The sequence below is a fragment of the Heteronotia binoei genome, chromosome 5 (genome assembly GCF_032191835.1).
Source record: "Heteronotia binoei isolate CCM8104 ecotype False Entrance Well chromosome 5, APGP_CSIRO_Hbin_v1, whole genome shotgun sequence".
Taxonomy (NCBI): Eukaryota; Metazoa; Chordata; class Lepidosauria; order Squamata; family Gekkonidae; genus Heteronotia; species Heteronotia binoei.
Window position 1 is genome coordinate 5102161 of NC_083227.1, and position 123461 is coordinate 5225621.

The window sequence follows — 123461 nt, forward strand, 5'->3', positions numbered from 1 at the left end:
TGGTAGAATCAGCCAAAACACCTGCCGTGCGACCAGCCAATCAGCATGAATTATTCAACACATGTGATCCCATCTGGGGTTCCTTTCTGGGCCTCCTGACCCCCCAAAGGCAGGCTTCATAGTCTTGTTGGCAACTCCCTTAACGAGATCTGAAACCCCCCCTTCCTGGGACTGTGCTCTGGTGCTCCTCCCTGTTGTGCTGCCTGGGGGTCTGTGTCTCTCTCACCTGGCAAAAGGATGCCCATCCTCCCACCCTAACCCCAGTGCATGAGGGAGAATCTGGCATCCTGTTACGGCTGTGTCTGCCAAGTAAGAACATAAGAGAAGCCATGTTGGATCAGGCCAATGGCCCATCCAGTCCAACAGTCTGTATCACACAGTGGCCAAAAAATTATATATATATATATATATATATATATATATATATACACACACACACACACACACACACATATATATATACACATATATATACACACTGTGGCTAATAGCCACTGATGGACCTCTGCTCCATATTTTTATCTAACCCCCTCTTGAAGCTGGCTATGCTTGTAGCCGCCACCACCTCCTGTGGCAGTGAATTCCACATGTTAATCACCCTTTGGGTGAAAAAGTACCTCCTTTGATCCGTTCTAACCCGACTGCTCAGCAATTTCATTGAATGCCCACGAGTTGTTGCATTGTGAGAAAGGGAGAAAAGTACATCTTTCTCTACCTTCTCCATCCCATGCATAATCTTGTAAACTTCTATCATATCACCCCGCAGTCGACGTTTCTCCAAGCTAAAGAGCCCCAAGCTTTTTAACCTTTCTTCATAGGGAAAGTGTTCCAAACCTGTAATCATTCTAGTTGCCCTTTTCTGCACTTTTTCCAATGCTATAATATCCTTTTTGAGGTGCGGTGACCAGAATTGCACACAGTACTCCAAATGAGACCGCACCATCGATTTATACAGGGGCATTACGATATTGGCTGATTTGTTTTCAGTTCCCTTCCTAATAATTCCCAGCATGGCGTTGGCCTTTTTTATTGCAATCGCACACTGTCTTGACATTTTCAGTGAGTTATCTACCACGACCCCAAGATCTCTCTCTTGGTCAGTCTCTGCCAGTTCACACCCCATCAACTTGTATTTGTAGCTGGGATTCTTGGCCCCATTGTGCATCTGCCACGTTGACGCCCACTCACCCAGCCTCAGCAGATCCCTTTGGAGTTCCTCACAATCCTCTCTGGTTCTCACCACCCTGAACAATTTAGTGTCATCCGCAAACTTGGCCACTTCACTGCTTACTCTCAACTCCAAATCATTTATGAACAAGTTAAAGAGCATGGGACCCAGTACCGAGCCCTGCGGCACCCCACTGCTTACCGTCCTCCACTGCAAAGACTGCCCATTTATACTCACTCTCTGCTTCCTATTAATTAGCCAGTTTTTGATCCACAAGAGGACCTGTCCTTCTACTCCATGACTCTCGCGTTTCCTAAGGAGCCTTTGATGAGGAACTTTATCAAAAGCTTTCTGGAAGTCAAGGTTAACAACATCTATTGGGTCTCCTTTGCCCACATGTTTGTTCACCCCCTCAGAGAAATGCAACAGGTTAGTGAGGCAAGATTTTCTCTTACAGAACCCATGCTGAGTCTTCCTCAATAACCCGTGTTCATCAATGTGCCTACTCAATCTGTCCTTGATAATGGTTTCTACCAACTTTCCCGGTATTGAAGTCAGACTGACTGGCTTGTAATTTCCCGGATCTCCTCTGGAATCCTTTTTAAAGATGGGGGTGACATTTGCTACCTTCCAGTCCTCAGGAACGGAGGCAGATTTCAATGAAAGATTACAGATTTTTGTCAGAAGATCCACAAGTTCAACGTTGAGTTCTTTCAGAACTCTCGGATGTATGCCATCCGGACCTGGTGAGCTGTGGAGGGATGGGGCAGGGGCAATGTGATGAAGAAGATGAAGATATTGGATTTATATCCCGCCCTCCACTCTGAAGAGTCTCAGAGCGGCTCACAATCTCCTTTCCCTTCCTCCCCCACAACAGACACGCTGTGAGGTGGGTGGGGCTGAGAGGGCTCTCACAGCAGCTGCCCTTTCAAGGACAGAGGCTCAGAGCGGCCTACAATCTCCTTTCCCTTCCTCCCACACAACAGACACCCTGTGAGGTGGGTGGGGCTGGAGAGGGCTCTCACAGCAGCTGCCCTTTCAAGGACAACCTCTGCCAGAGCTATGGCTGACCCAAGGCCATTGCAGCAGGTGCAAGTGGAGGAGTGGGGAATCAAACCTGGTTCTCCCAGATAAGAGTCCGCACACGTAACCACTACACCAAGCTGTGTTGAGAGCAGGCGTGTTCTCTCCCAGGGTGCCCACTTAGCAGAATACTGATGCAGGTGGGGACACGAACCCCGATCAGTGGAGTTCCCTTATGTACTTACATGCCATGATTTTCACAGTGGTGGATTCTTGTGTGGCCCTGATTCTTTGTTCCTCCAGGCCCTGTATCTATTGGGGGTGTGGCCACATCAGCAAGCTCCACCCCTCTCTGCCTGTCAGGGAAGGCGCCTAATGCTCTGATTGGTGGGTGTGGGTGGTGCTTGCATGAGCACCAATGGGGTTGCTAGGCGCTCTCCAACTTGGCAACAGGGGTATTTCAAAAGTTCCTCTCCTCTGCTGGGCAGCCCCAGCCCCACACTGGCCCCGCATCCGGAGGTTAGGATGGGGCTGCAGCCAAGGCAGGCTGGACTTCCCTTCCCCCAGCCCACACCCCTTTCTTAACTCACCCCACTCCCCAAAAGGCCAGCTTGGGTTGTTGGTTTGCAAAATGAAAATGACCAGCTTCGTTTTCATATCAGTTTCATACAGTTAACTTTTCTTACACTTATCCCCGACAAACTCCGCTTCCAAAGCTGAACAAAACTGGTGCCTAGCAGAATAACCAACCTCTAGGGGGCTGAAGCCAAAATAACCAATCAACTACCCTGAATAAATAACCAACAAAGTTCACTACAAGTGCCAAAGAAATCCCTGAGAGATTGATCCAGGCCATCCTCAGAAGGCCCCCACTTTGCACTGAAATCCACACGTGAAACTGACAATACTTTTTGCAAGCCCTTTGTTCAAGGAACACTGGATCAGCCCAAGTGCTGTTGTGAGAGGCTGAGAAGACGTTTGCACTTTAAGCGACATTTCGGGCACTGTATATTATATTGGGAACTGTGCAACGGATATATGCCTGAAAGAGACGGGGACCGATTTATTGGTCACTGAACATAAGAAATGATATTTGGGACTGTAGCAAAATGTGTTAGTGATGCATTCACAGTAGTTGATTGCGGTGGCTTCAGCTGTTTCTGTGTGTATCCTCCCGGTGGGGCCTGAAGTTCTCCCAGAATTAGAACCCACCTCCGGCAGACAGAGATGAGTTCCCGGGAGAAAATGGTTGCGCGGGAGGGAGCTGGCTGACCAAGGACAGCCACGGTTTGGCATGATCCCCGCCTTCCTCCCCTCCTGAACCTAAAAGTTTATTGCCCCCCACCCTCTCCTCCTCCTTTAAGACTTACTTCTAAGTAAACTTTCCAGGGATCCGGATGTTGCAGGCCTTTTCCCTCCTGCTGCAGCTTCTCTGCAAGCCCCACCCCAGTTCTCCTGAGTTGTGCAAAAGCAAACCCCTCCCCAGGAAAAGCCCCTTTCCTCTCCTGCCCCCACCTCCTTGCTCGGCCTCTCTAGCAAGAAGCCCGGCGGTTTTAACCCTTTCCCTGCTGCAGAGGAAGGAGAAACGTGTCCTGGAGGAGCTTCAGCCGGGCTGCCGCCAGCCACGCCTTGTGCTGCTCAATGGGGCTGCTCGGGAGTACCGTAATTCTGCTGCAGGGGGCTGCGCTCCTCCCGCGCTGTTCAGCCAGCTCAGAAAAAGGGGGCTGCAGCTGGATCCCACCCCCACCCCTTGCCACAGTCTTCCCTCTCCTAGAATAAGGACCCTAAAACTCAAGGGGGGGCGAGATCAGGCTCTTCTTTCAACAGACCCTTGAGCATTTCTGTTGCTCCCCTGGAGAGAAAACCTGGTGGGGCCAACTGGCCCTTCTTTGCATGTCCAGGGAGATGCTGACGGCCACTTTGGGGTCAGGCAGGCGATGGTGCAGAGTTGGTGGGGGGTGAAGGTTAACCTGCCCACTGTCCATTATCCCTGCCCACCTATTCTCAGGGCCTTTCTACCTCTGCGAGGGTTGCCAATTCTCCCCCCAGCCCCCGCCAGCCACCCTCTGCCTTTCCCAGAGCCCCCCCCCCTCCTCGGTGAGAGAAGCAGAAGGTCCCAGGTTCAATTTCTGGCATCTCCGACTGAAAGGGGTCCAGGCAAGTAGGCGTGAAAAACCTCAGCTTGAGACCCTGGAGAGCCATGAATGGGGCTGTGGCTCAGTGGTAGAGCATCTGCTTGGTAAGCAGAAGGCCCCAGGTTCAATCCCCGGCATCTCCAACTAAAAAGGGTCCAGGCAAGTAGGCGTGAAAAACCTCAGCTTGAGACCCTGGAGAGCCATGAATGGGGCTGTGGCTCAGTGGTAGAGCATCTGCTTGGTAAGCAGAAGGCCCCAGGTTCAATCCCCAGCATCTCCAACTAAAAAGGGTCCAGGCAAGTAGGCGTGAAAAACCTCAGCTGGAGAGCCATGAATGGGGCTGTGGCTCAGTGGTAGAGCATCTGCTTGGTAAGCAGAAGGCCCCAGGTTCAATCCCCGGCATCTCCAACTAAAAAGGGTCCAGGCAAGTAGGTGTGAAAAACCTCAGCTGGAGACCCTGGAGAGCCACTGCCAGTCTGAGTAGACAATGCTGACTTTGATGGACCCAGGAGGGTCTGATTCACTAGAAGGCAGCTTCATAGGTTCTTTAAGGGAGGGGCAGTGGCTCAGTGGTAGAGCGTCTGCTTGGTAAGCAGAAAGTTCCAGGTTCGATCCCCGGCATCTCCAACCGAAAAGGGTCCAGGCAAGTAGGCGTGAAAAAGTCAGCTTGACACCCTGGAGAGCTGCTGCCAGTCTGAGTAGGCAAGACTGACTTGGGTGGACCGAGGGGGGGTCTGATTCAGAAGAAGGCAGCTTCATAGGCTCATATATCTCCAAGGCACAACCCCAGCAATGCCCAAATGCAAGCAAGCGCCAGCAAAAGGGGGGCGAACAGGACTCCCTCCCCCAAGCCAGGCTGAGCTTCCTTGCCCTCTCCCCCCCCCCCACAGCAAAGGAGGAGGAATGCAAACTCCCCCAGCTTCCCCCAGGGGCAGCCCCTCCTTTACTTGTGGGTGGGGGTCAGCAGAGCTCAGAGAACACAGTGGGGTTGTAGGGGGGCAGGCAATGATGCGGGCCAAGGAATGAAGCCCTGCGGTAGATTCGGCTGAGAGAGCAACGCCATTCGATGCACGGTTGGGCCGGAGCAGCAGCAGAACCAAAAGTCCAGCTGCACCTTGAAGACCAGCCCAGTTGGATTCTGGGTACTGCTGTGGATTCAGGAAAGCTCCTGCCCAGAATGATACAAACCGGAATGGCTGAGGAGGGGGGGGGGCGTCTTTGCCCAGGGCGCTGGGCCTGTTCTGCCACGACATGGTTCCGAAGGAGGCTTTGAGAAGGGGGCAGGGGGTCGGCTTTCTGGTGGCAGCATCCTCTGTGAGGGATGCAAAAATCTGGAACCGGAAGACCTCGTGTCCTTTGCAAGAGTTGTGCCTTTCAGCTTCTCCAGTGGAAAAATCATCTCCTCCTGTTGCTTTAGGTCTTAAGTGCTTTAATCCTATCTCGGCTATACTGATAACCAGTTACTTCACTATTTTATAGTGGGTTCCATACATGGAAGAGGAATTTCTCATTTCTCCACAACTTAGCCTAAGTATGTGACTGAGCCAAGGCCTCACAGCGTGCTTTGTGGCTGAGGAGAGATTTAAACTCTGCTCTCCCCAGTCTGCCGTGAAAACATTGTGAAAGAAGAAGATACTGCATTTATATCCTGCCCTCCACTCCGAAGAGTCTCAGAGCGGCTCACAGTCTCCTTTCCTTTCCTTCCCCACAACAGACCCCCTGTGAGGTGGGTAGGGCTGAGAGGGCTCTCACAGCAGCTGCCCTTTCAAGGACAGAGGGTCAGAGCGGCTCACAATCTCCTTTCCCTTCCTTCCCCACAACAGACACCCTGTGAGGTGGGTGGGGCTGAGAGGGCTCTCACAGCAACTGCCCTTTCGAGGACAGGCTCAGAGTGGCCTACAATCTCCTTTCCCTTCCTCCCCCACAAAAGACACCCTGTGAGGTAGATGAAGATATTGGATTTATATCCCGCCCTCCACTCCAAAGAGTCACAGAGCAGCTCACAATCTCCTTTCCCTTCCTCCCCCACAACAGACACCCTGTGAGGTAGATGAAGATAGTGGATTTATATCCCGCCCTCCACTCCAAAGAGTCACAGAGCAGCTCACAATCTCCTTTCCCTTCCTCCCCCACAACAGACACCCTGTGAGGTGGGTGGGGCTGAGAAGGCTCTCACAGCAGCTGCCCTTTCAAGGACAACCTCTGCCCGAGCTATGGCTGACCAAGGCCATTCAGTGCTGTTCAGCCAGCTCAGGAAAAGGAGACTGAAGCTGGGTCCCCCCACCCCTTACTCATCCCCCTCCTAGAATAAGGACCTAAAATTCAATGGGGGGGCGAAAGGGTTTTTTTTGATGATGAGTCTTTTTTAAATAGACCATTGAGCATTTCTGTGCCCCCCCCGAGAAAAGCTGGTGGGACCAATAGGGTTTTGATGCCACAGAGCCCCCCCTCTACAGTTGCCCTTTCCCAAATGGGGGGGGGGGAGGCTGATCTCTGTGGTTTCTGGAGACAAGCACTGATATTCCATAAGAACATAAGAGAAGTCCTGTTGGATCAGGCCAATGGTCCACCCAGTCCAACACTCTGTGTCACAAAGTGGCCAAACCACCCCCCCCCCCACAGGTGCCATCAGGAGGTCCACAAGTGGAGCTAGAAGCCTTTCCACTGTGCCCCACCCCAAGCACCAAAAATACAAAGCATCACTGCCCCAGACAGAGTTCCATAAGAACATAAGAGAAACACTGTTGGATCAGGTCAATGGCCCATCCAGTCCAACACTCTGTGTCACATAAGAACATAAGAGAAGCCATGTTGGATCAGGCCAGTGGCCCCTCCAGTCCAACACTCTGTGTCACATAAGAACATAAGAGAAGCCATGTTGGATCAGGCCAATGGCCCCTCCAGTCCAACACTCTGAGTCACATAAGAACATAAGAGAAGCCATGTCGGATCAGGCCAATAGCCCATCCAGTCCAACACTCTGTGTCACACAGTGGCCAACCCCGCCCCCCCGAGCCATCAGGAGGTCCACAAGTGGGGCTAGAAGCACTTCCACTGTGCCTCCCCCAAGCACCAAGAATACAGAGCATCACTGCCCCAGACATAGAGTGCCAATAAAACGCTGTGGCTAATAGCCACTGATGAACCTCTGCTTCATATGTTGATCCAATCCCCTCTTGAAGCTGGCTATACTTGTAGCTTCCAGCACCTCCTGTGGCAGTGAATTCCACGTGTTAATCACCCTTTGGGTGAAGTACTTCTTTTTATCCGTTCTAACCCAACTGCTCAGCAATTCCATTGAATGCCCACGAGTTCTTGTATTGTGAGAAAGGGAGAAAAGTAATTCTCTACTTTCTCCATACCATGCATTATCTTGTAAACCTCTATCATATCACCCAGCAGTCGACGTTTCTCCACGCTAAAGAGCCCCAAGCGTTTCAACCTTTCTTCATAGGGAAAGTGTTCCAACCCTTTAATCATTCTAGTTGCCCTTTTCTGCACTTTTTCCAATGCTATATCCTTTTTGAGGTGTAGCGACCAGAACTGCACACAGTACTCCAAATGAGACTGCACCATCGATTTTATACAGGGGCATTATGATACTGGCTGATTTGTTTTCAATACCTTTCGTAATTCTCTTCCAGATCTCCAGGCCCTCCCTGGATGTTGGCAAGCCTGTACCAGTTGAGGCACAAATCCCATGGCAACCCCCCCGCCCAGTCCAGTTCCCCTCCTTCCCTGGTCTCCTGCCCAGGCCCTGCCGGGGACACAACCCCAGCAGTTCCCAAAAGCAAATCAGCACCAAAAAAGAGGGGGGGGGTTGAGCTGGACTCCCCCCCCCAAATTAGGCTGGCCTTCTCTTGATTTTGCAAAATTGAGTTTTTGCAAAGTTTAGGGTCTTCAGATATGTAGTCTCGATGGAAACTCTCTTTAAGAAATAGCTGGAATAGATTTTACAGTCACTATTTGCATATTAAAGAGAGCGATCCATTTGCCATCTTCTGATCAGAGCTTTTGGCAGCCTCTATTAGAATTTTATTGCATGGTGTTGCCATGAAGCCGTGGATGCGTGATTTTTCTGGTGCAAGCAGTGTCCCTGGACATGATATGTGGTGATGTTGGGGAGACCCCAAGCAAAAACCCTGAGGATTCATGTGGATCCGTGCCTTGTATTCATGTTTTTGAGGTAGATTTATACCCCGTCTTTCTCTCTGAATCAGTCTCAGAGAGGCTCACAATCTCCTTCATCTTCTTCCCCCACAACAGACACCCTGTGAGGTAGGTGGGGCTGAGAGAGCTCTCCCAGAAGCTGCCCTTTCAAGGACAACTCCTACAAGAGCTATGGCTGACCCAAGGCCATTCTAGCAGCTGCAAGAGGAGCAGTGGGGAATCAAACCCAGTTCTTCCAGATAAGAGTCTGCACACTTAACTGCTACAGCAAATGGGCTGTGGCGTGGTGCCACAAATACGTGGATGCAGGATTTTTGCGGTGCTGCTGATAGTCTAACACAAGGGTGTCAAACATGCAGCCCAGGGGCCGAATCAGGCCCCCCAGCAGATGGCTGCCATTTGCTTCCTTCTCTCTTAATTCCTTCTGCGTGCTTTGCAAGGCTTGCTCAATTGCACAGGAGCTGGAGAGCAAACCCCTCTATATTCGCCATTGGCTGAGGCTTCTTCCTTGGGGAGGAAGAGCTTGCTTTGCCAGGTTCTCTCAATCGCACAGCAGAGCTACTGAGTCAAGCCTCTCTTCCTTCTATTATATGAGGCTCCACCCCTTCCTGGTCCCTGGGGAAGGAAGGAAGGAAAAGGCCAGTTCCCTGGATCCCATTGGAGAAATACAAAGAGAACACCTTTAAGACCAAAGGTCAAAGGTGGCCGAACTTGCTAAAGATAAGAGCCAAATAGATTATATGTCAGATGTTTGAGAGATGCAATACACGAACAAACATTATACACGTCTTAAAAAAACAAACCTGGGAATAACAGTCCTCATAAGACCATCATAGGGAAAGGTTACGGAATTATTTTTTGGCACCTGTGGGAAAAGGAAACGCACAGATGTTGGAATTCCTTGTGTGGGGGGGAGCCAACACATGGGCCCCTCGCACCCACGGGGGTCTCGGTTCTTTTCCTCCCTGTAGGCCTTTACCAAGGGCCTGTGCTGGAATCCTTGAAATACAAACCTATCTAACAATATGAAATAAACTACCCAAGAAAATGCTAAGCGTGAAAACCCAAAACTTCCTTTATTTAAAAATAATGATAACAAGGAACCTTCTAAACTCTTGGACGGCAGCCAACACAGCATCGTTCTCCGAAGACATATATAAGCATAACAGTTACAATGATTAAATACCCCATTTGTAAGTATTCATAACAATAGCTAAAGTCCCCACCCCCCCACTAGAGATTTCTGATCTCTCAACGATCTCCTGTGACAAGCTGCGTCTTCAGGACATGGCTAGAGAGACCCCGAGTTTTCGGCTTACAAACCAATTATATTCTTGAGATCAATGGCTACAACATTTTTGCATTGTCATAATTTGCTGACTTCAACCACCGATGACTTCAGACAGATGTAATCCTCTGCGTAGAAGATGTGCTTAGAAGAATGTTTACTTTTACCGCTACAGAGTGTAATAAAACAATTTATGATGGCCACAATTTACTGTTCCAACTTGCTTGGCTCTGATAACTCGTTCTTCCTGTAATCTATTCAGACCATCAAGAGAAGGATGCTCTCTTCCAATCTCAGTTAGGCACTTTGGAGCCGTAAGGTGGATCATGTGCTGAACATGAGTCAACAGTGTGATGCAGTGGCTAAAAAGGCAAATGCAATTTTGTGCTGTATCAGCAGTAGTATAGTGTCCAGCTCACGTGAAGATCACACTTTACTCTACTCCGGTGAGACCTCACCTGGAGTATTGTGTTCAGTTTTGGGCACCACATTTTAAGGATATAGACAAGCTGGAAAGGGTCCAGAGTACAGCGACGAAGATGGTGAGGGATCTGGAGACCAAGTCCTATAAAGAAAGGTTGAAGGAGCTGGGCATGTTTAGCCTGGAGAAGATCCTGTGAATTTAGGGGGAGGTACATCTGCAGGGGGTTGGACTAGATGACCCTGGAGGTCCCTTCCAATTCCATCATTCTAAGGTCATTTTCTGTGAATTGCAGATTTTTATCTGTGTTAATGCCTCCCCATTTTGCCTTCTGGTGTCTGGACCAGACCATGTGATAAGGGGGGGCGAGGGGGTGAGTGGAAAGGAGCTTCCTGGCCGTCAAGCAGAAAGAAAAAATGCTTCAAGGCCTCGGCCTTTTTACTGCAACAGGTGAATAGCAAATTAATACGACTCTGATGGTTTGATGTTGGACCCAAACCTCAATTTTAATTTTTTTTCTCCCCACAACAGGCACCATATAAATCTCTCATCTCTGTTGGCATCATTACGTATCTCTTTGCCATGACATTTAGGTTAGTAAATGCAGCTCCTCCAAGAGCTATGAAACTATGGGGGGAACCCGGTACTGCCCCCTTTACTTCCACCCCTCCTTCCGGGGCTCTCAGCTTTTGCACTGGCTTTCCCCGCTCTAGGCCCCTGGGTGACCTGTGTGGTGGAGGAGAGGCGCTTGCAAGCCTATTTCCCCTTCATTCCCCCCGTCACTCTCAGTGGAAATATCTGCCTATCTATGGAAAGTGCCCAGAGGCCTCCTGTGGTCCCAGTGCTAAGTAAGCTTACTTGAGAGTAAGCCTGCATTAAGTTCCTCCTTGACCTCCAGGAGCTGCACAATATGCATGAAAGAGCCACATTTGGCTCCTGAGCCACAATTTGGACACCACTGGCTTACATTTTACCAGTGCTTTAGTCCAGTCTCAGCTGTATTTATGGCCAGTGACTGATGCATCTTCTTCGTCTTTTGGTGTGTGTATGCATCTGAAGGCCATGACGACCTCTGGTGACTGACCCCTGCTGGAGGCCTGGAGGATATCCAGAGAGGTAGCTAAATAAAGCCTGCCTCTGCTTCCCCACTGCTGGTATTCCAAGGAGGTCTCCCATCCAAGCCCTTGCCAGAGTCCACCCTGCTCGGCTTCTGAGATCTGACAAGATCAGGCTTGCCTGGTCTCTCCCAGTCAGGGTCCAGTTCCTTCTGCATCGTGACTCTAACTGGCCCTGCCTGGCAACTAACCCTCCGCCCACACTCTTCCTACCTAGATGGAAGGCTTGAGGAAGTTCTCTTTCCCTGTCCCTGAAGCTTCTACTCAGAATAAAACTCTGTTGGTCCTGAAGCTAACACTGGACACAACCCTAAAAGAAGAAAAAGAATGCAACTTTATACCCTGCCCAAGCACTTGTAACATTTCTTTCTGATTAGAGTAAGATTTCTGCTGTAGATTAGAGCATTTTACAGCAATTGGCATCAATACTTTTCCAGCAATTGGCACCAATACTTTTTGTGGTCTGTGGTTGTCTTTTAGACATGAAATAGGGGGAAAGCTCTTTTTACGGGCTAAGAGGTTACATGGATCCTCCTTGTGCGGGTTCCTCGACACAGCAGAAGAGAACATCTCCGACTGAATCACTTTCAAAGCTCCCAACATTAAAATTGTGTCTTCCCTGTGTGGGGTCTCAGTTGCCATCAAGGAGTGCTTCTGCAACAGAATCTCTTTCCACAGTCTGAAAAGTCAAAAGGCTTCTCCCTTATAAGAGTTCATATACGTTTTTGAAAATTGTCACACTGACTGAATCTGCACACTCAAAAGTTTCCTCCCCCATGTGTGGGTACTTTGATGCAGTTGAAGAGTGCCACTCTAACTGAATCTTCTTGCACACTCTAAGCACTGAAAAGGTTTCTCCTGTTTGGATTCTCTGATGAATTACTCTGTCCTCGCTTCTTCTGGGGCCTGTCCCATCGCCTGCTCCCCTTACCCTCATTGGACCCTCCGGGATGAGAGCTACCACCGCAGTAATGGAGGCTGACGGGCAAACAGTTTATCAGGAAGTTCAAGGGGGTGGAGTGCTCTCATTCATTAGGATGGTGTTTCACCCTTGGGGCCATTAACGAGTCCACGTGTGGCAGGCCGGGGTAGACATTGAGAATTCTAATGATTCTCCCCTCCGTGCGTTCTTTGATGCTGTTGAAGATTCCTCCTCTCACTGAATCTCTTTCCACACTCTGAACACTCAAAAGGTTTCTCCCCTGTGTGGGTTCTCTGATGCTTTTGAAGACTGCTATTGCAAGTGAATCTCTTTTCACACTCTGAGCATTCAAAAGGTTTCTCCCCTGTGTGGGTTCTCTGATGCTGTTGAAGATTCCTCCTCTCACTGAATCTCTTTCCACACTCTGAGCACTCAAAAGGTTTCTCTCCTGTGTGGGTTCTCTGATGACGTTGAAGATGGCCACTCATACTGAATCTCTTTCCACACTCTGAGCACTCAAAAGGTTTCTCCCCTGTGTGGGTTCTCTGATGACGTTGAAGATGGACACTCGTATTGAATCTCTTTCCACACTCTGGGCATGCAAAAGGTTTCTCCCCTGTGTGGATTCTCTGATGCTTTTGAAGATAGCTGCTCCACCTGAATCTCTTTCCACACTCTGAGCACTCAAAAGGTTTCTCCCCTGTGTGGGTTCTCTGATGACGCTGAAGATCGCCACTCTGTCTGAATCTCTTTCCACACTCTGAGCACAAAAAAGGTTTCTCCCCTGTGTGGGTTCTCTGATGACGTTGAAGATTGTCACTCATACTGAATCTCTTTCCGCACTCTGAGCATTCAAAAGGTTTCTCCCCTGTGTGGGTTATCTGATGCTTTTGAAGACTGCCATTGCAAGTGAATCTCTTTCCACATTCTGAGCATGCAAAAGGTTTCTCCCCTGTGTGGGTTCTCCGATGATATTGAAGATGGCCACTTGTACCGAATCTCTTTCCACACTCCGAGCATTCAAAAGGTTTCTCGCCTGTGTGGATTCTCTGATGATGCTGAAGACTGCCACTTTGTCTGAATCTGTTTCCGCATTCAAAAGGTTTCTCCCCAGTGTTAGTTTTCTGATGCAGTTGAAGAATGCTACTCTGACTAAATTTATTTCTGGTCTCTGAATATTCAGAAGGTTTTTTCTCTCTGTATATACTTTGATTCAAAAAGAGCTGTGCTCTATTTCTGAAATACTTTCCTAATTGAATGGATTTGCTTGCCTTCAATATCCTGTGCTTTGCAAAACGTATATTCCGCTTCCTTGCATCATGGCTTTCAACCATACTGATGCCATTCTTTCTCCTGGGTCTGCCTTGAGTCCTGACAATTTTGTTCAAGTCTTCATTGTTAATTCTGTCTATCATGTGCTGATGTTCCTCACCCTCCTTATTCCTCTGATCATCCTCTGCTAGAACAGAGAGAGAGAAAGATCGTGTTAGCACTTGCGAAGGCTGGTAAGATCCAATGACATCTATATGACTATAGAAGGACGCAGCCCTTTGGCTTCATCAGATTGGCTGATCTTAACCACCTTTCCCCTAGAATATCTAGTAGTTAAGGATACCTCCCCCACTTGAGAAGAGTCTCAGCTAAATTCTTGCCCAGAAGGGGCTTCAGAGTCTCCAGATTTCTGGCTCCCTCCCTCCTTACTGTCAGACCCAGAGACAAGGAAAAGACAAGAAGAGTTCAAGATCGTTATTCCAGCATCATAGGCAGGTACAGGCGTTGTCGGAACTGGTTCTCCTGCCAGTTCCTTGCTCTTATAACCCCTTGCCTTGACCGTTACAATTCAAGCGAAGTGCACCAAGCTGCAGCAAGGATTTTGCGCGGTTTCCCTTCTATTCTATCATCACCTCAGGTGCTCGTTATCTACTCCTTCGGCCACATCTCCACCGGCTCCCTTGACCTTGGTTGCATAGTAATGTGCGAGTTCCCAGACATACTACCCTCCCTCTAGATAAACAGCTAGGATGTTTCAAAGCAATCAGCATAGCAAGCACAGCATTAGCATTGTATAATTGTTAGCAAATTGGATACATATGGCAAGAGGAACAAAGATGGAGTGACTCTTGACATTCTGCCCCCCCACTAAGTCCCCCTCTTCCCCAGAGTTTGTCGGGATGTCTGTTGTAAAAATCCTTGATCAAAGCCTTGCAATTTGTATCTGCGGCTTTGACCCATTCTGCTTGACGGATAGGGAAATGAGTCCATTTGATAAGGTAAAACAGTTCACCACGTTTGAACTTGGCATCGAGGATTTCCTGCACCTCATGATGAATCTGACCACGAACCAGATTCGGGGGCGGCAAATCTGTCTGGGGGTGCCATAACAAGGGCCCAGGGTCCTTCTTCAGGTAACTGGCATGGAAACAAGGGTGCACATGTTTAAGGTTTTTTTGGCAGTTCTAGTTCCACAGTCACTTTATTTATAATCTGTTTAATTGGGAAAGGTCCCAGATACTTCATCCCTAATTTTTTACAGCTTTGGGCATCGGGTAAGTGCTTAGTTGAAATGCATACTTTATCCCCCACTGCCAAGTCCCACAGTTCAGAATGCTTCTTGTCATATTGGGCTTTGTAAGCTTCTTGCACCCTCTGGAGCTGTTGTCTGATAACTGTCCATCCCTTCGCTATTCCTCTCCACCATTCCGCTAAGTCTACCGAGGCTGACGCAAGGGAAGTGAGCTTGGGGAAAGGCTTTCCTTCAACCCATGCACTGCTTGGAACTGGCTTATTTTAGTAGCAATGTGCACACTATTATTGTAAGCATATTCTGCAAAAGGCAACAGAGCCACCCAATTGTCCTGTTGGAAGGAGGTGTAACAATGTAAGAATTGCTCCAGCATCGCGTTGCTACATTCTGTCCGTCCATCTGAGGGTGGTAAGCGGAGCTGATCCCTTCCTCTATCCCAGCTAATCTACACACGTGCGACCAGAATTTGGCAACAAATTGTGGGCAGCGGTCGGAAATCACCTTACTGGGGAAGGCATGCAGCTGAAAGACGTGCTGGATAAACAATTGGGCTAGCTGCTTGGCCATGGGCATTTGCTTACAGGGGATGAAGTGAGCTTGTTTGGAGAATGTTATCTACCACCACCCAAATCACGGTTTTCTCCATAGCCAGGGGTAGGTCAGTTATAAAATCCATCGATATACACTCCCAGGGCTGAGAGGCGGGAGGTAGGGGTTGTAGATGCCCGGGGGGAAGGCCCCCCCCTCTTCTTTGCCATGATACAAGTAGGGCACCCTGCTGTATATTCCCCCACATCTTTTCTAAGCCCCAGCCACCAGAATTGTCTTTGGATTAAGTGCACTGTCTTGACAAACCCAAAGTGCCCCCCATCTTGGAGTCATGTGACCTCTGAATCACTTGTTTGCGTAAGGGGGGTATGTAGAGTTTTTCCCCCTTCCGCTAAATCCTGTCTTCGGATTTTTCTAATTGTAGCTCCCCCCCAGGTGAGTTATCCAAAGCAGCTTGTCTTAGTTCCACCAGAAACTCCTCCAGGGGTTCAGTTCCCTTCTGGCTCCGTGTACGCGTGGTTACTAGTGCGCTGAGTTGGGAGGGCGTGAACAGTGAGTCTATAACTTCCTCCCTCTTGCTGTCGTGTTGAGGGTGGCGGGACAGCGCATCAGCGAAGAAGTTTAGTTTCCCTGAAATGTGGCCCAACTTAAAATTAAATTGCCGGAATAAGCCTGCCCACCTCACTTGCTTGCTATTGAGGTTGCGGGTGGCAATAAAGGCGGCCAGGTTTTTGTGATCTGTCCACAGCTCAAAAGGTTCTTTGGCCCCTTCCAAATAATGCCTCCATTTTTCAAGAGCGAGTTTAATGGCGGAGGCTTCTTTGTCCCACACTGACCAGTTACATTCTGCTTGCCTAAATTTCTGGGACAAGTATGCTCAAGGGTGCAGTTGGCCGTCCGGGCTTCTTGGAGCAACACAGCTGCGCGAGCAACATCACTGGCGTTACATTGGACCACAAACCTCTTCTTCTCGTCAGGGTGCATTAGGCAGGGCTCAGGCGTAAACCACGCCTTCAGTTCATCAAATGCTTTTTGACACTCCCCTGTCCATTGGAGGCCGGAACTGCCTTTTAAGGCTTGCGGTTCCCTCCCTTTTGTTTTTAATAGTTCAGTGCGAGGTAGGGTGACCTCTGCAAAGTTGCTGATGAACCCCCTATAGAAAATGGCAAACCCCAGGAAGCTCTGGAATTGTTTACAGATGTGGGGCGGCTCCCAGTCAACCACAGCTTGCACCTTGTTTGGGTCCATCCCCAACCCCCCTGTGGATATGCGGTACCCCAGGAAATCGAGTTCCGTTTTGTGGAATTCGCACTTGGAGAGTTTGGCAAACAGTTTGTGTTTATACAGCGTCTGGAGTACTTCCCGCACCAACCCGATGTGGGAGGGTAGGTCTTGGGAGTATATTAAACGTCATCCAGGTAACAAACCATGCCCTTGTAAAGGGACTTGTGCAACAGTTCATTGATCAGGTTCATGAACACTCCCGGAGCCTCCTTGAGGTCGAACGACATGACCAAGTACTCATATTGTCCAAGTGGGGTGTTAAATGCGATCTTCCACTCATCCCTCTCCTTGATGCACACCCGGAAGTACGCATCCTGGAGGTCGAGCTTGGTAAAGATTTTCCCTTGAGACACCTCCCCCTAGAGGTCCCGGATGAGCAGGAGAGGGTACGTATTACTCATAGAAATCGCGTTCACACCGCAGAAATCAGTACATAGCCATAAACTGCCGTGCTTTTTCTTTCTGAAGAGTACTGGGGCAGCACGGGGAGATTTGGCCGGTTGCATGAAACCCTTGCATAGGTTCAGCCCCAGGAACTTTTATAGCTCTTCTCGCTCCCCCCGGCTCATGGAGTACATATGAACATATGAAGCTGCCTTATACTGAATCAGACCCTCAGTCCATCAAAGTAAATACTGTCTACTCAGACTGGCAGCGGCTCTCCAGGGTCTCAAGCTGAGGTTTTTCACACCTATTTGCCTGGACCCTTTTTTGGAGATGCCGGGGATTGAACCTGGGACCTTCTGCTTCCCAAGCAGATGCTCTACCACTGAGCCACTGTCCCTCCCCAACATACATGAACATATGAAGCTGCCTTATACTGAATCAAGACCCTTGGTCCATCAAAGTCAGTATTGTCTTCTCAGACTGGCAGCGGCTCTCCAGGGTCTCAAGCAGAGGTTTTTCACACCTATTTGCCTGGACCCTTTTTTGAGATGCCAGGGATTGAACCTGGGACTTTCTGCTTACAAAGCAGATGCTCTACCACTGAGCCACAGTCCCTCCCAGTTTGGCTTTGGCAGTGGCTCCGCCTCTACCAGCTGAATGGCACAGTCCGTATCTCGGTGAGGGGGTAGCTCGTCCGCCTCTTGAGAATTGAACACCTTATGCAAATCTTGGTATTCAGGGGGCAGGGTGGTTGCCTTGACTTGGGTAACGCATAACTTCTCCAGTTGAGGGGGGGGGGCATCTTTTGTCCAAGCAATGACTTTCACACACCGGGTCTAGTAAGCATATCGCGCTCCCACTCCATTGGACGAGCGGGTCATGATCTGCCAGACACTCTAAGCTTGGAACTTGGTGGCAGGGGCTATGATGAAAGTCCGGGGCTCCCAGTGTTCTCCCGCCTTTAGGGCGCACACTTCTGTCCCCGTGCTACACGGTTCCCCCTTCATCGGGCTCCCGTCCCTCTGTTCAAATATTTAGGACTCCTTAAGGGGCAGTTTTCAAACCTAGTGCTTCTACTAAACTGAGTGATAGTAAGTCTTTCGAGCACCCCGAGTCCAGTAGGGCCCTGACGCAGGAAAATCACTTTGTAACTGAGTTCACTATGGTTATGAACACATAATACAAAGTCCCGGATAAGCTCACCCTTAGCGGCGCTGCTGTGGCTTGGACCTGCTGTTGCGTGCTTCTCACAGCAGGTCCTTGTTGTTTCTCATCAGCTGGGCCCCTCCGTCCTCCTCGTCGGACTCTTCTAGAATTGGCTCCCAAAGCTGTAGCAGCGCGGACTTGGCTGTGGGGGTCCCCGACCCCCCGGCTTTCTTCTTTGCCTTCGGTCTAATCGGTGTGGAGGTCCGCGGCTCTCGCGGCTTGCTCAGACACTTGCTGGCAATGTGATTCTCCCCCCCCCACACACACTTGAAGCATAACTTGGCTTTAGCTCTGCGGTTCCGCTCCTCTCAGGAGAGCGGATCGGGGGGGTTTTCCGAGGGGAGTCGACCTTATGGTTTTCTCTCAGCCCTCTTTTGGGGGCCCGCTTCGTTGTTTCCCGTGGAGAGCGATCATCTTGTTACGATCCTCTATCTCACAGGCTAACTGGATCCAACCGATCAGGTCCCTCGGCTCCCCCGCTTTTAGGGCTTCGCCATAGATACTGGAACTCAGACCCCTCTTGAATTGCTCGATCCTGGCCCCTTTGTCCCATCGCTGGACCTTTGAATTCAGTGCCCTGAATTTGTTGAGGTAGTCTCGCACCGACCCGGAGCCCTGTTTCAGGTCCTGTAGGGCCGATATGCCGTTGGTCTCTTGCAGAGGCACTTCGAAGTGGCGGCGTAGAACCCTCAGAAGGTCCGTGACTGAATTCAAGGCTGGGGAATGACTTTCAAACAGGGTGACATACCACTGGGCGGTCGCCCCGCACAGACAGCTCCCGATGTACACCATCCGTGACTGCTCTGTCGGGAAGTTGCGCACCCACACATTGAGGTGGCCCCGTACCGATACTATGAAGTAGGTGAGCTCTGCAGAGTCCCCATCGAATTTCACCTCGCTGACTTGAGGCCTGCCTGACACCGGGGCCGGTTCCTCCAGCCTGTGTGGGGGCAGGAGGGCCGGTTCACCCTCCCTGCGCAGTTCTCCTCCTGCTAGTGGCTCTCCTCCCACGGAGGCCCCTGGCTGGTCGGCCCCCTCTCGGAACATGTTGCTGGGGCGCAGCCGCGAACCGCTCTGCCACCGTCTGTAGCTGTTGGGCAAGGTTGCGCATCTCCTGAATCAAGAAGGCGTGCATGGCCTGCATCTCCTCACATAGTTGGCCACTCTGGCTGGCTAGGGCTTCTTGCACCCATTCAGTGGAGCCGTTCCCCGTGCCGCCTGCATTGTTGTAATCCCCTCCGCTCTCGTCACCCTGAAATCCCCACGGGCGGTAGGACCTCTGTAGTCCCGAGAATCGTGTGCGCTGGTGGGGGTCCTCTCTCAGATCTCTGATAATACTCTCCTGGAAATCCATGGAGCCCCAGTCCCTTCTTCGCACCGTCACCGTGGCACCTTGACTTGTCAGGCTTTGGTTCCTTGTCGGTCGTAATAGGTATGGTTGTCCGTGTAGCTTGGTCCTGTTCACCAGCCACTGTTAGTCTGGGTTCAGGCCGCTGAGGGATGGTAGGAGTTCCGACAAAATGTCAGACCCAAAGGCAAGGAAAGGACAAGAAGAGTTCAAGATCTTTATTCCAGCATCATAGGCAGGTACAGGCGTTGTCAGAACTGGCTCTCCCGCCAGTTCCTTGCTCTTATAACCCCTTGCCTTGACTGTTACAATTCAAGCGAAGCGTGCCAAGCTGCAGCAAGGATTTTGCGCGGGTTCCCTCCTATTCTATCATCACCCCAGGTGCTCGTTATCTACTCCTTCGGCCACATCTCCACCGGCTTCCTTGACCTTGGTTGCATAGTAATGTGCGAGTTCCCAGACATACTACCCTCTCTCTTGATAAACAGCTAGGATGTTTCAAAGCAATCAGCATAGCAAGCACAGCATTAGCATTGTATAATTGTTAGCAAATTGGATACATTTGGCAAGAGGAACAAAGATGGAGTGACTCTTGACACTTACCCAAGGTTCGGTAGGACTGTACCAAACCAAATGTTGCTCAGAAGGGAATTAGGAATCCCCCATGGTTATTCCTGGCATGCTCCCCTGACAAAACCGTGATGGATACTCACTCTCAGCCAGCTCATTGGGGAAGGAAATATGCTCTTGGCATCCTCTAGAAGAACTCTGCAACCTTTCTTCAGATGCAAGGCTGTTCTTTGTCTGCACCACAGTCTCCCATGTACTTCTGGCTTCTTTTGCAGAGGGAGGGGGAGACAGAGAGGGGGGAAAGTGATCATTTTTACACGGGGAAAGAAACAAACGGAAGACAAAAAAAATTCTTCTGGAAGGATGGCACCACGGTCAAGATGAAAACCCAGAATCTGAACCAGGGTAAGGGGGATGGATCTGTGAGGTAAAGAACCCAAGTCCCCAAGGGTTACAGGGATTACTAAGTGGCCTGGTGAAAATTCAGGGTGTTCATAAGTTGAGTCTAACTGCAACTAGCATCATCATCTTTTCCCAGGCCGGATCACAGAATGTGGCCAATGGTTAACGGTGGGAACCTACCGTATTTTTCGGACCATAAGACGCACTCCCCCCCCCCCCCCCAAAAAAGTGGGGGGGAAGTGTGTGCGTCTTATGGAGCGAAGGTACGTACCTTCCTGGGGGGGGGGGCGATCCGCTGCCTCTGCCTCTGATCCGATTGTGAGCTGCTCTGAGACTCTTGAGTGGAGGGCGGAATATAAATCCAATATCTTCTTCTTCTATTACCCTGGCTGCATGTCCAGAAGATGGCAACAAAACCCTCCTGGAATCATGGCTAAAGTGGCCTCTAGGAATTTGTTTCCTGACCCAAAGCCGAAGTCACGTTTCCCTGGGCACATAAGAAAGCGTCACAAGACCTAAGCACCAATGCAACCCTTCCTTTCCACCCTCTTATTGTCTACCTAACTTCACAGAATCAGCATAGGTGTCAGATGGCCAACTAGCCTCGGTTAGAATAATGCAGGGGTGGCCAACGGTAGCTCTCCAGATGGTTTTTTTTTCGCCTACATCTCCCATCAGGCCCAGCCGTTGGCCGTGCTGCCTGGGGCTGATGGGAGTTGTAGGCAAAAAACATCTGGAGAGCTGCTGTTGGCCACCCCTGGAATAATGGGATCACAGAGTTGGAAAGGGCTACAGAGGCCATCTAGTCCAACTTTGTGCTCAATGCAGGATGAGCCTAGAGCATCTCTGAGAAGTTTTTGTCCAGCTGCTGCTTACAGACCGCCAGGGAGGGAGGACTCTCCTCTTCCCTAGATAGCTGATTCCACAATAGAATTACTATAGAAAGTTTTTCCTAATATCTAGCTGGTATCTTCCTGCCCTTAATACAAGCCATTATTGCGAGTCTTCTCCCCTTTTTAAAAACCTCCAAAGAAGGAGAGCTCAGCACCTCCCAAGGAAGGTCCCAGGCCCAACCCCCAGAATCTCCAGGGAAAAGGATCAGGTAGGAGGTGATTGAAAAACATCTGCCTGAGATCCTGGAAAACCACTGCTGGACTGAGCAGACTGACCCCAGCGGTTCAGAGATGGGATTCAGTATAAGAGAGACAGTTTGGTGTAATGGTTATGTGTGCAGACTCTTTATCTGGAAGAACCGGGTTTGATTCCCCACTCCTCCACTTGCACCTGCTGGAACGGCCTTAGGTTAGCCATAGCTCTCTCAGGAGTTGTCCTTGAAAGGGCCGCTTCTGTGAGAGTCCTCTCAGCCCCACCCACCTCACAGGGGGGGGGTCTGTTGTGGAGGAGAAGATATAGGAGATTGTAAGCCACTCTGATTTAATACTAAGACATCACAAAGCACAGTTTTTGCAGTTCAGCAACTGTAAAAGAAGAGGTAACTGTTCTATCTAAGATACGAAGATCTTAGAAGGCACCTCTTGTTGCAGCATAAGAATTCCAACCGTAGCCTAAGTTACTCCAGAGAGATCTATTCATTATAATGCAGCAAGAAAATATCAAGGCGCACAAGCGTGGCGTGAGCATAAAGTTAGCCTGGCTTGCCTCTCATCTATACCCATATTATAGTTTCCGCCGCTCTAGGATCAGGGGTTCCGAATGACGTAATTAAGGGTCTTCCTTGATTGAATTTTCCAGAGGATGTCAGCACCATCGTAGGCCCCTCACCCTCCTGGTTGCAGAACTGGATATAACATATTTTTCGCACCATAAGGCGCTCTGGACGATAGGATGCACCTTCCTCCTGGGGGGTGATAGGCTGCCTCTGCCTCCGATCCGGCGCTTCCCCCGCGCCTCCCTGCCTGGCTCCATCTTCTTCCAGGAAGCACTGGATGGATACTGAATCCCATCTCTGAACCGCTGGGGTCAGTCTGCTCAGTCCAGCAGTGGTTTTCCAGGGTCTCAGGCAGATGTTTTTCAATCACCTCCTACCTGATCCTTTTCCCTGGAGATTCTGGGGGTTGGGCCTGGGACCTTCCTTGGGAGGTGCTGAGCTCTCCTTCTTTGGAGGTTTTTAAAAAGGGGAGAAGACTCGCAATAATGGCTTTACATTAAGGGCAGGAAGATACCAGCTAGATATTAGGAAAAACTTTCTATAGTAATTCTATTGTGGAATCAGCTATCTAGGGAAGAGGAGAGTCCTCCCTCCCTGGCGGTCTGTAAGCAGCAGCTGGACAAAAACTTCTCAGAGATGCTCTAGGCTCATCCTGCATTGAGCACAAAGTTGGACTAGATGGCCTCTGTAGCACTTTCCAACTTTGTGATCCCATTATTCCAGAGGTGGTCAACAGTAGCTCTCCAGTTGTTTTTTGCCTACAATTCCCATCAGCCCCAGGCAGCATGGCCAAAACCTGGGGCTGATGGGAGTTATAGGCAAAAAAAAAAATCTGGAGAGCTACCGTTGGCCACCCCTGCATTATTCTAATCGAGGCTAGTTGGCCATCTGACACCAATGCTGATTCTGTGAAGTTAGGTAGACAATGAGAGGGTGGAAAGGAAGGGTTGCAATGGAGCTTAGGTCTTGTGACACTTTCTTACAGCCCAGGGAAATGCGACTTCGGCTTTGGGTCAGGAAACAAATTCCTACAGGCCAGTTTAGCCATGATTCCAGGAGGGTTTTGTTGCCATCTTCTGGGCATGCAGCCAGGGTAATAGAAGAAGATGATATTGGATTTATATTCCGCCCTCCACTCAAGAGTCTCAGAGCAGCTCACAATCTCCTTCATCTTCCTCCCTCACAACAGACCCTCCCTGTGAGGTGGGTGGGGCTGAGAGGGCTCTCACAGCAGCTGCCCTTTCAAGGACAACCGCTGTGATAGCTATGGCTGACCCAAGGCCATTCCAGCAGCTGCAAGTGGAGGAGTGGGGAATCAAACCCAGTTCTCCCAGATAAGAGAGCTATGGCTGACCCAAGGCCATTCCAGCAGCTGCAAGTGGAGGAGTGGGGAATCAAACCCGGTTCTCCAAGACAAGAGAGCTCTGGCTGACCCAAGGCCATTCCAGCAGGTGCAAGTGGAGAAGTGGGGAATCAAACCCGGTTCTCCCAGATAAGAGAGCTCTGGCTGACCCAAGGCCATTCCAACAGATGCAAGTGGAGGAGTGGGGAATCAAACCCGGTTCTCCCAGATAAGAGAACTATGGCTGACCCAAGGCCATGCCATCAGGTGCAAGTGGAGGAGTGGGGAATCAAACCCGGTTCTCCCAGACAAGAGAGCTCTGGCTGACCCAAGGCCATTCCAGCAGGTGCAAATGAAGGAGTGGGGAATCAAACCTGGTTCTCCCAGATAAGAGAGCTCTGGCTGAACCAAGGCCATTCCAGCAGCTGCAAGTGGAGGAATGGGGAATCCAACCTTTTTCTCCCAGATAAGAGAGCTATGGCTGACCCAAGGCCATTCCAGCAGCTGCAAGTGGAGGAGTGGGGAATCAAACCCAGTTCTCCCAGATAAGAGAGCTATGGCTGACCCAAGGCCATGCCAGCAGGTGCAAGTGGAGGAGTGGGGAATCAAACCCGGTTCTCCCAGATAAGAGTCCGCACACTTAACCACCACACCAAACTGGCTCTCACAGATGTATGACTGAAATTTTATTACAGCCTCCAGCCAGAGCAATTCTAACAATTCAGCATTTCAACAAGGGTCACCAAAATGAATACACAATATAGAAATATGAAATATGTAAGAAATTGCGGGGGGGCGGGAATCAGTTTTACAAATTAAGCTGTACTTCTCGAATGCAGCCAAGTGCCACCCAAAATGTAGCCACCGTCACCGTAATAAAATTATTTTCATAGATTTAAGTTTATTACAGCAACCCGAGTCTGTCTGCTCAGGCATCTCTTTTATAAGAGGCTGAATTAATCTAATGCCAACCTCATTACGCCACTTCCATCGAAGCATCAGATGCTCGATAGTTTCTGTCTCACCAGACTCACATTCGCAAAGTCTCCGTGCAAAAGGACTGATTCTGCCCTCAAGCACCGCAGGGGGAGAGCCTCACAGCTAGCCAGTGTGAAGGCTTTTCTGTGTTTCTTTACATCAAGGTGTGTTGGATATGCCAGGGGTGGCCAACGGTAGCTCTCCAGATGGTTTTTGCCTACAACTCCCATCAGCCCCAGCCAGCATGGCCAATGGCTGGGGCTGATGGCAGTTGTAGGCAAAAAAAAAGATCTGGAAAGCTACTGTTGGGCACCCCTGGGATATGCCATTGCGATTGAACAGTATCTAAGCGGATTAGACATTCTTGGGATATCTATCAAGCTCTGCTTGTCTCTCTATATCCTCTGTTTAAGAACTATCTTGGCCTGATCCCACCTCATGGCCAGCATCACCGGGGGGTGGGGGGGGGGGGTGGGGGGAGACCAAGTAATTGTAATTTGTAATACACTGATTTCAACCATTTAGTTTGAAAAGTATCCGATAATAACAAATGGACTAGTCCCTCAGGTTGAACGTTCCTTTTAAGCCAGTAATGGAGTGAAGCCAAAATAATTTTGGCTTCCACCTTCAGTGTGCCAATTTCTAGTCACAAGCACCGAAGCCAAATTTCCCCATGATTAATGGCCCCTAGGAAGTGATTTCCAGAGCTCTGCTCCCCCAGAAGGTGAGGGCTCCCTTGATTCCCCAGGCTGAAGGAAAGGCTTGTTGAGGTTCGTCTATCTTCCCCCTCCCCCTTTGGCAGTTTAAGACCTTTATGGAAGGAAGGTGAGATGTGAATTTTTTTAATTGAGAAAAACTGACCTCCAGGAATTTGTCTTAATCTCCTTTGGAGAAGCAGAATAAGCAATGGCAACACAATGCAAACAGAAAATCTAAAAACAATTGTGTCAAGAATACAAATAGACAAATTTACAAAAATCTATACATTATATTGTGCAAAAACATTCAAACTTCATTCCAAACATATAGAGAACATAAGGTCCCAAAGAAAAACACAGTTTCTAAGGATGACTCCGAAAAATTCTTTTTCACAAAGTCTGTAAGGAGTGCTACGACTCAGAAGTAAATCCAAACGGAGTCCTTCCATTGACGTCTCTCCTTCCATTGATGTTCCATTGATGCGTCTCTCAAACGCCCATTTTGGATATTTCAATTGACGTCAATTGAAATATCCAAAATGGACGTTTGAGAGAAGCCGGTCTGAGGACCTCGTCAGTTGGGTTATGGAGATGCTGCAAATGCAGCGGAACGCGATTTAAACCGATGATTGTGTGAAAGCAAGAATTTTTCCTTCGGAAGCCGACATCAATGGAAGGAGTCCGTTTGGAATTTACTTCTGAGTCATAGCACTCCTTATAGACTTTGTGAAAAAGAATTTTTTTCGGAGTCATCCTTAGAAACTGTGTTTTTGTTTGGGACGTTATGTTCTCTATATGTTTGGAATGAAGTTTGGATGTTTTTGCACAATATAATGTATAGATCTTTGTAAATTTGTCTATTTGTAATCTCCTTTGGAGGCATCAGAGTTCATGGACATTGAACGCCCCCAATTAACTCTGTGTTACCTGCAGAAATACTTCATTTTCACCTGACCTGAACTCTCTACCCATTACATTCACAGGCTGCCCCAACTGCACCAGGCACAAGGAGTCCTTACCACAGGGGAGGGCATCTTGGGCACGCTCCACCGCCGGCACCCTCTGCCCCTGCTCCAAGGAAGCTCCTTCCGCCTCAGGGATTGCAGCTTCCATCTCCAAAGGTGGTCCCCGCATCTGAAACAGCAGCCAGGGAGAGGGGTAAGAGATGGAATGGAAAAGAGACCAAGGAAGGGATCCTGCCCCACTCCCAGACTCTGCACCCTTCTCTCAGCAGAGCTGGTGAGTTATCTGCAGGGGCCAGAAATTCTCTAGCAGAAGAAGGCTCTGGACGATTATCTGGCAAGCAAACTTTAAGATAAGGTCAGATATTGTTGTTTGAATTAGACATATCTGGAGGAAATCCCCTCACCTGTTCTCCCTGCCTCTTCTCCTCTTTCTGACTCAGGAGGAAACCTTCGGCCAGGGCCACCGCCTGGGAACTGGTCTCTGGCCCAAATCCTCTGACCCAGCCCTGCATTTCCTGGGGCAGGAGAGTCAGGAACTGCTCCAGGATCACCAGGTCCATGATCTGCATCTTGGTGTGCCTCTCCGGCTTCAGCCACTGGCTGCAAAGTCGATGGAGCTGGCTGCAAACCTCTCGGGGCCCATCGGCCTCATGGTAGCGGAACTGCCGGAAGCACTGGCGATGCACATCTGAGGTCATGGTATACTTAGCCAGGGCCTCTGACACAGCTGTTTCCCAGAATTCAACATCACTTCCAGGTTGGATGGGATGGGGGCTCTTTCTTGCTTCCTTGCGTGTTCCAGGTCCTTCTGGGTCCTGCTCTTCCATCTCCTTCCCCTTCTCTTGGGCCACCTCTGTCTTTCAAAAGTGGCCTTTATTCACTTTGTTCTGTTTTTGTTAACTTGTACTCCGCCCTTTCCCATGAACTGGCTCTGGGAGGATGACAACAAAGTTAAAAAAATTTAAAACTACCAACTAAAACTGCTTGGCTCTGAAGGGAGGCTTTTCCCTGAGGGGACAGAAGGAGACAGACAGGAGTAAGTCAAAAGGAAGATATACACACACAAATCTGCAGACACACAGACGCACATAATAAATACAGCTTCCATTCCCAAAAAGAAGCAGGGAATAGACCACATGTCTTTCATCCAGGGAATTATCACCGTTTGTCCCCAGCCCCGTATTCTAGCTCACCCTGAAAGAAGGACCATTTTCCAGAGTCCAGACTATTTGGAACAAAGCCTGCACCAAGATCTTGAACATCTTTGCATGGCTACTAATGATCTCAGTGGTGGAGATGCTAGTTGGCGGAAGAGTCAGCCAAAATACCTGCCAGGCGACCTGCCTATCAGCATGAATGATTCAACACATGTGATCCCATCTGGGATTCCTTTCTGGGCCTCCAGACCCCCCCCGCCCAAAGGCAGGCTTCATAGTCTTGTCGGCATCTCCCTTAACGAGATCTGAACACACACACACACCCCTCCTGGGACTGTGCTCTGGTATTCCTCCCTGTTGTGCTGCCTGGGGGTCTGCGCCTCTCTCGCCTGGCAAAAAGATGCAACGTTACCCCAGAGTCAAAAACGACTGGTGCTTGCACAGGGGACCTTTCCTTTCCTTCCAAGGTACAGAGATCAGTTCCCTGGGAGAAAATGGCTGCAGGGGAGGGAGGTGGCCCACCTAGGACAGCCACGGCTTGCAATGATCCCCGCCTCCCTCCCAAGATCTAAATGCTTATTCCCCCCCCCCCCTTCAAGACTTACTTCCAAGTAGACTTTCCTGGGATCCGGCTGCTGCAAAGCGTCTCTCTCCTGCTGCAGTTTGCAGGCCTCCCCCTTCCTCCTTTGCCTTGCAAAAACAAACCCCTCCCCCAGGAAAAGCCCCCTTCCTCTCCTGCCCCCCTCCCTGCTCGGCCTCTCTAGCAAGCAGCTCGGCGGTCTTCACCCTTTCAGTGCTGCAGAGGAGCTGCCATCAGCCTCGCCTTGTGCTGCTCAACCTCGCCTTGTGCTGTTCAATGGGGCTGCTCGGGAGTAACTTTGCAGCAGGGGGCTGTGCTCCTCCCGGGGTGTCCCCGGTGCTGTTCAGCCAGCTCAGGAAAAGGAGGCTGCAGCTGGGTCGTCCTCCACTTAGTCCTCCCCCTTCTAGAATACAGATCGTGAAACTCAAGGGGGGGGCGAATGGGGGGGGGTTAGTGCTGATGAGATGAGGGTCTTCTTTCAACAGACCATTGAGCGTTTCTGTTGCCCCCCTGGAGAGAAAACCTGGTGGGACTTCCTGGCCCTTCTTTGCACGTCCAGGGAAATGCTGACGGCCACTTTGGGGTCAGGCAGGCAGTGGTGCACAGCTGGTGTGGGGGGGTGAAGGTTAAGCCCCCTTCCCTATTATCCCTGCCCAGGGACCCCAGGCTGGAGGAAGGGGGGGGGGGGTTCTCCTCCCCCAAGGTCTCTGCTAGGCTGGCCAACCTCCCGGTGGGGCCTGAAGATCTCTCCAGATTGCCATTTATCCCCAGGCTACAGAGGTCAGTTCCCTTGCAGGAAATGGCTGTTTTAGAGGGAGGGAGGGGTTTCTAGGGCATTCTACCTCCCCCGAGGACCCTCCCCTCCTCGGAAATTCCCCAACTCAGAGTTAGCCCTTTCCACTCCACCCATCTTCCAGGAGCTCCACCGGCCCTTCCCCCTTCTCTCCACCGCCCACCCACCCTGCAAGGTAGACCAGTCCCAGAGGGAAGGCTGGGCCGAAGGAGAGTCAAGTTCGAACTCAGACCTTCTTCCAGGCTGTGGGCAAACCTGAACTGTTCACCTCCACCTATTCTCAGGGTTCTTCTGAAGACCTCCTCCCTCTGCGGGGGTTGCCAACTGCAGGTGATGGAGTTTGGCTTTGATTCCACAAAGACCCCCCCCCCACTCTCTGCAGTCACCCTTTCCCACGGGGGCACGGATCTCTGTGGTCTCTGGAGAGGGTCTGGGTAAAAGTCCGATCTAAACGGATCTTCATGAATTCGTATGATTTTTGCATTGAATCAAACAAAATCACCATCCTACAGTAGAACGTGTCTTAGACTACAGGGAGCAGCACCACAAAAATCACACCTCCACAGATTGGTGGCGCCACAGCACTGCAAAAACATGGTTCCAAAGCACAGATCCTCATGAATTCACATGGTTTTTACACTGGAATGAAATCAGCGCACCATCATGCTGTAGACCATGTCTTAGACTTTAGGCAGCACCACAAAAATCTTGCCTCCATGGATTTGTGGCACCACAACAGTGGAAAAACATGTTTCTGAAGCACAGATCCTCATAGACCCCAAGCTCACCATCCAATCACATCCTGTGTCCTTAGTGAGAGCGTGAACCCCACAAATCACAGCTCTACAGCTTCGTGGAGACACCGTTTCGCAAAAACATGCTTTTGAAGCAGGGATCCCCATGGACCTTCATGATTTCTGCATTGAGTCACCCCAAGCTCACCATCAAATCAGATATCATGTCCCTGGGCAGAGCTTGCACCCCAGAAATCATGGATTCAAGGCCCTGTGGAAACACCATGCAAGAAAACCATGACTCAAAAGCAGGTATCCTCATGGAGCTTCATGGTTTTTGCTTTGGATCCCCTCAAGCTCACCATGAAGAAAGATCATCTGTCACGTCCATGGGCAGGGCTTGCACCCTGGAAATCACAGTTCCACACCTTTGTGGCATCACCACGCAGCAAAAACACGGTTGCAGACCACCGATCCGAAAGGATCTTTTGGTTCTTGTTTTGGGTCACCCATGGACATGATTAGTGAGGTGACGGTGATATTGTGGTGACCCCAAGCAGAAACCTTGAGGATCCATCCCTCAAAACCATGTTTTTGGAAGCATGGTGTTGCCAAAAAAGCTGTTGATCACTGACTTTTGCGGCCATGGACATGATATGAGATTTGAGGGCGATCAAAGGCAAAAACCCTGAGGATCCATGAGGCTCTGAGCTTCCAAACCGTGACTTTGTGCTCATGTGGCACCACAGCTCCATGGATGCATGATTTTTGTGGTGCTTCCTACAGACCAAGAGATGGCCTACAGTGTGATGGTGCTTTGATTTCATTTCAGCAACAAACAAACAAGACAAAAACATATTAATTTATGAGGCTCTGTGCTTTGGAATCATGTTTCTGTTGCATGGTGTTGCCATGAAGCTGTGGGTGCAGGATTTCTGTGAGGTCACGTTTATAATGTGAGATTTGATGATGAATTTGGGGCGATCTGATGCAAAAACTATGAGGATCCACGAAAATTTGCGGTTTTGAACCATTTTTTTTTCTTTTTGCAGCATGGCGTTGCCATAGATGCGTGGTTTTTCTGGTGTAAGCAGTGTCCCTGGACATGATATGTGATTCGATGGTGATGTTGGGGGGGCCAAAGGAAAAACCCTGAGAATCTATGGGGATCCATGCCTTGGGTTCATGTTTTTGAAGAAGACCGTAAATTTATACACCGCCCTTTTCTCTGAATCAGTCTCAGAGAGGCTCACAATCTCTTTTATCTTCCTTCCCTACAACAGACACCCTGTGGGTGGGGCTGAGAGAGCTCTCCCAGAAGCTGCCCTTTCAAGGACAACTCTTGCGACAGTATGGCTAACCCAAGGCCATTCCAGCAGCTTCAAGGGGAGGAGTGGGGAATCAAACCTGGTTCTCCCAGATAAGAGAGCTCTGGCTGACCCAAGGCCATTCCAGCAGCTGCAAGTGGAGGAGTGGGGAATCAAACCCAGGTCTCCCAGATAAGAGAGCTATGGCTGACCCAAGGCCATTCCAGCAGCTGTAAGTGGAGGAGTGGGGAATCAAACCCTATTCTCCCACAAAAGAGAGCTCTGGCTGACCCAAGGCCATTCCAGCAGCTGCAAGTGGAGGAGTGGGGAATCAAACCCGGTTCCCACAGATAAGAGAGCTCTGGCTGACCCAAGGCCATTCCAGCAGCTGCAAGTGGAGGAGTGGGGAATCAAACCCGGTTCCCCCAGATAAGAGAGCTCTGGCTGACCCAAGGCCATTCCAGCAGCTGCAAGTGGAGGAGTGGGGAATCAAACCCGGTTCTCCCAGACAAGAGAGCTCTGGCTGACCCAAGGCCATTCCAGCAGCTTCAAGTGGAGGAGTGGGGAATCAAACCCGGTTCCCCCAGATAAGAGAGCTCTGGCTGACCCAAGGCCATTCCAGCAGCTGCAAGTGGAGGAGTGGGGAATCAAACCCGGTTCTCCCAGACAAGAGAGCTCTGGCTGACCCAAGGCCATTCCAGCAGCTGCAAGTGGAGGAGTGGGGAATCAAACCCGGTTCTCCCAGACAAGAGAGCTATGGCTGACCCAAGGCCATTCCAGCAGCTGCAAGTGGAGGAGTGGGGAATCAAACCCGGTTCTCCCAGACAAGAGAGCTATGGTTGCCCCAAGGCCATTCCAGCAGGTGTAAGTGGAGGAGTGGAGAATCAAACCCGGTTCTTCCAGATAAGAGAGCTAAGATAAGAGTCTGCACACTTAACCTCTACACTAAAAGGGCTCTGTTGTGGTGCCACGAATCTGTGGTTGCATGATTTTTTGGTGTTGCTGATAGTCTAACACAGGGGTGTCAGACATGCAGCCCAGAGGCCAAATTAGGCCCCTGGAGGGCTCCTATTAGGCCCCCCCCCAGCAACTGGCTGTCATCTGCTTCCTTCTCCCTCTCTGATTCCTTCTGCATGTTTTGCGAGGCTTGCTCAATCGCACAAGAGCTAGAGAGCAAACCCTCTGTTTTCAACATTTGCTGAGGCTCCTTCCTTGGGGGGGAAAGGTGGAAGGAAGAGCTCGCTTTGCCAGGCTCTCTCAATCGCACCGCAGAGCTACTGAGCCAAGCCTCTCTTCCTTCTATTAGCTGAGGCTCCACCCCCTCCTGGGGAAGGAAGGAAAAAGCCAGAGCTTCCTTTGCCCAGTTCCCTGGATCCCATGGGAGAAACACAATGAGAGCACCTTTAAGACCAAAGAGTGCTAACGTTTTGAGCATGTTTTTTGTTTTAAGAAATGTTTTAATTGTGTTTGTTTGTGTCCTTTATAAAATGTATATATCTCTGCCAATTAATCTTAAATAGGTGTACGCGTGGCCCAGCCTGACATGGCCCGGTTCAGCAAGGTCTCCTTTATGTCGGATTCAGCCCTCGTAACGAATGAGTTTGACACCCCTGGTCTAACACATGCCCTACACTGTGCTGGCAGCTTTATTCCATTGTGGCAAAAAAAAAAAAATAATCAAATGAATTCATGAGGATCCATGCTTTGGAACCACGTTTTTGCGGCATGGTGTCACCATGAATCCAAGGAAGAGCCATTCTGTGGCTCTGTCTATTGTCTAAGACATGGTCACAGAATCATAGAGTTGGAAGGGACCCACAGGGTCATCTAGTCCAACCCCCTGCACAATGCAGGAAACCCACATATACCTACCCCAAATTCACAGGATCTTCATCGCTGTCAGATGGCCATCTAGCCTCTGCTTAAAAACCTCCAAGGAAGGAGAGCCCACCACCTCCCGAGAAAGCCTGTTCCACTGAGGAACCGCTCTAACGGTCAGGAAGTTCTTCCTAATGTTGAGCCGGAAACTCTTTTGATGTTTCAACCCACTGGTTCTGGTCCTACCTTCTCGGGCCACAGAAAACAATTCCACACCATCCTCTAGATGACAGCCCTTCAAGTACTTGAAGATGGTGATCCTATCACCTGTCAGCCGCCTCCTCTCCAGGCTAAACATCCCCAGCTCCTTCAGCCTTTCCTCATAGGGCTTGGTCTCCAGACCCCTCACCATCTTCGTTGCCCTCCTCTGGACCCGTTCCAGCTTGTCTATATCCTTCTTAAAATGTGGTGCCCAAAACTGAACACAATACTGCAGGTGAGGTCTTACCAGAGCAGAGTAAAGCGATACCATCACATCACGTGATCTGGACACTAGACTTCTGTTGATACAGCCCAAAATTGCATTTGCCTTTTTAGCCACCGCATCACACTGTTGACTCATGTTCAGCGTATGATCCACTAAGACCCCTAGATCCCTTTTGCACAGACTACTGCTAAGATAAGTCTTCCCCCATCCTGTAACCCTGCACTGGATTCCTGAAAGAAGCATCAACCTAACAATATAACATCATAATTGTATTCAAAACTACTCATATGTACATACTTATAATCACAGTCACGCTATATTAAGGAGATTTAAGAAGGGTACACAGTGCGGTCAGATGGAAACCTAGTCCTCAGCCCATTTACAGTCCACAAACAAGATGTACCCCAAAAATCCTCAATACTTCAGATGTAGGCAAATAGTCCGAAGACTGTCCTTCAGAATGATCAGATTACCGGTCCCAGGACGTGGCGTCCATATTCAAGCAATGTATCCGGCCGCTTATGCCTTCCTCGGCCAGTGCCAGTAAGCAAAATGGAGTATCAGCTAAGTATCAAGAAATCTCTAGAGCTAAAATGCAGCCATTTACAAAAATATCCATACAATGTACAAGCGCTTACAATCATTATAAGGGGTGTGGCCACATCAGCAACTCCACCCCTCTCTGCTTTAGGGAACCACCTAATGCTGTGATTGGTGAGTGTTGGTGGTGTTTTGAGGAGCACAGGTGCTGTTGCTAGGCTCTCTGCTGCTTGGCAACAGAGGTATCTACAATGTTCCTCTCCTTTGCTGGTGGCAGCCCCAGCCCCATACTGGGCCCACATCTAGGTCTTCAGATGGGGCTGCAGCCCATTCCAGTGCAGTCCAGACTTCCCTTCCCCCAGCCCACACCCCTTTCTTAACTCATCCCACTCCCCAAAAGGCCTGGTTAGGTTGTTGGTTTGCAGAATGAAAATGATCAGCCAAGAAGATTTGATTTTGGATTTATATCCCGCCCTATACTCTGAATCTTAGAGTCTCAGAGCGGCTCACAATCTCCTCTACCTTCCCCCCCACAACAAACACGCTGTGAGGTGGGTGGGGCCGAGAGTGCTTTTACAGCAGCTGCCCTTTCAAGGACAACTTCTATGAAAGCTATGGCTGACCCAAGGCCATCTCAGCAGGTGCGTGTGGAGGAGTGGGGAATCAAACCCGGTTCTCCCAGATAAGAGAGCTATGGCTGACCCAAGGCCATTCCAGCAGCTGCAAGTGGAGGAGTGGGGAATCAAACCCGGCTCTCCCAGATAATTGAGCTCTGGCTGACCCAAGGCCATTCCAGCAGCTGCAAGTGGAGGAGTGGGGAATCAAACCTAGTTCTCCCAGATAACAGAGCTCTGGCTGACCCACGGCCATTCCAGTAGCTGCAAGTGGAGGAGTGGGGAATCAAACCCGGTTCTTCCAGATAAGAGAGCTAAGGCTGCCCCAAGGACATTCCAGCAGGTGCAAGTGAAGGAGTGGGGAATCAAACCCTGTTCTCCCACATAAGAGTCCCCACATTTAACCACTACACCAAACTGGCACCAAGAGAATGTCAGTTTCATATATTTAATTTTTCTTACATTGAAAAACACTGATTATGGCTGCTGCCCAAAAATCTCCACTTACCTAGCTGAACAAAACTGGTGTCTCACAGAGCTACCAACCTCTAGGTGGCTGGAGCCAAAAAAATCAATCAACTACCCTGAATAAATAACCAAGACAGTTTACTACAGTGCCAAAGAAATCCCTGAGAAATTGATCCGTCCCATCTTCACGAGGCTCCCACTTTGCCCTGAAATGGATCTATGAAATTGAACGGTTTTTTTTGCAGGCCCTTTATTCAAGAAACACTGGATCAGCCCAAGCACTTTTTGCCCGCTCTTGTGAGGGGCTGAAAAGATGTTTGCACTTTAAGAGACATTTCAGGCACTGTATATTACATTGTGAACTGTGCAACGGATATATGCCTGATAGAGACGGGGACTAATTTATCGATCACTGAACATAAGAAATAATATTTCGAACTGTAGCAAAATGCGTTAGTGTTGCATTCACAGTAGTTGATTGCGGTGGCTTCAGCTGTTTCCGTGTGTATCCTCCAGGTGGAGCCTAAAGTTCTCCCAGAATTAGAACCCACCTCCAGCAGACAGGGAGGAGTTCCCGGGGAGAAAATGGTTGCACGGGAGGGAGCTGGCTGACCAAGGACAGCCACGGTTTGGCAGGATCCCCGCCTTCCTCCCCTCCAAAACCTAAAAGTTTATTCCCCCCCCCCCTCCTCCAAGACTTACTTGCAAGTAAACTTTCCCGGGATCCGGCTGCTGCAAGCCTTTTCCCTCCTGCTGCAACTTCTCTGCAAGCCCCACCCCAGTTCTCCTTCCTTCTGCAAAAGCAAACCCCTCCCCAGGAAAAGCCCTTTTCCCCTCCTGCCCCCTCCCACTGGCTCGGCCTCTCTAGCGAGCAGCTCGGAGGTTTTAACCCTTTCAGTGCTGCAGAGGAGCTTCAGGTAGGCTGCCGTCAGCCACGCCTTGTGCTGCTCGACTGGGCTGCTGGGGAGTAACTTTGCAGCAGGGGGCTGCGCTCCTCCCGGGGTGTCCCCGGGGCTGTTCAGCAAGCTCAGAAAAAGGAGGCTGCAGCTGGGTCCCCCCTCCTGAGTCCTCCCCCTCCTAGAATAAGGACCCTAAAACTAAAGGAGGGGGTTGAGATCAGGCTCTTCTTTAAACAGACCACTTGGCGTTTCTTTTGCCCCCCTGGTGGGACTTCCTGGCCCTTCTTTGCATGTCCAGGGAGATGCTGACCGCCACTTTGGGGTCGGGCAGGCGATGGTGCACAGCTGGTGGTGGTGTGGGGGGGTGAAGGTTAAGCCCCCTTCCCCATTATCCCTGCCCAGGGACCCCAGGCTGGAGGAAGGGGGGTTCTCCTCCCGCAGGGTCTCTGCTAGTCTGGCCAACCTCCCGGCGGGGTCTAGGAAAGGAAAGGTCCCCTGTGCAAGCACCAGTCGTTTCTGACTCTGGGGTGACGTTGCTTTCACGGCAGGCTTTTGACGGGGTGCTTTGCCATTGCCTTCCCTAGTCTTTTACACTCCCCCCCCCCCCCCCCCAGCGAGCTGGGTACTCATTTTACCCACCTCAGAAGGATGGAAGGCTGAGTCAACCTTGGGCCGGCTACGTGAATCCAGCTTCCGCCGGAATCGAACTCAGGTCGTGAGCAGAGAGTTCAGACTGCAGTACTGCTGCTTTACCACTCAGCGCCACGGGGCCCGCTATAGACAGCGGGGTCTAGATATCTCGCCAAATTTAAATTTATCCCCAGGCTACAGAGATCAGTTCCCTTGCAGAAAGTGGCTGTTGGGGGGGGAGGGGTGTCCCTAGAGCATTATACCTCCCTGAGGACCCTCCCCTCCTCTGAAATTCCCCAAGTTAGGGCTTCAGAGTGGGATCTGCCAGACCCAGGTTCTTGCTGTGGAAGCTGATTGGTGATTTTGGACGAGGCATAGACTTCCAGCCTAACCTGCCTCTTAAGAGTTGTTGTTCAGATCATATGAGGAGAGAGGAGAATGATGCAAACTGCTTTGGCCCCTCCACTGTAGAAGCTGCAGGGAGGTGGAAGGCAATGGAAAGCTAAAGTCAGAGGGACAGATAAAGGAAAGGAAAGAGGGTTTCCAACTCCAGGTTAGGGGTCGGGCCTGAAGAGGGTGGGGTTTGAGAAGGGATGGGACCTCAGACAGGTACAATGCCATTTCCTTCTGGGGAGGCGCTGAAGGTCACTCAGATTTACAACTGTTCTCTAGATAAGAACATAAGAGAAGCCATGTTGGATCAGGCCAATGGCCCATCCAGTCCAACACTCTGTGTCACATAAGAACATAAGAGAAGCCATGTTGGATCAAGCCAATGGCCCATTCAGTCCAACACCCTGAGTCACGTAAGAACATAAGAGAAGCCACGTTGGATCAGGCCAATGGCCCATTGAGTCCAACATTCTGTGTCACATAAGAACATAAGAGAAGCCATGTTGGATCAGGCCAATGGCCCATCCAGTCCAACACCCTGTGTCACATAAGAACATAAGAGAAGCCATGTTGGATCAGGCCAATGGCCCATCCAGTCCAACACTCTGTGTCACACAGTGGCCGATATATGTGTGTATACACACACACACACATAAATATACATACACACAAACACACACATATATATACTGTGGCTAATAGCCACTGATGGACCTCTGCTCCATATTTTTATCCAATCCCCTCTTAAAGCTGGCTATGCTTGTAGCCGCCCCCACCTCCTGTGGCAGTGAATTCCACATGTTAATCACCCTTTGGGTGAAGAAGTACTTCCTTTTATCCGTTTTAACCCGACTGCTCAGCAATTTCATTGAATGCCCACAAGTTCTTGAATTGTGAGAAAGGGAGAAAAGTACTTCTTTCTCTACTTTCTCCATCCCATGCATGATCTTGTAAACCTCTATCATGTCACCCTGCAGTCGACATTTCTCCAAGCTAAAGAGCCCCAAGCGTTCTAAGCTTTCTTCACAGGGAAAGTGTTCCAAACCTTGAATCATTCTAGTTGCCCTTTTCTGCACTTTTCCAATGCTATAATATCCTTTTTGAGGTGTAGTGACCAGAATTGTACACAGTATTCCAAATGAGACTGCACCATTGATTTTGATGGCAGGCATTAGCTCCCCTTGAGGTGGGAGGGGGGGGTCAATGCCTTCACTAGGGCGGGTGGGAAGACAGCAAGGGTGGCAGGCACTTGCCCAGAGCCTCGTTCTAGGGCCCGTTGTGTTTTTCTTCAGAACGGGCCTTACATCTTGGCTTTTCTGACAACCAGGGAGGAACGGTGGCTCAGTGGTAGAGTATCTGCTTGGTAAGCAGAAGGTCCCAAGTTCAATCTCCAAATAAAAAGGGTCCAAGCAAATAGGCGTGAAAAACCTCAGCTTGAGACCCCGGGAAGCCGCTTCCAGTCTGAGTAGACAAGACTGACTTTGATGGACCCAGGGTCTGATTCAGTAGAAGGCAGCTTCATATGTTCATATGTTCACTCAACCCCTGTAAGTAAGGGTTGAGGAAACTGTTTTCAATGTATCTGAGGAAGTGTGCTAGCACAGGATAGCTTATACTCAGAAGAAAACGTTGTTGGTTTTAAAGGCGTTACTGGACTCAAACTTCGTTCAACTAGTTAATGATTGCAGAAGAAACCGGGGGGGGGGGGGAATTGATCTTAATGTTATAGCTAATGAGATCATTCAAAGAGCATCTATTAGAAAAAAAACACACACTCAGTGTCAGTTGAGTGCAGGGGTTTCTGAATAGCTGCACTTCAACAGCTGTGTTGTATTTAGATGAAGCAATCTTTAAGGTTTGCTGGGGCGGGGAGGTGGGATATGGCAGGAAAGGATGCTTGTGGGAGCAGAAGGGGTAACGGGATTGGGAGAATATTTATTTATTTATTTATTTCGATTTATATCCCACCCTACCCCACTGAAGCGGGCTCAGGGCGGCTTACACAACATAAAACTCTAACAATAAATCAGCTTAAAATACATTAATAATTAATACAGTAAGATACATAAAAACACATTTATCAATATACCATGCTACATCTTCCCTAAAAGTCGGTTCTTCAAGTATTCCAATGTTCAGACATGCTGATGTTCGTGAATTTGGATATTCCGATATCGGTCAGTTGTATGCCAGCCGGAATATTTGATTGTAGTGTAATTTCTAAAAAGTAATTTCTAAAGAAACAGTTTGCGTTGTTGATTAAAAGTTAAAGTTGTAAAATTCTGCTGTCTGAAGATCGTTTGTTGAAGCCCAATGTGTTTTGCAAGTTGAACCCTAAAGAGCAGAAATATAGCATGCACAGGAGTGCGGTCATTTCCCATAAATTGAATCATGTGATTTTCATTAATGATTTCTTCTGAATATCTGTGTTTTTAAGGTGGAATTTCTAAGCAGTGTTCTAAGAGGCCAAGGTATATAAAATCCTAGGTGATATGGGGTCATAGGCCATGGGCACTGTTCTGAGTTGCCTCAAAATGTACTTGTACTTGTACTCACTTTGTAGGATATGAGTTTGCAGTGAGAAGAACATTGCCACTAACTCTGAATTTTGTACATTGCTCAGAAATTGAGCACCCAGAAACTGTTTTGTATTCTGCCCTGGGTCAGAGACCAATGAATTAGGGGGAAATGTTTGTGAGTTTCCTGCATTGTGCAGGGGGTTGGACTAGATGACCCTAGAGGTCCCTTCTAACTCTGTGATTCTATGAAATTGGGCTCTGCTTCCTTGGAGGTTTTGAAATAGAGGCTAGATGGCCATCTGACAGCAGTGACGATCCTGTGAATTTAGGGGGAGGTGTTTGTGAGTTTCCTGCATTGTGCAGGGGGTTGGACTAGATGACCCTAGAGGTCCCTTCCAACTCTATAGGCCCTTTTCACACTTACCAGTGGAAACCGGAAGGGAGTCGGTATTGTGCCGCTTGCAGTAATCCGAGACAGGGATGGGAGTTTTCAGACACATGTTTTTTTTTCCGGTAGGGTTCCGTGATTGAAGCGAGCCATTTCACACTGTTCCGCTCTTATCTCGCTTCCACCAGCTCCAGCCGTTTTTGCCTGCCGGCTCGCGATCTCCAGCTTATTTTTTTTTTTTTTGAACGTCGGGCTAAGATCGCTATAGCGTAGCGACGTATCAAAACAGCAACACCATAGAGATGGCTAGGCTCTATTGAGATAAGTTACCAGATTTCAGCGGTGGCGATATCTGGCATCTTAATGGAGCCCAGGCATCCCTATGGTGATGCTGTTGTGATACATCACTATAGCGCTATAGCGATCTTAGCCGGACGTTCCCCCCCCAAAAAAAGCCGGAGATCGCGCGCGCCGGCGGGCGAAAAAGGGCGCAAAAACTGCTCCCGGGTTAGATACTGGACATTTCACACAGCACCCCATAGCGATTTCAACCCGGAAGGAGGGGTTGAAAAGTGGAAGAAGCTGCTCTTTGTTTGTAACGACTCAGGCACGCCTCACTACCGGGACAGCCGCGGGAGTGTGTGAAAAGGTGAGAGTATTACGGTAGCAGCCAGCTACTGAATCGGGTCTGTCTGAAATGCCAGCAGAAACCCGTTACTGTTCAGTAACTGACCAGCTTCCATACCGGAATACATAGACTGTGTGAAAAAGCCCTATGATTCTATGAATTTATCAAACAATGGTATCTGTGATGCCATAGTTTTGTCAATTTCAGTACAATCGTACTTTATTAATGAGGCAGAAACAAGACACCTGTAAGTGAATGTCCAGGGAAACTTATGAAATGTTCCCCTAAAGCTTTTTTGTATTGCCTTTTACTGTCAAATTTGTGACCACTGGTTTGTCCTATGCACATGATATGTATATTTGCAGATCTTAAAGTGAGTATTCTAAAAGTGAATTTCAAAAACAGGACACAGCAGGAGACCTCTGAGATACAACCACTGGCAAACTCCCATCTTTTCCTGGGTTTGGCCCAGTCCATGGGCATTGTTGGGGGGGTGCTCCCTAAATTTATGGGGAGGGAGCTTCTCTATAAATTCATAGGTAGTGATAATGGAGGCCCCTCCCTGTGATGTCACTGGCTCCTCCCTATGATGTCACTGGATCAAATACCTCTGGCTGGGTCCCCCCCCCCAGAAACTGAAAAGTCTACGCCCCTGTCTCCAGGCCCCACCTGGAGACTGGCAATCCTCTCTCAAATATTGGTAGAAACGTTGTGGCAGCCCCCCCAAACCTCCCCCCTCGCTGCCCTCTGATTCTCCAAGGGTGCAACCCCAGCCCTGCCCAAATGCAAGGAAGCACCAGCAAAAGGGGGTGAACAGGACTCCCCCCAAGCTAGGATGGCCTTCCTTGACCCCCCCCTCTCCTCCCAGCAAAGAAGGAGGAATGAAAACTCCCCCATCTCCCCCCAGGGGCAGCCCCATCTTTACTTGCAAGAGGCGGTCAGCAGAGCTCAGAGAACACAGTGGGGTTGTGGGGGACACACAATGATGCACACCAAGGAATGAAGCCCCGAGGTAGATTTGGCTGCAGGGAGAGACACGTGTATGGGAGAGAGAAAAGTCCAGCGGCGTCTTGAAGACCAACCCAGTTGGATTCTGGGTATAGGTGTGGATGGAGGAAACCTCGTGCCCAGAATTGATGCAAACCTTATTGGCTGAGGAGGAGGGGGCATCTTATAAATCGAAGGTGCGGTCTCATTTGGAGTACTGTGTACAATTCTGGTCACCGCACCTCAAAAAGGATATTATAGCATTGGGAAAAGTGCAGAAAAGGGCAACTAGAATGATTGAAGGTCTGAAACACTTTCCCTATGAAGAAAAGTTAAAACGCTTGGGGCTCTTTAGCTTGGAGAAACGTTGACTGCAGGGTGACATGATAGAGGTTTACAAGATTATGCATGGGATGGAAAAGGCAGAGAAAGAAGTACTTTTCTCCCTTTCTCACAATACAAGAACTCGTGGGCATTCAATGAAATTACTGAGCAGTCGGGTTAGAACGGATAAAAGAAGGTACTTCTTCACCCAAAGGGTGATTAACATGTGGAATTCACTGCCACAGGAGATGGTGGCGGCTACAAGCATAGCCAGCTTCAAGAGGGGATTGAATAAGCATATGGAGCAGAGTTTCATCAGTGGCTATTATCCACAGCATATTATTGGAACTGCCTGGGGCAGTGATGCTCTGTATTCTTGGTGCTTGGGGGGGGGGGCAAAGTGGAAGGGCTTCTAGCCCCACTTGTGAACCTCCTGATGGCACTTGGGTGGGGTTTTTTTGGCCACTGTGTGACACAGAGTGTTGGATTGGATGGGCCATTGGCCTGATCCAACATGGCTTCTCTTATGTGACACAGAGTGTTGGACTGGATGGGCCACTGGCCTGATCCAACATGAATTCTCTTATATTCTTATGTGACTCAGAGTGTTGGACTGGATGGGCCATTGGCCTGATCCAACATGGCTTCTCTTATGTGACACAGTGTGTTGGACTGGATGGGCCACTGGCCTGATCCAACATGGCTTCTCTTATGTTCCTTTGTGACACAGAGTGTTGGACTGGATGGGCCATTGGCCTGATCCAGCATGGCTTCTGTTATGTTCTTATGTGACTCAGAGTGTTGGACTAGATGGACCATTGACTTGATCCAACATGGCTTCTCTTATATTCTTATGTGACGCAGAGTGTTGGACTGGATGGGCCATTGGCCTGATCCAACATGGCTTCTCTTATGTGACACAGAGTGCTGGACTGGATGGGCCACTGGCCTGATCCAACATGGCTTCTCTTATGTTCTTATGTGACACAGAGTGTTGGACTGGATGGGCCATTGGCCTGATCCAACATGGCTTCTCTTATGTTTGCCCAGGGCACTGGGGTTGTTCTGTCATGACATGGTTTGGAAGGAGGCTTTGAGAAGGGGGCAGGGGGTCAGTTTTATGGTGGCAGCATCCTCTGTGAGGGGTGCAAAAATCATGGAACCGGAAGACCTCGTGTCCTTTTCAAGAGTTGTGCCTTTCAGTTTCTCAGGTGGAAAAATAATCTCCTTCTGTTGCTGTAACGGTCCGTCGCCTTGTGAACAAGATTGGGCGGGCCGTTAGGATGGTGGCTAAGACAATAACACAAAAAACCAGGCCCAAAACAGGGTCCTGGAGTAGAGCTGCCACCAGACTGGATACTTTCACACACTGAGGCCCAAGTCAAACCTCAGGGTTTTTTAATCCTAAACCAAGGAAAGCCAAACCACAGCAGATGTGGCCAGGAGTTCCCCAGGACAAAATACATAAGAACATAAGAGAAGCCATGTTGGATCAGGCCAATGGCCCATCCAGTCCAACACTCTGTGCCACACAGTGGCCAAAAAACCCAAGTGCCATCAGGAGGTCCACCAGTGGAGCCAAAACGCCAGAAGCCCTCCCACTGTTGTCCCCCCAAGCACCAAGAATACAGAGCATCACTGCCCCAGACATAAGAACATAAGAGAAGCCATGTTGGATCAGGCCAGTGGCCCATCTAGTCCAACGCTCTGTGTCACACAGTGGCCAAAAAACCCAAGTGCCATCAGGAGGTCCACCAGTGGAGCCGAGCCAAAATACTTTTCTTTATGGTAGTTTAGGCAAACTTCGAGGCAATTAGATAAGCTTTTGGCATTCAGTTGTTACAACCCTCCAACAAAGCAGCAAAAAAATCTCTTTTTTTAAAACAAAAAGAGTTTATTTGAAATAAGCATAAGAATTTACATTAGGAGCTGTGAACCAAAAATAAGAACGTTGTAAAATATATTTATCGAAACATACTAATTGGTTCCAAGGTAATCACAGCAACAAGGTCCATCAGCAGTCCATAAACGAAGAGCCCAGCGTGGAGTGGGTCTCAGAGTCCAGTCAAGTCCCAAAATGAGGGCTCAGAGAATAGAAAAAGGGAATCCTTCATTCCTAGGAAACCCTCGTGGGTAAATTCAAATAACCCAATCAAAACCCAAACTCAGCAGAATGGCACTAATGAGACACAGATAAGGGAGGCAGGAACAGGTGACTCCCTTTTGTTTCCTAGGCAACAATCCACAGGTGCACTGAGCTCAAGGCCCACACTAATAGGCCTGACCTTTTCTAGGGGCCCTTGCAGAAAGAAAATGCTTAAAAATTTACAAGCAGGCCTCAAGCCTGCCCAAATTAAAACGAAGAGGAGCCATTTTAATTTGGCCTGCAGCGTTACAGGTCTTAAGTGCTTTAATTCAATGTCAGCTATACTGATAACCAGTGACTTCACGCTAGGGTTGCCAATCCCCAGGTGGGGGCAGGGGATCCCCCGGTTTGGAGGCCCTCCCCCCGCTTCAGGGTCATCAGAAAGCGGGGGGAGGGGAGGGAAATGTCTGCTGGGAACTCTGTTATTCCCTATGGAGATTTATTCCCATAGAAAATCATGGAGAATTGACCTGCGGGTATCTGGGGCTCTGGGGGGGCTGTTTTTGGGGGTAAAAGCACCAAATTTTCAGTATAGCATCTAGTGCCTCTCCCCAAAATACCCCCCAAGTTTCAAAAAGATTGGACCAGGGGGTCCAATTCTATGAGCCTCAAAAGAAGGTCCCCCTATCCTTCATTATTTCTTATGGAAGGAAGGCATTGAAACGGTGTGCCGTCCCTTTAAATGCGACGGCCAGAACTCCCTTTGGCGTTCAATTATGCTTGTCACAGCCTTGATCTTGGCTCCACCCCTAATGTCTCCTGGCTCCACCCCCAAAGTCTCCTGGCTCCACCCCCAAAGCCCCCAGATATTTCTTGAATTGGACTTGGCAACCCTACTTCACGCACCTTCTTGACTCTAACTAGCCCTTCCTGGCGACCAACACCCCCCCCCCCCGTTCTAGCTATATGCAATGGTCGAGGTAGTTCTGCTTCCCTGTATCTGAAGAAGTGTGCGTGCACACAGAAGATTCTACCCAGAATTAAACTTGGTTGGACTTCAAGGTGGCACTGGATTCAAAACTTTCCTCTAAAGGTAGTGTTTGGCCATATCTTTCTCCTATGATCAGTGTTTTCAACAGCTGTGTATAAAGGAGAAAAATACAGGCTTTTTAGGGTTAGCCCACGGAGCAAACAGAGGCGTTGCCATGATTATCATTCTTTGCGGGGAGGGGGGGGATAGACCACATTTTCCCAGGCCTGGTCCAAACTTTCAGTCCACTGAATCATAGCTGGGGAATAGAAGTAGAAGTAGAGGCCGGGTTGTTAACCTTTGTGGTTTATAGGCCACAGCCCAAATTTGTGATCGTTAGCCCAAGACTCTGGGAAAATACCCTTAGAGAAAAGAGAACATCAGACTCCAGGTCTTTAGATGCATGGCAATTTATTTTAGTATTACTAATTCACAGTTCTGAAAATCAAAGTTAATTACAATCCAGAGATCTTCATGGAACAGTTACAATGAATACATGGTGTGACGGAACCGGCCCGATTCTGCCTTCAGACCCGGTCCCGTCAGCCCCCTATGGAGTCGCCAACTCCTGGAGGGAGCTATCTCTCCTCCTGCCCCTTGGGCTCGCTGCCACCACCTGCTCAGTCCCGGGGTTCAGATTGAGAGGAACAGGACTCCCAATCCCCCTCTCCAGCTGTGAGGCTAGGCCTCCAGGTCCTCTGCCACCCTGCACTTGGGTTTCACAGAGACCTCAGCGCTTCTTTGGGGCACCCCTGGAGGATTGGCACCTTATCCAACTGCATGCCTTCCCCCTACCCCGGGGCCCCCTTCTCAACACAGCGTGGTCTAAAGCGGTCTGGGGATCTAGGTGGTACAGAGATTGATTGCCAGCATTTTAAACAGAAAAAACATTTATTTAAAAGGGAAAAGGATAGGGGAAGAAAAACAAAACAAAAACAGTTGCATCTACAAAATTAGCACAGCACAGCCCAGCACAGCACAGCCCAGCACAGCAAAGCCCAGCACAGCAAACAGCATAACAAAATAAAGTTGATTATAAACGCATCCGGCTGGCCCTGATCTAAACTTGCCCTGTCTTGTGAAGTACTTACTTAGTCTGCCTGCCTGGAGGCCTCATTTTCCTGAGCAGGCCTCCCCCACAGGCAGGAGCCTTCATTGCTCACCACATGCTCGCTCGAGCCCCAGTTCAAATCTGCCCTCTCTTCCTGCCTAACACATGGCAAGAACAACAGCCCTTCCTGCCTCTCTAGGAGACTTTCCCCCTAGCGTTGTTGGTTTGGCTCTGGAAGGGAGGGGGGGAGTGAGGGGAAGGCTACAAAGCCGGCTGAATGGATTTACTGATCCCTGCCTTTTTGGATGAAGCACCAACACTCTCAGATGGCGTTTCTCCACACGTCCCCCTCCTTAAATTCTGAGCCGGAGGGGTTGCCTCCTACAGAGGTGACCCCATAGCAGAATCCAAACAAACAAGGAGAAACCCGTTAACCAAAACATTACACAAACATTCAGGTATTTCTCCAATAATACATAAAGTCCAGCACCCTAGGTGCCCATGTCCCTTCTGGCCAACACGTCGCATTGCTGCATTCAGAAGGAATGTCCAGTCTTTAAGATGTACTCCTCCGTCTCCCAGGACCACCTCTGGAGTTTGGTGCTCTCCCTCCGTTGCTGCTGTTGCTGGGGTGAGTGGCCCATCAAAGGAGGGAATTCCTGGCCCCACATATGGGGTTGGAAACTGCCCAGTTCCCACACAGTTGCCTCTTCTTTATCCCTCATTGGTGGAATATTCCCTCTGTCCACTCTGACCTCCCGGAAAACCACCTCTGGGGCTCCAACCAATTGCTGTCCCAGCTTCTTTTTGTCTCCTTCCTTCCTACCTCTATGCAACACCATGGACCTCGCAGAGACTGGCTGTGGTACATTCTCCTGCACCACTTTAACTGCCTTTCCCATTTTCTCCATAGCCACCCCATAAGTAGCCTCGTCTAGGTCATCCACAATCACATGGGGTCCCTCCCATTCCACTTTCCATTCACCAGTATGAAGTGGCAGGGAAACCATCACCCTATCCCCTGTCTCAGCTTCTGCGAACTCCACCTTCTGGTCCCTTGCCACATCACACAGTGTTTCCAGCCTCGGGTCACTTTGAACCTCAGACAGGAACATTTCTGGCTGCCCCAGACTTCCTATCATCTGTTCCTTCAAGCCACCCCTAGTCCCACTGTTTCCAGAACACTTAGCCAAAGTTTGATCTGGGTTCTCCGCCCGCTCAGTGGCTTTTCCAGTGTCAGCCAACTGAGTTCCTTCCTTCCTGGAAGGCTCCACAGCATCCTGCTGCCCTTGCGGAAATTGGCACCCCTCTTCCCATTGGGCACACCCTCCTGCAGGGCTTGAGACAGGCTGGTCCTCCCCCTCCCTGGTTAGTGGTGAGGTGGCTTCCCTAAAGTTGCCTTCCTCCCCCCACCTTCCCCTGAGGGTTTGGCTTGGGTTCTCCGTCCCCTCGGTTGGTTTTTCAGCACTACCCAACTGACCCCCTTCTTGCCTGGAAGGTTCCACAGCTTCCCAGGATTCCTGTCTGCCCTGCTTCAAGACGACCTGTTTTGAGAGCGTCTCGGACGATCCCACTCCCTGATCCACAGCTACTTGGTGAACCGGTTCCAACCTAAGGCCGCTCCGGACCCCCTTCTGGAACCACTCCCGTCCCCCCAAGCCTTCAGCTATGTGCTCCTCTGAGCCCACATTAGCCTTGCTGCTCTCAGAACCTCCTGTGAAATCTCCACTCTCCACCTTGGTCTCTTCAGCATGCACATCCTTTACGCTAGACAGGTTCCCTTCCTCGCTAGGAACATCCACAGCCTCTTGCTGCACTTGGGGAAAGCTACACCCCTCTTCCCCTTGGGAACACCCTCCTCCAGGGCTTGAGATAGGCTGGCCCTCCCCCTCCTGGGTGACTGCCCTCTCTTCGTCCTCAATAACCTGGGCTATTTCCCCCTCCCTGGTTGGTGGTGAGGTGGCTTCCTTAAAGTTGCCTTCCTCCTCCCACTTCCCCCTGAGGGTTTGGCTGTGGGTTACAGCATTGATAGAGTACTGGCCCACCAACAAATCCCGACCCAATAGCACTGGAACTGTCTGTTCCTTCATTACCCCACATTCAGAATAGGATTTACCTTCTTGTGGAGCCAAACCCCTGAACTGCCTTCGGGAGTGGTCTGGCCCCAGTTTAAACCTTTTAAACACAGTGGCTTTATAGGCCGCAAAAGTTATCCCCCCATCTTCCACAGGCATGCTGTAATAGATGGCTGAAAGCTCTCCAGTCAGGTTGCTGCAGAGGTAAGACATATAGTCCTCCTCTGCAATCCCCCACTGTTTGGCTGCCCTCTCAAAGTTGGAGAGGTACATGGAGGGGTCTTCTCCCTCTTGGTACACTGCAAAGTCCTTGGGGGTGACTTGGATCTCTTTGCTTAGTTCAGCTTCCAGACGTAGCACCTCAAGCTCATGGCGACGTTGCTCTTCCTGTTCCCGTCTGCGGATCGCATCCCTCTCTGCTTGTCTTTCCTCTCTCTCTCGTTCCTCCCGTCTGCGGACTGCATCCCTCTCTGCTTGTCGTTCCTCTCTCTCTCGTTCCTCCCGTCTGCGGACTGCATCCCTCTCTGCTTGTCGTTCCTCTCTCTCTCGTTCCGCCTCGATACGCATTCTTGCCAGTTCCAACTGTAGCCGCAAGGTTGCTTCTGACTGGGTGGGGGCCACTTTTGCAGGTGCCCCTGCATGCTCAAGATGCTCCAACAGGAGGACTTGCATATCTACTACAGTCAGGTTGTCACACTCCAGCTCTTGCTTTGCGCACTCTTCCTGGAGCTGTGGCTTTGTCATCTTCAGGATTTCCAGTTTCTTAGCACGCTCCATCCTAACTAGCTAAACTTTCCCTACTCCAGTTGACCCGAAAAGAAAACAAAACCGCTGTTGCTTCCTCTGGGTGCTTGCACGTATCAAAAAGCAAAAATGCCTGGCCAATCAAGTTCTCTGTTTGTTCTCATCCCACCGCTGCCGCCAAGTGTGGCGGAACCGGCCCGATTCTACCTTCAGGCCCGGTCCCGTCAGCCTCCTACGGAGTCGCCAACTCCTGGAGGGAGCTATCTCTCCTCCTGCCCCTTGGGCTCGCTGCCACCACCTGCTCAGTCCCGGGGTTCAGATTGCGAGGAACAGGACTCCCAATCCCCCTCTCCAGCTGTGAGGCTAGGCCTCCAGGTCCTCTGCCACCCTGCACTTGGGTTTCACAGAGACCTCAGCGCTTCTTTGGGGCACCCCTGGAGGATTGGCACCTTATCCAACTGCATGCCTTCCCCCTACCCCGGGGCCCCCTTCTCAACACAGCGTGGTCTAAAGCGGTCTGGGGATCTAGGTGGTACAGAGATTGATTGCCAGCATTTTAAACAGAAAAAACATTTATTTAAAAGGGAAAAGGATAGGGGAAGAAAAACAAAACAAAAACAGTTGCATCTACAAAATTAGCACAGCACAGCCCAGCACAGCAAAGCCCAGCACAGCAAACAGCATAACAAAATAAAGTTGATTATAAACGCATCCGGCTGGCCCTGATCTAAACTTGCCCTGTCTTGTGAAGTACTTACTTAGTCTGCCTGCCTGGAGGCCTCATTTTCCTGAGCAGGCCTCCCCCACAGGCAGGAGCCTCCATTGCTCACCACATGCTCGCTCGAGCCCCAGTTCAAATCTGCCCTCTCTTCCTGCCTAACACATGGCAAGAACAACAGCCCTTCCTGCCTCTCTAGGAGACTTTCCCCCTAGCGTTGTTGGTTTGGCTCTGGAAGGGAGGGGGGGAGTGAGGGGAAGGCTACAAAGCCGGCTGAATGGATTTACTGATCCCTGCCTTTTTGGATGAAGCACCAACACTCTCAGATGGCGTTTCTCCACACATGGTTATAGATTTCACCTGGTTGCAGTCCTCTATAGCTGCAATGTTCCCTATAGCTACAGAGTTTAGCCCAGGGGTGGGGAACCTTTTTTCTGCCAAGGGCCATATGGATATTTATAACATCATTTGTGGGCCATAAAAAATTATCAACTTAAAAAACAGTGCTCCGCCAAGGAAGAATGATTCAGGCCAGCAAAATTAATGCAAACAATTGTTTTTCTATTTGAAGTCACGTGGGGAAAGCCTAATCTAGGACACACACACTCACGGCCTGCCGCCCTAGGCAAATGCATAGGTCCAGGGCTTTTTTGTAGAAAAAGCCCAGCAGGAACTCAGTAGTATATTAGACCACATCCCCTAATATTAGCATATTTGGTCACACACTCATTAGCATATTAGGCCACACCCTCTGGGATAATCAAGTGCAAACTGAACGGTGACAGTAACTTTTCCAGGCCCTGCAGCAATTCTGGCTGGCCAGCCAGGCCCCAGGGAGGCTGCCGCACAGAACATCTGGGCTCTATGATCCCTGCCTGGCCCTGGGGAGGCTGCTGCATTCCATGGCTGGCCCCACGATCCTCGCTGGCCGGCCAGGCCCCGGGGAGGCTGCCACATGGCTTGGCTTGGTCCAACAATCCCCGAGGGCCATACCAAGTGACCTCGAGGGCCGTATATGGCCCTCGGGATGGAGGTTCCCCACCCCTGGTTTAACCTATTGTATCAGCAAAGCAAAGCCTTCCCCATTGCATAGAAGCATTTTGTATCTGACCTCTCCAAGGGGTCTTCTGAGAGCTGTCTTCAGGAATGAGGTGGAGGAGTCAAGACCTTCCTAAACTCCTGACTCTACTAGCCTTTCTCTCCTCTTTTTATACACCCTTCTGAGGTATCTGAAGCGGCCCCGTGGCGCAGAGTGCTAAAGCAGCACAACAGACACTCTGGGAGGCGGGTGGGGCTGAGAGAGCTCTGACAGAAGCTGCCCTTTGAAGGACAACCTCTGCCAGAGCTATGGCTGACCCAAGGCCATTCCAGCAGCTGCAAGTGGAAGAGAGGGGAATCAAACCCAGTTCTCCTCTTTTTATACACCCCTCTGAGGTATCTAAAGCGGCCCCGTGGCGCAGAGTGGTAAAGCAGCAGTACTGTGGTCTGAATTCTTTGCTCATGACCTGAGTTCGATCCCGGCGGAAGCTGGATTCAGGTAGCCGCCCCAAGGTTGACTCAGCCTTCCATCCTTCCGAGGTGGGTAAAATGAGTAACCAGCTTGCTGGGGGGAAAGTGTAAAAGAATGGGGAAGGCAATGGCAAACCACCCTGTAAAAAGTCTGCCATGAAAACGTGAAAGCAACGTCACCCCAGAGTCGGAAATGGCTGGTGATTGCACAAGGGACCTTTCCTTCCTGAGGTATCTGACAACTTAATTGAACCAATCAAAAACAAAAGGGTCGTCTTTGGCTGGAAAGTCCCCATTACCAACATATCCGGAAATTGTCCTCAGTTATCAAGGACCTTCCACGTCAGAGACGGTTCCTTTCTGCCAGATGTCATCCTAATCCAGACAATTTCAGATTTCCCCGCTCTCTTGGCTTCTCTTCAGATCGTCACAGGACTTCAATTTTATATTAAAGAATCCATTTTGAATATGACCACCTTGGACTCATTCTAAGTCCAGAATACGTCTTCTTCCACTTATCTATCATGACCACACTTCCACCAGAACAGGTAGACTGAGTTCACACCACTGGAATGATTAAGACTTTTTCTAAGACTTGAACAGTTAGTGTGTAATAAGAAAACATTTATGAATATAATGTGTCATATGAAGAAGAAATTGGATTTATATCCCACCCTCCACTCTTAGAGCAGCTCACAATCTCCTTTATCTCCCTCCCCCACAACAGACACTCTGGGAGGTGGGTGGGGGCTGAGAGAGCTCTGACAGAAGCTGCCCTTTGAAGGACAACCTCTGCCAGAGCTATGCCTGACCCAAGGCCATTCCATCAGCTGCAAGTGGAAGAGAGGAGAATCAAACCCGGTTCTCCCAGATAAGAGAGCTATGGCTGACCCAAGGCCATTCCAGCAGCTGCAAGTGGAAGAGAAGGGAATCAAACCCGGTTCTCCCAGATAAGAGTCCGCACACTTAACCACTACACCAAACTGGCTCTCTGAATGTGTGCTTGTGTTCCTACTAATACCTAAGAATCTATCATTAAGATTCCCTCTCAAATTCCCATCCTTTGTATTGCTCAGATAGTACAGCAACATCTCAAGTCACCTTTTAGTCACTTCAGATCAATTAATAGTTTTCTAAAACACTCTGTAATTCCCTCTTTCAATAATCAGTATCCATGTTGAATGAATGAATGAACTTTATTACAGTCATAGACCAATATAAAAACTATAACACATCATATAAAACCCTCCTAAAATACCTAAGATAGTATAAAATACCCTCCTAAAAAAACATAAAATACAATTATGATTCGAACCAAGTGGGCAGCCATGTTGGTCTGAAGCAGTTGAACAAAGCAGGAGTCAAGTTGAACCTTAAAGACCAGCCCATTTTTATTTAGAACGTCAGCTTTCGTGTGCTCTTAAGCACACTTCCTCAGACGAGGGATCCAGCACAGCGAGCAAAGCCATGCAGAGCTGAGCTCCTGCTACTCAGATCAAAGGTTTGCTCAACTTGTTCATTTGACTATTCTGCCATTGTACCATTTTACATTCCAAACCACTGCCGACCAGAGAATTTTACTTCACTGTCATTGGCTCTTAAATCTGTACCCTGTTGCATTCTGGGCCACTGCCTACCAGCTCTGTGTGGCTCCTCAGCTGTGTCTGGCTTTGCTCACAGTGCTGGGTTCCTCGTCTGCTGAAGCGTGCTTAAGAGCACACGAAAGCTGACGTTCGAAATAAAAAGGGGTTGGTCTTCAAGGTGCCACTTGACTCCTGCTTTGTTCCTACAACAATTCTATACGAGTAATATGCAGATATATGGCTGATTTCTGTATAAATCTTTATGGGAAAGACTGTGTCCTGTACCTTTAACACAGTTTCAAGCACTCTCTAGTTTCCCCCTCCTCTCTCTCAGCTGTTATTCTAACATATTGCTGGATCACTGGCCTTTCCAGATTTCTCTTGCTATGTTTAACACGAGGGTTTAAAATCAGTGTCATTTTCTTCCCGAACCTTTTCCCAAACAGCAACATTATTGGCGTATAAAATCGGAAATTTAAAAAGCATACTTTCTTCAAAACTCAAGCCATTCCCCCCCCCCCCTCATCTCCATAAGAGAGATTTCTGCGGAACATCTCTTGGCTCAAACATCGATATTTGGACACCACGGGTCAGTTTGACTCTTGGTGGATCAAGACTCCAGTTCCCCGCTGAGTCTGCCGACTGAGTTTATGTTTAACAGAAGACGTGCTTTTTCTGCAACGCAAGTCAGTCAATTCTGATCACAGTTCATCCAGTTGTTTGAACATATGAACATATGAAGCTGCCTTATACTGAATCAGAGCCTTGGTCCATCAAAGTCAGTATTGTCTTCTCAGACTGGCAGCGGCTCTCCAGGGTCTCAAGCGGAGGTTTTTCACACCTATTTGCCTGGACCCTTTTTTGGAGATGCCGGGGATTGAACCTGGGACCTTCTGCTTCCCAAGCAGATGCTCTACCACTGAGCCACCATCCCTCCCCAATTTGGGTTGAAAATTCAGGTCCGCATATAAATATGTATTTCACAGATATCTTGAGGGCTAACTGACTTTATAGGGAGCCCTGTGGCACAGAGTGGTAAAGCTGCAGTACTGCAGTCCAAGCTCTGCTCATGACCTGAGTTTGATCCCGGTGGAAGCTGGGTTGAGGTAGAAGATGATATTGGATTTATATCCCGCCCTCCACTCCAAAGAGTCTCAGAGAGGCTCACAATCTCCTCTACCTTCCTCCCCCACAACAGACACCCTGTGAGGGGGTTGGGGCTGAGAGGTCTCTCACAGAAGCTGCCCTTTCAAGGACAGAGGCTCAGAGCAGCCTACAATCTCCTTTACCTTCCTCCCCCACAACAGACACCCTGTGAGGGGGGTGGGGCTGAGAGGCCTCTCACAGCAGCTGCCCTTTCAAGGACAGAGGCTCAGAGCGGCCTACAATCTCCTTTCCCTTCCTCCCCCACAACAGACACCCTGTGAGGGGGGTGGGGCTGAGAGGGCTCTCACAGCAGCTGCCCTTTCAAGGACAACCTCTGCCAGAGCTATGGCTGACCAAGGCCATTCCAGCAGCTGCAAGTGGAGGAGTGGGGAATCAAATTCAGTTCTCCCAGATAAGAGTCCACACACTTAACCACTGCACAAAACTGGCCCTCCAGGTTGACTCAGCCTTCCATCCTTCTGAGGTTGGTCAAATGAGTCCCCACCTTGCTGGGGGGAAAGCGTAGAGGACTGGGGAAGGCAATGGCAAACCACCCGTCAGACAGGTGGGGCTGAGAGCTCTCAGAGAACTGCTGTTGAGCAGAGCAGCTCTGAAAGAACTTGTGAATGACCCAAGGTCACACCAGCAGCCGCACATGAAAGAGTGGAGAATCAAACCCAGTTCTCCCGGATTAGAGACTGCGCACTGAACCATCAAACCAACCTGGGTCTCAAAAGAGCTGACAAAGCACAGAAAACACAAAAGTCTAATTTTCTTGATACAAACAAATATCATTAGTGCGCTGTGACTCTTCCTTAGCTGAGTTTTGTTTTGTCCGATTCATGAAGAAACATTTAGGGGCGAAAACTGCTTGGAAGGGGGGAGATGTGCTATCCCTTTAACAGGGTTATCACAGGATATTCATCTCTTCAGATACCCCTTTCCACATGCCAAGTTTCTGCAAAGGAGGCAGCCAGCCTGGAATGGCCTGTCAGTAACCCAAATGCACATCCCTCTCCAAAATAAAATAGGGAGACGGGACTGAGAATATTCTCTGTTTGAGCTATAAAGGCCCAATATCAGTGGAGGAATTTGAGGAGTGGGGGGGGCTCTGAGGAGGAAGAGGTGGAGACGGAGTCTTGGCCCAGGGTTTAGCCCAGATCATTTCCTGCTCGTGCAAAGGGAGGTGGTGTTACTTCCGAGCAGGGGGAGGGAATCCGACTTCTCCTTCCTGATCTGCTCTGTGAGATAATCTGGGGGTGGGGGTGGGGAGGAAAAGTAGGATTGGGGAATTTGTTCCCCACAAGGTTGTTTTGCCAACTCCATGGATATTGGTCCATTTCCACAATATTGGATGTTGTGGGGAAGAAGAGGTTATCTGGCATCCTAAACAAGGCTAATCTCACCCCGCACTGGCGGCCCAATCTCTACATTCTATCCTGTGGCCTTATAGGATAGAATGGAGTCTATTTTACCTTATGGAGCCAGTTTGGTGTATTGGTGAAGTGTGCGGACTCTTATCTGGGAGAACCGGGTTTGATTCCCCACTCCTCCACTTGCAGCTGCTGGAGTGGCCTTGGGTCAGCCATAGCTCTCTTATCTGGGAGAACAGGGTTTGATTCCCCACTCCTCCACTTGCAGCTGCTCGAATGGCCTTGGGTCAGCCACAGCTCTCTTATCTGGGAGAACCGGGTTTGATTCCCCACTCCTCCGCTTGCACCTGCTGGAATGGCCTTGGGTCAGCCATAACTCTCTTATCTGGGAGAACCGGGTTTGATTTCCCATTCCTCCACTTACAGCTGCTCGAATGGCCTTGGGTCAGCCATAACTCTCTTATCTGGGAGAACCGGGTTTGATTTCCCATTCCTCCACTTACAGCTGCTGGAATGGCCTTGGGTCAGCCATAGCTCTCTTATCTGGGAGAACCGGGTTTGATTCCCCACTCCTCCACTTGCAGCTGCTGGAATGGCCTTGGGTCAGCCATAGCTGTGGCAGAGGTTGTCCTTGATAGAGCAGCTGCTGTGAGAGCCCTCTCAGTCCCACCCACCTCACAGGGTGTCTGTTATGGGGGAAGAAGATATAGGAGATTGTAAGCCGCTCTGAGTCTCTGATTCAGAGATAAGGGCGGGGTATAAATCTGCAATTCTTCTTCTTCTAAATTGCCTAGTGGCGAAAGGGGAGTCTGACCCCTTAGATCCCTTATTTACCTTTCTTCTTTCAGCATGCATTTGGCTTCAAAGTGGTGAAACCCCAAAAAACTCACAGCAGGCTGGACTAGGGAGGGATTAGGGTTGAGAAACACCGCTCCAAAACTGCTTCTCAGATAAAAATGTTTGCGAATTTAGGGTGCCCACACTATATTTACACCAGCAGCAGAGAGGCTGTACATGTCTGTTACACTCAAATTGTCTATTCCTTCACAGGATCTGAAAATGGCAGAATTAGACTGATAGATAACCTGAAGTAGTGAGTTTCACAGAGGAGGGGAACCAGAAAAAGCGCCCTCCCTCCTAGGTGTAACTATGATCTCAGTCTTTTTAACCCAACAACATCAGGTCCTTGAAGAACCTAATCAGAACCAGCTATAAGAAAGTTTCACACTATTATGGATTCTCTGAGGAATACGAAAGTCAGATTTGTGCCTCAGGCTCTTCCCACACACTGAGCACTGATGAGGTTCCTCCCTTGGATGGATTCTTCGATTCGAAAAGAGAGATGAGCTGATTTTCTGACCTGGAGATACCACTGTCCATCTTTCTATTCTTCACTGTGGGATTGTTTAGGGATTTTCGGCACGACTAATGCTCTCCCAGTTTGAGCACTTACAACATTTCTTTCTGATTAAGATAAGGTTTCTTCTGTAGATTTGGGCCTTTTACAGGAGTTGGTATGTTTTCAATATTTGTGGTTATCTTTTAGGTGTGAGTTGGAAACGACTGGTGCTTGCACAGGGGACTACCTTTACCTTTTTTTTTTCCTTAGGTGTGAGATAGGGGGAAAGCTCTTTTTATGGGTTAAGTAGTTACACAGATCCTCCTTATGTGGGTTCCTCAGCGTAGTAGAAGAATGCTGCTCTGACTGAATTTCTTTCAGTGCTCCAAACAGTGTGTCTTCCCTGTGTGGGGTTCTCAGTTGTCATCAAAGAGTGCTTCTGCAACAAAAGCTCTTTCCACAGTCTGAGAATTCAAAAGGTTTCTCTCCCCTATGTGAATTCATATATACTTTTGAAAACTGTAACACTAACTGAATCTCTTTTCACAATCTCAGCACTGTGACATTTTCTCCCCATGTGCGCTTTCTCTGATGCAGTTGAAAAGTGCTAATCTAACTGAATCCTTTCCCACACTCTGGGCATTCAAAAGCTTTCTCCCATTTGGATTTTCCGATGCATTAGTCCAGGGGTGGCCAACAGTAGCTCTCCAGATGTTTTTTTGCCTACAACTCCCATCAGCCCCAGCCATTGGCCATGCTGGCTAGGGCTGATGGGAATTGTAGGCAAAAAACATCTGGAGAGCTACCATTGGCCACCCCTGCTTAGTCTGTCCTCGCTTCTTCTGGGGCCTATACCATTGCCGGCTCCCCTGACTCTTACTGGACCCTCCGGGATGACAACAGTCACTGTGATAATGGAGGCTGATGGGCCAATAGCTCATCAGCAAGTTGAATGCGGGGTACTGGTCTCATTTTCTGGGATACTGCTCCTCTGTCATGAAAGCCTCCATTGGGCTGTTCATGAGTCCGGGTGTGGCAAGTCAGGACCAGACATTGAGAATTCAAAAGGTTTCTCCCCTGTGTGGCTTCTATGATGCTTTTGAAGACTGCCACTCGTACTGAATTTATTCCCACGCTCTGAGCACACAAAAGATTTATCTCTTGTGTGGGTTCGCTGGTGATATTGAAGATGGCCACTCCGACTGAATCGCTTTCCACATTCTGAGCATTTAAAAGGTTTCTCCCCTGTGTGGGTTCTACGATGCATTTGAAGACTGCCACTCTGGCTGAATCTCTTTCCACACTCTGAGCATTCAAAAGGTTTTTCCCCTGTGTGGGTTTTATGATGGTTTTGAAGACTGCCACTCTGAGTGAATCTCTTTCCACACTCTGAGCATTCAAAAGGTTTCTCCCCTGTGTGGGTACTCTGATGACGTTGAAGATGGCTACTCATACTGAATCTCTTTCCACACTCTGTGCATTCAAAAGGTTTTTCCCCTGTATGGGTTCTATGATGTAGTTGAAGATTACCACTTGTACTGAATCTCTTTCCACATTCTGAGCATTCAAAAGGTTTCTCCCCTGTGTGGGTTCTCTGATGATGGAGAAGATTGCCTCTCACACTAAATCTTTTTCCACACTCTGAGCATTCAAAAGGTTTCTCCCCTGTGTGGGTTCTGTGATGATGTAGAAGATTGCCTCTCTCACTAAATCTCTTTCCACACTCTGAACATTCAAAAGGTTTCTCCCCTGTGTGGGTTCTATGATGCTGTAGAAGATTGCCTCTCACACTAAATCTCTTTCCACACACTGTACATTCAAAAGGCTTCTCTCCTATGTGGGTTCTCTGATGATATTGAAGTGTGCCACTCTGACTGAATCTCTTTCCACACTCTGAGCATTCAAATGGTTTCTCCCCTGTGTGGTTTCTCTGATGATGTCGAAGATCACCACTCCAACTGAATCTCTTTCCACACTCTGAACATTCAAAAGGTTTCTCTCCGGTGTGAGTTCTCTGATGCTTTTGAAGACTGCCCCTGAAATTGAATCTCTTTTCACACTCTGAGCATTCAAAAGGTTTCTCTCCAGTGTGGGTTCTCTGATGCTTTTGAAGACTGCCCCTGAAACTGAAGCTCTTTCCACACTCTGAGCATTCAAAAGGTTTCTCCCCTGTGTGGGTTTTATGATGATTTTGAAGACTGCCCCTGAAACTGAATTTCTTTCCACACTCTGAGCATTCAAAAGGTTTCTCCCCTGTGTGGGTTTTATGATGGTTTTGAAGACTGGCACTCTGACTGAATCTCTTTCCACACTCTGAGCATTCAAAAGGTTTCTCCCCTGTGTGGGTTCTTTGGTGCTGCTGAAGATTGCAACTTTTATTGAATCTCTTTCCACACTCTGAGCATTCAAAAGATTTCTCCCCTCGGTGGGTTCTCTGATGACGCTGAAGAGTGCCTCTCTCACTAAATCTCAATCCACACTCTGAGCATTCAACAGTTTTCTCCCCTATGTGGATTCTTTGATGGCGTTTAAGATATTTTCTTTCACTGAATCTCTTTCTACATTCTGAGCATTCAAAAGGTTTCTCCCCTGTGTGGGTTCTATGATGCATTTGAAGATTGCCATAAAACATGAATCTCTTTCCACACTCAGAGCATTCAAAAGGTTTCTCCCTTGTGTGGGTTCTCTGATGACGTTGAAGATTGCCATGGTAACTGAATCTCTTTCCACATTCTGAGCATTCAAACGGTTTCTCCCCGGTGTGGGTCCTTTGATGCAGTTGAAGATTGTCACTCCGACTAAATCTCTTTCCACACTCTGAGCATTCAAAAGGTTTCTCCCCTGTGTGGGTTCGTTGATGCTTTTGAAGATGGCCACTCAAATGAAATCTCTTTCCACACTCTGAACATTCAAAAGGTTTCTTCCCTATGTGGGTTCTCTGATGATCTTGAAGATAGCCACTTGAACTGAATCTTTTTCCACACTCTGTACATTCAAAAGGTTTCTCTCCTGTGTGGGTTCTGTGATGACGTTGAAGATAGCCACTTGAACTGAATCCCTTTCTACACTCTGAACATTCAAAAGGTTTCTCCGCTGTGTGGGTTTTATGATGGTTTTGAAGACTGCTCCTGAAACTGAATCTCTTTCCACACTCTGAGCATTCAAAAGGTTTCTCCCCTGTGTGGGTTTTATGATGGTTTTGAAGACTGCTCTTGAAACTGAATCTTTTTCCACACTCAGAGCATTCAAAAGGTTTCTCCCCTGTGTGGGTTCTGTGATGACGTTGAAGATAGCCACTTGAACTGAATTTCTTTCCACACTGTGAACATTCAAAATGTTTCTCCCCTGTGTGCGTTCTGTGATGATACTGAAGATGGTCACTCCGACGGAATCTCTTTCCACACTCTAAGCACACAAAATGTTTCTCCCCTGTGTGGGTTCTCTGATGACATTGAAGATTGCCATTCCGACTAAATCTCTTTCCACACTCTGAGCATTCAAAAGGTTTCTCCCCGGTGTGGGTTCTTTGATGCTTTTGTAGATTGCCACTCAAACGAAATCTCTTTCCACACTCTGAACATTCAAAGGGTTTCTCCCCTGCGTGAGTTTTCTGATGATGCTGAAGATGGCCACTCTCACTAAATCTCTTTCCACACTCTGAGGATTCAAAAGGTTTCTCCTCTGTGTGGGTTCCCTGATGATTTTGGAGACTGCAACTCTTACTGAATCTCTTTCCATGCTCTGGGTAGTTAAATGTTTTCTCCTCTGTGTGGGTTTTTTGGTGTAACTGAAGAATTCTATTCTGACTGAATTTATTTCTCATCTCTGAGTATTCAGGTTTTTCCTCTCTGTGTATTATTTGGTGTACAAGGAGCTGTGATCTGTCTCTTAAATATTTTCCAGACTGAATGGATTTCCTTGCCTTCATTATCGTGTGCTTTGGAAGATGTACATTCTGCTTTCTTCCATCATGCTTCTCAACCATACCACCATCTTGCTTTATCTTAGGTCTGTCTCGATTCCTAACATTTTTGTTCAAGTCTTCATTTGTAACTCTATCTGGCATTTCTTGATCAAGTTCCTTAGCCTCCTCATTCCTCTGATCATCCTCTGCTGGAATAAAGAGAGAGAAACTGTTAGCACTTGGGAAGGCTGGTAAGATGTAACTACATCTATGTGACTACAAGAAGAAAGGTCTAGCAGCACTTTGGCCTCATCCATTTTGGCTGATCTTAACTAAACATCCAACTTTCCCCAAGAATATCAAGTATTTCAGGATATTTCCGTCACCCATAGGGGTGAGGGAAATATCGCCTCAGCTGAACTCTTGCCCAGAAGGACTTTTAGAGCCTCCAGATTTCAAGCTCCCAGAAGGCCTCTCCCTCCTTACCTATCAGCCTGTAGGATTGTACCAAACCAAATGTTGCTCAGAAGGGAATCAGGAATCTCCTTTGGTTATTCCTGGCCTGTTCCCTTGACATAACAGTGAAGGATACTCACTCTCAGCTAGCTCATTCAGGAAGGAAATATGCTCTTGGGATGCTCTAGAATAGGGGTGGGGAATGTCTGGCCCGAGGGTCATTTACGGCCCTAGAGATCACTTGGTCTGGCCCTCTAGGATTTGCTGGGCCGAGCTGAGCTATGTGACAACCTCCCTGGGCCTGGCTTCCCATCCAGGATTGCTGCAGGGCCTGGAAATACACTGTCACAGTTCAAGTAAGTTTCCTCCTCATTTCTTTCCCTTTGTTTCTATTTCTGCTCCCCATTTCTTTGTTTCCCTTAATTCCCCTTTCTTTTAATTTCTTCCCTCATTTCTTTATTCCCCTTTCTTCCTCCCTTTCTTTAATTTACTTTATTACCCTTTCTTTCCCCATTTCATTATTTCCTTTCCTTTTCATTTCTTTATTTTCCGTTCTTCCAATTTCTTCCCCCCATTTCTTTATTTTCCTTTCCCCCCATTTCTTCTCCCCTTTATTTTCCTTAATTCTTTTCTTCCCTCATTTATTTCCCTTTCTTTCTCCCATTTAATTTCCCTTTACTCCCTTTTCTTCCCCCCATTTCTCCATTTATTCCCCCTTTCCCCCATTTCATTGCCCTTTATTTCCCTTTCTTCTCCCCATTTCTTTTATTTCCATTTGTTTCCCGCATTTATTTTCCTTTCTTCCCATTTCTTTATTTCTGTTTATTTCCTTTCTTCCCCCATTTCTTTATTTCCCTTTCTCCCCTCTTCCTTCCTTCCTTCCTTCCTTCCTTCCTTCCTCCCTTCCTCTCTCTTTCTCTGTGTGGTGTCTGAGTGGTAAGCATTGTGAAGGACTGTTGCTGGGGTATATGGGTGCTTTTAAAGGTCTGTTGGCTGCGGTTTCCACATAAAGGGAGGGAGGAATGGCAGGGGTGGGGGACAGGAGCCAGCTACCACTAGTACAATTTGCACTTGATTATCCCAGCTGGTATGGTCTAATATTCTAATGAGTGTGTGATCTCATGTAAATTATAATTGTATTTTAATTCTGAATTTTATTGTTAGAATTGTTATGCTGTGAGCCACCCTGAGCCCACTTTGGTGGAGTAGGGCAGGATATAAATCAAATAAAATGAAATGAAATGTAGGTTGATGATTGTCTGGGAAGGAGAGAGGGTCACCAACTCCAGGTTGGGAAATTCTTGGAGAGTGGATGGGTAGAGCCAGGGTTTGAGGAAGAATGCAATAGACTCCACCTCCAGGGAGAGCCAGTTTGGTGTAGTCGTTAAGTGTGCGGACTCTTATCTGGGAGAACCAGGTTTGATTCCCCACTCCTCCACTTGCAGCTAATGGAATAGGTCACCCATAGCTCTCTTATCAGGGAGAACCAGGTTTGATTCCCCGCTCCTCCCCTTGCAGCTGCTGGAATGCGCTTGGGTCAGCCATAGCTCTCTTATCTGGGAGAACCAGGTTTGATTCCCCCCTCCTCCACTTGCTCCTGCTGGAATGCCCTTGGGTTAGCCAGGGCTCTCTTATCTGGGAGAACTGGGTTTGATTCCCCACTCTTCCACTTGTTCCTGCTGGAATGCCCTTGGGTTAGCCATAGCCCTCTTATTTGGGAGAACCGGGTTTGATTCCCCACTCCTCCACTTGCAGCTACTGGAATGGCCTTGGGTCAGCCATACCTCTCTTATCTGGGAGAACTGGGTTTGATTCCCCACTCCTCCACTTACAGTTGCTGGAATGGCCTTGGGTAAGCCATAGCTCTCTTATCTAGGAGAGCCGGGTTTGATTCCCCACTCCTCCACTTGTAGCTGCTGGAATGGCCTTGGGTTGCCCATAGCTCTCTTATCTGGGAGCACCGGGTTTGATTCCCCACTCCTACACTTCCACCTGCTGGCATGGCCTTGGATCAGCCATAGCTCTCTTATCTTAGAGAACCGGATTTGATTCCCCACTCCTCCACTTGCAGCTGCTGGAATGGCCTTGGGTCACCCATAGCTCACTTATCTGGGAGAACCGGGTTTGATTCCTCACTCCTTCACTTGCAGCTGCTGGAATGGCCTTTGGTCACCCATAGCTCTGGCAGAGCTTGTCCTTGAAAGGGCAGCTGCTGTGAGAGCCCTCTCCAGCCCCACCCACCTCACAGGGTGTCTGTTGTCGGGGAGGAAGGTAAAGGAGATTGTAGGCCGCTCTGAGCCTCTGTCCTTGAAAGGGCAGCTGCTGTGAGAGCCCTCTCCAGCCCCACCCACCTCACAGGGTGTCTGTTGTCAGGGAGGAAGGTAAAGGAGATTGTAGGCCGCTCTGAGCCTCTGTGCTTGAAAGGGCAGCTGCTGTGAAAGCCCTCTCAGCCCCACCCCCCTCACAGGCTGTCTGTTGTCGGGGAGGAAGGTAAAGGAGATTGTAGGCCGCTCTGAGACTCTGTCCTTGAAAGGGCAGCTGCTGTGAGAGCCCTCTCCAGCCCCACCCACCTCACAGGGTGTCTGTTGTCGGGGAGGAAGGTAAAGGAGATTGTAGGCCGCTCTGAGACTCTGCCCTTGAAAGGGCAGCTGCTGTGAGAGCCCTCTCAGCCCCACCCACCTCACAGGGTGTCTGTTGTGAGGGAGGAAGGGAAAGGAGATTGTGAGCCGCTCTGAGACTCTTCGGAGTGGAGGGCAGGATATAATTCCAATATCATCTTCTTCTTCTCCAAGCCAGCCATTTCGTCTCAGGGAACCACTGTTTCCAATCTCCATGTGAGGCCTGGAGATCACTCAGAACTACAATTACTCTCTAGGTGAGCAGATATCAGTTCCCCAGGAGAAAATGGTACACTCTGTCATTACACCCTGCTTAGATCACCCCCCTAGGACAGCCACTGTGGCGTGACAGTCAGCACTTCAGGGCAGGGTCTCAACTCCAAATCATTTATGAACAAGTTAAAGAGCATGGGACCCAGTACTGAGCCCTGCAGCACTCCACTACTTACCATCCTCCACTGCAAATACTGCCCATTTACACTCACTCTCTGCTTCCTATTAATTAGCCAATTTTTGATCCACAAGAGGACCTGTCCTTTTACTCCATGACTCTCGAGCTTACTAAGGAGCCTTTGATGAGGAACTTTTTCAAAAGCTTTCTGGAAGTCAAGGTAAACAATATCTATCGGGTCTCCTTTGTCCACATGTTTGTTCACCCCCTCAATGAAATGTAACAGGTTAGCGAAGACGAAGGCAAAAAATGCATTCAGCTTCTCAGCCATCTCCCTATCCTCCTTCAGTAATCCTTTGACCCCTTGGTCATCCAAGGGCCCCACTGCTTCCCTGGAAGATGAAAAGTGTTTGCCTGCTCCAGAACCACTTATATTGGAAGGGGTGTTGAAAGACCTGAGTCAGATTGAGGTGACAAAAGAGGAGGTCTACAACTGATAGACAAATTAAAAACTAATAAGTCACCGGGTCCGGATGGCATACATCCGAGAGTTCTGAAAGAACTCAAAGTTGAACTTGTGGATCTTCTGACAAAAATCTGTAATCTTTCATTGAAATCTGCCTCCGTTCCTGAGGACTGGAAGGTAGCAAATGTCACCCCCATCTTTAAAAAGGGTTCCAGAGGAGATTTGGGAAACTACAGGCCAGTCAGTCTGACTTCAATACTGGGAAAGTTGGTAGAAAGCATTATCAAGGACAGAATGAGTAGGCACATTGATGAAGGGAATATCTTGCTTCAAGGGAATATCTTGCCTCACTAACCTGTTACAGTTCTTTGAGGGGGTGAACAAAGGGGACCCAATAGATGTTGTTTACCTTGACTTCCAGAAAGCTTTTGATAAAGTTCCTCATCAAAGGCTGCTTAGTAAGCTCGAGAGTCATGGAGTAAAAGGACAGGTCCTCTTGTGGATCAAAAACTGGCTAATTAATAGGAAGCAGAGAGTGAGTAGAAATGGGCAGTCTTCACAGTGGAGGACGGTAAGCAGTGGAGTGCCGCAGGGCTCAGTACTGGGTCCCATGCTCTTTAACTTGTTCATAAATGATTTGGAGTTGAGAATGAGCAGTGATGTGGCCAAGTTTGCAGACGACACTAAATTGTTCAGGGTGGTGAGAACCAGAGAGGATTGTGAGGCACTCCAAAGGGATTTGTTGAGGCTGGGTGAGTGGGCATCAACGTGGCAGATGCGGTTCAATGTGGCCAAGTGCAAAGTAATGCACATTGGGGTGCAAAGTAATGCACATTGGGGCCAAGAATCCCAGCTACAAATACAAGTTGATGGGGTGTGAACTGGCAGAGACTGACCAAGAGAGAGATCTTGGGGTCGTGGTAGATAACTCTCTCCTTCACTCCCATATTGTGTTCGCACTAAGTCTTGGGGCCTCTTCAAACATTTTTTATATTTCTCTGTGGGAAATGGTGGGTAGCCCCCCCACAACATATACCCCATTCCCATGATATGCAAGTAGTTGGATTTAGGAGGAGTATGTATATGTTTCTGCTCTAGAGAAGGGATAACACAGCTTAAAAGGGGATGAAAGAAAGACAATGCATTTGATTGAAAATGGTGGGTGATTTCTGCAGTGGATGGGGGAGAGGAGAGTAGACTTGCTGTTCTTCGTTGCCATGTTGCAAGCTCTCTTGCTGTATTGGCACAGCAGGACACTAGGCATCTATAAAAGTTAATATAAAAAGTAACTCTGAAAAAAGAGAATGTGAAGCAGTGCAACTGTGGGGTGCAAGCCCATCCGCCTGCCTGGATTGAGTCAAAACTCTGCTGCTCCCCCAGCTCCCACTAGAGGGAGACAGTGTGCGATTGCAATAAAATGTCAAGACAGTGTGCGATTGCAATAAAAAAAGGCCAACGCCATGCTGGGAATTATTAGGAAGGGAATTGAAAACAAATCAGTCAGTATCATAATGCCCCTGTATAAATCGATGGTGTGGTCTCATTTGGAGTACTGTGTGCAGTTCTGGTCGCCGCACCTCAAAAAGGATATCATAGCATTGGAAAAAGTGCAGAAAAGGGCAACTAGAATGATTAAAGGTTTGGAAGACTTTCCCTATGAAGAAAGGTTAAAACGCTTGGGGCTCTTTAGCTTGGAGAAACGTCGACTGCGGGGTGACATGATAGAGGTTTACAAGATTATGCATGGGATGGATAAGGTAGAGAAAGAAGTACTTTTCTCTCTTTCTCACAATACAAGAACTCATGGGCATTTAATGAAATTGCTGAGCAGCCGGGTTTGAATGGATAAAAGGAGGTACTTCTTCACCCAAAGGGTGATTAACATGTGGAATTCACTGCCACAGGAGGTGGCGGCAGCTACAAGCATGGCCACCTTCAAGAGGGGGTTAGATAAAAATATGGAGCAGAGGTCCATCAGTGGCTATTAGCCACAGTGTATATATATGTGTGTGTGTGTGTGTGTGTGTGTATATATATATATATATATATATATATATAAATAAAAAAATTGGCCACTTTGTGACACAGAGTGTTGGACTGGATGGGCCATTTGCCTGATCCAACATGGCTTCTCTTATGTTCTTATGTTCCTTGGTACGAAAGGATTCCCGCTCACCAACTGAAGAGGTCCCTTCTGAGGGAGTTTTCCCCTTATCCTCAGCCCGGTGCCCTGTTCCCTCTCGACCCTCATGCTCCCTGGCAGCAATGGGGCTGCCACGTTCAGAGCGGGGCTCATCTAACACGTCCCCAAGAGTCTTCTCCAAGTGCCTAACTGACTGTCTCTGCTTCTCCAGGTCAGTCACCTCAGCCGCAAGGGTACAAACTCGCTCCCTGAGGACCAGGAGCTCCTTGCATCGAGCACACACTCAAGACTTCTGTCCTGTGGGCAGATAGTCATACACGTGACACTCGGTGCAAAACACTGGAAAGCCCCCACCCCCCTGCTGGCATTCTACCTTATGTGACTCAGAGTGTTGGACTGGATGGGCCATTGGCCTGATCCAACATGGCTTCTCTTATGTTCTTATGTGACTCAGAGTGTTGGACTGGATGTGCCATTGGCCTGATCCAAAATGGCTTCTCTTATGTTCCTATGTGACACAGAGTGTTGGACTGGATGGGCCACTGGCCTTCTCCAACATGGCTTCTCTTAGGTTCTTATGTGACTCAGAGTGTTGGACTGGATGGGCCATTGGCCTGATCCAACATGGCTTCTCTTATGTTCTTATGTGACTCAGAGTGTTGGACTGGATGGGCCATTGGCCTGATCCAACAGGGCTTCTCTTATGTTCTTATGTGACACAGAGTGTTGGACTAGATGGGCCATTTGTCTGATCCTACATGGCTTCTCTTATGTTCCTATGTGACACAGAGTGTTGGACTGGATGGGCCATTGGCCTGATCCAACATGGCTTCTCTTATGTTCCTATGTGACACAGAGTGTTGGACTGGATGGGCCATTGGCCTGATCCAACAGGGCTTCTCTTATGTTCTTATGTGACACAGAGTGTTGGACTGGAGGGGCCACTGGCCTGATCCAACATGGCTTCTCTTATGTTCTTATGTGACACAGAGTGTTGGACTGGATGGGCCATTGGCCTGATCCAACAGGGCTTCTTTTATGTTCTTATGTGACACAGAGTGTTGGGCTGGATGGGCCACTGGCCTGATCCAACATGGCTTCTCTTATGTTCTTATGTGACACAGAGTGTTGGACTGGATGGGTCACTGGCCTGATCCAACAGGGCTTCTTTTATGTTCTTATGTGACACAGAGTGTTGGGCTGGATGGGCCACTGGCCTGATCCAACATGGCTTCTCTTATGTTCTTACGTGACACAGAGTGTTGGACTGGATGGGTCACTGGCCTGATCCAACAGGGCTTCTTTTATGTTCTTACGTGACACAGAGTGTTGGACTGGATGGGCCATTGGCCTGATCCAACAGGGCTTCTCTTATGTTCTTATGTGACACAGAGTGTTGGACTGGAGGGGCCATTGGCCTGATCCAACATGGCTTCTCTTATGTTCCTATGTGACACAGAGTGTTGGACTGGATGGGCCATTGGCCTGATCCAACAGGGCTTCTCTTATGTTCTTATGTGACACAGAGTGTTGGACTGGAGGGGCCACTGGCCTGATCCAACAGGGCTTCTCTTATGTTCTTACGTGACACAGAGTGTTGGACTGGATGGGCCATTGGCCTGATCCAACAGGGCTTCTCTTATGTTCTTATGTGACTCAGAGTGTTGGACTGGATGGGCCACTGGCCTGATCCAACATGGCTTCTCTTATGTGACACAGAGTGTTGGACTGGATGGGCCACTGGCTTGATCCGACATGGCTTCTCTTATGTTCTTATGTTCAAAGCTTTGCCTGGTTGCTTCATAACTTAGTAATTATTCTGCCCCAGTGGAGAGGCCTGCGTCTAGTTCTCAAGATTGTACTATCTTGTCTCCAGAGACTGCCTCACAACCTACCATGCTCAACCGGGAGGGCTGGGTGAGATGCGTTCACCCTGTTTCATGTGAGCTTCTGCTGTGTCTATCCATAAAGTCACCTTTGCTGAAATCAGTAAGGCCTGTTTGTTGAGGGCTATCCAGGAGCTGCAACCAGGCTTTGACAGGATCATGTCCAGATCAAAGGCAGAGCTGATGTTTGTAATCACATGGGAGGGGGGGGCAGGACAAACTCTTTTTCAGGCGGCCAAACGTGCTTAACCTAAGAGCCACATAAAATAAATCTCTGAAGGAAGTTTAGAACACCAACGGGCCAAAGGTTAAAAACATCAATAGTTATAGAGAAAAGTGCATGCGTTTATTACAGAAACATATAAAAATCTTAAAGGTTAAGGCCCTGTGGAAGCACCAGTCATTTTCGACTCTGGGGTGATGTTGCTTTCACAACGTTTTCACGGCAGACTTTTGACGGGGTGGTTTGCCATTGCCTTCCTCAGTCCTCTACACTTTTCCCCCAGCAAGCTGGGTCCTCATTTGGCCGACCTCGGAAGGATGGAAGGCTGAGTCAACCTGGAGCCGGCTACCTGAACCAGCTTCCGCCGGGATTAAACTCAGGTCGTGAGCAGAGGGCTCCGACTGCAGTACTGCAGCTTTACCACTCTGCGCCACGGGGCTGTTATAAAAATCTTGCAGGAGCCCAAATGAAGCCTCGTAACATTATCCAAGTGACAAATGTACATGAAAGAAAAATGCATGACCTGACGCATTTCGGCCTGCAGAGGCCTTCTTCAGAGGTCAAATGTAACCACGTCCCAGTTACACCTGTAAATCAATGGACATTTAATAAAGGCCCCCAAATGGATTGTTCTTCTTGCAGGAGCATAGAATATGGACAGGGGCGAAGGCTTCCTGGACTTTTATATCCGGACTCTCTGTTTTGTTACTAGAGACTATACGTCGGGTACTCGCCGTACATAGCTCTTTATGCTGTCATCACTCTGCTCGTTATGCGTGGTTTATCTAGTTAATGAACATTTAGTAATTCTGCCGCTGTAAACTTGTGGTTGTGTTCCATACAGTTTTAACCTAATAGAAATCAGGCAGACAATCTTTTGGGCCAGGGACTATCGGTCGGCGATCGGCTGATCTTAAAGCCCTTTGAGGGACGCATGTTTCTTTCATGTACATTCAGAGTATTTTTTTGGACCAGGAACTCCTTTGCCTATTAGGAAGACTGGCTACATCAGGGGTGTGTGGCCTAACAGGCAAAGGAGCTCCTGCTAAAATTCCCCCCCTGTAGCCAATCCTCCAAGAGCGTACAGGGCTCTTAGTACAGGGCCTACCGTAAGCTCGAGGAGTGGCTACATCAGGGGTGTGTGGCCTAATAGGCAAAGGAGCTCCTGCTAAAATTCCACCCCTGTAGCCAATCCTCCAAGAGCGTACAGGGCTCTTAGTACAGGGCCTACCGTAAGCTCCAGGAGGACTGGCTACATCAGGGGTGTGTGGCCTAACAGGCAAAGGAGCTCCTGCTAAAATTCCACCCCTGTAGCCAATCCTCCAAGAGCTTACAGAGCTCTTAGTACAGGGCCTACCGTAAGCTCCAGGAGGACTGGCTACATCAGGGGTGTGTGGACTAATATGCAAAGGAGTCCATGCTACAAAAAGAGCCCTGTGTACATTTGCCACTTAGATTATGTTAGGAGGCTTCAGTTGGGTCCTTACAAAGTTTTTTATATGTTTCTGTAACAAACACCTGTACTGTTTTCTATAACTATTGATGTTTTTGACCTTTGACCCCGAAATATTCTAAACTTCCTTTGAAGGTTTAGCCTAGTCGGTTTAGTTTCTCTTTTCCTCTTTTTGTGCCACACAGAATAAATGTGAGATGTCAGAGAGCCACAAACCATGAATTTCAGATACTTTTTTTAGCTTAGTTTATTTGCAGTTTATATCCCGCCCTTCCACCAGGGGGCTCATCTCCTACCTGATACTTGAGGGGAGGGAGGGAGGGAAGGGGAGGAAGGAAGGAAGGAAGGAATGGAAAGAAAAAATTTTAAACTCTAAATGCATTCTCCAACCCGTCATCTGGCTGGGCTCATGAAGTGATTAAAGGAGACAAATGCATTCTCCAAGCTGGCTAACGGGGCAGCGGGGGGCTTCAGGAGTGATACAATATGTGCAAAAGAGCCACGCGTGGCTTCTGAGCGGCAGTTTGGCCACCCCTGTTTTAGGCTGACCTTGCACTGAGCAGGGGGTTGGACTAGATGGTCTCTGTGGCCCCTCCCAACTCTGTGAAGCTAGATGGCCGTTCGACACAAAGGCTGATTCTGTGAACTCAGGCAGATCACGAGAGGGTGGAAGTTCTCTTCCTCACACGCCCAGGGAACCGCAATCACCACTTTGGGGCTGGGAAAGAGCTTCCTCCAAGCCAGTTTAGCCGGGGTTCCTGAAGGTCCCCCCTCACCGCAATCTTCTGGGCGTGAAGCCAGGGTAGTTTTGAAGTTCCTGTATTTTGTAGGAGATTGGCTTAGATAACCCTGGAGGTCAGTTCCATTTCTATGATTCTATGAATATGTGAAGTTTCTTTATACTGAATCGATTCCCTTGAAGTCAAGTCTTATCTACTCAGTCTGGCGTCGGCTCTCCAGGGTCTCAGCCAGAGTCTTTCATTTCATCTCCTACCTGATCGTTTTCTTTGGAGCTGGAGGGATTGAACCTGGAACCTTCTGCCTCCAAGGAGCTGAACCCCAGCCCCCAAGTGGTGGGAAAGGCCTCAAAACGATGCATTGCTATTCAATATTTGGATTTATTCTTCATCACAATGGCAGTACGTTGCATCTTTGCCACCCATGAAAGATCCTTACCCAGAAAGGCCACGTTCCCATAGTTCTCCAGCATGACTTCCCAGTAGAGAGCTCTTTGTCCCGGATCCAGCAGGGCCCACTCTGCCTCCGAGAAAGAGATGGACACCTCCTCAAAGGAAAAGGGACCCTGGAAGAAAAGGAAGATTCCCTCCTCTTCAGAGATCACACCAAGCAGAGAATGCACATCGGAAGGGAGTAGGCTGGGATGGTACAGAAAGTAAGGTTTGGGATGGGTAAACGCAACAGCGTTCAAAGGATCTCTCTCACGGACCCCTTGTAGAAACGGAATGAGCAAAAGCTCCCCTGAGAAAGGAGGAGGGACCCAGGCTGTGCCCCCCCACCATCTTTCCTACCTGGATTGGAGGTGCAGCACCCATTTCCACACCTTGGAAAAGAAAACGGCTCAACAGCATCTCTTCACTGCCTGTTCCTGAGACAAGGGAGGGAGGAACAGTGTTTTCACACATGTCCTTCCTGGGTTTGTGAAACTTTGCGCAGTGTGCATACAATTCATTTTTAAACACTTTCCCCTGTATTTTGGGAGAAGCAGATAATGATGATAGCTTCTTCCCGCCTCCTTCCCCTCCCTCCCCACCCCGAATCGCCACTGTCTTCTCCCCACTGCTGCCTCTTTTCCCTGCCTCCCTCCCCACCCCGAATCGCCACTGTCTTTCCCTATTGCCACTTCTCCCTGCCTCCTTCCCTTCCCTCTGTGCCTCGAATCGCCACTGTCTTTCCCCCACTGCCGCCTTTTCTTCCTGCTTCCTTCCTCTCCCTCTGTGCCCCGAATCGCCACTGTCTTTCCCCCATTGATGCCTCTTCTTCCTGCCTCCTTCCCCTCGGTGCCCCGAATCACCACTGTCTTCCCCTTAATGCCGTCTCTTCTTCTGGCCTCCTTCCTCTCCCTCCCCACTCCGAATCACCACTGTCCTCCCCCCATTGCAGCATCTTCTTTCTGCCTCCTTCCTCTCCCTCCCCGTCCCGAATACCACAGTCTTCCCCCTATTGCCACCTCTTCTTCCTGCCTCCATCCTCTCCCTCCCTTCCCCGAATCGCCACTGTTTTCCCCAAATGCTGTCTATTCTTCCTGCCTCCTTTTTATCCCTCCCTGCCCCGAATTGCCACTGTCTTCCCCCCAATGCCGTCTCTGCTTCCTGCCTCCTTCCGCTCCCTCCCTGCCCCGAATCGCTGCTGTCTTCCCCCCAATGCCGTCTCTTCTTCTGGCCTCCTTCCTCTCCCTCCCTGCCCCGAATCGCCGCTGTCTTACCCCCATTGGCGCCTCTTCTTGTTGCATCCTTCCCCTCCCTCCCGGCCCCGAATCGCCACTGTCTTCCCCCCCATTGTCGCCTCTTCATCCTGCCTCCTTCCCCTCCCTCCATGCCCCGAATTGCCACTGTCTTTCCCCCATTGCCGTCTCTTCATCCTGCCTCCCTCCCCTCCCTTCCCGCCACGAATCGCCACTGTCTTCCCCCCACTGCCATCTCTTCTTCCTGCCTCCTTCATCTCCCTCCCTCCCCCGAATCGCCACTGTCTTCCCCCCATTGCTGCCTCTTCTTCCTGCCTCCTTCCCCTCCCTCCCTGCCCCAAATCGCCACTGTCTTCCCATTGCCGCTTCTTCTTCCTGCCTCCTTCATCTCCCTCCCCGCTCCGAATAGCCAGTCTTCCCCCCATTGCCGCCTCTTCTTCCTGCCTCCTTCCCCTCCCTCCTTGCCCCGAATCGCCACTGTCTTCCCATTGCCGCCTCTTCTTCCTGCCTCCTTCCCCTCCCTCCCCGCCCCAAATTGCCTCCTTCTTCCTGCCTCCTTCCCTGCCCCTGTCTTCCCCCCATTGCCACCTCTTCTTCCTGCCTCCTTCCCCTCCCTCCCGCCCTGAATCGCCACTGTCTTCCCCCCATTACCGCCTCTTCTTCCTGCCTCCTTTCCATCCCTCCGTGCCCCGAATCGCCATTGTCCTCCCCCCATTGCTGCCGCTTCTTCCTGCCTCCTTCCCCTCCCTCCGTGCCCCGAATTGCCACTGTCCTCCTCCCATTGCTGCCTCTTCTTCCTGCCTCTTCATTGCTGCCTCTTCATCTCCCTCCCCGCGCCGAATAGCATCTTTCCCCTCCATCTCCGCCCCTAATTGCTGCTTCTTACACCTCCTCATTTCTGCAGCTGGAAAGACGAACAGATAGGGCTGTAAAGGGAGGGGGAGCGGCAAGGGTGCCCGGGGCATGGCAGACCCTAGGGCCACCCCTGTCTCTGAGAGCTATGACTGAACCAAGGCCATCTCAGCAGGTGCAAGTGGAGGAGTGGGGAATCAAACCCGGTTCTCCCAGATAAGAGAGCTCTGGCTGACCCAAGGCCATCACAGCAGATGCAAGGGGAGAAGTGGGGAATCAACCCCGGTTCCCCCAGATAGGAAAGCTGTGGCTGACCCAAGGCCATTCCAGCAGCTGCAAGGGGAGGAGTGGGGAATCAACCCCGGTTCTCCCAGATAAGAGAGCTCTGGCTGACCCAAGGCCATTCCAGCAGCTGCAAGTGGAGGAGTGGGGAATCAAACCTGGTGCTCCCAGATAAGGGAACTATGGCTGGCCCGAGGCCATTCCAGCAGCTGCAAGTGGAGGAGTGGGGAATCAGACCTGGTTCTCCCAGATAAGAGAGCTATGGCTGACCCAAGGCCATTCCAGCAGCTGCAAGTGGAGGAGTGAGGAATCAAACCTGGTGCTCCCAGATAAGAGAGCTCTGGCTGACCCAATGCCATTCCAGCAGCTGCAAGTGGAGGAGTGGGGAATCAGACCCGGTTCTCCCAGATAAGAGAGCTATGGCTGACCCAAGGCCATTCCAGCAGGTGCAAGTGGAGAAGGGGGGAATCAAACCCGGTTCTCCCAGATAAGAGAGCTGTGGCTGACCCAAGGCCATTCCAGCAGGTGCAAGTGGAGGAGTGGGGAATCAAACCCGGTTCTCCCAGATAAGAGAGCTATGGCTGACCCAAGGCCATTCCAGCAGCTGCAAGTGGAGGAGTGGGGAATCAAACCCGGTTCTCCCAGATAAGAGAGCTGTGGCTGACCCAAGGCCATTCCAGCAGCTGCAAGTGGAGGAGTGGGGAATCAAACCCGGTTCTCCCAGATAAGAGAGCTCTGGCTTACCCAAGGCCATTCCAGCAGCTACAAGTGGAGGAGTGGGGAATCAAACCCGGTTCTCCCAGATAAGAGAGCTATGACTGACCCAAGGCCATCACAGCAGGTGCAAGGGGAGAAGTGGGGAATCAACCCCGGTTCCCCCAGATAGGAAAGCTCTGGCTGACCCAAGGCCATTCCAGCAGCTGCAAGGGGAGGAGTGGGGAATCAAACCCGGTTCTCCCAGATAAGAGAGCTGTGGCTGACCCAAGGCCATTCCAGCAGGTGCAAGTGGAGGAGTGGGGAATCAAACCCAGTTCTCCCAGATAAGAGAGCTGTGGCTGACCCAAGGCCATTCCAGCAGGTGCAAGTGGAGAAGGGGGGAATCAAACCCGGTTCTCCCAGATAAGAGAGCTGTGGCTGACCCAAGGCCATTCCAGCAGGTGCAAGTGGAGGAGTGGGGAATCAAACCCGGTTCTCCCAGATAAGAGAGCTATGGCTGACCCAAGGCCATTCCAGCAGGAGCAAGTGGAGGAGGGGGGAATCAAACCCGGTTCTCCCAGATAAAAGAGCTGTGGCTGACCCAAGGCCATTCCAGCAGGTGCAAGTGGAGGAGTGGGGAATCAAACCAGGTTCTCCCAGATAAGAGAGCTATGGCTGACCCAAGGCCATTCCAGCAGGTGCAAGTGGAGGAGTGGGGAATTAAACCTGGTTCTCCCAGATAAGAGAGCTCTGGCTGATCCAAGGCCATTCCAGCAGGTGCAAGTGGAGGAGGGGGGAATCAAACCCGGTTCTCCCAGATAAGAGAGCTATGGCTGACCCAAGGCCATTCCAGCAGGTGCAAGTGGAGGAGTGGGGAATCAAACCCGGTTCTCCCAGATAAGAGAGCTATGGCTGACCCAAGGCCCCTCCAGCAGCTGCACGTGGAGGAGTGGGGAATCAATCCCGGTTCTCCCAGATAAGAGAGCTGTGGCTGACCCAAGGCCATTCCAGCAGGTGCAAGTGGAGGAGTGGGGAATCAAACCCAGTTCTCCCAGATAAGAGAGCTGTGGCTGACCCAAGGCCAATCCAGCAGCTGCAAATGGAGGAGTGGGGAATCAAACCTGGTTCTACCTGATAAGAGAGCTATGGCTGACCCAAGGCCATTCCAGCAGGTGCAAGTGGAGGAGTGGGGAATTAAACCTGGTTCTCCCAGATAAGAGAGCTCTGGCTGATCCAAGGCCATTCCAGCAGGTGCAAGTGGAGGAGTGGGGAATCAAACCCGGTTCTCCCAGATAAGAGTCCACACACTTAACCATGACACCAAACCGGCTCTAAGAAAAGCAGCAGGTACCCATGACCCTCAGGGATTATAAGTTTCTGATAAGACTTCTCTTTGCTTTCCAGGGAGGGAAAAGGGACGATGGAAATTATGTCGCCTGAAACGTTGCCGTCGCTTTGGACCAGATGTGATTTGAGCACATCTGGAGACTCATGGGTAATATGGGTAAGTTTTTCAGAGCTTCTCTTGGGAGTGCTGACTTCATAACCAGGTTTTCAGCCAGACTCAACACCAACATGACACATCTGTCCCAAGTCCTTCATGATGCTCCGCGGGATGCCCATCCACAGCCCGCCACCCCTGCTCCAGCACCCTGCAGCCCACAGAAGCTGAACAGATCCCCCTTTAAGCACAGGCACAGAAGCTGGATTTTCCCAATATTCTTGGTCTCTAGGAACTGGTTTTCAGAGCTCTGCTGCCACCGGTGAAGGTTTCCTTTATTCACCAGTCTGAACGGTTCTGCCCAGGTTTGTCTATTCCCCCCCACCCCCGACCCTAGCAACTTCATTTTCTTTTATGGAAAGAAGATAACATGCCTTTAAAAAAAATAATTGCCCTCCAGGAATTTGTGTAATCTCCTTTTAAAGACATGACAATTAGTGGACATTAAGTGTTGTGAATTATTGTGCTGTATGTAGAAATATAGATATTTTTTCCTGACCCAAACTCTCTAAAAACGCTTGGGGCTCTTTAGCTAGGTTAAAATGCTTGGGGCTCTTTAGCTTGGAGAAACGTCGACTGCGGGGTGACATGGTAGAGGTTTACAAGATTTTGCATGGGATGGCGAAAGTAGAGAAAGAAGTCCTTTTCTCCCTTTCTCACAATACAAGAACTCGTGGGCATTCAATGAAATTGCTGAGCAGTCAGGTTAAAATGGATAAAAGGAAGTACTTCTTCACCCAAAGGGTAATTAAGTGCTACAAAGTGCTGGTTATTACCTTTAAAGCCCTATATGGCCGAGGACCTGCCTACCTTAGGGACTGCCTCTCCCCGTACGAACCTCAGAGAGCACTGAGGTCAGCAGGGAAGAACCTGCTGACTATCCCCGGGCCAAAGGAGGTAAGACTCCAAAGTACCCGTACTCGGGCCTTGTCAGTTTTGGCCCCACAGCTGTGGAATCAACTCCCAGAGGAAATGCGGGCCCTGCGGGACATTGAACAATTCCGCAGGGCCTGCAAAACCATTCTGTTCCAAATGGCCTTCACCAGCTGATACTACTAAATTGCCAACTAAACTTGCCGATGGAATAGCACTAAATGTATTAATGTTTTTAGAATTTTATGGATTTTAATTAACTGTTTTCAATGTTATTTATTATACAATGTATGTATCGAATTTTATGCTGTTAGCCGCCCTGAGCCGCTTGGTCGGGGAGGGCGGGATACAAATAAAATGTGACTGACTGACTGACTGAATTAACATGTGGAATTCACTGCCACAGGAGGTGGTGGCGGCTACAAGCATAGCCAGCTTCAAGAGCAGATTGGATAAAAATGTGGAGCAGAGGTCCATCAGTGGCTATTAGCCACAGTGTGTGTGTGTGTGTATATATATATATATATATATATATATATATATATATATATATATATATATATATATATATATATATATGTGTGTGTGTGTGTGTGTGTGTGTGTGTGTGTATTGGCCACTGTGTGACTCAGAGTGTTGGATTGGATGGCCATTGGCCTGATCCAACATGGCTTCTCTTATGTTCTTCTGTGACTCAGAGTGTTGGACTGGATGGGTCATTGGCCTGATCCAACATGGCTTCTCTTATGCTCTTATGTGACACAGAGTGTTGGAATGGATGGGCCATTGGCCTGATCCAACATGGCTTCTCTTATGTTCTTCTGTGACTCAGAGTGTTGGATTGGAGGGGTCATTGGCCTGATCCAACATGGCTTCTCTTATGCTCTTATGTGACACAGAGTGTTGGACTGGAGGGGTCATTGGCCTGATCCAACATGGCTTCTCTTATATTCTTATGTGACACAGAGTGTTGGACTGGATTGGCCACTGGCCTGATCCAACAGGGCTTCTCTTATATTCTTATGTGACACAGAGTGCTGGACTGGATTGGCCACTGGCCTGATCCCACAGGGCTTCTCTTATATTCTTATGTGACACAGAGTGCTGGACTGGATGGGCCATTGCCTGATCCAACATGGCTTCTCTTATGTTCTTATGTGAAACAGAGTGTAGGACTGGAGGGGCCACTGGCCTGATCCAACATGGCTTCTGTTATGTTCTTATGTGACACAGAGTGTTGGACTGGATGGGTCATTGGCCTGATCCAACATGGCTTCTCTTATGTTATGTTATTATGTTCTACCCATCACATTCACACGGTACCGCGAATTGCATCCAGACGCTATGAGTCCTTACCAAAGGAGAGGACATCTTGGGCACTATCTTCGGCCTGCATTCTCTGCCCCTGCTCCAAGAAAGCTCCTTCCGACTCAGGGACTGTAGCTACCATCTTCACAGATGGTTCCCATATCTGAAACAATAGTAAGGGAGAGAGGCAAGAGACAGAATGGATCCTGCCCCACTCCCAGGCTCTGCACCCTTCCCTCAACAGACCTGGTGAATTAGCCAGTGGGATGAGAAATTCCCTAGCAGAAGAGGCTGCTGAAATGCAAAGTAATGCACATTGGGGCCAAAAATCCCAGCTACAAATACAAGTTGATGGGTTATGAACTGGCAGAGACTGACCAAGAAAGAGATCTTGGGGTCGTGGTAGATAGCTCACTGAAAATGTCAAGACAGTGTGCGATTGCAATAAAAAAGGCCAATGCCATGCTGGGAATTATTAGGAAGGGAACTGAAAACAAATCAGCCAGTATCATAATGCCCCTGTATAAATCGATGATGCGGTCTCATTTGGAATACTGTGTGCAATTCTGGTCACCGCACCTCAAAAAGGATATCATAGCATTGGAAAAAGTGCAGAAAAGGGCAACTATAATGATTGAAGGTTTGGAACACTTTCCCTATGAAGAAAGGTTAAAACATTTGGGGCTCTTTAGCTTGGAGAAATGTTGACTGCGGGGTGACATGATAGAGGTTTACAATATTATGCATGGGATGGAGAAAGTAGGGAAAGAAGTACTTTTCTCCCTTTCTCACAGTACAAGAAATTGTGGGCACTCAATTAAATTGCTGAGCAGTCGGGTTAGATCGGATAAAAGGAAATCCTTCTTCACCCAAAGGGTGATTAACATGTGGAATTCACTGCTACAGGAGGTGGCGGCAGCTACAAGCATAGCCAGCTTCAAGAGGGGATTGGATAAAAACATGGAGCAGAGGTCCATCAGTGGCTATTAGCCACAGCATATTATTGGAACTGTCTGGGGCAGTGATACTCTGTCTTCTTGGTCCTTGGCAGGGGGGGCAGAGTGGAAGGGCTTCTAGTCCCACTTGTGAACCTCCTGATGTCACTTGGGGTTTTTTTTTGGCCATTGTGTGACGCAGAGTGTTGGACAGAATGGGCCATTGGCCTGATCCAACATGGCTTCTCTTATGTTCTTAAGGAGGCTGATAAATCTCCCACTTGGATGATTAACACTTTGGCAATTATATGGCAAGTTAACTTTCGGATAAAGCCAGATATCATCGCTTGAATTAGACACACCTGGAGGGAATCCCCTCACCTGTTCTGCCTGCCTCTTCTCCTCTGCCTGACTCAGGAGGAAACCTTCGGCCAGGGCCACCGCCTGGGAACTGGTCTCCGGCCCACATCCTCTGACCCAGCCATGCATTTCTTGGGGCAGGGGAGTCAGGAACTGCTCCAGGATCACCAGGTCCAGGATCTGCTTCTTGGTGTGCCTCTCCGGCTTCAGCCACTGGCTGCAAAGTCCATGGAGCCGGCTGCAAACCTCTCGGGGCCCATCATGGTAGCGGAACTGCTGAAAACGTTGGTAAGATACTTCTGATATCATGGTGTCCTTAGCCAGGGCCTCTTGCACAGGCCTTTCCCAGAATTCAGTACCACTTCCAGGTTGGATGGGGTGGGGGCTCTTTCTTGCTTTCTTGCCCATTCCTGGTCCTTCCGGGTCCTGCTCTTCCATCTCCTTCCCCTTCTCTTGGGCCACCTCTGTCTTTGAATTCTTGCCTTTATTCCCTTGGCTCTGGAGGGAGGCTTCTCCCTGAGGGAATGGAGAGAGACAGACAGGAGTGTGTCATAATTAAGATACGTATATATACACGCACACAAAACATGCAGACGCATATAAATACAACCCCCACTCCCCAAAAGAAGCAGGGAATATACCAGAAGTCCATCATCTAGAGGATTATGAGTTTTCTCAGGGCTCCGTATTCCAGTTCACCCTGAAAGAAGGACCATTTTCCAGAGTCTATAGCAGGGGTGTTTTGAAGGCCAGATCTGACATAAATGAAACCTTGTTGGGTCGGGCCAGGCCATGTGTGTACCTTAAAGATTAGGTAGCAGAGGTATAAACTTTATAAAGAACACAAACACAATTATCTGGGTTTATCCCAGATTCCTGGGCTTTTAGCTCCCTATTTCCTCTTTTTAACTGATCCTCACCAAAGAAGAGCATTCATGCTGGCTAGATTTAATGCATTACCGTCGGCCATCCTTTTCGGAAGATGCCACAGAATCCCCCGCAATCTTAGACGATGCCCTTGTAGCCAAGGAGTCATCGAAACGGTCCCTCATGTTCTTTTGGACTGCCCTTTTTATAGCAGTCCACGTGCAAGACATCTAGATGCACTGTTTTCTGACAATCAAGGCCTTTCTGACAATGCCAAGGTTCGTTTTCTACTCCACGGGAAACACAACTTTGTCACTACCCACGTTGCTTGCTTTTTACAGGTTGCGATCCAAATCAGAGAGGCTTTTACTCATGCCTAGCCTACTGCTATTTTATGTCATTTAACTTTTGCTGGTTTTTTAAGGTTTTATTATATTCTATAGTGTCACTGTTGGTTTTAAAGTATACTGTATTCTTGTATTAATGCCAATAAAGGTCTATGGTATGTATGTATTTTTTTTAAAAAAAACTTAAAGCATACTTAAAATATTAGGACTCGTTGGTCTTAAAGGTGCTTTCTTTATATTTCTCCCGTGGGATCCAGGGAACTGGGCAGAGGAAGCTTTGGCTTTTTCCTTCCTTCCCCAGGGGACCAGGAGGGGGAGGAGTCTCAGCCAATAGAAGGAAGAGAGGCTTGGCTCAGTAGCTCTGCTGTGCAACCGAGAGAGCCTGGCAAAGCAAGCTCCCCCCCCCCTTCCTCCCCAAGGGAGGAAACTCAGCCAATGGAGAAAACAGAGGTTTTGTTCTGCAGCTCCTGTGCAGTTAAGCAAGCATCGCAAAGCAAGCTGTGATGCAGAAGGAAGCAAGAGAGAGGGAGAAGGAAGCCGATGACAGCCAGTTGCTCGGGGGCCTGATCGGAGCCCTCCAGAGGACTATTTCGGCCCCCAGGCCGCATGTTTGACACCCCCAGTCTAGAGTATTTGGAATTTAGCCTATGCTAAGACCTTGAACACCTTTGCATGGCTACTAAGTTTCTCAGGGGTGCCCTGCTAGGGATGGTCCTTGGGGAAGAGTCAGCCAAAATTCCTGCCATTGCGACAAGCCTATCAGCATGAATGATTCAACACATGTGATCCCATCTGGGATTCCTTTCTGGGCCTCCTGACCCCTCAAAGGCAGGCTTCAAAGTCTTGTTGGCATCTCCCTTAACAAGATCTGAACCAAGTTCCAAGTCCTCCTGGGACTTTGGTGTAGTGGTTAAGTGTGCGGACTCTTATCTGGGAGAACCGGGTTTGATTCCCCCACTCCTCCCCTTGCAGCTGCTGGAATGGCCTTGGGTCAGCCATAGCTCTGGCAGAGGTTGTCCTTGAAAGGGCAGCTGCTGTGAGAGCCCTCTCCAGCCCCACCCACCTCACAGGGTGTCTGTTGTGGGGGAGGAAGGGAAAGGAGATTGTGAGCCGCTCTGAGACTCTTCGGAGTGGAGGGCGGGATATAAATCCAATATCTTCATCTACCTCACAGGTTGTCTGTTGTGGGGGAGGAAGGGAAAGGAGATTGTGAGCCGCTCTGAGACTCTTCGGAGTGGAGGGCGGGATATAAATCCAATATCTTCATCTACCTCACAGGGTGTCTGTTGTGGGGGAGGAAGGGAAAGGAGATTATAGGCCGCTCTGAGCCTCTTTCCTTGAAAGGGCAGCTGTTGTGAGAGTCCTCTCAGCCCCACCCTCCTCACAGGGTGTCTGTTGTGGGGGGGGTGAAGGTAAAGGAGATTGTGAGCCGCTCTGAGACTCTTCGGAGTGGAGGGCAGGATATAAATCCAATATCTTCATCTACCTCACAGGGTGTCTGTTGTGGGGGAGGAAGGTAAAGGAGATTGTGAGCCGCTCTGAGACTCTTCGGAGTGGAGGGCGGGATATAAATCCAATATCTTCATCTACCTCACAGGGTGTCTGTTGTGGGGGAGGAAGGTAAAGGAGATTGTGAGCCGCTCTGAGACTCTTCGGAGTGGAGGGCGGGATATAAATCCAATATCGTCTTCTTCTTCTCTTGTGCTGCCTGGGGGTCTGTGCCTCTCTCGCCTGGCAAAGAGATGCCCGTCCTCCCACCCTAACCCCAGCGCAGGAGGGGGAATCTGGCATCGTGTTGTAGCTGCCTCTGCCAAGTGAGCCGTGGAGGGATGGGGCAGGACGATGTGAATGGAGCAGGCGTGTTCTCTCCCTGTGTGCCCACTTTGCAAAACGCTGATGCAGGTGGGGACTCGAACCCACATCCTCGTGTCCCTAACTTAACTCACCCCACTCCCTAAAAGGCCTGCTTTGGTTGCTGGTTGGCAGAATCAAAACGACCAGCCAGAGGATGTGAAGTTTCATGTATTTAATTTTTCTTACATCGAAAGACACTGATTATCGCTGCTCCCCAGCAATCTCCGCTGACCTAGCAGAGCAAAACGGACGCCTCCCAGAGCTACCAACCTCTAGGGGGCTGAAGCCAAAATAATCAAACCAACTACCCTGAATAAAGAACCCACAAAGTTTACTTCCGTGCCAAAGGAATCCCTGAGAAATTGATCCAGGCCCTCCTCACAAGGCTCCCCTTTTGCACTGAAATCGACATAGGAGATTGAGCAGCCTTTTTGCAAGCCCTTTATTCAAGAAACGCAGGATCAGCCCAAGCACTTTCTGCCTGCTCTTGGGAGAGGCTGAGAAGACGCTTGCACTTTAAAGCGCTGTATACTCGGAACGGCGCTATATTTAGGGCACTGTATATTCTGAACTGATTTATTGATTGCTGGGCGTAAGAAATAATATTTGGATGGTCTTATAGTAAAATGCTCTAGTGATGTGCTCACAGTAGTTCATCCTGGTGGCTTCAGCTGCTGCCCTGAATCTCTTGGTTTGTAAACTCCAGGGGGGGCCCGAAGTTCTCCCAGAATTTGAACCCACCTCCAGCAGACCGAGATCAGTTCCCCAGGAGGAAAAGGCTGTACCGGAGGGAGCTGGCAAGCCTGCCTGCGATGATCCCCGCCTTTCTCCCCTCCAGAACCTAAAAGTTTATTCCCTCTCCTCCTCCTCCAAGACTTACTTCCAAGTAAACTTTCCTCGGGATCCGGCTGCTGCAGGACGTCTCTTCCCTGCTGCTGCTTCTTTGCAAGCTCCCCCCCCCCTTCCCTCTACAAATGCAACCCCCTCCCCCCGGAAAAGCCCCCTTCCCCTCCGTGCTCGGCCTCTCTAGCAAGCAGCTCGGCGCTCTTAACCCTTTCAGTGCTGCAGAGGAGCTTCCTGGAGAACCAGTTTGGTGTAGTGGTTAAGTGCGCGGACTCTTATCTGGGAGAAACGGGTTTGATTCCCCACTCCTCCACTTGCACCTTCTGGAATGGCCTTGGGTCAGCCATAGCTCTCTTACCTGGGAGAAACGGGTTTGATTCCCCACTCCTCCACTTACACCTGCTGGAATGGCCTTGGGTCAGCCATAGCTCTCTTATCTGGGAGAAACGGGTTTGATTCCCCACTCCTCCACTTGCACCTTCTGGAATGGCCTTGGGTCAGCCATAGCTCTCTTACCTGGGAGAAACGGGTTTGATTCCCCACTCCTCCACTTACACCTGCTGGAATGGCCTTGGGTCAGCCATAGCTCTCTTACCTGGGAGAAGCGGGTTTGATTCCCCACTCCTCCACTTGCACCTGCTGGAGTGGCCTTGGGTCAGCCATAGCTCTCTTATCTGGGAGAAACGGGTTTGATTCCCCACTCCTCCACTTGCACCTGCTGGAGTGGCCTTGGGTCAGCCATAGCTCTCTTATCTGGGAGAACCGGGTTTGATTCCCCACTCCTCCACTTGCACCTACTAGTATGGCCTTGGGTCAGCCATAGCTCTCTTATCTGGGAGAAACGGGTTTGATTCCCCACTCCTCCACTTGCACCTGCTGGAGTGGCCTTGGGTCAGCCATAGCTCTCTTATCTGGGAGAACCGGGTTTGATTCCCCACTCCTCCACTTACATCTGCTGGAATGGCCTTAGGTCAGCCAGAGCTCTCTTGTCTGGGAGAACCGGGTTTGAAGAAGAAGATATTGGATTTATATCCCCCCTCCACTCCGAAGAGTCTCAGAGCGGCTCACAATCTCCTTTCCCTTCCTCACCCACAACAGACACCCTGTGAGGTGGGTGGGGCTGGAGAGGGCTCTCACAGCAGCTGCCCTTTCAAGGACAACCTCTGCCAGAGCTATGGCTGACCCAAGGCCATTCCAGCAGGTGCAAGTGGAGGAGTGGGGAATCAAACCCGGTTCTCCCAGATAAGAGTCCGCACACTTAACCACTACACCAAACTGGCTCTCTTTGATTCCCCACTCCTCCACTTGCACCTGCTGGAATGGCCTTGGATCAGCCGTAGCTCTCTTATCTGGGAGACCTTGGAATGGCCTTGGGTCAGCTCTGGCAGAGGTTGTCCTTGAAAGGGCAGCTGCTATGACAGCCCTCTCAGCCCCACCCTCCTCACAGGGTGTCTGTTACGGGAGAGGAAGGGAAACGAGATTGTAGGCTGCTCTGAGCCTCTGTCCTTGAAAGGGCAGCTGCTGTGAGAGCCCTTTCAGCCCCACCCACCTCACAGGGTGTCTGTTGTGGGGGAGGAAGGGAAAGGAGATTGTGAGCTGCTCTGAGACTCTTCGGAGTGGAGGGCGGGATATGAATCCAATATCTTCATCTACCTCACAGGGTGTCTGTTGTGGGGGAGGAAGGGAAAGGAGATTGTGAGCCCCTCTGAGACTCTTCAGAGTGGAGGGCGGGATATAAATCCAATATCTTCATCTACCTCACAGGGTGTCTGTTGTGGGGGAGGAAGGTAAAGGAGATTGTGAGCCGCTCTGAGACTCTTCGGAGTGGAGGGCGGGATATAAATCCAATATCTTCATCTACCTCACAGGGTGTCTGTTGTGGGGAGAGGAAGGGAAAGGAGATTGTGAGCCCCTCTGAGACTCTTCGGAGTGGAGGGCGGGATATAAATCCAATATCATCTTCTTCTTCTTTAGGGAAAGGACAGAAACTCCATGGCAGCCCCCTCAAATCCCCCTCTGCCTTTTTCAGCCAACCCCCCCCCCCCCCCGGATCTCCGAGGTAGCGTCCCCAGCCCTCCCCAAATGCAAGGAAGTGGCAGCAAAAGGGGGGGGGGGGTGAACCGGACTGCTGTGTATGTGGGTTAATGTTGTCATTAACCATGTTTCTGCCTGGCTTATCGGAGACTTTAGGTTTTAGCTTGGGGACTAGGGAACAATGGGCAGTAGGATCCAAACCCCTGCTGCCCTGTTCCAATCCCATGCCCCCTGGTGGTTTAAACGACCCAGTGATGTCCTAGCACGGGAACCTTGAACTGTATATAGTTGGCCCCTTTGGCCCAGGATTGCGGTCTTCTTAGTTGCTAGTTACCACGCAGTAGACAAGTGGCACCTTTAAGACCTACTAAGTTTTATTCGGAATGTAAGCTTTCGTAGGCTTCAGTTGTATTCAGAATGTAAGCTCTAAGCAGACTGCATCAGACAAAACTGGAACGGCAAGCCGTCTTTAAATATAGAGAAAGTTTGCGGCGAGTTGGTGTGTAGAGTCTGTTTATGGGCTGTTTATCTTATTATGGGCTGTTTATCTTATTGCATTTATTAACCCATCTCCCACTATATTTTAATGCATTCTTTTTTTCTAATGGCAAACTATATGATGTTATCACCTCTTGAGGTACTAATGCCCTCCATTTAAACCCACAACTAACGAAGCCAATGAGACACCCAGATTTATGGCACTTCACACCTATAACATCAATCCGCTTTCTACCACCCTCCACTGTTGTTACAGCCCAGCTAACATTACTAACAAACCAACACAGGCCCCCAAGTTGGGTTTCTTTTAATCTGCTAAAAACATTCCCGTGACTCTACATACCAACTCCCTGCAAACTGTCTCTGTATTTAAAGACGGCTTGCCATTCCAGTTTTGTCTGATGAAATTTGCTTAGAGCGCACGAAAGATGGCATACATCCGAGAGTTCTGAAAGAACTCAGTGGATCTTCTAACAAAAATCTGTAATCTTTCATTGAAATCTGCCTCCATTCCTGAGGACTGGAAGGTAGCAAATGTCACCCCCAACTTTAAAAAGAGTTCCAGAGGAGATCCAGGAAATTACAGGCCAGTCAGTCTGACTTCAATATCGGGAAAGTTGGTAGAAACCATTATCAAGGACAGAATGAGTAGGCACATTGATGAACACGGGTTATTGAGGAAGACTCAGCATGGGTTCTGCAAGGGAAGATCTTGCCTCACTAACCTGTTAAATTTCTTTGAGGGGGTGAACAAACATGTGGACAAAGGCGACCCGATAGATGTTGTTTACCTTGACTTCCAGAAAGCTTTTGATAAAGTTCCTCATCAAAGGCTCCTTAGAAAACTTGAGAGTCATGGAGTAAAAGGACAGGTCCTCTTGTGGATCAAAAACTGGCTGAGTAATAGGAAGCAGAGAGTGAGTATAAATGGGCAGTCTTCGCAGTGGAGGACGGTAAGCAGTGGGGTGCCGCGGGGCTCGGTACTGGGTCCCATGCTCTTTAACTTGTTCATAAATGATTTAGAGTTGGGAGTGAGCAGTGAAGTGGCCAAGTTTGCGGATGACACTAAATTGTTCAGGGTGGTGAGAACCAGAGAGGATTGTGAGGAACTCCAAAGGGATCTGTTGAGGCTGGGTGAGTGGGCGTCAACGTGGCAGATGCGGTTCAATGTGGCCAAGTGCAAAGTAATGCACATTGGGGCCAAGAATCCCAGCTACAAATACAAGTTGATGGGGTGTGAACTGGCAGAGACAGACCAAGAGAGAGATCTTGGGGTCGTGGTAGATAACTCAATGAAAACGTCAAGACAGTGTGCGTTTGCAATAAAAAAGGCCAACGCCATGCTGGGAATTATTAGGAAGGGAATTGAAAACAAATCAGCCAGTATCATAATGCCCCTGTATAAATCGATGGTGCGGTCTCATTTGGAGTACTGTGTGCAGTTCTGGTCGCCGCACCTCAAAAAGGATATTATAGCATTGGAGAAAGTCCAGAGAAGGGCAACTAGAATGATTAAAGGGCTGGAGCACTTTCCCTATGAAGAACGGCTGAAACGCTTGGGACTCTTTAGCTTGGAGAAACGTCGACTGCGGGGTGACATGATAGAGGTTTACAAGATAATGCATGGGATGGAGAAAGTAGAGAAAGAAGTACTTTTCTCCCTTTCTCACAATACAAGAACTCGTGGGCATTTGATGAAATTGCTGAGCAGACAGGTTAAAACGGATAAAAGGAAGTCCTTCTTCACCCAAAGGGTGATTGACATGTGGAATTCACTGCCACAGGAGGTGGTGGCGGCCACAAGTATGGCCACCTTCAAGAGGGGTTTAGATAAAAATATGGAGCAGAGGTCCATCGGTGGCTATTAACCACAGTGTATGTGTGTATATAAATTTTTTTGCCACTGTGTGACACAGAGTGTTGGACTTGATGGGCCGTTGGCCTGATCCAACATGGCTTCTCTTATGTTCTTATGTTCTAAAGCTTACATTCTGAATAAAACTTAGTTGGTCTTAAAGGTGCCACTTGTCTGCTGCTTTGTTCTAAGGCTTCAGACCAACACGGCCGCCCACTTGGATCTAGTTACCATGCAGTAAGGCAATAAAGAGCTATGATCACTGCTACCGCGTCTCCTCTATGCACTGAACCCACTATATTCATAGAATCATAGAGCTGGAAGGGACCTGTAGTGTCATCTAGTACAACCCCCTGCAAATGCAGGAAACTCACAAACACCTCCCCCTAAATTTACAGGATCTTCATTGCTGTCAGACGGCCATCTAGCCTCTGTTGAGAAACCTCCAAGGAAGGAGAGCCCACCCCCTCCCGAGCAAGCCTGTTCCACTGAGGAACCGCTCTGAACTCACACACCCCTCCCCCTAAATTCACAGGATCTTCATGGCTGTCAGATGGCCATCTAGCCTCTGTTGAGAAACCTCCAAGGAAGGAGAGCCCACCACCTCCCGAAGAATCATAAAGTTGGAACGGACCTCTAGGGTCTTCTAGTCCAACCCCCTGCACAACGCAGGAAACTCACAAACACCTCCTCCTAAATTCACAGGATCTGCATTGCTGTCAGATGGCCATCTAGCCTCTGTTGAGAAACCTCCAAGGAAGGAGAGCCCACCACCTCCCGAAGAATCATAGAGTTGGAACGGACCTCTAGGGTCATCTAGTCCAACCCCCTGCACAACGCAGGAAACTCACAAACACCTCCCCCTAAATTCACAGGATCTTATACGGACTCTCCCCCCTCCCCCAAGCTAGGGTGGGCTTCCTTGACCAGCCCCCACAGCAAAGGAGGAAGAATGCAAACTCCCCCATCTCCCCCAAGGGCAACCCGCCCCTTTAGTTGTGGGAGGCGGCCAGCAGGGCTCAGAGGATACCCTGGGGCTGGGGGGGGGGGAGAGACAGGTAATGATGCGCGGACCAAGGAATGAAGCCCACTGTAGATTCAGCTGCAGGGGGGAGACACATGTATGGGAGAGAGCAATGCAATTCGATGCACTCCCTGACCAGGGCCGGCGCGTGGGAGTTGGCCTAGGGGTGCCACAAGGCACTCCCTCTCCCCATGCTCCGCATCCGCTGCCATCCTGACTTCGCTGAGGCTTTGGAGGCCTTGGCAAAGTCGGGAGGGCGTGGCATCGAAAGAGGGGGAGTTGGATCCTGGGGAGGAAGAAACAATAGAAGCCTGCAACGTTTCGGAGGATGGGTTTTTTTTTCAGGGAGGAGTTTTGTGGGATCTTGTGGGTGTGGTCTGCTTCAGGCTCCCTGATTGCCTCCTCCCCCCCTCCACCCCCCCCCCCGTGGAAGGGCCACTGGGAAAGCCAGGAAGGTGTCCCCCCCCCCACTTTCTCTCTCCTGGCGTTTCGCAAGGGATGCGCACTCTCCTCTGGGTACCCACTGGACGGTGGCTCAGTGGTACAGCATCTGCTTGGTAAGCAGAAGGTCCCAGGTTCAATCCCCGGCATCTCCAACTCAAAAGGGTCCAGGCAAGTAGGCATGAAAAACCTCAGCTGGAGACCCTGGAGAGCCACTGCTGGTCAGGGGAGGGACAGTGGCTCAGTTGTAGAACATCTGCTGGGTAAGCAGAAGGTCCCAGGTTCAATCCCCGGCATCTCCAACTCAAAAGGGTCCAGGCAAATAGGCGTGAAAAACCTCAGCTTCAGACCCTGGAGAGCTGCTGCCAGTCTGAGTAGACAATACTGACTTTGATGGACCGCGGGTCTGATTCAGTATAAGGCAGCTTCATATGTTCATAAGAGTTGTGCCTTTCAGTTTCTCGGGTGGAAAAATAAACTCCTCTTGTTGCTTTAGGTCTTACGTGCTTTAATCCAATCTCAGGTATTCCGATGACCAGTTTCTGAAGGCATCTCCTCGGCTCTAACTTGTTGGCGTACTCGCTGGTATGCTCTGGGTTCAACAGGCTTACGAAAATACAGCACACTGACTTGTGCTAAACTATATACATCTATTTACAGATATATAAGTTATAACTGCCTCGGTATGCACTGGATCAAAGCGCTTCGCCAGACAATACATACGATAGCAGAGGATATACTATACAAACTCCCCTCCGTTATGTACACTTGTCTATATGCGAGCACCAATCAGCACACAGGGCTGAGTCATTCTGCTTAAGCACAAGTCCTCTGGACAGAACCGGTTTGCAGAACTGGCTAAGGGAAGCTATCGGGAACGTCAGTTGCATTAGACTCCAGCCTGAAGTCTTATAAGCAAGCATAACTAGCCCTTCCTGGGCACTAACCCTTTCCCCGCTTTTCTATCTATATGACATGGTTGAGGAAGTTCTGTTTCCAGCAGCAGATTTAGATGAAGAGAGGCCCTAGGCTGCTCCACTTGTGAGGCCCCTCTCGATCCCTCACCCTCAGTACGAGAAGGAAATGGAAGAGTGTTATAAACAAAACTGAATGAAGCCAAGGATGATGACAGGGTATTTAAAATTCTGCAATTCACAATTTCCCCTCTAAAGGACATAAGAGGTTAAATACCATAGCGATTGGAAAAAAAATGCATAAATGTTAAAATTAACACTGAAAAACCTTTGCAATAACTGAACTTTGTAAACCTTTTGCGGAATAAGCATTCATTTATGGGGAAGAACGGTGGCTCAGTGGTAGAGCATCTGCTTGGGAAGCAGAAGGTTCCAGGTTCAATCCCCGGCATCTCTAAAAAAGGGTCCAGGCAAAGAGACGTGAAAATCCTCAGCTTGAGACCCTGGAGAGCCGCTGCCAGTCTGAGAAGACAATATTGACTTTGATGGACCAAGGGGCTGATTCAGTATAAGGCAGCTTCATATCTTCATATATGTTCATTTTTAGGAAAATGAAGTTGTAATGTTATTCTTTAAAAAAACAAACCTTGAGTTTACAAATTATATTGCCTGGGAAGTGTAAATAATATGATCATGACTACCTGACAGTGTGGCACTTTTACAATCTACTTTATGTTGTCATTAAACAGCCACTTTTAAAATACATATTAAGAAGTAAACTACAACCATCAAATACAGTAAGACTAAAAATGTTTTTTTCTAGTCTTCTTCATAGCAAAATCATTCAAAACTTCATCAAAATTTGTTTGTCTAAGTTTGTCACTTTCAATGTACAGAATGCTCAGTGCGGACAACCTCTCCTTCGCTCCCTCAACCGTTTGGTGCACATTCTGAAGCGCTTGCTTAAGCTCAGAGAACTGCTCATTAAGAGGCTTAATTAAAGTAGCCATATTATTTGTAAGTCTACGCTCCATTGATTCGAGAAGTGAAGCCAACGCCTGGTCAGATGGTGGCGGTAAAGTTCGCGCAGTATGAGAGGCATCAGACGCCATGTTTTCTTCTACAGGGAGCGCGGGGGGCAGGAGATCGTTCGGGGGCGATTTAGTAAAGAAAGCCAAGATCGTCTTACCACCCGCAGTACTGGAGCTCGCCTTATCAATGATGCTGTTTCTCATGCTATGGAGGCAAGTTCTGTCCTTAAATAGCTAGGTTTAGAAGTTTTGAAAGATCGGGGAAGGGAGCGAGTCCCTTAAACGGCCATCCTCCGCAGCGCCCAAGCTATGCCACCGAAAGGAATTGTTTCCACCAATTTTGAAGATGTCAGAATTAGACTGGCGGATAACCTGCTCACAGAAGAGGGGAACCAGAAAAAGCACCCTTCTTTGTATAACCACGTTCTCAGCCTTTTTAAACCAACAACACCAGGTCCTTTGAAGAAACTCTTCAGAACCAGCTATAAGAAAGTTCCACCTTTTTATGGATTTTCTAAGGAACACGGAAGTCAGATTTGTGCCTCAGGCTCTTCTTACACACTGAGCATTGATGAGGTTCCTCCCTTGGGCGGATTCTTCGATTCTAAGAGAGAGATGAGCTGATTTTCTGACCTGGAAATCCCACTCCCCATCTTTGTTTTCTTCACTGTGGGTTTGTTTAGGGATTTTCAACACGGCTAATGTACTTTGTATAGTTTGAGCACTTTTAACATTTCTTTCTGATCAGGGTAAGGTTTCTTCTGTAGATTTGAGCCTTTTACAGGAGTTGACATGTTTTCGATACTTTTTATGATTTGCGGATGTCATTTAGCCTCCTTATGTGGGTTCCTCAACGCAGTAGAAGCGTACTGCTCTGACTGAATCTCTTTCAATGCTTCAAACGTTAAAATTGTGTATTCCCTGTGTGGGTTTTCAGTTGCCGTCAAAGAGTGCTTCTGCAACAAAATCTCTTTCCACAGTCTGAGAATTCAAAAGGTTTCTCTCCCCTATGTGAATTCATATATACTTTTGAAAACTGTAACACTGACTGAATCTCTTTTCACAATCTCAGCACTGCAGCGTTTTCTCCCCATGTGTGGTTTCTCTGATGCAGTTGAAAAGTGCCACTCTAAGTGAATCCTTTCCCACACTCTGAGCACACAAAAGTTTTTTCCCATTTGGATTCAATGATGCATTAGTCTGTCCTCGCTTCTTCTGTGGTCTGTTCCATCACCTGTACCCCCTTAATCTCAGCAGACCATTCAGGGTGACAGGTGCCACTGTGGCAATGGATAATCAATAATGGGATCACTGTGAAGATACATTACAACTGCCACTGTGGTAACAGCTAATCACCAAGTTGAATGTGGGTACCAGTCTCATTTGTTGGGATGGTGTCCCTCTGTTATGAAAGCCTCCATTGGGCCATTCATGAGTCTGGATGTGGCAAGCCGGGCACAGACATAGTGCATTCAAAAGTTTTCTCCCCTGTGTGGGTTATATGATGCTTTTGAAGACTGCCCCTTGTACTGAATCTCTTTCCACACTCTGAACATTCAAAAGGTTTCTCCCCTGTGTGGGTTCTACGATGCTTCTGAAGACTGCCGCTCCTACTGAATCGCTTTCCACATTCTGAGCATTTAAAAGGTTTCTCCCCTGTGTGGATTCTCTTATGCATTTGAAGACTGCCACTGAAACTGAATCTCTTTCCACACTCTGAGCATTCAAAAGGTTTCTCCCCTGTGTGGGTTCTCTGATGATCTTGAAGATGGGCACTCCGACTGAATCTCTTTCCACACTCTGAGCATTCAAAGGGTTTCTCCCCTGTGTGGGTTTTATGATGATTTTGAAGGCTGACACTATGGCTGAATCTCTTTCCACACTCTGAACATTCAAAAGGTTTCTCCCCTGTGTGGGTTCTATGATGCTTCTGAAGACTGCCGCTCCTACTGAATCGCTTTCCACATTCTGAGCATTTAAAAGGTTTCTCCCCTGTGTGGATTCTCTTATGCATTTGAAGACTGCCACTGAAACTGAATCTCTTTCCACACTCTGAGCATTCAAAAGGTTTCTCCCCTGTGTGGGTTCTCTGATGATCTTGAAGATGGGCACTCCGACTGAATCTCTTTCCACACTCTGAGCATTCAAAGGGTTTCTCCCCTGTGTGGGTTTTATGATGATTTTGAAGGCTGACACTATGGCTGAATCTCTTTCCGCACTCTGAGCATTCAAAAGGTTTCTCCCCTGTGTGCATTCTCTGATGACGGTGAAGATAGGTACTCATACTGAATCTCTTTCCACACTCTGAGCATTCAAAAGGTTTCTCCCCTGTGTGGGTTCTCTGATGCTTTTGAAGATCGCAACTTTGACTGAATCTCTTTCCACACTCTGAGCATTCAAAAGGTTTCTCCCCTGTGTGGGTTTGGCAATGCTGTATAAGACTGCCACTCCTAGTGAATCTCTTTCCACACTCTGAACATTCAAAAGGTTTCTCCCCTGTGTGGGTTCTCTGATGATGTAGAAGATTGCGTCTCTCACTGAAACTATTTCCACACTCTGAGCATTCAAAAGGTTTCTCTCCTGTGTGGGTTCTATGATGCTTTTGATGATCGCCACTGCAAATGAATCTCTTTCCACACTCTAAACATTCAAAAGGTTTCTCTCCTGTGTGTGTTCTCTGATGACACTGAAGAGTGCCACTCTGTCTGAATCTCTTTCCACACTCGAAGCATTCAAAAGGTTTCTCCCCTGTGTGGGTTCTCAGATGCTGTTGAAGACTATCACTGCAACTGTATTTCTTTCGACATTCTGAGCATTCAAAAGGTTTCTCCCCTGTGTGGATTCTTTGATGCCGTTGAAGATATTTCCTTTCACTGAATCTCTTTCCACACTCTGAACATTCAAAAGGTTTCTTCGCTGTGTGGGTCCTTTGATGTCGTTGAAGATTGCCACTCCGACTAAATCTCTTTCCACACTCTGGGCATTCAAAAGGTTTCTCCCCTTTGTGGGTCCTTTGATGCCTTTGATGATTGCCACTCTGACTAAATCTCTTTCCACACTCTGAGCATTCAAAAGGTTTCTCCCCTGTGTGAGTTCTCTGATGATCTTGAAGATGGCCACTTGTACTAAACCTCTTTCCACACTCTGAGCATTCAAAAGGTTTCTTCCCAGTGTGAGTTCTCTGATGACATTGAAGATTGCCACTTGTACTGAATCTCTTTCCACGCTCTGGGCAGTTAAAAGTTCTCTCTCCAGTATGGGTTTTTTGCTGTAGCTGAAGAATTCTACTATGATTGAATTTATTTCTCATCTCTGAGTATTCAGGTTTCTCCTCTCTGTGTATTATTTGGTGTACAAGGAGCTGTGATCGCTTTCTGAAATACTTTCCACACTGAATGGATTTCCTTGCCTTCATTATCCTTTGCTTTGAAAAATCTACATTCTGCTTTCTTCCGTCATGCTTCTCAACCATACCACCGCCTTTCTTTCTCTTAGGTCTGCCTCGATTCCTGACATTTTCATTCAAGTCTTCATTTTTAACTCTATCTGGCGTTTGCTGATGAAGTTCCTCCCCCTCCTCATTCCTCTGCTCATTGTCTGCTGGAATAGAGAGAAACTGTTAGCACTTGCGAAAGCTGGTAAGATCTAACTACATCTGTTTAACAAGAAGAAAGCTCTAGCAGCCCTTTGGCCTCACCTCATTTGGCTGATCTTAACTACACATCCAACTTTCCCCAGGAATATCAAGTATTTAAGGATACCTCCCCCACCCATGAGGAGCTGCACCTTGCTGGAGGCTGAGTACAGTTGGGCTCTGGGAAGAGAGCAGGAAAGGTGTGCTGCTGCAAGGGTGAGTGTTTGGCTTTCTAAACAGCCTTTTATAATGTTTTATTCTTTAAGTGTGTTTGTGTCCTTAATAATGTTTATATCTCTGCTACCTAATCTTAAATAGGTCCAGAACTGGTACTTGCGGTGCCTGAGCCCCTAGGCTGAACTTCGATCCTCCCCCCCACAACTCCCCCCAGCTACAAATACAAGTTGATGGGGTGTGAACTGGCAGAGACTGACCAAGAGAGAGATCTTGGGGTCGTGGTAGAGAACTCACTGAAAATGTCAAGACAGTGTGCGACTGCAATAAAAAAGGCCAACGCCATGCTGGGAATTATTAGGAAGGGAATTGAAAACAAACCAACCAGTATCATAATGCCCCTGTATAAATCGATGGTGCGGTCTCATTTGGAATACTGCGTACAATTTTGGTCACCGCACCTCAAAAAGGATTTTATGGCATTGGAAAAAGTTCAGAAAAGGGCAACTAGAATGATTAAAGGGTGTCAGACCCAGAGCCAAAGAAAAGACAAGTAGAGTTCAAGATCTTTATTTCAGCTTCCTGGGCATACAAACGCGTTGTCGGAACTCACAAGCCCGCCAGTTCTCCCAACTTATAAACCTTTGCCCTGACCATTATAATTCAAGCCAAAGCCCGCCAAGCTAAAGCAGGGGTTTTGCGCAGGGTTTCTATTAAGCCCTCATCACTACAGGTGTTATCAGTTCTCAGGTGCATCTCCTCCTGTTCGCGGCCTTGGTTACGTTGCAACTAGCCAGCTCCCAGACATATCATCCTCCCTTCAGATAAGCAACAAGCAGCAACTACATCAAAGCAGCATAGCTAGCACAAGCACAATAGCACAAGTATTATATAGCTGGATACATATGGCAGGAGGAACAAAATGGAGTGACTCCTGACAAAGGGTTGAAACACTTTCCCTATGTAGAACGGTTAACACTTGGGGCTCTTTAGCTTGGAGAAATGTCGACTACGAGGTGACATGATAGAGGTTTACAAGATTATAGAGAAGGTAGAGAAAGACAATACAATACAAGAACTCACAATACAAGAACTCACAATACAAGAACAAGGTAGAGAAAGACAATACAATACAAGAACTCACAATACAAGAACTTTCTCACAATACAAGAACTCGTGGACATTCAATGAAATTGCTGAGCAGTCGGGTTAGAACCAATAAAAAGTACTTCACCCAAATTAACAAGTGATTAACATGCGGAATTCACTGCCACAGGCGGCTAGAAGCATAGACAACTTCAAGAGGGTATTGGATAAGCATATGGAGCAGAGGTCCATCAGAGACTATTAGCCACAGAGTATTGTAGGAAGGGATGCTCTGTATTCTGGGTGCTTGTGGGGGGCACAATGGGAGAGCTTCTAGCGCCTCAGTGGTGGACCTCCTGATGGCACTTGGGGATTTTTTTTGGCCACAGTGTGACACAGAGTGTTGGACTGGATGGGCCATTGGCCAGATCCAACATGGCTTCTCTTATGTTCTTATGTGACACAGAGTGTTGGACTGGATGAGCCATTGGCCTGATCCAACATGACTTCTCTTATGTTCTTATGTGACACAGAGTGTTGGACTGGATTAGCCATTGGTCTGATCCAACATGACTTCTCTTATGTTCTTATGTGACACAGAGTGTTGGACTGGATGAGCCATTGGCCTGATCTAACATGACTTCTCTTATGTTCTTATGTGACACAGAGTGTTGGACTGGATGGGCCATTGGCCTGATCCAACATGGCTTCTCTTATGTGACTCAGAGTGTTGGACTGGATGGGCCACTGGCCAGATCCAACATGGCTTCTCTTATGTTCTTATGTGACTCAGAGTGTTGGACTGCAGGGGCCACTGGCCTGATCCAACATGGCTTCTCTTATGTTCTTATGTAACTCAGAGTGTTGGACTGGATGGGCCATTGGCCTGATCCAACAGGGCTTCTCTTATGTTCTTATCTGACACAGAGTGCTGGACTGGATGGGCCACTGGCCTGATCCAACATGGCTTCTCTTATGTTCTTATGTTCTCAGTTGAACTCTTGCCTAGAAGGACCTTTAGAGTCTCCAGATTTCAGGCTCCCAGAAGGCCTCTCTCCCTCCTTACCCACCAGCCTGTATGACTGTACCAAACCAAATGTTGCTCAGAAGGAAATCTCCTATGGTTATTCCTGGCCTGTTCTCTTGACATAACAGTGAAGAATACTCACTCTCAGCCAGCTCATTCAGGAAGGAAATATGCTCTTGGGATCCTCTGGAAGAACTCTCCAGCCTTTCTTCGAATGCAAAGCCGTTCTCTGTCTCCACCGTAGCCTCGCTTACACTTCTGGATTCTTTTGCAGAGAGAGGGAGCCATAGAGGGAAAAAGTAATCATTCTTACATGGGGAAAGAAACAAACGGAAGACTAAAAATTCCTCAGGAAAGATGGCACCATGGCCAAGATGAAAACCCAGAATCTGAACCAGCATAAGGGGAATGGATCAATGAGGCAAAGAACCATAGAACCCCCAAGGGTTACAGGGATTACTTAAGTGGCCTGGAGCGAATCGTGGGCATTCATAATTTGAGTCTGCCTGCAGCTAACTTCTTCATCTTTTTCAAGGCCGTATCCCAGAATGTGGTCATTGGTTAATCGTGAGAATCTGTATCCATTCCTGTAAAAAGGAGGGTGAGGGGATGAGGATGCTGCTGAGTGTCTGGAAAATTCCATCAAGGAGGATCCTCGATTGGGTCGTGACGACCACCTGACTCTAGAGAGGTAGAAACAATAATACAGGTACAGACAAGAGGGAAGCCGGGCTAACTTCTTGCTCATGCCATGCTAATAGTCCTTGATATTTTCTTGCTGCATCATAATGAATTGTTCTCTCCAGAGCAGTGAGTTAGGGGGACCCAGTATTAAATGGCCCAGGGGTGGCCAACGGTAGCTCTCCAGATTTTTTTTTTTGCCTACAACTCCTATCAGCCCCAGCCATTGGCCATGCTGGCTGGGGCTGATGGGAGTTGTAGGCAAAAAACATCTGGAGAGCTACCGTTGGCCACCCCTGTGATAGAGTAACTTAGGCTCCAGCTGGAATGCTTCTGCTGCAACAAGAGGTGCCATCTAAGTATTTCGTATCTTAGATAGAACACTTGCCTCTTCTGATGTTACTACTGCTGGGCTGCAGAAACTCTTTTGTTTCATGTCTTATTTTTAAACGTTTAATAAATCTTTATACATATCTTAAAAGGGAACAAAGCAGTAGACAAGTGCACCTTTAAGACCAAGTTAGTTGGTCTTCAAGGGGCGCTTGTCTGCTGCTTTGTTCTATTGCTTCAGACCAACACGGCTGCCTATTGGGATCTATTTTTAAAAGGGGTCTGCTTTACTTGTGTGCGCTCTCCTCTGGGTACCCACTGAACGGTGGCTCAGTGGTAGAGCATCTGCTTGGGAAGCAGAAGGTCCCAGGTTCAATCCCCGGCATCTCCAAAAAAGGGCCCAGGCAAACAGGCGTGAAAAACCTCAGCTTGAGACCCTGGAGAGCCATGCATGGGGCTGTGGCTCAGGGGTAGAGCATCTGCTTGGGAAGCAGAAGGTCCCAGGTTCAATCCCCGGCATCTCCAAAAAAGGGCCCAGGCAAACAGGCGTGAAAATCCTCAGCTTGAGACCCTGGAGAGCCATGCATGGGGCTGTGGCTCAGGGGTAGAGCATCTGCTTGGGAAGCAGAAGGTCCCAGGTTCAATCCCCGGCATCTCCAAAAAAGGACCCAGGCAAACAGGCGTGAAAAACCTCAGCTTGAGACCCTGGAGAGCCATGCATGGGGCTGTGGCTCAGGGGTAGAGCATCTGCTTGGGAAGCAGAAGGTCCCAGGTTCAATCCCCGGCATCTCCAAAAAAGGGCCCAGGCAAACAGGCGTGAAAAACCTCAGCTTGAGACCCTGGAGAACTGCTGCCAGTCTGAGAAGACCATACTGACTTTGATGGACAGAGGGTCTGATTCAGTATAAGGCAGCTTCATATGTTCATATGAACTGGGTGTTGCTCAAGTACAAAGAGCAGTGACTTAGGGGGACCCAGTATTAAATGGCCCTGGCATGAATTCTCTTTTCCATGTTTCTGTTGCCATATTTCAGTGTGTCTGGGCGGAGTTATATCCAATGCTTTGCCTGCTTGCTGAATAACTTAATAAGCAATTATTCTGCCCCACTGGAGAGGCCTGCATCTAGTTCTTGTACGCTATGCTCAACTGGGGGTTGGGGTGAGATGTGTTCACCTTGCTTCGTGTGGGCCTTTGCTGCAGGATTTTGGCAGGCTCGTCATAGTTCGTGAGGCAGTATAAAGATCTGGCCTCACCTGCAATGAGTCAGATCAGGCACAGAAAGTCATACTCCTGTAAGGACAATCCAAGGCAGAGGTGATGTTTGGAAGAAGGGAGGAGGTTGTGTTGGAAGGTTCGGCAACAGAGACATGACAATCTGGCCCCTTCCAGAGTCTTTCTGAGGGCTTCTCATCCCCACCAGGACACCTTCTCTGGCATGGGGGATGGTCACATCACTGGCCTCAGTTGCCCTGGTGTTTTATGCTTTTAAATATATATATATATTTAAAAGCATAAAACACCAGGGCAACTGAGGCCAGTGATTTAATAGTGTTTGTGTTTGTCTGTGTCCTTTATAAAGTTTACATCTCTGCCAGTTCGGTGCAGAGGTTAAGTGCGTGGACTCTTATTTGGGAGAACTGGGTTTGATTCCCCCACTCCTCCACTTGCAGCTGCTGGAATGGCCTTGGGTCAGCCATAGTTCTCACAGGAATTGTCCTTGAAAGGGCAGCTGCTGTGAGAGTCCTCTCAGCCCCACCTACCTCACAGGGTGCCTGTTGTGGGGGAGGAAGATAAAGGAGATTGTGACTGCTCTGAGACTCTGAGTGGATGGTGGGATATAATTCCAATATCTTCTTCTTTTTCTTCTATGTAAACTTAAATAGGTACACCCATGGTCTGGCCCGACAAAGTCTCCTTTTTGTCAGATCTGGCCCTCATTATTCTATGAACATGTGACCCTTGGAGGTTTTTAAACAGAGGCTAGGTGGTCTCTGACAGCAATGAAGATCCTGTGAATTTAGGGGGGAGGTGTTTGTGAGCTTCCTGCATTGTGCAGGGCATTGGACTAGATGACCTTTGAGGTCCCTTTTAATTCTATGATTCTATGTGAAGTTTCTTTATAGTGAATCAGACCCTTAGTCAGTATCATCGGCTCTCCAGAGTCTCAGGCAGAGGATCCTTTTCTCTGGAGATGCTGGGGCCTTCTGCATAAAAAAACAATAGAGGATATACAGTAAGATATGGTACAAAAGGAGAAATCCCTGTGTCGCACAAAAACTGCTCTTTTACATTCAAGTAAACATCATGTTTTATCCGTGTTCATTAAAGGTACAGAAATCATTAAGTAATCACAAAATTCACTTGTAAAGAAAGCCACTATGTAAGTGGTAACAAAGCATTCATGCTATAGTCCTTAATGTTTGGACATAAGGTACAAAGTTTCCAAAAACAATCTTGCAAGGTAGTCCTCACAGTGCGTCAATTCACCGGAGAGAAAAAGCCTCAGACGTATCGGAGACCGGTTTCGGCTTCACGCCTTTATCAATCACTCGTCTTTTAGCACTTTTACTGCTCGACGGCTCCTCCTAGAACAATATTTTTAAGTCAACGGGGACACCAGTACAATTATTTACACCGGAGAATCCTTCGGTGAGAATTCTCCAATGTAAATAATTCTCCAACGGGTCTCCGATACGTCTGAGGCTTTTTCTCTCCGGTGACTTGACGCGCTGTGAGGACTACCTTGCAAGATTGCTTTTGGAAACTTTGTACTTTACGTCCAAACATTGATTAAGGACTATAGCATCAATGCTTTGTTACCACGCCAGTTTGGTGTAGTGGTTAAGTGTGCGGACTCTTATCTGGGAGAACCGGGTTTGATTCCCCACTCCTCCACTTGCACCTGCTAGCATGGCCTTGGGTCAGCCATAGCTCTGGCAGAGGTTGTCCTTGAAAGGGCAGCTGCTGTGAGAGTCCTCTCCAGCCCCACCCACCTCACAGGGTGTTTGTTGTGGGGGAGGAAGGTAAAGGAGAGCCGCTCTGAGACTCTTCGGAGTGGAGGGTGGGATATAAATCCAATATCTTCTTCTTCTACTTATATAGTGGCTTTCTTTACAAGTGAATTTTGTGATTACGTACTTAACGATTTCTGTACCTTTAATGAACACTGATAAAATATGATGTTTACTTGAATATAAAAGAACAGTTTTTGTGCTACAGAGGGATTTCTCCTTTTGGGGCCTTCTGCACGCCAAGCAGGTGTTCCATCAGAGAGCCACAGCCCCACCCCCAAGTAGGCCTCAGAATGGTATATTGCTATTCCATATTTTGATTCAGTCATTCCAATGGCAGCAAGTTGCACCTTTGGCACCCATGAAAGATCCTTACCCAGAAAGGCCACGTTCCCGTAGTTCTCCAGCATGACGTCCTTGTACAGAGCTCTTTGTCCCGGATCCAGCAGGGCCCACTCTGCCTCCGTGAAATAGATGGACACCTCCTCCAGGGAAAAGGGACCCTGAAAGAAAAGGAAGATTCCCACCTCTGCAGAGATGACGCCAGGCAGGGATTGCACATTGGAAGGGAGTAGCCTAGGGAGGCACAAGATGGCCCCTTCCTGGTGGAACCAGCTGCCGGAAGAGGTAAGGGCCCTGCAGGACCTTGTTCAATTCCGCAGGGCCTGTAAGACAGCCCTCTTCCGGCTGGCTTACAACTAACCAGCACTGAAACTTGAAACTGAGTGTAGCTGCAAGACCGCCGTACGTCTTGAATGTTTTAAGTACATAACTATGTGAATGTTTAGATTTTAATTATGTAAATTATCGAATGTCTAATTTTTATGTCTAATTTTATATTTTTATGTCAGATTTTATATGCTGCAAGCCGCCCTGAACCACCTGGTGGGAAGGGCGGGATATAAATCTCAAATAAATAAATAAATAAATAAATAAAATAAATAAATGTGAGATTTGGGATGGGTAAAGGAAGTGGCATCCAGAGCCTCTCTTGCCAGGACACCTTCTGGAAACTGCAGGAACGAAAGAAAGGAGGTGGGACCCAGGTTGTCCTCTGCACATCTCATCTCTCCTACCTGGACTGTAGACGCAGCAGCCGTTTCCACCCCTCTGAAAAGACGACGGCTCAACAGCATCTCTCCACGGCCTGTTCCTGAGACAAAGGAGGGAGGGAGGAAGGATGTTTGCTTGCTTCTTCCTGCTTCACCCACCCCCTTTCCCAGGGGTGTGAAAACTTTGCCCTGTGAACATTCCGCACATTTTAATCACTTTTTACTATATTCTGGGGGAGGCAGAAGAGAAGCAGCCGGCACCTTTGACGCAACAGGAATTATAACTTCTGATAGACTTGTCCTTGCTTTCCAGAGCGGGAAAAGGGGTCATGGAAACGATGTTGCCTGAGCCGTCACCGCGGACCAGATGTGATTTGAGCACATCTGGAGAGTCAAGAGTAATATGAATAAGTTTTCAGAGTGTCTCTTGCAGTGCATAACCAGGTTTTCAGCCAGACTCAACATCTACATGACGTCACATCTGCCTCATGAGAGAGGTTTACAAGATTATGCATGGGATGGAGAAAGTAGAGGAAGAAGTACTTTTCTCCCTTTCTCACAATACAAGAACTCGTGGGCATTCAATGAAATTGCTGAGCAGTCAGGTTAAAACCGATAAAAGGAAGTCCTTCTTCACCCAAAGGGTGATTAATAAGTGGAATTCACTGCCACAGGAGGTGGTGGCGGCTACAAGCATAGCCAGCTTCAAGAGGGGATAGGATAAAAATATGGAGCAGAGGTCCATCAGTGGCTATTAGCCACAGTGTGTGTGTGTGTGTGTGTGTGTGTGTATATATATATATATATATATATATATATATATATATATATATACACATGTGACACAGAGTGTTGGACTGGATGGGCCATAGGCCTGATCCAACAGGGCTTCTCTTATGTTCTTATGTGACACAGAGTGTTGGACTGGATGGGCCATTGGCCAGATCCAACATGGCTTCTCTTATGTTCTTATGTGACACAGAGTGTTGGACTGGATGGGCCATTGCCCTGATCCAACATGGCTTCTCTTATGTTCTTATGTGACTCAGAGTGTTGGACTGGATGAGCCATTGGCCTGATCCAACATGGCTTCTCTTATGTTCTTATGTGACACAGAGTGTTGGACTGGATGGGCCATTGGCCTGATCCAACATGGCTTCTCTTACGTTCTTATGTGACTCAGAGTGTTGGACTGGATGGGCCATTGGCCTGATCCAACATGGCTTCTCTTAAACCCCTCCCCAAAGTTCCTGGGGGTGCCAGTCCACAGCCCGCCATCCCTGCTCCAGCACCCTGCAGCCCACAACAGCTGAAGAGATGCCCCTTTAAGTACAGACACAGAAGCTGAATTTTCCCAATATTCTTGGTCTCAAAACTGGTTTTCAGAGCTCTGCTGCCACAGAAGCTGGAGGTTTCTTTTATTCACTAGTCTGAATGGATCTGCCCAGGTTTGTCTACTCCCCCCCCATCCCACCCCCACCCAGGCAACATAATTTTTTTATGGAAGGAAAATAACATGATTTTTAAAAAATTAATTGCCCTCCAGGAATTTGTGTATTCTCCTTTTAAAGACATGACGGTAGTGGACACTGAGTGTTGTGAATTAATTGTGCTGTGTGTAGAAATATAGATTTTTTTTTCCTGACCCAAACTCTCTGCCCATCACATTTATGGGGTACCCCGAATTGCATCTAGATGCTATGAGTCCTTACCAAAGGAGAGGACATCTTGGGCACAATCTTCAGCATGCACCCTCTGCCCCTGCTCCCAGAAGGCTCCTTTCGCCTCAGGGACTGTAGCTACCATCTTCACAGATGGTTCCCGCATCTGAAACAACAGCAGGGGAGAGAGGTAAGAGACAGAATGGATCCTGCCCCACTCCCGGACTCTGCACCCTTCCATCAGCAGACCTGGTGAGTCAGCTCGAGGGATGAGAAATTCCCTAGCAGAAGAGGCTGCTGAAGGAGGCTGATAAATCTCCCACTTGGATGATTAACACTTGGGCAATTATATGGCAAGTTAACTTTCGGATAAAGCCAGATATCATCGCTTGAATTAGACATACCTGGAGAGAATCCCCTCACCTGTTCCGCCTGCCTCTTCTCCTCTGCCTGACTCAGGAGGAAACCTTCGGCCAGGGCCACCGCCTGGGAACTGGTTTCCGGCCCACATCCTCTGACCCAGCCCTGCATTTCCTGGGGCAGGAGAGTCAGGAACTGCTCCAGGATCACCAGGTCCAGAATCTGCTTCTTGGTGTGCCTCTCCGGCTTCAGCCACTGGCTGCAAAGTCCATGGAGCTGGCTGCAAACCTCTCGGGGCCCATCGGCCTCATGGTAGCGGAACTGCCGGAAGTGCTGGCAATGCACATCTGAGGTTATGGTGTCTTTAGACAGGACCTCTGGCACAGCTCTTTCCCAGAATTCAACACCACTTCCAGAATGGATGGGATGGGGGCTTTTCCTTACTCTTTTACCCGTTCCAGGTCCTTCTGGGTCCTGCTCTTCCATCTCCTTCCCCTTCTCTTGGGTCACCTCTGTGTGTGAAAACTTCCTCTTATTCACTTGGTTACGATCTGAGGCTTCTCTCTGAGGGGATGGAGAGAGACAGGCAGCAGTGTGTCAAAAAGAAAATAAAAAGGAATGGGCATACAGCATTGAACATCAGAAACCTTCATCGTGAGTTTGGCCCTGGTGCTGCTTCTGGTTTGTCAGGCAGGTTTAATATTGTTTTTCTGTTAGGGTTGCCAATCCGCAGGCGGGGAAAACAAAACAGCAAGGGAGAATCACGGGACGGTTCGAAACAAGGAAAAACTGTGGTGTAAATAACGAAAATAATATAATACGTAGACAACAATTCTTATTAAAAAAACCTTTAAAGATGGTGATTACCACCCACCATTATTAATGTACATTTCAACTGGGTGAAACAATCAAAGACATTCACAAAACGCATGCACCAAAGCACACCAGAATATCTCACAGGAAACAAATCCAACACTAAAGTGCTTAGTGGAAATAAGTGCTTGTAGACCAAAGTGCCATTTTCGAGTTCAGAAACTAAGGTTCATTTCATGAAAACTCCTCAGAGGGACGGTGGCTCAGTGGTAGAGCATCTGCTTGGGAAGCAGAAGGTCCCAGGTTCAATCCCCGGCATCTCCAAAAAAGGGTCCAGGCAAATAGGTGTGAAAAACCTCAGCTTGAGACCCTGGAGAGCCGCTGCCAGTCTGAGGAGACAATACTGACTTTGATGGACCAAGGGTCTGATTCAGTATAAGGCAGCTTCATATGTTCATAATATTGTTCATATGTCCCGACAGTTGTGGAGTTTTCATGAAATGGACCTTATTTTCTGAACTCAACAGTGGTCTACAAGCACTTCTTTGCACTAAGCACTTTACTTGTTGGGTTTGTTTCCTATGAAATATTATGGTGTGCTTTGGTGCATGTGTTTTGTGAATGTCCTTGATGGTTTCCCTATGGAACACTTCCCCTATGAAGAAAGGTTAAAACGCTTGGGGCTCTTCAGCTTGGAGAAACATCGACTGCGGGGTGACATGAGAGAGGTTTACAAGATTATGCATGGGATGGAGAAAATAGAGAAAGAAGTCCTTTTCTTCCTTTCTCACAATACAAGAACTCGTGGGCATTCGATGAAATTGCTGAGCAGTCGGGTTAAAATGTATAAAAGGAACTACTTCTTCACCCAAAGGGTGATTAACATGTGGAACTCACTGCCCAGGAGGTGGTGGCGGCTACATGTGGAACTCACTGCCCAGGAGGTGGTGGCGGCTACATGTGGAACTCACTGCCCAGGAGGTGGTGGCATAGCCAGCTTCAAGAGGGGACTGGATAAAAATATGGAGCAGAGGTCCATTAGTGGCTATTAGCCACAGTGTATATATATTTTGGCCACTGTGTGACACAGAGTGTTGGACTGGATGGGCCATTGGCCTGATCCAACATGGCTTCTCTTATGTGACTCCGAGTGTTGGACTGGATGGGCCATTGGCCTGATCCAACATAGCTTCTCTTATGTTCTTATGTGACACAGAGTGTTGGACTGGATGGGCCATTGGCCTGATCCAACATGGCTTCTCTTATATTCTTATGCAACACAGAGTGTTGGACTGGATGGGCCATTGGCCTGATCCAACATGGCTTCTCTTACGTTCTCATGTGACACAGAGTGTTGGTCTGGATGGGCCATTGGCCTGATCCAACATGGCTTCTCTTATGTTCTTATGTGATACAGAGTGTTGGACTGGATAGGCCATTGGCCTGATCCAACATGGCTTCTCTTATGTTCTTATGTGACAGAGAGTGTTAGACTGGATGGGTCATTGGCCTGATCCAACATGGCTTCTCTGATGTTCTTATGTGACACAGAGTGTTGGACTGGAGGGGCCATTGGCCTGATCCAACATGACTTCTCTTATGTTCTTATGTGACTCAGAGTGTTGGACTGGATGGGCTGTTGTCCTGATCCAACATGGCTTCTCTTATGTTCTTACATGGAATATACCAGGGAATAATTATCAAATTCTCCTGATGTGGCAGACATGGAAAATATTATAGATCCCAGCGGGCTGCCGTGTTGGTCTGAAGCAATAGAAGAAAGCAGTAGACAAGTGGCATCTTTAAGACCAGCTAAGTTTTATTCAGAATGTAAGAGCATATGAAAGCTTACATTCTGAATAAAACTTAGTTGGTCTTGAAGGTGCACTTGTCTACTGCTTTGTTCTATGGAAAATATTATGCAATTGAAGGGTCAGTGTTGTAGAAGTCGGCCCACACAGAAGCTAAAAGTAGATGCTTCTACTTAAAAAAACATCCTTGGTTCACAGGGAGCCGGTTTGGTGTAGTTTGGTGTGCGGACTCTTATCCGGGAGAACCAGGTTTGATTCCCCACTCCTCCACTTGCAGCTGCTGGAATGGCCTTGGTCAGCCATAGCTCTAGCAGAGGTTGTCCTTGAAAGGGCAACTGTTGTGAGAGCCCTTTAACCCCACCCACCTCACAGGGTGTCTGTTGTGGGGGAGGAAGGTAAAGGAGATTGTGAGCCGCTCTGAGACTCTTCGGAGTGGAGGGCGGGATATAAATCCAATATCTTCATCTACCTCACAGGGTGTCTGTTGTGGGGGAGGAAGGTAAAGGAGATTGTGAGCCGCTCTGAGACTCTTCGGAGTGGAGGGCGGGATATAAATCCAATATCTTCATCTACCTCACAGGGTGCCTGTTGTGGGGGAGGAAGGGAAAGGAGATTGTAGGCCGCTCTGAGCCTCTGTCCTTGAAAGGGCACCTGCTGTGAGAGCCCTCTTCAGCCCCATCCACCTCACAGGGTGTCTGTTGTGGGAGAGGAAGGGAAAGGAGATTGTAGGCCGCTCTTAGCCTCTGTCCTTGAAAGGGCACCTGCTGTGAGAGCCCCCTTCAGCCCCATCCACCTCACAGGGTGTCTGTCGTGGGGGAGGAAGGGAAAGGAGATTGTGAGCCGCTCTGAGCCTCTGTCCTTGAAAGGGCAGCTGCTGTGAGAGCCCTCTCAGCCCCACCCACCTCACAGGGTGTCTGTTGTGGGGGCGGAAGGGAAAGGAGATTGTAGGCCGCTCTGAGCCTCTGTCCTTGAAAGGGCAGCTGCTGTGAGAGCCCTCTCAGCCCCACCCGCCTCACAGGGTGTCTGTTGTGGGGGAGGAAGGGAAAGGAGATTGTAGGCCGCTCTGAGCCTCTGTCCTTGAAAGGGCAGCTGCTGTGAGAGCCCTCTCAGTCCCACCCACCTCACAGGGTGTCTGTTGTGGGGGAGGAAGGGAAAGGAGATTGTGAGCTGCTCTTAGCCTCTGTCCTTGAAAGGGCAGTGTTTTATGTGGCAGCCCAGGTTGTTTGATGCCCGTTCCAGCCAGTTCCAGGGTGTTCCGGAGGCATTTTGGCCCAGAACGGGGTAACAAGGACGTGTGAGTTCCGCTTTTTCTATTCTAGAATATTGTTCTGGAGTGTCTCTGATGCATGCCAGTGTTTTGTGTGGCAGCCCAGGTTGTTTCATGCCCATTCTGGCCAGTTCCGGGGTGTTCTGGAGGCATTTGGCCCAGAACGGGGTAATAAGGACGTGTGAGTTCCGCTTTTTCAGTTCTAGAATATTGTTCTCGAGCGTCTGTGATGCAACCCAGTGTTTTCTTGTGGCAGTCTATGTTGTTTTATGCCCGTTCTGGGCTGTTGCCCTTGGAAAGGCTTGAAGCAGCAGCGCTGTTTGCTACAGAAGCTGAGCAAGGAGTGGACTCTGTGGACTTCTCTCCCTCCAGAAATTTCCCAACTGGGAGTTGGCCAATTTTAGGACAGCCCTGGTATGGCATGCATGGTCCCCGCCTCCCTCCCTCCCACAAGCTAAAAGCTTATCACACACACACCCCTTCTTCACATAGCTTACTTTTAAGTAAACTTTTCCAGGCTCCAGCTGCGCTGCTATTCTCCGCTGCAGCTTCTCTGCAGCCCTTCCTGTGCTCTTTCCAAATGCGGAAACAAACCCCTTCCTCTGCGCATGGCAAGGCAGAAAGCAAGAGCCCTTCCTCTTCTCCGACCTCCATCCTCCCCCCCCCCACCCTGCATTTCTTGCTGGGCCTCTCTAAGCCAAGGGCTTTGTGGCCTTAACCCTTTCAATGCTGCAGAGGGACGCAACCTGTGCCCAACTTGGAGGTTGGCAACCCTGTTCCAATCGAGGCACAAATCCCACGCAGCCCCCCCCCCAGTCCTCCCCCCCCACACACCCCGCCCCTTGCCTTTCCCAGCTCCCCCTCTCTCCGGGGTGACAGGTCTCCAACCCAGGCCCTGCAAAGAAGTGCAACCCCAGATCAAAGGTTTGCTCAATTTGTTAATTGTACTGCATACTGCTGTTTTGTTGCTTTCGCATGCTCTTGCTGCTCAGATCAAAGGTTTGCTCAATTTGTTAATTTTACTGTTCTGTCATTGTACCATTTTGCATTCTAAACCACGGCCAACCAGAGAATTTTACTTCACTGTCATTGGTTCTTAAATCTGTACCGTGTTGCATTCTGGGCCACCGCCTACCAGAGAATTTTACTTCACTGTCATTGGTTCTTAAATCTGTACCGTGTTGCATTCTGGGCCACCGCCTACCAGAGAATTTTACTTCACTGTCATTGGCTCGTAAATCTGTACCCTGTTGCATTCTGGGCCACCGCCTACCAGAGAATTTTACTTCACTGTCATTGGCTCGTAAATCTGTACCCTGTTGCATTCTGGGCCACCGCCTACCAGAGAATTTTACTTCACTGTCATTGGCTCGTAAATCTGTACCCTGTTGCATTCTGGGCCACCGCCTACCAGAGAATTTTACTTCACTGTCATTGGTTCTTAAATCTGTACCATGTTGCATTCTGGGCCACCGCCTACCAGAGAATTTTACTTCACTGTTATTGGTTCTTAAATCTGTACCATGTTGCATACTGGGCCACCGCCTACCAGATAATTTTACTTCACTGTTATTGGTTCTTAAATCTGTACCCTGTTGCATTCTGGGCCACCGCCTACCAGATAATTTTACTTCACTGTTATTGGTTCTTAAATCTGTACCATGTTGCATTCTGGGCCACTGCCCACCAGCTCTGTGTGGCTCTGCTCAGCTATGCATGGCTTTGCTCACTGTGCTGGATGCCTCGTCTGAGGAAGTGTGCTTAAGAGCACATGAAAGCTTACATTTGAAATAAAACTTGGTTGGTCTTAAAGGTGCAACTTGACTCCTGCTTTGTTCAACTGCTTCAGACCAACGGCTGCTCGCTTGGATTGCTCTCCAAATGCTGCAAGGAAGCGCCAGCAAAGGGGGGGGGGTAAACTCCAACCCCCCCAAAAAAACTAGACTTGCCTTCCCTTTGCTTTCCGAGCAAAGGAGGCGGAATCCCAATTCTCCCTCTCTGCCCCGCACCCTTACTTGCCGGAGGCCAGACAGTAAAATCTCACGGGGGGGGGGGGGGGGTTGGGGGGTTTGCCAAGTCCAGTTCCAGAAATATCTGGGGACTTTGGGGGGTGGAGCCAGGAGACTTTGGGGGTGGAGCCAGGAGACTTTGGGGTGGAGCCAGAAGCAAGGGTGTTGCAAGCATCATTGAACTCCAAAGGGAGTTCTGGCCATCACATTGAAAGGGACCGCACACCTTTTACATGCCTTCCCTCCGTTGGGAAATAATGAAGGATAGGGGCACCTACTTTGGGGGCTTATTGGATTGGACCCCCTGGTCCAATCTTCTTGAAACTTGGAGGGCATTTTAAGGAAAGGCATTGGGTGCTATGCTGCAAATTTGGTGCCTCTACCTCATAAAACAGCAACCCGAGGCCCAGATACCCACAGATCAATTCTCCATTATACCCTATGGGAATCAGTCTCCATAGGGAATAATGCCCAGGATACATTTCCCTCCCCGCCCCCACTTTCTGATGACCCTGAAGCAGGGGGAGGGCCTCCAAACTGGGGGGGGGGGGGAATCCCCTGCCCCCACCTGGGGATTGGCAACCCTGGGGAGGTGGGAAGCATTAGCAACCTGAAGCTTCCGGGAGATAGATTGCCTGGGAAATCCAGGGTAATCTAGTCTGACCCATTGCACTATGCAGGAAATTCACAAACACCTCCCCTTAAATTCACAAGTGTGCTATTTTCAGCCTCCCTGTCCTTTACAGTGCAGGCGCGATTTCCGTTTCAAAACCAAGCGCTATCATGACATCAAGTGGCAGTGAGTTTTCAAAAGTTAATTCTGTGCTGTGTGGAGAAAACCCTTCCTTTTAACAATCCCATGTCCATCAGTTCAATTAGGTGATACCTAGAGGTGTGTGAAAGAAATTTCTGTCTGCTTTCTCCAGGTTATATGTATGAAGTCTTTCATGCTATAATGATTTTTTAAAGTTCAAAAGTCACAAATATTTTTGCCTTTCCTCAGAGGTTTCCCATTTCTGTGTCTGATGTGGTTTTTGAAGTGGGACAACCCTTTGCCTGTTGTTTGGCTAACATGAAGAAAGGCTGAAGGAGTTGGTGATGTTTAGCCTGGAGAGGAGGCGGCTGAGAGGTGATAGGATCACCATCTTCAAGGACTTGAAGGGCTGTCTTCTAGAGGATAGTGTGGCATTGTTTTCTGTGGCCCCAGAAGGTAGGACCAGAACCAATGGGTTGAAATTAAATCAGAAGAGTTTCCGGCTCAACATTAGGAAGAACTTCTTGACGGTTAGAGCGATTCCTCAGTGGAACAGGCTTCCTCGGGAGGTGGTGGGCTCTCCTTCCTTGGAGGTTTTTAAACAGAGGCTAGATGGCCATCTGACAGCAGTGAAGATCCTGTGAATTTAGGGGGAGGTGTTTGTGAGTTTCCTGCATTGTGCAGGGGCTTGGACTAGATGACCCTGGAGGTCCCTTCCAACCCTAGGATTCTATGATCTCAGTTGAATCGATGGGGCTGTCGTGGCAAAGGAGAGGACAACGAGAAGCAGTGGAAACCATCTGATACGGGGAATCCATCTCTCTCCAACGTCCTTGAGAACAACACTAGCAAGAATGAGATGCTGGATGTTGCATTTGTGGAGAGGCTTCAGGTCTGTTGGATCCGTCAACAACCCGGAGTTCCTCGACTAACTAGAGCAGCAACTCCCAACGTTTTTGGCACCCGGGACTGGTTTCGTGGAAGGCAATTTTTCCATGGACTGGCAGTGGTGGTGGTGTTGGGGGTATTGCCTCCCTCCCACACCCCATCCCCGCCCCCCATTGGGGTCTTTAAATGAGGGGTAGGTGAAGGTCGCTGCTGCATTGTCACTTCCACCTGCCCAGAACCCAGGTGGATAATGATGAAGAAGAAGATATTGGATTTATATCCTGCCCTATACTCTGAATCTCAGAGTCTCAGAGCGACTCACAATCTTACCTTCCTCCCCCACAACTGACACCCTGTGAGGTGGGTGGGGCTGGAGAGGGCTCTCACAGCAGCTGCCCTTTCAAGGACAACCTCTGCCAGAGCTATGGCTGACCCAAGGCCATTCCAGCAGCTGCAAGTGGAGGAGTGGGGAATAAAACCCAGTTCTCCCAGATAAGAGTCCGCACACTTAACCACTACACCAAACTGGGTGGTGCTTTGAAGCAAGGCCACGCTGCCTTTTTTGACTGCTCAGGTTCCAGGAGGGCCAAAGGGGGAGTGCAGATCCTCTGCCTCGCTCTGTGGCCCGGTTACTAACAGGCCATGGACTGGTACCTTGGGGTTGGGAACCCCTGAACTAGAGCACAGGATACACAGCGACCTAAACCAATGGGCAGATTGGGTACAAGGCAACACTGTACATTCAATCTCATTTTTTCTTCTGCTTCCCAAAAGAGGAGTGGGGTGGACTTGGGAGTCTTATAATAGGGAATTTAATGAGGAAAACAACCAATTTCAACATAAAACCTACAGTCAATGCATTACATAAGAACATAAGAGAAGCCATGTTGGATCAGGCCAATGGCCCATCCAGTCCAACACTCTGAGTCACATAAGAACATAAGAGAAGACCTGTTGGATCAGGCCAATAGCCCATCCAGTCCAACACTCTGCGTCACATAAGAACATAAGAGAAGCCCTGTTGGATCAGGCCAATGGCCCACGCAGTCCAACACTCTGTGTCGCATAAGAACATAAGAGAAGCCCTGTTGGATCAGGCCGGTCTATCCAGTCCAACACTCTGTGTCACATAAGAACATAAGCAAAGACCTGTTGGATCAGGCCAATGGCCCATCCAGTCCAACACTCTGTGTCGCATAAGAACATAAGAGAAGCCATGTTGGATCAGGCCAATGGCCCATCCAGTCCAACACTCTGTGTCGCATAAGAACATAAGAGAAGCCATGTTGGATCAGGCCAATGGCCCATCCAGTCCAACACTCTGTGTCACATAAGAACATAAGAGAAGCCATGTTGGATCAGGCCAATGGCCCATCCAGTCCAACACTCTAAGTCACATAAGAACATAAAAGAAGCCCTGTTGGATCAGGCCAATGGTCTATCCAGTCCAATACTCTGTGTCACATAAGAACATAAGAGAAGCCATGTTGGATCAGGCCAATGGCCCATCCAGTCCAACACTCTGTGTCACATAAGAACATAAGAGAAGCCATGTTGGATCAAACCAATGGCACATCCAGTCCAACTCTGTTTAACACAGCAGCCAACCCCCCCCCCCCAGGTGCCATCAGGAGATCCATCAGTGGGGCTAGAAGCCCTCCCACTGTCCCCACCCCCCCAAGCACCCAGAATACAGAGCATCACTGCCCCAGACAGAGAGTTACCGTACATCAATACGCTGCGGCTAATAGCCACTGATGGATCTCTGCTCCATATTTTTGTGAGGCTTTTTGGGTTCTCCATTATTTTGTATATCCGTGGGATTAGATAATTATCAAAAAGTGAACATTAACTATTTTTTTAAAAAAATGTACATGTCCCTTTATTCAGCATAAAAGATAAAGGTAGTCCCCTGTGCAAGCACCAGTCGTTTCCAACTCTGGGGTGACGTTGCTTTCACAACGTTTTCACGGCAGGCTTTTTACGGGGTGGTTTGCCTTTGCCTTCCCCAGCCCTCTACACTTTCCCCCCAGCAAGCTGGGGACTCCTTTGACCGACCTCGGAAGGATGGAAGGCTGAGTCAACCTGGAGCCGGCTACCTGAACCAGCTTCCGCCGGGATCGAACTCTGGTCATGAGCAGAGGGCTCCGACCGCAGTACTGCAGCTTCACCGCTCCGCGCCGCGGGGCATAAGCGTGGTTCAAACACAGAACCTTGCGGTTTATTTCCTTAAATTCACGGAACCAGCATTGCTGTCTGATGGCCAGCTGTCCAGCCTCAGAGGTCCAGGTGGGCAGCTGCGTTGGTCCGAAGCAAGACAACAGAGGGACTCAAAACCTGGCCTATCGTTTTCAGGCGTAAAGTGTTTGAAGCCTCAATCGGGCTGCGCCTGGATTCTCGGATTACGGAACGGGGAGGCGCGGACAAGGAACGGGGAATAAGGAACGTCGATCTCCCGTCCAAACCGGTAGTGTGTGGGGAGGGGGGGGAGAGTCGGCCGTCCTTCTGTGGAAGGGGGGGTGGGAGAGTTAAAGTGAGAGAGTCCGGATGCCGAGAGAGGCATCGAGGGAGGAGGGAGGGTGAAGTCACTTCCTCCCCTCCCTCCCATCGACCGTGGGAAAACGCCCTTTGTCTTTCCCACGCCCGTGACCCGCCCGCCCGCACAGCTGGTGAGTTGAAAAATGCATTTAGGGATACATTTTTAGGACATTCCTTATAGCAGGGGTGGCCAACGGTAGCTCTCCAGATGTTTTTTTTTTTTTGCTTACAACTCCCATCAGCCCCAGCCAGCATGGCCAATGGCTGGGGCTGATGGGAGTGGTAGGCAAAAACATCTGGAGAGCTACCGTCGGCCACCCCTGCCTTAGAGGAAGGCGAGAGCCCCAGCAAAGGAGGGAGGGCGTTGGTTTGCCTGGAATTGCACAGGCGAAGTGGCCGAGATGGGGGGCGGGGAGGGTTCTGGAGCCCAGAAAGCAAGGGTTGCTCCCCGCCCCCCCCCTGTATTACAGGGGCCTCCCCCCCCCCCCCCGAGACCGCTGCTTTGCAAACCCAGGGGGCGTTCTGCAGTAGGACCCTTTTTATCTGAGAACAGAATAACGTCTCCTGTGATTTAGGAAGGATCGAAATCGGTTTCAGGTAGGGTTGCCAAGTCCAATTCAAGGAATATCTGGGGACTTTGGGGGTGGAGCTAGGAGACATTGGGGGTGGAGCCAGGAGCAAGGGTGTGACAAGCATCATTGAACTCCAAAGGGAGTTCTGGCCATCACATTGAAAGGGACCACGCGCCTTTTAAAATGCCTTCTTTCCATAGAAAATAATGAAGGATAGGGGCACCTTTGGGGGCTCATAGAATTGGACCCCCTGGTCGAATCATTTTGAAACTTGGGGGATATTTTGGGGAGTGGCACTGGATGCTATACTGAAAATTTGGTGCCTCTACCTCAAAAAACAGCCCCCCCCCCAGAGCGCCAGATACCCGTGCATCAATTCTCCATTATTTCCTATGGGAATACGTCTCCATAAGGAATAACAGAGTTCCAAGCAGACATTTCCCTCTCCTCCCCCCGTTTTTTGATGACCCTGAAGCGGGGGGAGAGCCTCCAAACAGGGGGATCCCCTGCCCCCACCTGGGGATTGGCAACCCTAGTTTCAGACCAGATTGCCTTTGCAGGGTGGCTGGATGGAGGGGCCAGTGTGTTTCACAGGGGGGAGTGTTGGGGGTGGGAGGGTTTCTGGGCTGTGGATGGGGCTGCCAAGTCTGGGTTGGGAAATACCTGGAGACTTTGGGGGTGGAGCCGGGAGAGGGCGGGGTATGGGGAAGGGAGACTCCAGGACGGGTACCAGGTCAGAGTCAAGGTTTTGCTACTGGCCTTCAAGGCCTTGAACCAGCTGCGGCCAGCGTAGCTTCAGGAACACCTCTCCTGATATACCCCCAAAGAGCATTATGCTCTAGGGAGCAAAATCTCCTATGAGAGCCAGTTTGGTGTAGTGGTTAAGTGATTGGACTCTTATCTGGGAGAACCGGGTTTGATTCCCCCCTGCTCCACTTGCACCTGCTGGAATGGCCTTGGGTCAGCCGTAGCTCTGGCAGAGGTTGCCCTTGAAAGGGCAGCTGCTGTGAGAGCCCTCTCAGCCCCACCCACCTCACAGGGTGTCTGTTGTGGGGAAGGAAGGGAAAGGAAATTGTAGGCCGCTCTGAGCCTCTGTCCTTAAAAGGGCAGCTGCTATGAGAGCCCTCTCCAGCCCCAACCACCTCACAGGGTGTCTGTTGTGGGGGAGGAAGAAAAAGGAGATTGTAGGCCGCTCTGAGCCTCTGTCCTTGAAAGGGCAGCTGCTGTGAGAGCCCTCTCAGCCCCACCCACCTCACAGGGTGTCTGTTGTGGGGAAGGAAGGGAAAGGAGATTGTAGGCCGCTCTGAGCCTCTGTCCTTAAAAGGGCAGCTGCTATGAGAGCCCTCTCCAGCCCCACCCACCTCACAGGGTGTCTGTTGTGGGGGAGGAAGAAAAAGGAGATTGTAGGCCGCTCTGAGCCTCTGTCCTTGAAAGGGCAGCTGCTGTGAGAGCCCTCTCAGCCCCACCCACCTCACAGGGTGTCTGTTGTGGGGAAGGAAGGGAAAGGAGATTGTAGGCCGCTCTGAGCCTCTGTCCTTAAAAGGGCAGCTGCTATGAGAGCCCTCTCCAGCCCCAACCACCTCACAGGGTGTCTGTTGTGGGGGAGGAAGAAAAAGGAGATTGTAGGCCGCTCTGAGCCTCTGTCCTTGAAAGGGCAGCTGCTGTGAGAGCCCTCTCAGCCCCACCCACCTCACAGGGTGTCTGTTGTGGGGAAGGAAGGGAAAGGAGATTGTAGGCCGCTCTGAGCCTCTGTCCTTGAAAGGGCAGCTGCTGTGAGAGCCCTCTCAGCCCCACCCACCTCACAGGGTGTCTGTTGTGGGGAAGGAAGGGAAAGGAGATTGTAGGCCGCTCTGAGCCTCTGTCCTTGAAGGGCAGCTGCTGTGAGAGCCCTCTCAGCCCCACCCACCTCACAGGGTGTCTGTTGTGGGGAAGGAAGGGAAAGGAGATTGTAGGCCGCTCTGAGCCTCTGTCCTTAAAAGAGCAGCTGCTATGAGAGCCCTCTCCAGCCCCACCCACCTCACAGGGTGTCTGTTGTGGGGGAGGAAGAAAAAGGAGATTGTAGGCCGCTCTGAGCCTCTGTCCTTGAAAGGGCAGCTGCTATGAGAGCCCTCTCCAGCCCCACCCACCTCACAGGGTGTCTGTTGTGGAGGAGGAAGAGAAAGGAGATTGTGAGCCGCTCTGAGCCTCTGTCCTTGAAAAGGCAGCTGCTGTGAGAGCCCTCTCAGCCCCACCCACCTCACAGGGTGTCTGTTGTGGGAGAGGAAGGGAAAGGAGATTTTAGGCCGCTCTGAGCCTCTGTCCTTGAAAGGGCAGCTGCTGTGAGAGCCCTCTCAGCCCCACCCACCTCACAGGGTGTCTGTTGTGGGGGAGTTAAGAGGGGGATATGCAGAGGTGCTAATCCTATGAATCCCAGAATAGGCAGGCAAAATCAGGGGAAGGCCTTGGCCTCTCTGCCCTGTTGCTGGACCTCCAGAGGAACTGGTTGGCCTCTGTGTGAGACAGGAGGCTGGACTGGATGGACCCTCCCTGGTCTGATCCAGCAGAGCTCTTCTGATGTTCTTCTCAAGGGAAGGCCTCAGCCTCTCTGCTCTGTTGTTGGCCCTCCAGAGGAACTGACTGACCACTGTGTGAGGCAGGAGGCTGGACTGGATGGACCCTCACTGGTCTGATCCAGCAGGGCTCTCCTGAGGTTCTTCTCAGGGGAAGGCCTTGGCCTCTCTGCCCTGTTGTTGGCCCTTCAGAGGAACTGGTTGGCCTCTGTGTGAGACAGGAGGCTGGACTAGGTGGACCCGCCCTGGTCTGATCCAGCAGGGCTCTTCTGATGTTCTTCTCAGGGGAAGGCCTCAGCCTCTCTGCCCTGTTGTTGGCCCTCCAGAGGAACTGGTTGGCCACTGTGTGAGACAGGAGGCTGGACTAGATGGACCCTCCCTGGTCTGATCCAGCAGGGCTCTCCTGATGTTCTACTCAGGGGAAGGCCTCAGCCTCTCTGCCCTGTTGTTGGCCCTCCAGAGGAACTGGTTGGCCCCTGTGGGAGACAGGAGGCTGGACTAGGTGGACCCGCCCTGGTTTGATCCAGCAGGGCTCTTCTGATGTTCTTCTCAGGGGAAGGCCTCAGCCTCTCTGCCCTGTTGTTGGCCCTCCAGAGGAACTGGTTGGCCACTGTGTGAGACAGGAGGCTGGACTAGATGGACCCTCCCTGGTCTGATCCAGCAGGGCTCTCCTGAGGTTCTTCTCAGGGGAAGGCCTTGGCCTCTCTGCCCTGTTGTTGGCCCTTCAGAGGAACTGGTTGGCCTCTGTGTGAGACAGGAGGCTGGACTAGGTGGACCCTCCCTTGTCTGATCCAGCAGGGCTCTTCTGATGTTCTTCTCAGGGGAAGGCCTCAGCCTCTCTGCTCTGTTGTTGCCCCTCCAGAGGAACTGGTTGGCCAATGTGTGAGACAGGAGGCTGGACTGGATGGACCCTCACTGGTCTGATCCAGCAGGGCTCATCAATTCCAGCTCACCAATTTTACTTTGAACACTTCTAGCATTTGTATACAAACATCTATAATTTCCTAGGCAAGTTAAGCCCGCAACCTTCCTCCTGCCGCCTCGAGACTTTGGCAGACACTCCATACTGTTTGTCACCATCTCAGTGGACAACTCTGTTCCATCACCTGGTAGAAAAGTAACAGCTAACCCTTCATCTCTTTGAGATGAGTCCTCTCGAACCAGAGACATTTCATCTCCTGTCGGCTTTCCCCCAAGATTTAGTTTAAAAACTGCTCTGCCACCTTTTTGATTTTAAGCGCCAGCAGCCTGGTTCCATCCGGGGACAAGTGGAGACCGTCTTTTTTGTACAGCTCCCGCTTGTTCCAGAAAGCATCCCAGTGCCTAACAAACTTAAACCCTTCCTCCTTACACCATCGTCTCATCCACACATTGTGACTTCTAATTTGTGCCTGTCTCTCCTGCCCTGCACGTGGAACAGGTAGCACTTCTGAGAAGGCTACCTTGGAGGTCCTGGCCTTAAGTCTCCCGCCTAGCAGCCTAAATTTTTCCTCCAGGACCTCACGACTGCATTTCCCCACATCGTTGGTGCCAACATGCACCGCGACCACCGGCTCCTCCCCAGCACTGTCTCTCAGCCTATCTACAACACGCGTAATGTCCGCTACCTTTGCACCAGGCAGGCAAGTCACCATACGGTCAGTACGCGGTTTTGCCACCCAGCTGTCTACTTGCCTAAGGATCGAATCACCAACTACCAAGACCCTCCCTCTCTCCCCGCCCAGGGATGGTTCCTTGGCGTGAAAGGATTCCCGCTCACCAACTGAAGAAGAGGTCCCTTCTGAGGGCGCGTTCCCCTTATCCTCAGCACGGTGCCCTGTTCCCTCCCAACCCTCACGCTCTCTGGCAGCAACGGGGCTGCCACGTTCAGAGCGGGGCTCATCTAATACGTCCCGAAAGTCTTCCCCGAGTGCCTAACTGACCGTCTCTGCTTCTCCAGGGCAGTCACCTCGGCCTCAAGGGTACAAACTCGTTCCCTGAGGACCAGATGTTCCTTGCATCGAGAACACACCCAAGACTTCTGTCCTGTGGGCAGATAGTCGTACATGTGACACTCAGTGCAAAACACTGGAAAGCTCCCACCCCCCTGCTGGCATTCTACCTTCATGATAGCTATTTTTTAAAAAATATACTGTCCCTTTTAAATCCTGTTTGTTTATGTGGCTCCCCTTCTGGAGGGTCAATTTACCTTATTGGGAGCACAAGGAAATTAGGGATCTGTGTTCCTGGTCCTTACACAGCCCCCAGGCTAAGAGCCACAGGCCAAGAGCCCTTTAGCTCTCTGGCAAGGCTCAGCTTAATAATGCAAAGAGGGTGGGGAACACAGCCACTCCTGATCAATCAGCCACAATCACCTCCAATCACCTTCACCTTCAGCCCACTCAAACCAAACAGACAGCAGTTCCCCAGCAACCACAAACTCAGAATTTTCAGCAGTCACACAAACTCAGAAATTCTCAGCAACTTCCCCAGCTTATATCACTTATTCTCTGCTCTCTCTCAGAGCTTCCACATGAGTGATATTGCTCAGCAACGTTGGGAGGCAGTCCTCTCCCGTTTAAGTGTTAGAGAAAAAAGGAAAGGTCCCCTGTGCAAGCACCAGTCGTTTCCGACTCTGGGGTGACGTTGCTTTCACAACGTTTTCACGGCAGACTTTTGACGGGGTGGTTTGCCATTACCTTCCCCAGTCCTCTACACTTTCCCCCCAGCAAGCTGGGGACTCATTTGACCAACCTTGGAAGGATGGAAGGCTGAGTCAACCTCGAGCTGGCTACCTGAACCCAGCTTCCACTGGGAATCGAACTCAGGTTGTGAGCAGAGCTTAGGACTGCAGTAATGCAGCTTTACCACTCTGCACCACGGGGCTCTTTTTTTTAAGTGTTAAAGGCCTGTCGTAACAGTTCAGTTTTACACCCCTTGCGGAATTTGAGAAAGAAATGTTCACTTCCCCTTTTATTTATTTTTTTTTGGCAGAGATCCTCCTGTTATCTGTCTGAATCTCTTCTCGCTGAGTATTAAAGATGACTAACCTTCATACGTGTCTTGGTTGGCCGTGTGCTGAGGAGAGAATTTGAAGCCAAGGAGGGAGAACTTCCGGCCTCAACTGGAGCCCTCATCAAAAACGGGGAAAGGGGAGTACTGAGGAGGCCGAGAATCAGGAGGACGCCCTTTTGAAAGCCTCTTCGAGAGAGCCAGTTTGGTGTAGCAGTGAAGTGTGTGGACTCATCTGGGAGAACTGGATTTGATTCCCCCACTCCTCCACTTGCACCTGCTGGAATGGCCTTGGGTCAGCCATAGCTCTCTTATTTGGGAGAACCAGGTTTGATTTCCCACTCCTCCACTTGCAGCAAGGAATGGCCTCGGGTCAGCCATAGCTCTCTAAGAGTTGTCCTTGAAAGGGCAGCTGCTGTAAGAGCTCTCTCAGCCACACCAATCTCCCAGAGTGTCTGTTGTGGTGGAGGGGGAGGTAGAGGAGATTGTGAGCCACTCTGAGATTCAGAGTATAGGGTGGGATATAAATCCAATATCACCATCTTCTTCTTCTTGCTCCGTGGATTGCCCACAGGAAGACTGGTCCCCTTTGCAAGGATTTGTCCTCTGTCTGCCCCCCTGCCCTCCTCGGCATTCAAGCCAAGGGCTCTTCGGGTCCCTCGGAGGCGGAGGCTGCGATGGAGCACGGTGTAAAGGAGGAAGAGGAAGTCTCAGTTGGTCTTGAGGCAGGAAGGCAAACGTGGAGCCTCGTGGAGACTTCCGTGGCCCAGGGAGTGAAGCTGTATGATGAAGATTCCCCTGGGATGGACCATGGTGTCACAAAGGTGAAGGAGGAGGGCGAGGACCCCTTGGCGGGGGGCAGCGGGGCATCCTGGGAAGGAGCTGTGCAGAAGGTGGTGGTGGGGAGTGCCACCGGCTTGGAACTGTGTCGCCAGCGCTTCAGGCGCTTCCGCTACTGGGGGGCCTCGGGGCCGCGGGAGGTCTGCGGGGAACTCCACCGCCTGTGCCAGCGGTGGCTGCAGCCGGAGCAACGCAGCAAGACTCAGATCGTGGACCTGGTGGTCTTGGAGCAGTTCTTGGCTGTCCTGCCCCCGGAGATGGAGAGCTGGGTCAGGGACTGGGCACCAGAAACCAGTGCCAATGCGGTGGTCCTGGCGGAGCGTTTCCTCAACCAGACAGAGAGCATGAAGCGGGAAGAGCAGGTGAGAGAGATTTCTCCTGGGATCCTGAAGGGCAGAAAATGTGCAAAAGAAAGCCAGTCTGGTGTAGCCAACTGGGCAGACTCTTGTTTAGGAAAACTGGGTTTGATCCCCCCCCCTCCTTCACTTGCAGCTGTTGGAATGGCCTTGGGTCAGCCAGAGCTCTCTTATCTGGGAGAACTGGGTTTGATTCCCCACTCCTCCCCTTGCAGCTGCTGGAATGGCCTTGGGTCAGCCAGAGCTCTCTTCTCTGGGAGAACCGGGTTTGATTCCCCACTCCTCCCCTTGCAGCTGTTGGAATGGCCTTGGGTCAGCCAGAGCTCTCTTATCTGGGAGAACCGGGTTTGATTCCCCACTCCTCCACTTGCAGCTGCTGGAATGGCCTTGGGTCAGCCAGAGCTCTCTTATCTGGGAGAACCGGGTTTGATTCCCCACTCCTCCACTTGCAGCTGCTGGAATGGCCTTGGGTCAGCCAGAGCTGTCTTATCTGGGAGAACCGGGTTTGATTCCCCACTCCTCCCATTGCAGCTGCTGGAATGGCCTTGGGTCAGCCAGAGCTCTCTTATCTGGGAGAACCGGGTTTGATTCCCCACTCCTCCACTTGCAGCTGCTGGAATGGCCTTGGGTCAGCCATAGCTCTCTTATCTGGGAGAACCGGGTTTGATTCTTTACTCCTCCACTTGCACCTGCTGGAATGGCCTTGGGTCAGCCAGAGCTCACTTATATGGGAGAACTGGGTTTGATTCCCCACTCCTCCACTTGGAGCTCCTAAAATGGCCTTGGGTCAGCCAGAGCTCACTTATATGGGAGAACTGGGTTTGATTCCCCACTCCTCCACTTGGAGCTCCTAAAATGGCCTTGGATTAGCCAGAGCTCTCATAGAGGTTGTCCTTGAAAGGGCAGGTGCTGTAAGAGCTTTCTCAGCCCCACCCACCTCACAGGGTGTCTGTTGTGGGGGAGGAAGGGAAAGGAAATTGTAAGTCTCTGAGATTCGGAGTGGAGGGTGGGATATAAATCCAATATTACCTTCTTCTTCTTCGGAACCTAACAATGACCTCCCGCTTCTTCATGGGCTGGATTTCCCTGGAAGTCCCCCCAAGAAGAGCTGTCCTGCCTTCTCTGCCTTGCCTCTCCCCCTCTCATTTCCCGACCCCTCTTCCTATTCCTTTTTCCTTGATTTGATACTTCGTGCTCACAGACCGATGGGTAAGGCTTTTTACCCCTTTGCATATCAGGCCACAAACCCCCTGACGTAGCCAGTCCTCCAAGAGCTTACAGTAGGCCCAGCAAGAAGAGCCCTGTAAGTTCTTGAAGGATTGGCTACATCATGGGGGTGTGGCCTAATATGCAAAGGAGCCCCCCCCAAAAAAGCCCTGCCAATGGGACATAAGCAAACAAATTTGATGCGGTACAATCAATGTACCCTCTAAGCTGCAGAGTCTCGTGAGCAAAAATTCTCCTTCGTGAGCTACCGGCATTAAAGGTGTGAGCTACTGTATAAATTAGTGTGCTCTGGGGTCGTCCTTCCTGAGCTAGGACAAAAACGTGTGAGCCAGAGGCTTAAAATCTGTGAGCTGGCTCACACTAACTCAGTTTAGAAGGAACACAATCTATCGGTACAGAACTATATAGTCCAGGGTTGGCCGACGGTAGCTCTTCAGATGGTTTTTTTCCCCTACAACTCCCATCAGCCCCAGCCAGCATGGCTGATGGCTGGGGCTGATGGGAGTTGTAGGCAAAAAAACATCTGGAGAGCTACCGTTGGCCGCCCCTGATATAGTCCAATAATGCAGAAAATAACCAAACAACCAGGAATACTAAGTGTAAAGTATAAAATACTTCCCATTCCTTTCCTGCTGTTACAGGAGACCGAGCTCTTAGCAGACATGACCACCAATGGCCAAGGAGCCGATGAGTCTCTTTGGGATGCTAAACAGAGACCGAGTCTCCAGGAGGGAAAGCAGGAGGGAGACAGAAACGCCACCCGCCTAGGTAAGAAGTGGCTTTCAGCTTGAACTCCTTCTCTTGAGTAAACCTGGACTCTTTGGGCCGCTTTGGAATCTCCCGCAGGCCTGACATGAAAGGGTGAGGTGCAGTTCACCAGTCCCTCTCACGGTTTAAAATTTAGTCTCCTTTTAAAACACCATGTTCCAAACAGGCTTCTTTAAGTCGTATCTGAAAGCCAACATGGGGAGAGACATTTTTTTTTTCCCATTGGCCTGATCCAACATGGCTTCCCTTATGTTCTTACGTGACACAGAGTGTTAGACTGGAGGGGCCACTGGCCTGATGCAACATGGCTTTTCTTATGTGACACAGAGTGTTGGACTGGATGGGCCATGGGCCTGATCCAACATGGCTTCTCTTATGTTCTTATGTGACACAGAGTGTTGGACTGGATGGGCCATTGGCCTGATCCAACAGGGCTTCTCTTATGTTCTTATGTTACACAGAGTGTTGGACTGGATGGGCCACTGGCCTGATCCAACAGG

At 49.4% G+C, this 123461-nt stretch overlaps 2 protein-coding genes and 1 non-coding gene across 3 annotated transcripts; all 3 read right to left on the bottom strand.

The window, feature by feature from the left end:
• Positions 1–17529: 17529 nt before the first annotated feature.
• TRNAT-UGU (transfer RNA threonine (anticodon UGU)) lies at positions 17530–17606 on the bottom strand. Its single transcript has one exon. It is a non-coding gene; the product is annotated as a tRNA-Thr (tRNA).
• A 38175-nt stretch (positions 17607–55781) lies between these two features.
• On the bottom strand, positions 55782–90765 carry LOC132571577 (oocyte zinc finger protein XlCOF6-like). Its single transcript, XM_060238376.1, has 8 exons — positions 90720–90765; positions 89120–89208; positions 79250–79369; positions 77607–77721; positions 64956–65013; positions 58779–59425; positions 57204–58565; positions 55782–55798 (listed from the first exon to the last, which is right to left on the bottom strand). The coding sequence occupies exons 1-8, from the start codon at positions 90763–90765 to the stop codon at positions 55782–55784; spliced, it is 2454 nt and encodes an 817-aa protein (XP_060094359.1).
• A 1225-nt stretch (positions 90766–91990) lies between these two features.
• LOC132571578 (zinc finger protein 420-like) lies at positions 91991–108060 on the bottom strand. The gene is made up of 8 exons (XM_060238377.1): positions 107967–108060; positions 103642–104142; positions 103270–103384; positions 101582–101658; positions 100882–101008; positions 96625–96747; positions 93866–94161; positions 91991–93709 (listed from the first exon to the last, which is right to left on the bottom strand). The coding sequence occupies exons 2-8, from the start codon at positions 104062–104064 to the stop codon at positions 91991–91993; spliced, it is 2880 nt and encodes a 959-aa protein (XP_060094360.1). The 5' UTR covers positions 104065–104142; positions 107967–108060.
• Between the last annotated feature and the right edge of the window lie 15401 nt (positions 108061–123461).

Bases quoted from the DNA above. Each gene is read 5' to 3' on its own strand.
- LOC132571577 (XM_060238376.1), bottom strand. From the start codon at position 90,765: ATGAGAAACAGCATCATTGATAAGGCGAGCTCCAGTACTGCGGGTG. The intron at 79,370-89,119 runs GTAAGACCTAAA...CCATTCCCTCAG, and splicing joins CTGAGATTGGATTAAAGCAC to GGAGAAGCCTCCCTCCAGAG. The intron at 58,566-58,778 runs GTCATCAGAGAA...TTGAATGCTCAG, and splicing joins TTACCATGGCAATCTTCAAC to AGTGTGGATTGAGATTTAGT.
- LOC132571578 (XM_060238377.1), bottom strand. From the start codon at position 104,064: ATGGAAGAGCAGGACCCAGAAGGACCTGGAACGGGTAAAAGAGTAAGG. The intron at 103,385-103,641 runs GTGAGGGGATTC...CTGTTGTTTCAG, and splicing joins AGAAGAGGCAGGCGGAACAG to ATGCGGGAACCATCTGTGAA. The intron at 101,659-103,269 runs GTAAGGACTCAT...CCTTTGTCTCAG, and splicing joins CCAAGATGTCCTCTCCTTTG to GAACAGGCCGTGGAGAGATG.